General features: G+C 37.8%; 9 protein-coding genes across 11 annotated transcripts in view; 4 read left to right on the forward strand and 5 right to left on the reverse strand.

Moving 5' to 3' along the window:
* Positions 1–2,170: 2,170 nt before the first annotated feature.
* On the forward strand, positions 2,171–16,089 carry LOC120342747 (uncharacterized). Its single transcript, XM_078110784.1, has 18 exons — positions 2,171–2,251; positions 2,839–2,898; positions 3,413–3,448; positions 3,992–4,027; positions 4,671–4,706; positions 5,024–5,047; positions 5,714–5,758; positions 6,867–6,914; positions 7,317–7,364; positions 8,222–8,266; positions 8,570–8,617; positions 9,657–9,701; positions 10,688–10,762; positions 11,314–11,396; positions 12,104–12,317; positions 13,286–13,343; positions 13,983–14,072; positions 15,482–16,089. Exons 1-18 carry the CDS (start codon positions 2,171–2,173, stop codon positions 15,520–15,522), a joined length of 1,113 nt encoding a protein of 370 aa, XP_077966910.1. The 3' UTR covers positions 15,523–16,089.
* Positions 16,090–17,354: 1,265 nt separating this feature from the next.
* LOC120342465 (RING finger protein 32-like) lies at positions 17,355–26,070 on the reverse strand. 2 transcript variants are annotated; one of them, XM_039411294.2, is made up of 9 exons: positions 25,911–26,070; positions 25,469–25,571; positions 23,980–24,057; positions 22,775–22,864; positions 21,771–21,946; positions 21,164–21,288; positions 19,758–19,961; positions 19,183–19,326; positions 17,355–18,599 (listed from the first exon to the last, which is right to left on the reverse strand). In XM_039411294.2, the coding sequence occupies exons 1-9, from the start codon at positions 25,935–25,937 to the stop codon at positions 18,161–18,163; spliced, it is 1,386 nt and encodes a 461-aa protein (XP_039267228.2). In that variant the 5' UTR covers positions 25,938–26,070; the 3' UTR covers positions 17,355–18,160. The 2 variants fall into 2 exon arrangements, with proteins under 2 accessions (XP_039267228.2, XP_039267229.2); XM_039411295.2 differs by having other exon boundaries at positions 19,201–19,326; positions 25,911–26,052.
* LOC120342466 (uncharacterized) lies at positions 26,067–29,567 on the reverse strand. The gene is made up of 2 exons (XM_039411296.2): positions 29,346–29,567; positions 26,067–28,178 (listed from the first exon to the last, which is right to left on the reverse strand). The coding sequence occupies exons 1-2, from the start codon at positions 29,518–29,520 to the stop codon at positions 27,322–27,324; spliced, it is 1,032 nt and encodes a 343-aa protein (XP_039267230.2). The 5' UTR covers positions 29,521–29,567; the 3' UTR covers positions 26,067–27,321.
* Positions 29,568–32,561: 2,994 nt separating this feature from the next.
* Positions 32,562–53,670, reverse strand: LOC120330976 (serine hydroxymethyltransferase, mitochondrial-like). The gene is made up of 13 exons (XM_078110624.1): positions 53,505–53,670; positions 51,409–51,573; positions 50,746–50,818; positions 50,127–50,249; positions 48,534–48,618; positions 45,714–45,795; positions 44,389–44,511; positions 42,730–42,890; positions 41,193–41,337; positions 39,730–39,829; positions 39,168–39,323; positions 38,640–38,747; positions 32,562–37,415 (listed from the first exon to the last, which is right to left on the reverse strand). The coding sequence occupies exons 1-13, from the start codon at positions 53,562–53,564 to the stop codon at positions 37,288–37,290; spliced, it is 1,509 nt and encodes a 502-aa protein (XP_077966750.1). The 5' UTR covers positions 53,565–53,670; the 3' UTR covers positions 32,562–37,287.
* Positions 53,671–54,185: 515 nt separating this feature from the next.
* LOC120343093 (MBT domain-containing protein 1-like) lies at positions 54,186–56,867 on the forward strand. The gene has a single exon (XM_039412203.2). It carries the CDS (start codon positions 54,300–54,302, stop codon positions 56,673–56,675), a length of 2,376 nt encoding a protein of 791 aa, XP_039268137.2. The 5' UTR covers positions 54,186–54,299; the 3' UTR covers positions 56,676–56,867.
* A 154-nt stretch (positions 56,868–57,021) lies between these two features.
* On the forward strand, positions 57,022–66,010 carry LOC120330985 (mitochondrial S-adenosylmethionine carrier protein-like). Of its 2 annotated transcripts, none has more exons than XM_078111358.1 (2): positions 57,022–60,369; positions 61,283–66,010. In XM_078111358.1, the coding sequence occupies exon 2, from the start codon at positions 61,291–61,293 to the stop codon at positions 62,095–62,097; it is 807 nt and encodes a 268-aa protein (XP_077967484.1). In that variant the 5' UTR covers positions 57,022–60,369; positions 61,283–61,290; the 3' UTR covers positions 62,098–66,010. The 2 variants fall into 2 exon arrangements, with proteins under 2 accessions (XP_077967484.1, XP_039253924.2); XM_039397990.2 differs by having other exon boundaries at positions 57,022–60,326.
* Positions 66,011–71,246: 5,236 nt separating this feature from the next.
* LOC120330931 (GTP-binding nuclear protein Ran-like) lies at positions 71,247–76,181 on the reverse strand. The gene is made up of 4 exons (XM_078110607.1): positions 76,047–76,181; positions 74,231–74,412; positions 72,765–72,887; positions 71,247–72,099 (listed from the first exon to the last, which is right to left on the reverse strand). Exons 1-4 carry the CDS (start codon positions 76,114–76,116, stop codon positions 71,821–71,823), a joined length of 654 nt encoding a protein of 217 aa, XP_077966733.1. The 5' UTR covers positions 76,117–76,181; the 3' UTR covers positions 71,247–71,820.
* A 13,588-nt stretch (positions 76,182–89,769) lies between these two features.
* Positions 89,770–103,354, forward strand: LOC120342764 (calpain-A-like). Its single transcript, XM_078110813.1, has 11 exons — positions 89,770–90,148; positions 90,903–91,064; positions 92,252–92,383; positions 94,803–94,996; positions 95,764–95,895; positions 96,635–96,746; positions 97,202–97,290; positions 98,899–99,072; positions 100,844–100,962; positions 101,635–101,771; positions 102,370–103,354. Exons 1-11 carry the CDS (start codon positions 89,930–89,932, stop codon positions 102,592–102,594), a joined length of 1,695 nt encoding a protein of 564 aa, XP_077966939.1. The 5' UTR covers positions 89,770–89,929; the 3' UTR covers positions 102,595–103,354.
* Positions 103,355–106,826: 3,472 nt separating this feature from the next.
* Positions 106,827–115,567, reverse strand: part of LOC120330992 (calpain-A-like) — an 18,663-nt gene continuing 9,922 nt past the window's right edge. The window contains exons 10-11 of the mRNA XM_078110672.1: positions 109,119–109,255; positions 106,827–108,248 (exon numbers count right to left, since the gene is read on the reverse strand). Coding sequence (XP_077966798.1) covers positions 108,024–108,248; positions 109,119–109,255 — 362 coding nt within the window. The 3' untranslated portion in view covers positions 106,827–108,023. The remainder of the gene's footprint in view (positions 108,249–109,118; positions 109,256–115,567) is intronic.

Consider the following 115,567-nt stretch of genomic DNA (forward strand, 5'->3'; position numbering starts at 1 on the left):
GTTAGGCATACGTATTCGCCCGCATGCTACCCTGACTAAATCCATACTGCGCAAATCTAATTTTAAGAAAATCATACCGTTTAAGCACGGCCATCTATAATCCATGATACATAATGAGTTGTATAACAATACGTATAATATTAACAATACTGATTGTTATAAAACAATGCGGATTACGTCTTTCGACCGAGCATATGCTAAAACGCGGAAATACGTTGCAGTATGGGCAATATGGTTAGAATACCTAAAAATATATGCGCGGATGAAAATTATGCTATTTCAACGCAACTACAAGGCGAGTAGGGTCGCGTTTTAGGGGTAGGGAGGCAGAGAGTGCTAAGTTAGGACAAACTTCCGACAAATAGTTTTCGAACTTTTTGCAACGAGATAGTTTCAAGCGGTCCTGGAAATATCATCCATTTTCTAAAATAGGGCTAGTCAACTGTACATAAAATTTTGAGAACTACTGAATTAAAACGAATGGGAGATGTGGGCCTTCAGCCGCATCATGACCGTATATATGTGGAAAACAAGCCGGCGTATCGCATTTAGTTAAAAACGCGTTTATTATAAACTTTTAAAATGTCTTAATTTGATCGAGATTTTCTTTCCAATGCGCCGTGATTTGTATTATAGAAAGTAAATATTTGACGAGTTTGAATATCTTGACAACTGCACTTGACCATCACCAACAACGAATAAGGTGTGAGCTTGACAGCCCGTGTCCGGAAAATTTGCGTGAGAAATCTCGCCGCATGATATTTCGCCACATAGGAAAAATTGCAAGAGCATTTTGTTGTAAAACAAGTATTTGTGATTAAAACAGTTAAGTTTATAGGGTTATGGTATGCGTATCTTTTTTTAAAAAAGGCGAATTTTTAGACGATTTTTCCTATGCGGCGAAATTTCCTACAGCGAATTTTCCTAGAACCGTAATAACCAAGTGCAGGTCTTCTGAGAGCCCGTGATGAATGATAAATTTATAAAAATTAAAAAAATAACATCGTTACTCACCGATTAATGTTCCTGAGTAAACAAGGAATACTTTATTTATTGACTCGGGTGTATTTGCTGATTTGTATTTGCTATATTCAGCATTTTTTATAAACAAACGAATAGCTCTCAGAGCCCTTAGGTTTCTCTCCCGGAGCCCTGGTCTCCGTATAGAGCACTCTAAGAACTTATGACCTAGTGCAGCGGTTCATAAAGGTTGCGTCGCGGTACCTTAACAATCACAAAATTGGGTTTTATTTGAAAGCAGCACTTTTTCGTGTTCGCCGTGAGTTTTTTTCCTGATAATTTGGCGCCGCGCGAAAAAAAAATTTGGCAACCGCTGGCGTAGTGGTAAAAGCATTAGACTTTGCATCGCAGTTTACGTCTCAAGCTCAACTTCTATGCCCGATCATCACTTCACCCAAATCGTGATAGATAGGTTCCGAGGTTCCGAATTCTTCCGAAAAATATGAGCTGGCGTGGGATTAGTTAGCCAGTTATTTGTTTTCAGATGCACGGACTTGATGGCGTAGGAAGTATGGCGTACCGAGAAACGGTTTAATGGAATTTTCAATACCTTCGTGATTTTCATAACAGAAGTAAATATATTTTGCTTTTAAATACTCTAGAGTCTATAGGAATTTCTTGTTAATACATTATACTCAGATTTTTCAGAGGTCCTGTATTAAAAATCAGTGTTCGGATTCGACGGGTTTATCAGACGCATCAAAACTGACACCTAGCGTTATATTTGGCGTTATGTGTTAGATTCATGTAAAACGTGTCATATTAATGTAGCTTACATAGCGATATGCTAATTAATAATATTTATAGTTAGTTATATGGCCATAAGATCAGAATGAATTTCCGAAAATGATGAGTTTGATACAGAAGAGAACCGGTTCCTAAATTCAATCTCGCCATTGGGTCTGGGTACAATAGAGCTGGGCATTTTCGAATATAATCAGGTGATTTCAGAATCAAATTTTCTTATTATGCAATCTCATATTATGTTCTTATATAATTATAAGGCTAAAGGTTTGGCACGGGTTTCTGAAATGAGGGAACCCGTTGTTAATGAGTACGATATGAAGGAGAACACGTTCTAAAAATCTTTGATCCAATCACCACTTCTTGAAATGTATTTTTTCTTTTCAAATTTCAGTCCTAAATCAATATGAAATTACAATTAGTTATATTTTTCTCACTTGCCCTACTGGCTGCAACGTTGGCAGAGGACAAGACAAAGGAGAAGGCGGTGAGTGTTCTTGTGCACGAAATGTGCACATGTATTGTTTTGTATGGTCCCGCGGTACCCTGAACCTGAACCCTGACCGGGTACACATATTGTGTTCAGGTTGTGCGCCATCTTGGTACACATACTTCGGGAGGTCCTTGTTTTGTATGGATCTAGGAAATCTCGCCGCAGGAAATTTCGCTGCACACGAAAAATCGCCGCAAGGACAATTTGCTGTAAAACAAGTATTTGTGATAAAAACAGTTGTTTTTTTAAAGGACCTTTTTATTTAAAAAAGATTCGTTAATAAGGAGCATACTCTAACCCTATAAACTCAACTGTTTTTAATCACAAATACTTGTTTTGCAGCAAAATGGGGCGAACGGGCAGAAGTTTGTTGCCTAGTTTGAGTATTTAAATAATACCATCACAAACATATATATAACTCGACATTTATTCATTCTCATGTATAACCACATCTATGATTTGTTTTGCGTGGCATCATTATTAGGAACTCGCATCGGGGCAGCAGAAAGGTTTGTCATGGCCCATGTTCTTGGGGACATTGTTGATGTCATAATTTGCAAAGCGTCTATTTTTATTCCTAGAAAGAAGCGGTGAAAGAAGTCGCAAAGGAGGCTGTAAAGGGAGAGGCAGAAAAGGAAGCGGTAAGAGTTATAAAACTTACGCAAACCGGTTAAAAACCGGTGACCTATTACAAACCCCATTTGCTGGGCAGTGTAGTCGAAGTCCGGCTTTTTTGCTAAAATTAAAGCTAAAGGGACTCGTAGGAAAAAATAAACTTTTGTTGTCAATACCATAGTATTTAAAGTCAAAGTTTTTATTTTGATCTCCTTGGAGTCCCAATGTTTTTAACCCATATTTAAGAGTAGAGATCCATTTGGATCTGGGTGTCCAACCTATAATACAGGAGGGCCAGATACAAATTAATGGATGAAACCGCAGGCCGCACCTTTATTCAACAAAGGCTTTCCAGTAGTTGCACACACACAAAAAAAAAAAAGATTAAACTATATTAAAAACTCGTTTCACAGGCCGCACAAATTGTTCTTTCGGACCGCATTTGCCCCGCAGGTTGCACACCCCTGGTTTATACAATTCAGAAAATTACGATTCACCAAAATGGAGTCGAATATATCTAATTTGTTTGTTATATTTCAGAAAAAGGAAGTGAAAAAAGCAGCAAAAGATACAGCGGTGAGTCAATTACGATCATGAAATCGGTTATTCAAATTTAGTCTTTGTTTTGCGAGGGTTGGAGATATATTCAGTGAGGGGGTTCTATTTTGTATTGGACTCTCTAACAACATGTCCACTCATTTCAGAAAATGTATGTCACTACGTAAGCTTCATTAACATGGCACGCTCAGTGGTTCTCAAACTTTTTCAATCTAATGTTTCTAATGTTAGACTCTTTCCTTCATAGGTGAGGCTTCTCGATAACCATGACTAGTTTATCGCGTCTTCCTTCACACTGAAATGCATATTTTTTTATTTTTCCTAGTTATTTTTGTCCAATGTGTCATTGGATGTGTACTTGTGTAATGTCGATTTGTGATAAAATAAACTACTGACTGACTAATAATTAATTAATCAGCGCAAGATGCTTTTGAAATATTCCAAATAAGCCATATTTGAAATAATATTACCAATTTATAATTTCAAGACATTTCGCCTTACGTGTTGTATATCAAACTTCTGTATGCAGTAAGGTTTCACCATTTTTTTTTATTTTTTCAGGAAAAAGAAGTGAAAAAAGCAGCCAAGGATACAGCGGTAAGTTGCCAGATTGTCTGTAGTTACAAGTTTTTAATATTTACAGTGTTACAAAAGCAAAGGTGAAAAACAATACCTAAGTTTCATGTCAAAACTAATTTAAATTGCAATCTTAACAAATTCCTTGAGCTATTTTTTTTTAGCCGAAACATCAAAATTTGATTTTAGCTTGCTTGTGATAGCCGCTGGTGGGCCAGATTGAGTTGCCCATCAGGCCGGATTTGGCTCGCGGGCCGCAGTTTGCCCAAGTCAGGTCTTGACCCTACAAAGGCTATTCAAAGAGCAGAATGATCAAGTTGTGAAATTTGCAACCGAAACTACAATTGTCTGTTTGAATTATGACCACAGGAAATATTTCTTCCCCACGCCCACAATTATGAAAAATTGCTTATAAAATGTGCCTGAGGCAGGGATGTACTCCCGTAGTGTGTGTGCCAGGTTATGGTTAGGCCATAATTTCATTTCGATTTCCCTATTTTAGTTCTATTACGAGTTCGGGGCTGTCTGTGTTAGCCAAATGAATATAACCCTGCCCATAGATTTCATTCCATTTAAACAACTTGACGTAGAGTGGGCGAACAAAATTAGTTAGCTCAGGGGATGTAAATTCTAATTCTGATTTATTTTTATTTTCTTGCTGTAGAAAGAAGAGGTAAAGAAGGAAGCGAAAACGGCGGCTGTAAGTTTGAACAATTTTTTCATATTTTCTTAGAAAATCACTCTAAAGTAAGCATTTTAAAGCTGTAAATTTGAAATTGCTGGGAGATTTATTCTTTCGCTGGAAAATTTAGGTCTTTCCTGGAGTAATAAAAACATTGTTTCGATAAAAAAGTAAAATATAGCGAAATTCTGGATGAAATACCAAATAAAAGTCGTTTCTTCTTTTCATACGAATCCCCGATATCGAGACTTGCACCTCCTTTTCGAATTCTGTGAGATTTTCAAAATAGAAGCTCAAAGCGTATAGGAATATTAAATCCTAATTTTACATTTCAGAAAGAAGAAGTGCAAAAGGCGGCGGTGAGTAAACGCATGTAAATGTCCTAACAGTACTGCTTCCCAAAATTCAAAAATTTAAACGACCTAATTTATGTACCTATTTACTAGTTCACCTTTAAATTGTAAACGTTATTATTATGTAATACAAGATTTCTCAAACTGGGGGTCGCGATCCCGCATGTGGGCGCGAACCGAATTATAGGGATCTCAAAGAGCACACCAATTTCCCACAGAGTATTATATATAGTGCTTTTTCAGACTTTTGATTCGAAACACGACTATTGAAACTAGTGCAAAATATTAATCTCGCGATTTCGAGAGAATACATACGACCAGAGAAGGGGCGCGCTTCATAACAATGCTGACTTAACAGGGGTAGCAAAAATTTTTAATACAGAATATTCGAAGTGGTCGCGACCTCGAAAGTGTGGGAAGCCCTGATGTAATATACCTCATTGTGACGTTAGGTGACGCTTATTTCTAGAACGTTTTTGAATTATATACTACATTTATATCAAGTGTTGAGAGTTTCTAAAATGGGTCATGAAATGCACAAAGTTCAAAAACCACTGACTTTACATCCCAAATCGGGAGACAAAGGGGATTTAGAGGTAAAATTTATAGGTCTCAAATCGGGAGACAAAGGTCCAACTTTATATTTATTAATCAATCTTTTCATTATAACAGAAAGACGAAGTAAAGAAAGTCGTTAACGAAGAAAAAGACAAAGCGGTGAGTTTGTTACTGTAGACCTGGGGTGAGCAAGGTTTTTGAACCAGGGGCCAAAAATGTTGCCCACCTAGACTGGCGGGCCATGTGAGTGTGACTTAAAAAGTAACATTTTATGAACAATATTAACAGTGCAACGGTGGAAAACAATATACCGCGTGCCACAACTAAATTTAATGCAATCTCCACAAATTCCTTGAGCAATTTTTACCTAAAACATCAAAATTCTATTTTGATTAGGTTGTGGCAACATCGGGCGGGCCATGTCTTCCATCAAACTCAATCAATCTAAACACTATAAATCGCTTTGCATTGACCGGGAATCGGACCCGGGCCCTCCGCGTGGCAAGCGAGAATTCTACCACTGAGCCACCAATGCTAGACAAAATGCACGATACCATCTCATTCTGGGTATTTAAAAAGAATCCTATGCCTATGAGTAGAACTTAAAAACGCTGTGAGCCGGGTTCGAACCTGCGCGGGAAAATCCAGTATACAGACGAAACATCTACCATTTAACCGCTGAAGCAAAATATTATGTTACACCAGAAGCATTGGACTATTCCTATTTCTTTTAATAGCATTATGACAAACGATGAGTAAACGAGATAGCGACTAGAGACTGCCGACTTATCGATCTTCGCATCACTAATTAATTATTCACTAGCTAATTAAACGGCATAATTAATCCAAAATCAACAGGATCTTGTTCCGAAATATGATGAATGCACATACAAAATTTGGAGCAGATTCAGTCTCGCTTTCGTGAGATATCGCGTAACATACGAAAGTGTCCAACAGACAAACAAACAGACAAAAATACCTATACTTATCGATCAAGATCGCTAAGTAATGAAGCAATTTCACACTAATACCCGCAACCTCGACTAGATTGCTGTAAATATTTCAAGCTTTTTGACGAAACTGGGAAATTTGAAGCAAATTATGGCGTCATAGTTTTTAATTATTTCGCATTTTGTCGCCATGCGACTATGAGGAATAAATAGTTTAAATCTAGCGTTATAATACCGTTTGGGTTATTGGCATTCAGCCATAAAATCAAAGAATTCAGGGACCCCTTGACTCTAAAATCAATCTTTCAATATTACAGAAAGCCGAAGTGAAGGATGCCGTCAAGAAAGAAGTAACAGATAAAGCGGTGAGTCCGTATTTGTTGGACATGAGGCATAGCCCACCACCCCCCCCCCCCCCCTCCCCCCCATCCTCAAATATAAATAAAAGAAAAATAATGTCAATTCTGGGGCATTTCCAGTGAAACATAAATTCTCTCCATTTCGTCTATATTTTTCAGCGATTTACTGAAAACCCGGCGTTTCCTGGCTTGCTATTGAGAACCTTTTTTGCTTGAATATTACAAAAACAAAATTTATTGCCGATCCAACGGGCCTGATCATTCCACTTACAAATTTGCCGGTTTTCATACTTTTGAAGCTTTGTTCAGTGCAAGTCTGCATGATAACACTTTTTTCCTCTTTTACGAGAAGTTTTTGGAAAATTTCAGTGTACGGATTGATAAAATTTTTGTCATTTATATTTTCAGAAAGAAGCAGTCAAGGAAGTCGCAAAAGAAGAAGTGAAAGACAAAGCGGTGAGTTATGCTGTGACTGACTGTATGTAACTTTCGTGGTCTCGATTGTGGTTTGAACCATGGCTCGCTGGCCAATTAGTGCCTGCGTAACGATTTAATATTATGTTTCGCCAAACTTGAGTGAAATAGTTTTCCACCTAATGTTTTTACGTCTTTGCGTTCTAGATTACCGTCAATTGTTACGTCATTATCACAGTTCAAGCACGTGTATTTTCGTAACAATTCAATTATACCGGTCTTTTGATTATACGTACAAGTATTAAGATTACATACAGGTCGCGCCTTGCGGGCGATTTCTTCTCTTGGCCGCGAATATCCTCCTGCTTCTAATTTTAGCCCCCGGTCAATCAACTTTGGAAACCACTAAACTATAAGCAATTTTACCCGTATGCCAAAAACCGTACATAACAATATGCTATCGAGCATGATTCTGGTCGAAAGACATTGAATAGACGGACCTCAAGAAGTATGCGCACCAAGATGTCGCACAACCTGAACATAGTATGTGTGTACCTATTAGGATTTAGGTTGTGCGACATCTTGGTGCGCATCCTTGTGGAGCACCGAATAAACCATGTAACTGTACAACAGCAATATACACGAGCAGAGGCGTATCTAGAATATGGCAGACATCGTTAAAAATTGTCCATCAACGATCGTGGGGGCGCATTTTCAAACTTTATCATGGGCGTCATTTTACGTAGATACGTCACTGTGCACGAGTGTTATGATATGCACTTGAATATTTTCATCCTCAATTACACAGTACCTAATGTTTTCTTCAAACTTAAAATGATAATTATTCGATAAAATTTGTTTTCTTCTAGCAGGAATGACTTTTTCGATTCCTATTTCAGAAAGAAGCCGTGAACGAAGCAAAGGATGAAGTCAAGGATAAAGCAGTAGGTTTTTGAGATTCTTTCATTTTTTTAACTTGTATTTTTACTTGTAATTTTTGTTGTAATTTCCCTGACAGTAAAAACCAACCAGTCTCGCACATATTAATTGATCTGTCATAATATACAGCGTGACACAAAAAAACAGAGAAGAAGTGCTTAGTAGCATGGACATTATTGAAACTGTTATTGAATTTGTTTTGTCTACGGACAGAAATATTTAGGATTAGTTACTTGTTATAATTTATGTGTAAATATTGTATAATATGTTAGTGTAAGAATTTTAATTCGAATTGATTAACTTTACAGAAGGAAGCGGTGAAAGAGGTAGCAAAAGATGAAGTCAAAGATAAGGCGGTGAGTGTTCCCAAAGCAAAATACTATTCAAATTCAAGTGTATTTCGTAACTATCTTCATTCAGAAATAAGGGTTACGTGAGACTAACTAATTATCCTTATTCTATGCCAGGACTTCTCAAACTAGGTCTTTTGCAAATACCGGAAATTCTATCTGATATTTTATCATTTGGTAGAATTATGACATAAATGTTTTTATATGATGTTTCGTCTGACCAGGGTTCGATTTCCTAATAGGCAATGTGATGCGTCAAGCTCATTATCTATTTTTGTCACTTATCTTGTCATTGTTGTAAACTGCTTGTCTGAGGAAGTCTGATTTTGGTCAGACGAAACGTTACGGAAATACATTTGTGTTAGTGTGCAGCAGGACTCTTGAATTAATTAGTGTATGGTCATTACTTATCGATTTTAATCGGTAAGTATATTGATAGGTATTTGTCTGTCTGTCTGTCTGTTTGTTTGTCTGTTAGATGCACGCGATATCTCACGAAAGCGAGATTGTATCTGCTCCAGATTTTGCATGTGCATTCATCTTATCTCGGAACAGAAGCCTATTGATTTTGGATGAATTATGTAGTATAATTAGCGAGGTATTAATTAATTAGTGATGGGACACAAGGTGTCACTATGGAGTAAGAGCGCTGTTTTGGTGGATCCCCTAACTTTCGATCGATAAGTCTTCGGTCTCTGACCGATATTCTCGTCTTTATTGTTACTACATCGTTCTTGCATTGTATGCATATGGATCCAGAAGGACGAAGACGGAGCAAAATACTGTACCCAGTGTCGCAGAAATAGATTTGTGTAGCAAGGCTCTTGAATTATACAGATTTAATATTTCATATTCATTTAGAAAAATTGTGACCAATAATTTATCTGTTATATATTTCCTTACATATCGTTATGTAGCAGTGGCTACTGGTACAAAGCCTCGTTCTAAGCGTTTGGCGCGAACAAAAATCGTAAAAAAATCTGAATTTTATTTCCATGTGAGAAGATAAATTAAACCGATATTCATATAACTCTTTTTATTGTAGAAAGAAGCGGTAAACGAAGCAAAGGATGAAGTCAAGGCTAAAGCGGTGAGTCTTAGCAAGATGCTTTTTGTTAATTTCCCAGACAGTATAGTTTGAAATATATTTCAAGTGGCGCATCTCTCGATACTCTATAACAGTAGTCCTTAAACGATGAGGCGCGCCCCACAAGGGGGATGGGCGCTCGGGCGTAGAAACTTTTTGTGGAAGACGTAGGACTGATTAGAAAAAACATATTGTTAGATTATATCTTGACTATCTCATTTTGGATATTTACATTTCCTATTTGGTCAAAAACAATTGCACTAAAATAAAATTATAAAATTAATATTAATTTTTTTCATTATTTACGTTCCATCCACGTATTTTCAACGTGTTTTTTGAGTAAAAGATACTTTTGTCGTACTATCTGTTATTTGTAGCTTTTTGTTAGCTAGTGTTTTTGAGGGGGCGCGAGACTTGAATAATCATAAAAACTGGGCGCAACTTAGGGTTTAAGAACCACTGTGCTATAACAATATCAGTGAAGCTCATACTTCCTAGACAATCCTTATCCTAGTTTCGTTTTTCAACTTTTAAATAACTTCCTGACAATAAAATTTCCGGTGCTCCCGAAGTATGCGAACCAAGATGGCGGACATCGGAACGTAACATGGGTAACAGGTTAGGGTTAGGCGATAATTTTTTTCCAATTTTCTTTATTTTAGTCCTATTATCAGTTCGAAGACTAGCCAAGAGCCTCTCGTAGTATTTATACCTAAAATTATGGCCTAACCCTAACCTAGTACACATATTACATTCCGATGTCCGCCATCTTGGTTCGCATACTTCGGGAGCCCCAAATTTCCAGATAATTCTGATAATTTAACTTGATAATTAAAGTTTTTCACCAGTCGTACAACTGCCGCGCTTTAAATGGATTTCCTGCAATATCATCATTCCCTGCAACTTTTCTATCAGTATTATTTTGAGTAATACTTGTTAGAATAATAAAAAGTTGAATTTTTTTTTAAATATATGTATTGTATTGGTAGAAAGAGGAAGTAGAAAAAGCCGCTACAGAAGCCAAAGGCGAGAAGAAAGAGGATACGAAGGAGGATGAAAAGGCGGTAAGTTTCACGGCTGATAAGAGGGCGATCCCGAAGTATGTGAACCAAGATGGCGGACACCGGAACGTAGTATGTGTACCAGTTTAAAGTTGGGCCGCCATAATTTTATTCCAATTTTTCTTATTTTAGTTCTATTACGAGTTCGAAGACTAGCCAAATGACTCCCGTAGTAGTTCATCTAAAATTATGTCCTAACCCTAACCTGGTACACATACTACGTTCCGTTGTCCGCCATCTTGGTTCACATACTTCGGGATTACTGATAAGAAAAGTGTGTCCTTAATTACTTTTACTATTTTACCTGAGTAAAGTAATTTTTTTAACGACTTACGTGTATTTGCTGCTTGTCATTGTCAAATTTTAATAATGGCTTTATTGCTCATTTGGACAGTTACAAAATCCCATAATCCGCATGGAATGGTAACCGGATGAGAGGCCGTGGTTCGTCATATGGATAAGCCGTCCTATCGGCTTTCTTCTCCCCGGGATAAATATATAACTCTTATCTGTCTGAGCGAAAAATTTATTATTGTGAATTATTAATTATTCAGGAAAAGAAGGATAAAAAAGATAAGAAAAAGAAGGGAGGGAAGCCATGGATAAAGCTTGCTCGCAAATACTACAAAGAAAATAGGTGAGTTAACGGTTGTGAGTTCGAATAATTCACTCAGGGTTGCCAGCCTATCGTTGACCTGGATCGACCAAAATCTTCGTAACACCTTTCGGTTGACTGATCGATAATAAAGCCACACACAAAAATAAACGAGTACAAAAAATCAAATTTCAAAATTGAAAGGACATTCTGATGTCACTGTTGAAGTTGTGAATAAAATATATTTCACTTCAGGGTATATCGTTTTTTTTTATATGCCGCATTCTCTTTTGAAATGCAGAACAATCCCTATGTGAACACCATGCAGTTGAAGATAATTTTTAGTATATCATCAAATTTGCCAAAAACTATACGCGATCGATCACTCACACCGTGGTGATAGACGTGTTGGCCACCCCTTGTACCATAGTATAACTAAAAGCACCTTGGGGCTCCCGAAGTATGCGAACCAAGATGGCGGACATCGGAATGTAATATGTGTATAGGTTAGGGTTAGGCCATAATTTTAGGTATAAATACTACGGGAGGCTCTTGGCTAGTCTTCGAACTGATAATAGGACTAAAATAAGGAAAATTGGAAAAACTTTTCGCCTAACCCTAACCTGTTACCCATGTTACGTTCCGATGTCCGCCAGCTTGGTTCGCATACTTCGGGAGCACCAGCACCTTATAACAAGTCGGCTGGCGAGAGACTGCAGTTAAAATACAATATCTTTCTACATTTTTAGAGAATCGAAAGACCAATCAGCAGTTGATTTCTTCAAAGGACTTCTTGCTAAAAAAGACGAGACAAAAAAATCAGCCACAAAAGCCGTAGAAAAAGCAAAAGAATCGGAGAAAAACGCCAAAGAAGCCCACGAGAGCGCCAAGAAAGTTGCAGCAGAAAAAGGGGGAGAGAAGGCAAAGGAAGCGGTTGAAAAAGCAGAAAAAGCAGCTGATACGGTAAGGATCATCTCAGAAATTAATAACCGCACAATATGTTGTATTTTGTCGTTCAACGTAATTTTAAATGACCGTTGAATATGAGGGTGTTGAAAAGGTACTCTCGTAGTATGTGTACTAGGTTAGGGTTAGGTCTTAATTTTATTCCGATATTATAGTTCAATTACGCGTTCGGAGAGTGTTGTGTTAGCCAAGTGATTATACCCCCTGTCCATAGGTTTCAGTCCCTTTACACAACTTGATGTAATTTTATTGCGATTTTCTATATTATAATTCTATTACGAGTTCGTGGACCATCTGTGTCAGCCAAGTGAATATACCCTCTGCCCAGAGATTTAGTTCCTTCACACAACTTGATGTGATTTTATTCAATATTGGTACACATACTTCTGGAGCGCCGTCGTAGATAGCAACCCGTGTTCTTGTGTTATCTTTTTTTTCACAATTCTCTTGTTTAATTCGCCATTTTGTTATCTCATTTTTCTCTTCTATTTTAATGAACTTATTATTGTAATTTTCTCACTTTTTCCCCTCTTTAAAACCTCAAAACCTGAACATAGTATGTGTAACAGGTTAGGGTTCAGGTTGTGCGTCATCTTGGTGCACATATTTCCGCAGCGCCGGATTTCGTAAGGATCCATTCAACAATTTATAACATATTTTGTTTTGTCACGATATCTCACGATAGCGAGATTGACTCTGCTCCAGATTTTGCATGTGCATTCATCTAATGTCGTACCAGAAGCCTATTGATTTTGAATGAATTATGTCGTATAATTAGCGAGTCATTTATTAATTAGAGATGGGACACAAGGTGTCACTATGGAGTAAGAGCGCTGTTTTGGAGGATCCCTTGATTTTCGATCGATAGGTCTTCGGTCTCTGACCTATATTCTCGTTTATTCTTTTCTTGCATTTTATGAACTTAGCAAGTGAGTTCAGAGTTTTATTATTTTTGTTCTAAACAGGCTCACAAAGCGACCGAAGAAGCGAAGGAAACTAAAAAAAAGGCAGATAAGACTGAAGGTAAGCATAGGACAGGGATCGGCAACCCAGTGCCCGCGGGCCGGCCCGCGGAGTAATATAATCCAGCCCGCGACGCTTCACTGAATTATAGTAACAAAGCAGCCGTTCTGACGATTTTATTCTTTAGACGAAATTATATTATAACCTAACCTAGTATATAATTTACAATTACTCGTTTAATGAGCCTATAATTTAATTATAATTAGACAAATTGCAACAAAACGCAGAAAAGTTGATGCTAAATGCAAAGGGTTCAATGCCACTGAAAATATTTAAATGGAATTGTTTTGAGATGCAATGAGAAAATAAATCAATATTCTATTTCAGAGATGTATCACTGCTTGATTTTTGTTATAAAAAGTCTTATCCCTTCGGCTTACAACTTTCTAAAAATATGTGCGGCCCGCCAATGACTTGCAACTATTAATTTTGACCCGCGAGCGACAAAAGGTTGCCGAACCCTGGCGTAGGAGAGCTATAAGCTATCAATAAGGTCTTAAGCATTTGGGGCGTTTGTCCCATAATTCCAATTTCCGACGTCTGACCTTTCAGTGCTGTCGTATTTTTAACCACTTTGACATTTCACCGTCGTATATTCAATAATGACACACTTGTATTTATTTATACCGCCATTTACAGCGCCGAAGAAGGGAGATGATATGAAATCGAAGATGTCTGAAATGGCGAATAAACTTGTGAAACTCATTGAAGGACTGAATCTCTCTTCGGGTGAGTTTCATGCCCTAGTTGTCCTTAGATAATTATTAGAGCATCCAATACATCAGGATAGGAATGGACATCGTTGGTTGAATGGCAGTTTCCGTGGCGTGCTATTAGTAGGGCTGGGCATTTCAAATCGAATATTCGAATCGAATAGTAAATTATTCGAATCGGTTCAAAGCTAAATTTCGAATCGCCGCCATCTCGTTTTTTTCTTTCCGCCAATGATCTAGGGCCTAGGCGAATTCCTCATTTTTTGTTCATTGAAGTCATATTTTGTCAACGAAATTCTAACATATGATAATTTTCTGTAGTGAGTTATTGATAAAACTTGTTTGTTATTCTGTGTGAACGCTCAGTAATCTGTCTGAGGGATGTATTCTATGTCCTAATTCATTTGTTAAGAGGACCGATTACTATAAAAAAAAGTCGCTTACAATTATATATTTCCAAGTATTCGAGATTAGATTCGATTCGAAAAAATTATTTGATTCGATTCTGAAATCACAAGGTATTCGAAAATGCCCGGCCTTAGCTATTAGGCTTCCAGCTAGACCAGTGCTCTTCAACTTTTTTGTTATTGTGGAACCCCTGATAGGATTTTTCGATTTTTATGGAACCCCAATTAACAAAATTAAAATAGAACACGAAATACTCGTAACACGAAATATATATTTGTAATTTGAATATTTCTACTTCAACAACGAAAGAGAAAGAAGGCAACAAGCGTGAAATTTAATGACTAGGTTGTTCTTGCATTTCCTTTGCAATCTTTTTGAATTCTCATACTCATGTCTACACTCTTTATACAACTTCACAACGACACATCAACATGCTGAAGAAAGAAATGAATCCCACTAAAAAAAAAACGCGGAACCCCTAAGGAACCATATAAACTGACGGAACCCCACTGCATGTATTAAGGAACCCTAGGGCAGGGCCGCAGGGCTACTTAACTGGCGGACCGCGGTCCGAATCCGGACCTTCCGAGTATTGGATTTAGACCGCACCTAATTATTTATTTTGGATCATTAGCCCCACTTTTTGACTTTCCTATCATAAAATGACTTTCATAGTTTTGAATATATAGGAAAAGAAATATAACACCATAATAAACATAATTAGTCGGTCGAGGAAATGCTCGTTTAAGGATGCCGAAATATCAGTTCTGGAAAGACCGGACCCAAAATAATTTTGAAGTTTTGTTTGCGGACCTTCGATAAAAATAGTTGAGTAGCCCTGCCCTAGGGTTCCGCGGAATCCCTGTTGAAGAGCACTGATGTAGACAGTATGTTGGGAATAGGGATATTATCCGAATCGCCATTTGAAAGACCTCCTCCGCAGCGGGCTGTTGAGCCGCTCTCTTGCAGGTTAAGAATAGAGGTGGAATGTCAAAGTCCAATATTTTATATTTGCAGATGCGGAATTGGACGAGATTCTTGCAGAATACGAGGCGTGAGAGAAGAGGAATCCTTTGATTGCACACAAAAGCGATTTTTAATTCTATAGTCTAGTGCCAAATATTAAGTTTTAACCAAGAATATCATTTAAATTTCATATTTAATATGTCTATTTATTCTAGACTTCGAAAAATTTGCTAAACAGGGAAATATTTCAGCAATGAAGTAATATTTGGTCGAAAAATATATTATTTAAAAATGTTTCGGGCACATTAATTTATTTCCGTAGACCCGTGTATGACAGTCTTTATTTGTTTCAGCGCTTGTTTTAGGTATCTTCGTTGAATGTTTAAGCGCATCTCTCTGACAGTGAAGTCACATTTCATTTTTGTGTGGACCCACTGCATGTATGTGACCGTCCGTATTTGTCGTTATGACTAGTAGGGCTTTAGATGAGTGCAGTCAAGTACACTTTGGGGTAAATTTTTAAATGAAAGTAATCGTATTGTCCTAAAATATTTGATTTTGTAGTGGTCCCATTGTCTGTATGTTATGGTGGGTATGTTGTTACTGGTATTATTAATAGGGCTTATAAACGGTGTCGTCGTACTTACCATAGAATAACTGGATGGGCCTCTGGATTCTGTCCTCAGATTAGTGTGTATACAGCAGTGGCGGCGCGTCAATAGGGCCGACCGGGGCAATGCCCCGGTTGTTTTTTCGGTATAATAAAAAATATTCGAAATACCTCAATATCGGTTGCACAGACTGTCTACACTAGCCATATTCTCCCGACATGGTTCATTTTTCGCTCGCAAAGCCTTCGCCGAACGTCGACGGGGCGACGCCGATTTTGCCCCGGTTGCTCATTGTATATCGTATTCTCCCTTTTATCTTCCACTCGCCGCGTTTGTCTCGTTTGTTTTCTGTTTCTTTTACTAAATCATCGGGGCCGATCGGGGCTAGCCCCGAAATTATGACGACACAATGCCGATTGGTTGTTACCGATGGAATGGTTTTTATACTCATAAAATGATGGGAGAACTTACAGCGCTCATCCTGTCCCCGTAGATGGGGGTGACTTGGTCCCGCAGTAGCTTGCCCCGGTTGTCAAAATGACCACGCGCCGCCACTGGTATACAGCCTCGCTACTTAGTCTGTGGTAGTCAAAGATGGGGTACAGTACACAAGATATGACGTCATAATAAAATTGTGATGTCATAGCACCTTCGCGAACGGCGTCATAATCCACCCTCTACCGTACAAGTACTGCCTAAATTATTGATGTTTTTATGTTATATGGTGCTATCTTCATTATTTTCTCACGGAGGTATATAGTACAGTCATGCAATTATGTATATAGAATTATAGCCATTTAAGAATAAGTCTATTTCAAGGCGGCATTTCACTTAGATATTTTACTGTGTATAAACGGTGTCTTCAATTGGATTGATATAATAAATGTGAACTCGACCATTGTGGCAATATATGGTACATTGTGAAATATACGAATGAAGGTATTCAGCGTTTGTTATGGGTCTGATAGTTGAAGAAAAAAAAAAGCGTTGTAGGCATTTAACTGTCATACTTACGTATTGGTTGAGACCTGGAAAGAGATAAGTTGTAAATTAGGGCGCTCAATAGTCTATTGAAGAAGGCTATCTCGCGCGCAATTTTATTTTGAGCATTGTTAGACTGTTTTCCATCGCAGGATAGCAATTATACGACTCGATCATATGGCGAACTAAGTTCTCTCATCCAGTTACCAGTCCACGTCAAGTATGAGATTAATGTTTACCAGTAATTCGTTTTCGGAAGCATGGACTTGATATTGGAAATAAAACTATAATAAACTACTTTCCGGGATACATAGAAAAAACAAAACTGATGATAAGAGAGGTATATATATTCAAAAAATTAAGACAAATCAAAAAATAAATATATATATTCGGGAATAGTTGTGCCAAAAGTCCAAACAGCAGTGTTCGATTGGAGGTAAATAATTCACAACATCTCATTTTGAACCATTAAACGCACAGTGAACAATAAATAATATGAAGATAATTAAGGAAATAATACAGTGGAGAAAAATAAAGCAAAACAGTTATTCAAAGAATTTCAAGAATCTGTCTTTACGAAACGGAGTTTTTAGGGGATAAATCAGAGCGCAATGAGACCTACACCGAGACCTGTCATTTGCTAATTGAAATGCTTTAAATTATTAAATTCAACCCAACAATACACATCTGTATGGCATTGACTGAGCAACAGGGTTTAGAATAGGATTTTACATATTTATCCTGAGGAATAAGGAAGCCGATAGTACTGCTTAATCAAATGGTGAACCACGGCCTCTCGTCTGTTTACCAGTCTATGTCGGGTATGAAATTAGTTTTTCAGTTATTTGTTCCTTGAATATTAGACTTGTTCTTGAAGGCACCTCAGGCGAATTTTATGGACAAAGTGAAATACCAATGTTTTAAACTCAGTATTCATCATTTCATGAGTTCAATACAAATTTTGGGTTCATGGGCAAATAATACCGGTAACCTCCTCTTGGTGCTTTTATGCTGCATCAAAATTTTGCAGCATGCCAACAAATTTGGGGCAATTCAATTATGTGTAAGCCAGTGTACTGCTTCTTTCAGCTATAATGTTTTAACCGCAATTTCAAATAAGTCATTCCGTTTTGGCAACTCAATTTAAGATATGTTTCACATATAGAGCCCTGCAAACAGGGCATTTGAAATCCAACCCTTGTTGCATTGTGGGAGAACTCCCATAATTCTTTGTACCATCCATATTTTCCATAATGTAGAACTCTTCCAATGCTTCTAAACACTTGGCATGGAACACATGAGAACAAGATAAAAGAGAAAGAAAAACTTCTTTGGGGGATTTGGAACTACTTTGAAGCGATCTATGTTCACTTTGGTTAAAGTCAGAGCTTGAATTCAATGGTTTGGTATTTCTTGGTATTGGTTTGGTGTCTACCTTGGTTGCTTTGGAATTTTGTTGTGACGACTTTTGTTTTTGTTGGTCTGATCTGCTTGATTTTGAAGATGTAGAACGGTTCTTATAGTTGCTGGTGCTTGAAGACGCTTGTGGGGAATTGTTTTCTGTTTTTTTATCAGTCCTGAGTTAAGAAATGTATTAATAATTAAGGATAAAGTATTAATGAGAACGGCTTGATCATGGAGGCGGGCAACTCATTGTTCTTCTTGTTGTAGTTTTAATTGTAACATCACAAATTATGGAAGCGCAATTTCCATTTTTTCAGGGCTAGTATGAGGAACATTTGCTTGGACGTGGTATGGAGGGTCATCAGAGGTATTACTAACGGTTAGCACGATGCGCCACAGCGCCAGGTGAGACACTTGCCCACGGTCTCGAGAAGAGTCTGGTATACCCTTCACAGCATAAGGCTGTTGATATTATTATGTCTGTGTGTCTTGGTTGGTACTTTTTATGGTTTGAACACATTGAAACATGATATACGAATATTGAATGTGAAACCTATTGGAACATTTCAACACGACATTAACACAGATTTATATTCTCAAATGCAAATGGAAACTGAAGATGATTGACTGTTCTTACTGTTTTTGACTAGATCCCTGATTTACAGACAAACTCCGTAGTCAGGTAAGACACCAACAGTTTAGAGACGTTTCTAGATTGAAAAAAAGAAAAGACGAAGTAAAGCAGTAACAACTTACGCATCATTTTTCCGGTACCTCAATGCCCTTAAACATATCGGGCAATCCGTGTCATTTCTCTCAAATGCTTTGACTTCAATATTGATCCAATCTTCATCTGAAAGTCGGTGGAGACAGGAATCCTCAAAATGTTGGAATATGGCCCTAAAAAAGGAAAACTTTGGAGTCATTTTTTTCCTTTGTTGTTTTTACGTCAGTCGTTTCAACTATGTCTATGTACAAGGCGGGGTGATCTCGAAGTATATGAACCAAGATCACGAAGCATGTGTACGAGATTAAGGTCAGGTCATAATTTTATCTTGGATCGGGGACTAGCCAAGTGACTCCTGTAGTATCTGTACCTGAAATTATGGCCTAACTCTAACCTGATACACATATTATGATGCGGTTCTCGGTTCACATACTACGGGAGTACCCAAGCCGGCACTGACATGTAAACGGTTATCTTAGCGAAATGACTCTGCTCGAGATTTCATGATTAATCTTACGAATAGGCATCTTATGGGCTTTTCTTCCATCAAGATAAATATATAAAGCCCATCCCAGATATATATCAAAATAGAATAAATTCATACCTGCTTGAAGCAATAGAGTTATCAATATCTTGTAAAAATCGGTCGACCGTTTCAGTGCTCGTCATCGCCACCATGCGGTCAGTAATTTCCTGAAGTTTATCTTCGTAAAATCGTTGCCGTAACTTCTTGTCACGCGGTGGCACTGTTCGACGCAGCTTGTAATACCATTTGCGGACGACGTACCCTCGCCAATAGGATTGTATACTAAGGCAATAATAAATAGAGTTATAAATAATCCTAGATAGCTATCGGAGACCGCCGACTTATCGATCTTCCGCATGTTCAATATTTTACTCGACACAGGGCATTGTTACGCACATCGATCACAGCGACGAAAGTTAGAGGATTCTCCAAAACAGAAACGGCGGTTTCGATTCCTTCGCTCTGACTCAATAGCGACACCGCGTATCCCATCACTAATTAATTAATATCTCGCTAATTATACAACATAATTCATCAAAAATCAATAGCCTTCTGGTTCGAGATATGATGAATGCACATGCAATGCAATTTGAAGAAGATTCAACTTGGCTTTCGTGAGATATCGCGTGTATCTAACAGACAGACAGACGAACAGACAAATACCTATCAACATACTTACCGATCGAGATCGATGAGTAATAATATTTTTCTGAGCAGTCAGCACTCTGCAATGAGGTAAAATCAAAACACAGGCAACAAAATGCCAACAAAACCTTAAAAAATGTTTGGGTCTCGGAATGTAAGTTCCCCAGAGGATAGACTTCCTTGTTTACTTTCTTAACATTGGCTAATCAGCAAGATGCAAGAAGTGACGTAACAAACTAACAATAGACGTTTAGCAGCTGCTCAGACACTCTTTTTTCGGGCATGGATGTAAGCATTATCTTGTGAAACAAGTTGTTGAATATTTTGAATCAAAATTATGGTTTGAAACAAATAAATATTTCAACTCATAACTCGTTAAACCACTCTTGAAACAATCATCGAAGCATGAAATTTTACAATGGTCCAGTATAGGAAGAACCGCTTCTTCTTGACAATCACTTCATCTTATATTCTGTACGTTTTAAACCTTGTCTAAGGTTTTGTTTGCTCTCCTGATTTCATAATCAGTATTTATCAATCATTTTATTGTCTGTTATGCTGATTATGGAGTTAAAATAAACTTATAATTATACTTATTTTCCAGAGGTCAAAATCAAAGAAACGTCCATTACAACAAGAACTGTATGATTTAGTTCTTAAGAGTTAGGGAGTTGAAGTAAGAGCAAAATTTTTGTTAATTTGCGTTTAGCAGTCGTGAATCTGAGCTATTTTTAGAGTGGCTCAGAATTTAGAATTAAGGAGGGAGGTGCATTTTCTCAAATCAAGACCCACAGATAATAAATAAGCCACCTTATCAGCTTTCCTCTCCCCCTACCTACCTTATGGCAGCCTTCTCCTTGTAGACTCTTGTGCCGTCATGAACAACCCTGGCTTGGTATTGTATCTTCCTACACATTGGACAAGTCTTCTTTCCTGTGAATCGCTCGAATGCTTGGATACAGGCCTGAGAGAAGAATGCAATATAATTATTTTGACACAGCATTTTTTACTCAGAATAACGATCCAAACAAATTGTTAAATAACTGTAAGGTTTGACAGATGATGCATGCTGGTGCACGCTTTCGAAATTTTTGAAAACTGAAAAAGTCGCCAATAACACATGCGATTGCATTTTTCGCAAATCGTTTTTGTCAGTGTGACGTGTTAATAAGTGCTCACACGGGTGTAGCCAGGAGGTTTCAAGGGGGTGGGAGGGGACTGAAACAGCAAAGCTAGATTGTTACAACTAGCGGGTCCTCATACGCCTGAAAACATAATCAAGTATTTATTGTTTAGGTACTCGTTTTGTTAATATTTTGGGTATTTTGGAATAATTTTTTATTATTTTTTTTTTAAATCATTTCAATATTAATGATTCATATCGTTAAAATATTGCACAATACTCTCTAAATGTTGCGCAACTCCAGCATATGATCATAATATTACCTTGTGAAAAACGTGAGAACAGCTCAACAAAACTTGATCAGATATTGCGAAATATTCTTGACATATTGCACAAGGATTTTTGAAATCTTCTCGCGCAATGGAGCGTTGTTTGATTGAAGACCATTCTTCGTTTGTCAAAGGTTGGTCAGGCTGAGAGACAAGACCAAGCTTCTGGGCTGAGAACAGAGTGATAAAAAGTAAGAATAGGAATTCCATATTATTCCCGGGGAGAGAAAACTTGATAGGACATATCGCCGGCTGAGAACAGAACAGGCTCAAGTTACAAATTTGGGCGCTCAAGAAGTGTGTGTACCGATACAGAGGTAACTAATTTTGTTTGCCTACTTTACATCAAGTTGTGTAAACTGACTGAAGCCTATGGGCAGGGAGGGGGAATATTCACTTGGCTAACACAGACAGTCCCCGAACTCGTAAAAGGAATAAAAAAAGGGAAATCAGAATAAAATTATGGCCTGACCCTAACACACACTACGAGAATACCAAAAAAACTAGATAAAAAGATATGAATTTGTACTTAAAGTTGCGATTTATATCCTTTTTTTCGCTTTTACTATACAGCGCATTGATTAATTGTTGTGATCTTTTATTGTTTTGTTTCAGTGCACAAGGTCGGAGTTCATTAAAAAAATTGCAAGGGGGGCGCGTCATGGAATTTTTCTCAGAAAGTTTGGAAACCACTGATCTAACTAATCCTATACGCAACATGGACTGGTGACCGGACGAGAGGCAGTGGATATATATATATGATTAAGCTTTCCTGATGAAATCCTCTCTCCGAAGTCTTATCCATATTATGAAACACGACTTTGTCCTTGCCAGAGAGAGAGAGAGTTTATTTCATTTTGTCAAACCAAGAAAACAACTCATGCACACATAAACAAATATCAAAAAAATTGTTTTCGGTATATGACTGGGGGGCAACGATACGACCTTTTGGGGTCATCAGAGTCAGTTGCCACCCAAGTTGCCAACTATGGACTTACCCAATGATGGCTTTGGTATCGGGTCCAAAACATATTCCCGCTCTCCGTCATTTTCTTGTTGCTTTTGATTGACAGGTCTTCTCATTCTCCCTACAACAAGTATAAGGGTAGGATTAGATCTATTATAGACTGAGGGCGAAGCCTTGAAAGGGTGACGACACGATGCCAGTAAAAACTATACATTTCTGCACAATGTGTATTTTCAGTATGGTAAAAATTGGATAGGATTTATAGGGGAGAGAAAAGCCTATAAGACGACTTAACCATACAGTGAAACACCGCCTCTCGTCTGGTTACCATTTCATGTCGGGTATGAGAATAGTTAGTTATTTGTTTTCGGAAGCATGGACTTGATGGTGGAGGAAGCCGCAACCGACCAGTGGTAACGTGAACCATCTTACAGCAGCGAGGAGTCCAGCAATCCTCTCGCACATAACTATCCCTGCATGGGATTCGAACCTGCAAACCCACGCAGAGTAATCAGAGGTGCGGTGGCGAGCGTATTCCTAGCGCTTAGCACAGTGGTTCTCAACCTTTTACTGACCGCGTACCACTTTACTATGGCCGCGAACCACCGACAAAGCTCCTTTTTGGGCGTGGGGAAAAAGACACAAGAAACATGCTATGTGTGTATTTTATAATGTGGCACTACATCCTTTGTGGCGTAACACGCAAATCGAACAAAAACATGCCCATATTGCTGGGTTACGTGTTTGGAACCACAATTTTTATCAAAATCAATCAACCATGTGCCGTATGCAGGTACTAAATCTAGCTAAGTTTAGCCTTGTCCATCGCAGCATTTGCGAGATTCAATTTCGGTCACTGCAACTAAAGTAAAGATCCGGGGAAGACATAATGACAATTAAGGTAATTAATTCACTATTATTTTCTTGAAACACAACTGAAAACTGACAAATACTGTCAACTGTTACGTGTTGCGTCATTATTGACTTATTGCTGATTGGTTATAGTTATGGAAATAAACAAGGAAACTGATGCTTGGGGAAACATCCATAAACGCTGTTCAGCGAATACATACAGTAAGGAAGAAGCATTGCCGGCATATTTTAGCCAACTGATACGTTAATTGTTGCAATAATTTAAATCTGCGAGCGTACTACTTGAAAACCACTGGCTTAGCACAATGAGCCACACCGCCGCGCCATAATAAACCACTGAAACGATTTGAAATGAATCCATACCTGTGTCAACAGTTGGTTTCACATTCTGCAGGGCTTTCCTTCGTTTTTTCTCATCAGTTCGTAACTTCTGTTTTAAGCCTAGAAAAATAGTGAATAATACAAATTAGTTATTAACTGATAGTCTATTGAATTACATGACAGCACACAAGTTGATCAAAGAGAATTGCACCGATACCTGTGTAGTGGTTTACAGGTTTCAATCTTGTAGAAATATTCCTATAAAAAGATAGCTTGGGATGATCACAGGCACGATTAAGGTTGGTCGTATGATAATTACATGATAATAGCCGCTAATAAGCAGTCTTATCGACTTTTCTTCACCCATCAATAACATGAACAGATCGGTTGCCCTGAATAGTTTAAAACCAGTGGTTCCCAAACTGGGGGTAATTACCCCCGAAATTCCAGGGGGTAATCCAGACGTTCACTGTTTTAACAATTTCTAAGTAACTTCGTACTTATAGTCGAAGAGCCTAATCATCTAGCGACTACCGTGTTTGCCCGGAAATAAGACCTAGCCGGCATTTTAAAAATAGATTTTAAGCTCTCCCCTTAAAATAAGACCTAATCAATACAATAGCACGAAATCTCTCTTACACGTTTAAAATGATTGATAATCCATGTTTTGCAGTTATTTTGAATTAAAACGTGTTATTTATAAAAATTTATCGGTTTTCATATTCTGTATATTTGAAAATCTATTATTTCTCTACTTTGCAATTTTGTTTTTGATAAATGAAAATATAAGACATCCCCCAAAAGACCTAGTGTTATTTTTCAGAAGAAAATTGAAATAAGACCCTGTATTATTTTTGAGAAAACATAGTGGTCACGCACGATGTAGGACACAACGATATGACTTCTGTATTTTTTATGAGAGGAGTAATTGAGCTTCTTGTAATTCGATTTAGGGAAAACGATATCAAAAAGTTTGGGAACCACTGGTTTAAATGATAGCAACAGAACTGGCTGTACATTTAAAGTATCATGCACTATGGGAATCTCTATTATTATTATTATCGTGAGACATGGCGTTTCTGAAAGAGTAAGCAAGGCGGTTAATCTAGTACTGGTTTCCTACTTATCCGTGCTGAGATATCTCCCTTTAGAAAGATCCCATATCCGACATGGACTGACAACTAGACGAGAGGACGTGGTGCCATATAATTGAGTCGCCTTTTCCCTCCCCCAGGACAAATATGTAAATCCTATTCTATTGCTGATTTCTACACAGTATCTTATGAGATTAATAATCAATCATTGACTTTTTCTCACCCATCAGCAAAATAAATAAGTTGTATTTATTGTAAATTATCCCAATTAACGGCAACAGTATTGGTCTGACAGCTGGTGCATCATGCTAACAGTTTAAGTGTTAATGACAAACTTGCCATCTCCATTCCAAATCTGGGAATTTCACTTCGGAATGAATTCAAATTAGTAGATATAATTCAACTGTGGCCTCCCTAATTCCTACAAAGCGTCTTACCAGAGTATGACTTCAATGGATTGCTCAGAGACAAATCTCCAATAGATAGATCATGGAGTAGATGGTCCTGGAATGCACCAGCAGTTAGAGCTGCAGACGAAGGCTGGAAATGTATAGAAAATAAGTTTAGGATAGGATTTTTATATTTATCCTGGGGGAAAAGGAAAGACGATATGACGGCATAAAAATATGGCGAACCTCTCATCCAGAACCAATGCAGAAAAATTAAGGTCATATTGCCAATGCTTAGCACGATACTCCACACTTACGAGCATGTAGGTTTAGTATTTCTGGCTACATGAGCGATTAGGAATTTCTATATATACATGAAATTGGAGAAAAAACTTGGGACCATAAGCAGGGTTATCAGTGGTGCGGTGGCGTATTCCTAACACTCAGCACGATGTGCCACACCATCGAGTCACAAAATATACCCACTTACCAGGTGATCTCTTCTTTTATACGACATACCGGTAACTCTTCTGAGAAAGTCTCAAATCAGGATCATAAAACTCTCAGGACAACCATAGTAATCTCCTTTGATTAGCTTGCAAGTGGTAACTTCATAGCTTATTAATGTTTAATTAAATAAACCTGGCTGAAAATAACAAAGGAACATCGTAAATAATCACAAAAAATTAAATTGACCATAAAAAATGCATCGACTTCAGAGTGTCACACTTTGTAAACTTGATTATCTAATTTCAATTACCGCATACCCTTTCATATAAGCCAAGTTTAAAACTTAAAAAAAAAGTTGATAAACTAGGGGTAGGGGGTCGGGTTGTACGCACACAACTCTGATCGTACTTAAACTAAATTACTTTATGCTAAATTAATTCCAACTCGCTAATACTCGAACCCTGCTAGTTCTCACGATAAGAGCGTACGATTCGTAGGGTCGTCCTATGTGTGAATTTTTATAAATTCTGATTTAGGGGGTCGGATTACATGGAGGATATACGGTATGTGGAGATTGCAGAAAAATTGCCCATTAGGGAGACACGGCACAAGTCACCATTTGTCAAAAACTAAAAGGGACTCAAGTCATTTAAATGAAATCACTCTGATTCGTATTCAGCTAATCGCCAGTGAGACTTAATTAATTCGGTGATTGACTTGTCTTGACTTAGGGTTTGAGAAATCTACCCAGTCCTACTATTGCCAATAGATGGCAAAGGGACACAAGGGATAGTCATAGGGTAGTACGGCAGGGATCACAATAAGATTGCAAACTTAAATGTGAGTTTTGTTCTTGAACTTGACGAACCTACACAAGTTCAAAAGATCTTGTCCAATAAATTCAAACCAGGGCTTCTTTAAACAAGCAATTATTGAATACAACAAGATGAGATGGGAAACTAATAAACAAACATTGCTAGTTTTCTGTACTTAAGCATCATTCACCAAAAAAAAATGGCGCCAATCGGTTCTTTTCAATATTCGAGTCATGACGTGTGTCTTATAACCGTCCAAGCCCGGCAGTTGGTGTAAATATTTCATATCGCCACAGAAAACAAAAGTAGTTTATGTTATATTTTTAAGAAATGGACTTTTTTAGTCTTATCATGTCATCATGAACCATCTTTTGGTGTGAGTTTCAAAGCTACACCAGTTTTGTTCCGTTTTTTGGCTTTGCGTTATGTTCATTCTTAGGTTTGGCCATACAGATCTGAAGAGCACAATATTGTGAAATGCGAAAAACCACAAAGAGTGACATGAGCTAATTTGATTTTACAGCAGCGATATGATGGACCGCAGTAAAGTCTCATCTGACCCCTTTCATGAAATAAGCACATAGATTAATTGGCATCATATTATGCATGAATTCAATTTTAAGATCATTCAGAATATCATGACGCTTTTTTAAATTGAGAATAAAAAGCACTTTTTGATTTTGGAACTGGATTTGGTTTCTCAGTGACGTCTCGTGGTTTAGCAGGAACAAATTGCTCAACTGATGATGGCGCTCTATACCTGTATCCTTGCGAATGTGATTCAGAATTAAAACCCTGGTTTTGTCCATAACCTCCAGAGGGAACCATAGAGCTATAATTGGTGCCATACACTCTAGGTGGCGCTGATAAGTTAGATCTCGGAGTTTGTCCGTAACTATAAGATGGCGGAGCTAGAGAGCCAAAATTTTGAACATTGCCAGTCTGTGAAATAGGAAAACCTAATTTTGATGAATTTTCATGCCTCTGATTTCCTGTATTTTCAGGCTGATATCTGCCTTGTACAATGGCTCCCTCTGGTGGATTTAAAGGAGAATATCTTTGACTTTCTTTTGTGTCCACGGAACTAGCGGATTCCTGCGGTCGAGGCACACTATGTCTAACATATATACCCGGTCTCTTCGCTCTCCCAGATAAAGAATCTAGTATTCCTTTCGGAGCTGAATCCGGCTTTGATATGGACCCACTGGCCCCATGGGGATCACTGCTTTCACTCAGTTTCGAAATTATTTCACTCCCTTTAGTATTATTATTTGCATTCCCAGAATGTGATTCTGTTTTTTCAAGTATAGGTGGTGATGTTTCTTCATGAAATCCGATGCCAACGTGGCGCCGTGATTGGCCGGTTAATTTATGCGTCAACGATTCATTAAATTGACTTTCAAGTTCAGTTGAAACTTTTAATTCGTCTTCGCGTGAACGAACTCGCTCTAGCCATTTGCTCGCTGCTGTCTCATTCTTTCTCTTTTTCCCACCTGTAAAACGAATCATTGTTGACAAACTCAATTGAAGTGAACTCGGATATATGAAATTCACTAAATATTTTGGTCCTTCCAAACGCTATATCCAAATCCCAAGAATTTCCCTCCATTTGGCTCAATAAAACAAACACTCCATGTGTCTCACAAACGTGAGGCGCCTGGGACCACGTCAGATGCGTCATATTACACCATGCTTATCTCAATAATAATCAAGTTAATCGCTAAGTTAATCGCGGCCGTCACACTCACGATCAAGATCGCCGTTTTTTGCTAAAAACTCTCGAATGCTACAGTAAAAATTTTTTTCCTTCGGTAAATCAGATTATTTTTTCCCAAGGAATTCAATGATGACGTTACTAGATTGCGCTTTTTTGTAGTATTTTGCGCAACTTCATTATACTGTATTATTACCGATATTGAGGGACAACAATGTCCGGACGTCTCCCAAAGGAGGGGTGTCTGATCATCTGTAAAATGGGTTTCTCTGAAACGGGACAATGTCACCCGATTCGTATAATGTGCCATACTGTATGGCGTAAAAAACACAAGTAATAAGTTCGAATTAATATTGGAGCAAGCTGTTAATTAATATTGAACTAAAATTCATAAAGACACTGTTGGAACATACTAAAGATTTTGACTTTATTTAGATTTAGAAGCAATCTTACATTTCCGAAGTATCGTACGCTTCCTTACAATCTACCACATTTTTTCAACTCCGTCTATGTTTCGCTAAAAAACGTTATAATTTTGATGTAAGATATTTTTACGCCGTGTTTTTCATACGATGCCATATGTTATTAAATCATCTGAGGTTCCCCCGTTTTCTTCCGGCGCATTGCCGGGCTCGTACATATAATTTTCGAGCCAATGTTCACCGTCAACGTCCACTTGCAGTCGATACACAGGTACATTTTGATTAAACTGATATACTGTACTGATTTTTGAGCTTGTTGAACGTTTCTAGTTGTGGGGTCGCGAGTATCTGTAGAGTTTGATTTTATGAAAATTGGACGTCTCCCAAAGGAGGGGTGTCTGATCATCTGTAAAATGGGTTTCTCTGAAACGGGACAATGGCACCCGATTTGTATAGTGTGCCGTACTGTATGGCGTAAAAAACACAAATAATAAGTTAGAAGTGTAAGTTGGAAAACTACTCACCAAGAAGCCTCAGTAATTTGTTAGTTTTAGTTTCAGACTCCAGAATGCTTCCCCCAGGGTCTGCGGTTTGTGATTTAGTATCTGCAGGGAGGCTCCTTTCATCCTGCGGGGAATGAGGACGCTTCTGAGATCTCCGTGCCGATGAAGATGTCGGTGTTTCAGGAGATTTTTCCATCTTTGAGGCTGATATTTTAGGTTTACTTTAGTATTTTAATTTCCTATCAAACTGTTAAATTGATAAAGTATTAATATAAGAAATAAAAACTACCGGTACAAACTAAGACTATCAAATCCACACATCTGAAACAAATAACTGGCTAACCATTGTCATGCAGGTACCGGTACAGGGTCTCCTGAAGTACGCGCCGTCAAGTACTTCTAGCTGTCTAGTGGGCTTAGCATAACGATTATATTAATATAATAACTGTTTCTAACCCCCATCTGACTACGTCACCAAAAAATTACGGTACGTCAATTGGACGTCACGGTGATCCCCAGTTGGCCAGTTCTGCCCTAAATCTGTAAATCTTATCCTAAAGTTTTCGCTTGAACACTACATTCTGCAAGCCAAAAAGGCAGGAGAGCAATGCTCTTGTATGGACAAGAAGGTCTGAAGGTCGAATGTCAAACCACAGTTCCGAGTTCCGACGAAGTGAAACAGCAAAATTTTGGGTGAATCAACGAACAAAAACACCATGACTGGGGTAGATCGCAGTGTTGCCAGATCCCAGCGACCAAAAAAAGCCAAATCAAGACATAAAAAAGCGAACAATTTTACTAAGAACAAAAGCCCCATGATTTCTCAGATTTGAAGCCCTGGCACTGTAGTGCAGTGGTTCCCAAACTGTGGGTCGCGAACCCGGATGGGGTCGAATGGAGATTTCCCGGGATCGCCTAATTTTTTTCAAACATGCGCACACAAGTGACTAAAATTTAAAAGTTGGACTGGTCAGCAGGTACCGTACCGTAAAAAAGCCTAACTTCGAATTTTTCAGCAATAACTCGACCATTTATGCCCAAACGGCACCAAAATTGCTCGGTAAAACTTTCATGTGGCACCTTTACAGCTGTTTGGCAGGTACCTGACCTGTGTCAGTTAATGTAATTGAGTGACAGTGGTACGAACGCCAATAATATATTTCTTTTGAGAGCTTTTTGATCGTGTTACATCCGGAATGAGTGGTTGACAAGCTAGTACGCGGATCGGATTTTTCGCCCGGCTGCGAGATTATGTTTTTGTGTTGGTTTGTTATTTCGTACCTGTGTATCCTCTTGGTTATCGAATATACAAAGCAAAGTTACTTTATTTGGCGATTGGCTTCTAATCAGGTGTTTGACAAGCATAGCATTGATCGCCGGACGGTGTCTTGGCCGAGTAATTACACTTCAGGTTTTGCGCACGTGGGTAAAATCTACGAGCAGGCTACGTTTTCCGTCCACATCGCCTCCACATAAAAGCGAACATTTGTTTATTGCATTGTTACGTATTTAGACGTTTCATACATAATTTCGGAACGTTCCGAGCAGTCAAACATAAAACCACAATCAGTTCTAGCATAATAAAAGGCACTTAATTAAAAAATGTGATTCCGTGGACGTTTTTCCCTACTTTACTTTCATGCTCTGTTTTACTTTCGAGTTAATATTGAAGCAAACTGTAATATGTTAATTAATATTGAACTAAAATTCATAAAGACACTGTTAGAACATACTAAATAAGATTTTGACTTTATTTAGATTTAGAAACAATCTTACTGTTTCCGAAGTATCGTACGCTTCCTTACAATCTACCACATTTTATCAAATCCGTCTATGTTTCGCCAAAAAACGTTATAATTTTGTTCTAAGATATTTTTACACCATGTTTTTCATACGATGCCATGTGTTATTAAGTCATCTGAGGTTCCCCCGTTTTCTTCCGGCGCATTGCCGGGCTCGTTCATATATTTTTTGGGCCAATGTTCACCGCCAACGTCCACTTGCAGTCGATATACAGATACATTTTGATAAAACTGATATACTGTAGTGATTGTTGAGCTTGCTGAATGTTTCTAGTTGTGGGGTCTCGAGTATCTGTAGAGTTTGATTTTATGAAAATTGGGGTCGCGAGAAAAAAGTTTGGGAACCACTGCTGTAGTGGATTTGCACAGTTTTCAATATGCTGATGTATTGCCAAACACGCAATCTCGAGCCGAGATATCGGCTGAGCTCTAACCCTGTATATATATATATATATATAAAGCCTTCAGTTATTTTAAAATCAATTGTCGAGAATTACCGTTGTATTTTCCACATTTCGCGATTAATGTCGCTTCAAATTATATTCTTTCGTGACAGATATTGCTTGAAATCAAACCAGACACTGTGTCTTGGGCAAGGAAATACGTTTCCGCCGTGTTTTCCTTTTGTCACCTTTCTTGCTACACTCATTTTTTTACAAATTGTTATATTTGAGTAGTATAAAAACTTGCAGCGTGAGCAAGCTTAGTGCCATCGTCAAATAACAACCAAGTCCGTCTAAGTTGCGGCTCGGCGGTGTGGCGCATCGTGCTAAGCGTTAGGAATACGCTCGCCACCGCAACTCTGATTACCCTTCGTGGGACTCCTCGCCGCCGTAGGGTGGTTCACGTAACTGCTGGTCGGTTACGGCTTCCTCCACCATCAAGTCCATGCTTCCGAAAATAAATAACTGGCTAACTAATTCCATACACGATCTGGACTGGTAACCGGGCGAGAGACCGTGGTTCGTCATATAATTAAGCCGTCTTATCGGCTTTCCTCTCCCCGGGGATAAATATGTTAATCCCATCCTATCCTAAGTCGGTATTTCGGGACCTATCTAAAAAAAAACGGATTGCGCGGCGTTAAGTCGGCTCTGCGTTTTGGAATAGCTGAAAAGGAGCATACTAGGAGAAAAAAAAATTTAAGAAACGACTCGTAGGCTCAACGTTTATCTTTAATAAAGAAGGTTAATATGATACGTGAAGAAGAAAAATAAGCGAACATTTTGAATTTTTAGTCGTCAGGCGAACTCGTAATATTTTAATAAACACGGATAAACTATATAAAATTCTGCTCTAAAATTTCTGTGGTGCCCTAAGAACGTGCTTACATTGTTTAATGGTTAATCAGGCGCTGCGCTGCTCCCATACCCAATCGAAGGTGGTACATCTTATAGGCTTTAGCCTCCCCTACATAAAAAAAAATCATACAAGCTTAAATAGGAAGCATATATTTCACACATTTACTAGGCAAAGGCACAGTTCTAAACACACGGAAGCTTAAAACTACTAAATTAAAGAAATCAATGCAAAGTATAAATCCTCAATCATTCTCCAAAATCTGGGGTTCTCAAATTTTGGTGTTACGAAGCCGGTGAAGGGGTGACTATTAGTTACAAAGCCCCACAATAAATTTATAAAAATTATCGGTGCTCTTGAAGTATGCGAACCAGGATGGCGGACATCGGAACGTAACAGGTTAGGGTAAGGCAATAATTTTTTTCCAATTTCCCTTATTTTAGTCCTATTATCAGTTCGAAGACTAGCCAAGAGTAGTATTTATACCTAAAATTATGGCCTAACCCTAACCTAGTACACATATTACATTCCGATGTCCGCCACCTTGGTTCGCATACTTCGGGAGCCCCAAATTGTCTATTGGAACTTACAGATAATGTTATATTTGAATTCCCGCCTTGTTGCCACATTTCGATGGTACAGTTGTCAAATTATATTATTGCCGGTATAGCTTTTTTGGACAGTTACAAAATTAGCCAAGTCGGTATTTTAATAAGAAAATGATTTGCTCACTGCACCCCTAGGTTTCTATCACGTACTCTGATAACCTTACCTCTAGTCTAAACTAAATCATGCAAGAAAAGATTGAAAATTAACTAGCAAACGTGAGCTGATATGAATAGAATCAAAGAAACTGGTCAGAAAATGAGTTATGAAACAATAACAGGGGGCAGAGGCGTAGCCAGGGATGGTCGTGGGTCGTAACTACATCCCCCCCGCAGAGCAGCTGAAGGGTCATGGCTTGACAAGGTGTTTTCACTTTGTTGAGCATGAATTGTTTAAATATAATGAAATTCGGAATCTACCAATCAAAATAACACTATAAATACTATCGGAATGATAAACAGGGGCCATGAGTGCTAAAATCCTCCAGCCACACCAACTCACCAACATTGCGAAAGACAAAAACATAATTAAGACACAAAAATGCTAAAACAACTAAAAGGAATTAAAGTGAAACAATAAAACACTTGCTACTTTGAAAATTACTTTGGTAACATCTACTAACATGCTTAATGTATTTTGGAAATTATCACAGTAAGTCTCGCTATTATATTATAAATAGACTCACCATATCAATGAAATAAAATACCGGTACACTTGGACCAGGTTCGAATCAGAGTTTTAGTATTACTCGGAAAGCACAAATGGGTAAAAATTAGGGACTCCCGAAGTATGTGTACCAGATTGGGTTTAGGCCATAATTTTATTCAGATTTCATTGACGGTCTGTGTTAGCCAAGTGAATATACCCCCTGCCCATAGGTGTCAGTCCCTTCACACAACTTGATGTGAAGCAGGCAAATAAAATTAGTTACCTCCATATTGGTACACATACTTATGAAGCGCTAAAAATTACTTATTCATAATATAAATTACTCATGCTGAGAAGTGTTTTTGTAAACCAGGGATGTTGACAAAGCATGATGTCTCAAAATGAGTAAGTGTGCTGAAGCAAACATATGCAACTTTTATTTTATTGGCGGTATTATATACACAAAGATATCTATCCTAAATATACATAAAGTCCATTTACAATTTCAATTTTGGTTATGAAGTCAGTTCTCAATATATCTTAACCAGATTTGTTGTTGTTTTTTAATCAGTAATTGTTCAAGTATTTTCACTTCATTTAATACATCTGAGGTTCAAAATATATGGTATCGATAAAATCCCTTTGCAATTTTGAAAGATTTCAAGACTTAATGGACACACACAGTTAGTACAGAGTGTATATTCGGATTATATTTGTCATGATTTCAATACTAAAACACCTATTCAGGTACAATGTTATTCAGAAAAAAAATGCCTTTGGTGCTCCCGAAGTATGCAAACCAAGATGGCAGACATCGGAACGTAACATGGGTAACAGGTTATGGGCCTTATTTTAGTCCTATTATCAGTTCGAAGACTAGCCAAGAGCCTCCCGTATTATTTATACCTAAAATTATGGCCTAACCATAACTTAGTACACATATTACATTCCGATGTCCGCCATCTTGGTTCGCATACTTCGGGAGCCCCATGACTTTTCCCCTGTTCCTTTTTAAAAAACGAAGAAAAACCAAAAAAATGCAGATTATATACAAAGGTAGAATGCTGAATTTTTGATCAATCTTAATAACTTTCCGCTCCCCATAAGAACACTAAATTTTCACAATAACAGGAGAAATTTGAGGTATTAGTTGGAATGCGAGGTCCAGTCGCATAAGTTTTGTTCCCTAATAATAAAGTAAAAAATTTAGGAATTTTTGTGATTGGTTGTGTGTCATTATTTGAATAATTATGGTCCCTCCACAAAACCTTACAGGGTGTCCAAAAAATTGCGCCCGATTTTATAGTGATAACAACTGAAAATTTCCTTGTCTTTGTATATTAATAGTTCCTATTGTGCTTATAATTCTCATCTACCATACAATAAAATTCATTTGATTTTACAATTGTTATAAGGTCGAATGAAATTCGTTGGACACCCATCATTCACCCCAAGCAAGCAAAGACCCCAATCATAGTGTAACAAGTTTTTCCAAGTTCTTTACAAAGTAATTCACTGACTTGATTCAAACTAGGCCCTGGCCTACTTCACACAGGGTCCTTGCGGTGAGCAGATGTAAAATTAGAAATTTTATAAACAGTTTGGCATGCAGAATTCTGAGTACCGGTATATTACTTATATATGAACATTTCAAATTGATATGGAAAAAAAATTTTTTTTTGCTTCATTCTACCTCTGGAATATTTTTGACACGATAAAATATATTTGGTTCATAGCGAAGATTACAATATATTTTATATTTGGGAAAAATTTATAAAAATTCTAATCTTAAAAAATTTTACTGTTATATTTTTCTGAATATTCAGTTAGTGGAATATTTCCCACACAATCAAGATTACTTACAAGATTACTAAATTACATCATAACACAAAAACATGACGTCAGAAAATGTGGCCTCAAGGTAGGCTACCATTTGATCGCACGAAAAATAACATGTCCTAACATCTCTAAATTCTATCTACAACGATGAACAAGTCCATCAGCTACCTATGAAGACATTTTTAAAGCTAACACATTATGAAACATTAACACTATTACTATTAATAAAAAAATGGAGTTGACTTAAACCACACAAGAGAATAACCCTTTTACCTTTTTAGCGATAAATCTATTAGCAAATAAATTTTAACACTGGCACATTAAAAAATACTAAGGCACCTCTATTGGAAGAGCGGGTTCACCTAAAAAAATCATATTGGTACAGGGCTTCCCCAACTGGAGGCTGAAACGAATTTTAAGGAGCGCAAAGTGTATACCAATTTCACAGAAAGTACTATAGCTAATTGTACATTTTAAGACTTTCGATTCGAAACACAATTATCAAAACTAAAACACGAATCTCCCGATGCCCGCCGCAAAACAATGTTGACCTAATTGGGTATGTGGAAAAAAAATCTTAATATATTGGAATGCGGTCACGAGCTTAAAAAGTTGGAAAGTCGTTGTTTAGTGTACAAGGCACTAGAGCAATATTAAAACCAAAGTAATAGGAAAGCAAAGACATTGAATAAAAGACAAATATATTAAACAAAATTACACCTGTTTCAATGCTTACATGGCTGTGAGGAGATGTATTTTAAACTCGGAATACATTTAAAAAACGACTCAAAGAATCCTGACTTTAGCATGGCAAACTTTAGACAAAATTACCAATAGTTACAACCAGTGGTGGGATTCAGCCGGTTCACACCGGTTCTTTAGAACCATCTCACAGAATTTTTTGATATCAGCGAACCGGTTGGCTTTACTGAATATTGTCAATGTTCTGTTCGTAACAGAACCGGTTGAAAAATATGACTTTTGTGATGGAACCGGCTGACAAAAAATTTGAAACCCTCCACTGGTTACAACACCACAACCTTATAATAACACTCAGCAGGACATCATGTCGGCTAAAGAACGCCAGTGTTGTGCATCATTTTTTGTCAGCAGGACAATTAACCGTCTTCAGACATCTACCAGTGCCATGCAAAAAATTTATGTTTTTCCACACAATGAATTACAGTAATAAAGGCAACAGGTGAAACGTTGAAATATATAACGCAGTGACAAGCGCAAAAATCATTATAAACATAAACTATTAGATTGGGAATTTATGCTTGATGGCGAAATATCTGAGTGTTGACACGAGCCACACTAAATGGCTTGGCGAGATTGTGGTTCATGGGCCGCATGTCACACACCCATGTTATGCACACTATGTATAATAAAATAATATTATCAAAATTATGAATCAAAATTGAAAGATTGTCCAGAAATGCTAAAAATAAGGTTGACACTGATGGGTAGGGAGGTACTATTTTGCGAAAAAAAATGGAATAGGTATGGAATTCAGATGCTGGGACTTGACAAATAGTACACGTGTGTGTCATCATTCGTTCATGTCAAAGGTGGAGCTTTAAAATGAATAATAAAATACCATGAAAATTTATTCAAACACTAAAAATTAAATTTTAAAATGTAAATTCCTAAAATTGGTAAAAACTTTGAACAAAATTTGTTTCACGATAAATAAAATATGCAAAAAATCTGTTTAATTTAACCCAAAACAAATTTTTTTGGGGCTTTTTACCCCCACTACTCCCCGTTCAGTGATCTGGAAATCCAGGCATTGGGAACTTTCTTGCATACGTTTCAACTTCCTTTCGCAATTCTGAAATTTTACGTTGGACTTCGGCGTCTGATTTTATAAAATTGAGGAAGTCTGCAAGCTTTTCTAAAAATAAATATTACTAAAATAAATTATAAACGAAAAAATAGTTTGGAATTTGTCAAGTCTCACGCCAACTTCAAAAAAAACTAACTAGCTAACAATAAGCTACAAATAACAATCAGTAGGAAAAGTATGTTTTATTAAAAAAAAACGTTGAAAATACGTGGATGGGACATAAATATCCAAAATAAGACGAGTAAAATCAAATATAACAAATATTTTTGTTTGGCTCCTACTCCCCCATTACGGGGCGCGACCCACTGTTTGAGACCCCTGGTATATATCAATCTCAGGCAATACTATTCATTAGCTTTATCATAAGTACCGGTATACTTCAAAAAACCGTAACATCTAACATATCAGCCTATATCCTTGTCTAGACCAGTGGTTCTCAAACTGTTATTACTTATCGATTTTAATCGGTAAGTATGTTGATAGGTATTTGTCTGTCTGTATGTCTGTTAGATGCACGCGATATCTCACGAAAGCTCCAGATTTTTGCATGTGCATTCATCTTATCTCTGACCAGGAGCCTATTGATTTTGGATGAATTATGTCGTATAATTAGCGAGTTATTAATTAATTAGTGATGGGCCAGACACAAGGTGTCACTATGGAGTAAGAGCGCTGTTTTGGGGATCCCCTAACTTTCGATCGATAAGTCTTCGGTCTCTGACCGATATTCTCGTTTATTTTATATTGTTAATTCCTGTGACCTCTACAGGATTCGTTTTATGCGATGGATCGATGATGACATTAATTAGCTTCAGGCCTCCTCAAAAAATTGTCTGCGCCCCCCGTTTGAAAAGGCGTTCACATGGCTAAAGATACATGCAATTTTTGCTTTTGTCGCTGTGGTAAATCTTTCGCCCCTTTGACCAGTGCTTTTATTACTATAAGGCTGAGCAACATTCTCTTTTCTTGACTTTCCCACAGCGCTCTGGTTGTGTACATTAAGGAACTAATTTTTTGCATGCTTCAGGTAGATTTCAGAAGTTAGTTACACTTCTGAAAATTCTCAGACCAGCAGCTTTCAAACTTTTTAGGCTGTGCCCCTTTTTTAAAATTTGTCAAGTCTTGTCAAAATGAAGAAATGTAAATTAATTAGCTTCACGATCCTTGAAAAATCGTCTGTGCCGTTGCATGAAAAACCATTGCCTTAGACACCAGTCACTATTTGTGTCTCCCCGGCAGATGGCCCTAATTTTTTTAACCAATATAACTTACTTGTACGTGTCTTGGCTTCAACTGCTATTTCTACTCCTCTGTTCAAAAAGTCGACGACTTTACGGAAATCATCCTCAACAAAATGGCGAGACGTCAGCGCTGGAGCACCTGAAAGTAAAAACAGAATGATGTATACCGCTTAAAAGGGATTAGCTTGCGAAAATTGATTCCAAAAAGGGATGATCCATCCAGTGGCGTGATTTTTAAAATACTAAAAATTTGTGGCAAAACAATTGTTTTTCAAAATAAGGAAATCCTGGGGCAAAACAAGGGTTTTAAACAAAAAATCTGGGCAAAAAAAAGGTTTATCAAAAAAATGGAAAATCTGGTGCAAAACAGGAGTTCTTCAAAATAAGGAAATCCTAGGGCAAAACAGGCATGAGAGACCGAATATATATTATGGATGTCAAAACAAAATCATTGGCGTCTTTTCAAAGATAGTAGATCTTAAAATATCAGCAAATGCTTTGTTCGGTGTGGAAAGAAATACAAGATAACTAATTTTAGTAAAACGTTTATCTGGCTCACCCAGCCTTAGTCCTCCAGGTATGAGTGCACTTTTATCTCCCGGAACGCTGTTTTTGTTCGCTGTTATTGACGCCGCTTCAAGAACTTTTTCTGTTCGTGCTCCATCGATTCCCTTAGGTCTAAGGTCAACGAGTACAAGATGATTGTCTGTGCCACCTGAGGGAGTAACAAACATGAAAACCATTTGAATGAGTAAAAAAATATCAATAGCTCAATTGATTGAGTTTAATTCCTACAACGATAACGTAAAGGATTTGAAACAGTTGGGTTTTATTTGATATCAAGCAGGCATTTTTCAGAACAATGAAATTTAAGAATTTCGGCAATAATTTTTTTGCCTTGAATTGTTAAAATTGATAATCCCATTGTTAATGTTAATCCCAACATACTGATATGCTAAATTAGGACTTGCATCATATGTTTAATAGTAAGATACAAAATATATATATGAAACAGCATTGGATAATTGTTAATGTGCCAGTGCTGAGTGTACAAAAATATACCCGGTGCGAACAAATTATATGTCGGACCAGCGTGATGCCAGAACAGAGCAACATCTCACCTGATACCACATTATAACCCAAAGATTGCAATGCATCTGACATTGCTTTTGCATTTTTCATTGTTTGAATCTGGTATTCTTTGAACTCTGGCGACATCGCCTGGAGAAATAAAAGTTGAGTTACAGTTTAATTATTGGCCTGTCAAGTTTTAGGTGGGGCTGTGAAACCAGCAAAGATTTTTGTATGAATCCAAAATAAAATAAAATTGCAAGATCCAGAGAGTTAGAAAACAATCAGAGATCTCAAATTCTCAAAAGACCTGAAATGGAATTTGGAATGGTAATAACCGAAGTCAGAACTTCTGAAGAAAAGTAAAAAGCATCAAGTTGATTAACTCTTTTTTCCGCATAAAGAATATATTCGTACTACCATCCTTGGTCATAATAGTTATTTTCGGACTATTTTACGTTTATTTTCATGTTTTGTGAAGTATTCCAGCACTAACTAAAATCCTTTTAGGCATCCAACTATGATCCGTGCTTGATCCGTCAACATTTTTTTTGCAAATTATTTATTTTACTACTAAGTGAATTTTATTTGTGTAGGTATTTCAAAGCTTAGAGATACACGAAAGTATTTGTCATTACTTCAAAGATAAGTCATTTGAACGAGCGGGAAACAATTCCGCGCACATAATAAACAAACAAAGATTCCAGACAACTATCGTGAACATGCTCTCACATATCATTGATTATTTCGCGTTTCGCTTCGCTTGCGAAGCTGAGTCTGGTTTTTCTGCAAAGGTGACGTAACGCTCTTTGAGCAGAGCGCTTGAAATCTCGATAAGAGTGTGAAACGTTCTCTCAAAATTTTTTGAAATTTCTCTTTTCTTACCGGCGTATGGTCGAACGGTTTGCGCGTACGTCATTTGGGCGCATTTTAGTAGGAAGACACGAAAATAAGCTTTTTAAAGAGATATTGGGGGTGTTCCTTGTACGTTTGGTTAACTGGTCATTACATATTATAAAATGGTACAAAAAGTCGATTGTAACCAGCGGAAAAAGAGGGTTCATGCAATTGAAGAATGCAAGCATAATATACTAAAGTCAGGATTTCCTCAATTCTGAAGTCGAGAGCAAATTTTCTGTTAATCTGTAGTCAATTTTAAAATGATTCGGGATTTCATTATCAAAATGTGTGGGTTAGAAGTCGGTGACAAAATTTCCCTTAAGCTGAAGTCAGTAGGATTCAAAATCAAAATTCTTGCTAGTCTGTAACCAGGGTTGAGGTAGTTTTCTAAAAAGTTCAGAGATTCATTATTACTTGGAAGCTAAAATAAAAAGTCAAAATTCCCTTCAAAACCATGAGACGGGAAACAAATCACATGAAAATATTTTTGTCTTAGAGTCGTTTCTTAAATTTTTCAATAAATAGTCTCAATTTTAAAATGAGGCGAGGTTCCCAGACTCCAGTCTGAAGTTGGCCATCACCAGCAGTCAAGTTTTTCAAAATGGCCCATTACCTGTCTGAGGGCCACAGCAACGCCAGCTATGGCGTAGTTGTGAGGGCCCCCTTGTAAACTTGGGAAAACAGCAAAATTTATTCGATCTTCCAAATCGTACTTGATTTCTTTTCCCGTCTTTTTTGATGTACTTCGCACACCTTTTCTGGAAAACACAGTATAAACTCAATATTCAATTGATTGGGTTAGCAACTAGTTACTCTTCTTCTATGCTTCAGCGCTGGTGGATCTGTATTAGAGCTAAGATCTGGAGCCCGAGCCCCATCCCGACCCGACCATCGGATCGGGCCTGAAATATCAAGCATTGCGTTCGGGTCGGGCCTATATTGTTAATCATTACGTTCGGGCCGGGCCTAAAATGTCAAACATTGCGTTCGGGTCGGACCTGAAATGACAATCATTACGTTCGGGTCGGGCTTATATATCGCTGGATTTTTTATAAGTAAATATATGTTTATTAGAAACTATTTTTCAGAGTGGTTCCGATTTCATAAATATTAAATTTCGAAATTTAAAGTTTCGTAGTTCTTTGGATGATGATGCTTATTCATTGCTTTTTAATGGCATACCTCGTTTAATTTAATGTGCCGCACAAGTGGAGTGCAGCGGGACATTTGACACGTTTTTGAATGCCTCTTGATGATAATATGTGTGTCGCTAGGGAATTTCTTAGTTTGCCCAGTAAAACCTTTAGCTACCCTCTATCCATTAGCATTGTCAAATGGATGTGCAGATTATAGAGCTCACAAAAGAAGAACTCCTAAATAAAATATGAAATTTCGGGCCTGCGAATCCAGTTAATTTGTTGGGCCTGCAAATCCATCTAATTAGTCGGGCTCGGGTCGGGTAGGGTTTAATACCCACGGGCCGGAGTCGGGTCGGGCTGAAATTTTTTAACCCGATCTTACCTCTAATCTGTATGCATATAATGCAAGGATGCTGCAGCGCTGACATGGCCAAATCCGTCATGTTGGTTGATTCAATCTGGCCTGATTCTGCCATAAATTTCTGCTTTTAACCAATTTTGCACGCACTATATATAGTTGTTCTTATTGAAATTTCAAATTTGTTTTGACAATTGCCACAATCAAACTGAAACCAAAGTTTGATGTTTTAGCTAAAAAATACCTCAAGGAATTTGTCAGATTGAGATTAAATTTAGTTTTGGCGTGAGGCTTATTGTTTTCCACTTTTGCTTTTGTAACCCTCTCCATAAAATGGAATTTTTTACGCCACACTTAGTGACACTTACATGGCCCTCCAGTCAGTATGGGCAAAATTTTTGGCCCCTGGTTCTGATGTAGCAGAAATAAAGTTTACTGTGAGAAATAAAGATTGCCTTGCTAACACTAAACTAACTTTTGTGGAAAATGCGCTAGATTCCTGGAACTATTGGGTACAATCATGTAAAAACAAACGGAAAATTCAAGTGTAAATATTGTTTTCTTCATTTGCATAAGAGGAAAATTTATGGCCATAAGTTTTGTTCTGTTTATTCTGTACTTTTAGAATAAAAAAAAACACAGAGAAAACAAACCTATAAAAAATGAGTCCAGATCTAGCGCCCCTTAGTGTCTTGTGTGTTGTCGTAGTAACAATATCGGAATGTTCGAACGGTGAAGGCATTAAATCAGCTGCCACTAGTCCGCTAATATGTGCCATGTCAGAAAGGAGATAAGCGTTATGTTGGTTTGTGATCTGAAAAGAAGAATTTTTGTTAGTCGCTGTAGGAGAAAAAAAAAACGACCACAGCTGGTGCACGTCGTGTCGCCTGGGGTTGAGTTCGGAACTATTTTTTGATTGACTGAAGTTTGAGCCAGAGATAACTGAGACAAGTTTGGAACGATCTGACAAAATGTCATTGCGCCAGACGGCCTCGAATTAGCCAAATAAGATGAAGTAATCTATGGCAAGATCAAGGCTGAGAGAATAATTTTACGTTTAGCTCAAACTCAAGTTGACAAAAAAGATATTTTAACCCTGACTCCAACATGCTGTGTGCATGTATTTCGAGGGTTGAGTGTCGCGGAACCCCCTCTCTCATATATAGGATTCTACCCAACTTGAAACACTTTTTAGATCCCCACGACCAGTGTTCCCTCTAAGGTGTGCGCGTGTGCGCGCGCACACAGCTTTCAGAGGCTGCGCACACGCATAGATTTACTGCGCACAGACGTATTTCGATGTAATGTAGCAATGTGCTCGGTTGGCAGGTTAAGAAAGTTTGCTGTTGGCCCACTTATTACCCGGTTAGAACGCCAAAATTTTTTCATTGGTTTCTGCACAAATATTAGTCATTTCTAAATAAGTGCGCACACACCAAATTTTCTGCGCACACATACTACAAAAAATTGGAGGGAACATTGCTCACAACCCACGTTTTACGGCCTTCGGTCAGACCTGTCAGCTGATACAAGCTAACTTGGCAATTAGAAATTTCAGAATCCCCCTTTTCTTTAAAAACTCCTGGCTACGGACTTGCATACCAGCATGACGAAAACCTGTTTTTTTGCTTATTCCAAATTTCAAGATTTGTCCTGTTGCCAGAAACCCTTGAAGCATAATGAATCAATTGTCTAACGCAGTGGCTAGTAAACTTTTTGAGCCACGCCCCTTTTTAGAATTTGTCAAGTCTCACACCCACCTCAGAAATAACTAGCTAACAACGAGAATATCGGTTGAAAACCGAAGACTTATCGATCGATAGCTAGGGGATCCCCCAAAACAGAAACTGCAGTTTTGATTCATCCGCTCTTGTAACTTGCGCACTGCGCATCACACACACTCAGCGGGTCTCAAAATTCTCTCGCTTTACAAAAATCTAGATCACTATATCAATAATTGATTGATAACTCGCTAATTATACGACATAATTCGCCCAAAATCAATAGGCTTCTGGTCCGAGATAAGATGAATGCACATGCAAAATCTGGAGCAGATTCAATCTCGCTTTCGTGAGATATCGGTGCATCTAACAGACAAACAGACAGATAGACAAATACCTATCAACATACTTACCGATTAAAATCGATAAGTAATAAGCTATAAATAACAGATAGTAAGGCCAAGTTAGGTTTTATTCAAAAACACGTTGAAAATATGGGGATGGATTGTTAATATCCAAAGTGTTGTTTATGTCCCTTTTGCGGGGCAAGCCCCACCGTTTGAGAACCACTGGTCTACCGACCCTTCTTACCTTCTTCATTCTCTCATAGTCAATCTTCCTTGAGTAAGCGCTTGCTCCAGCGATAATCAGACGAGGTCGAAATAATTTTGCGTTTGCTTCAAGGCTGTCGTAATCTATTGTACCTGTGTTGGGCTGTTGAGAGGAAAAATATTATTGAGACGATCTTTTTCGGTGATCTATCAAGTCATGAATTATTGCAAGTACTAACATTTTAGGGGGCTCCCGAAGTATGCGAACCAAGATGGCGGACATCGGAATGTAATATGTGTACTAGGTTAGGGTTAGACCATAATTTTAGGTATAAATACTACGGGAGGCTCTTGGCTAGTCTTCGAAATGATAATAGGACTAAAATAAGGAAAATTGGAAAAAAATTATCGCCTAACCCTAACCTGTTACCCGTGTTACGTTCCGATGTCCGCCATCTTGGTTCGCATACTTCGGGAGCACCCATTTTAGTTTTTTTAGTGAGATGCAAAGGAAAAATTGTAACGTGGTTTTACCTCACTGGTGTGTGAAGTTATTTGTCATATTACCAACTCCAGACATCTAGTTGGGCCACACAAAATGTACATGTCTAATTTTTAAAAAATGACCGGGAAAAGGCAAGTGAAGATAATGCGGCTATCGCTTAGCCTTACAGCAATACAGGCACCAGCTAAAATGGCGAAAGATTTAACGCAGCGATACGAGCAAAAATCAATACTGTATGTATTTTTGCCATGTGAGCGTCAATGGCTACTGAGAGGGCTGGGCATTTTCGAATACCTGATGATTTCAGAATCGAATCGAATAATTTTTTCAAATCGAATCTCAAATACTTGGAAGGTATGAAATTGTATGTAATTTTCTTATTATTTTAGGTCCTCCAGACACATAAATTACTGAAAATATAGAATACATTCCTGACAATAAAAAAACAAGTTTTCATCAATAACTCAATACAGAAAAGAGTCATATGTCAGAATTGTGTTGAAAACAAATGGCTTCAAAAAAAAATTGAGAAATTTACCTCGACCATTGGTAGAAAGAGTAAAACAAGATGGCGGCAATTCGAAAATTTGCTCTTAACCGATTCGAATAATTTACTATTAGATTCGAAATGCCCAGCCCTACCCACCATTACTGACATTACAAAGAATTATCGCATAAAATTGCACGTTTGTAAATACCGAATGCAAGACAATTACACAATTTGAGTCATCTTGTTTAGGAAAATTCCCATGAGATGCAAAATCTTACATAAATGAAGTTCTCAGAGAAACGTCTTGCAAAGGTCAAAGGTGAAATGCCCATAAAAGAAAAATATTCAAAGAAGCAAAATTTACACTTACATTCAATCTATAAGGCATCGACTCAAAGTAAATACTCGTAGCTGAGATCCTTTTCGTGTCCGTCATGAAACCGTGAGTAAGACTGAAAAAGAATGAATAGAGTTTGGAGCAGATCAGGAAAAATTAGGGTCCCATGGTCTAACGCAGTGGTTCCTAACGGGGGTCAAAGAGCAGTTGAAGGGGGTCTGCCAGGCACAAAACTGATTTTACTTTTCCCTTTGCAAGAAAACTCGGTTCTTCCTAGTTTCATTGCTTGATAAGCAGGGTTGTCCAAAACGAATCGAATATTCGAATGTATTCGAATATCAAAGTATTCGAATACCTTTTTCGGCTGATTTTCGAATAATTCCGAATAGTAGCCACTTTTGCCGCCGTAAACGTGGTGTTTCGTTTTACGGGAATCTCCAAACGACTTCTTACGCTGTCTCACGTATTGTAATGACGATGAATTAGAATCGGCACTTTGATTGTTTATATTCTGTGCGACCGTACGTCGCATAGTGTTGCGACACATTTGCAGGTTTGCGTGGGTGGACATTGCCGACATTCGTCTACGAGGCTTCTAATTTACAAATTCATTTCCATTACGTCGAAAAATTGACAATTACCGTATTTCCCGGCTAATAAGTCGCTTTTCTAGGCCACCGAGATAAAGTGATTTGTGACCATTTCGTTTTGCCGATTCAGCAGAACATGACAGGAAAACACAGCTGTGAAATAACCCGTGGACGTACAGTGTATTACTTATCACATTCCAAAATTATTTCAACATTCGGGTTAAAAGGTTGTCCAAAATGATTGCCGCTTTACAACTTAAATTTACCGCTCAATGTTAAAAATAGTTAATTCTGTGAGTATGATTCTACCAAACTAACATGATCTGGTTCTAAACATTTAAAATTATTAGCGCATATCAGCATAACTGAACAACAGGGACACAATTTTTCTACCCGTCTTATTGGAGGTCTATATGGAAAAACCCCTTTTTTTAGTGCTAAAAATAGACATCGTCCTATTTGCCATGTGGACTTATTAGCGGGGAAATACGGTATTTATAGCAGTCATTGTTACGATATCCAATAAATTGTCACAAGTTGGAAAAACAAGTCGGTTTATTAGAAAATAATTTCTGATAACGATAGTTAAAAGTATCGATCCTTTACCAGGATGATTTTTTGTTGCGCAAAATAATCCAATCCATGACTGGTACCAGCATTTAAAATGTCATGCCGTATTAATTTAATTCTGTTCAATGTAACTCATGGTTGTATCGACAATCTGTGGACATAAAATGTGTGGTAAACTGACTGATTTTATTAAAAATTTAATTCATATTTTATATTGATAAAATAATGAAAGTATTAATACCAAATACCACGGGTATTTGTGGACATGAAATACGTGGTAAACTGCCCAATTATAATTTCGGATTCGTATTTACAAAATAATTAAACTATTATAATTCTAAAATGCAACGGCGATCTGGGATCTTAAAATGTGTGGTAAACTGCCCGATTTACCAACATTTGAGTTATGATAATAGAATTAAATTAACACGGTAAGGCATTTTAAATAGTGGTATCGGTCATGGATTCGAATATTTTGCGCAGCACAAAATCATCCTAGTAAAAAGTCCATACTTTTAAATACAAACCAATGGCAACCATTCTTTTTCTGACGTGTGACAATTATTCGTGAGTACGAAAATAATAAAAAACTAATTATATTCGGCACAATATCACCGCAATCTGTGGACATAAATTGTGTGGCAAACTCGCGATTAATATTAATTTTTGATTCCTATTTCCGTATTCACAAAATACAACGGCGATCTGTGGACTTGGAATGTGTGGTAAACTACCCGATTATAAATAATTTTTGATTCCTATTTTCATATTTATAAAATAATAAAAGTATTATTACTCAAACATACAACGGCGATCTTCGGACCTCAAATGTGTGGTAAAGTTCCCGAATATAAATAATTTTTGATTCGTATTTTTGTACTCGCGAAAAAATTGTCACAAGTCGGAAAAATAACTCATACTTTATCCCGCTTTTTGGCAAATAATTTGGATAATGGTTGGTATTTGAAAGTATGGGCGTTTTACTAGGATGATTTTGTGTTGCGCAAATATTCAAATCCATCATCGATACCACTATTGCCGTATTAATTTAATTCTGGTGACATGACTCATGGTATATAAAATATATACTGCAATAATCTGCAAATATGAAATGCTTGGTAATATAGCTAGGTTGTAACTTGTAGATAGCAGTTATTCCATTGCTCATTGTATGGAAATTCCCACATACATTTAGATAAGCTTCAATTAATGGATTTTATTTTCGAAGTATTCGAAATTTCATATTCGGAAAAAATAATTTCGAATGTATTCGAAATAGTGAACTATTCGGTTTTGGCCATCCCTGTTGATAAGGTTATTCCACATTGTTCACTTTGTTGAGCATGAATTGTTTGAACATAATGGGATTTGGAATTTACCAAAATAAACAATGGTGTGATTAACCAAGGCCCATGGCCCATGAAGGCTAGAAGACTTCGTGCGCGGGCCACGAGCCATAAAAGGTTTGGAACCACTGCACTAGCATTTAATGTGATGGCAACGTAGGGGACAGATCATAGGTTGCTAGGAAACTGTTGCTAGGATGCGAGAATGCTGAATTATTGAGTTTGGTTAAAAAATACACAGCTGTTATTAAAGACATGGCATTGAGCTCAATTTTCAACTTGTCATGCTTCAGTGAGCACATTTCACAGTTCATGTAAAAATTGAAACAGGGAACAATGAAACTTACTGTCCGCCATCAGGAAGGTCCAGACCCATGATTCTGTCATGCGGATTCAAAACTGCTGTGTAAGCGGCGAAGTTTGCTGGGGAACCTGTAAAGAATGACACAGCGTTTTTAAACCAGAACAATGTAAAATAAGACAAACTCTAATAACTTTTCACAACATACTTCCATATCAGGGGCATAGCAGGTATTTTCAAAGGGGCGAGTGGGTTCTGAAATCTCAAATCGACAAGTTAAACCGCATCAACTAGCGCCGGAGTGGGCAACTTCTCTAGTCAAGATGTGGGAGAATGAAGTTCTCGGTGGGCCGGATTATTAGAAAAATACTTCGGTATCCAATCTTTGTTGAATGCTCGACACTCTGTCAACTTTACGTTTCTTAGAATATTCCATGGTTAATAAAACCTAATATTAATATAATATCTAATTTCTAAAATCTATTTATATTTAGAATCTAAATATAACTGATAACAGTAGTTGGGAATGTTTACAACGCTCTCTGCTTTGACCTTATATTGTTCGTTTAACAAGTGTGCTAACGCAATTGTTTGTTCACTAAGGCAATTGTTTATTTCAACAACTCGCACTGACAGTACGGTGAGAGTAGAGCAAACTTTCAAGAATGATGCGTCGGACCACATTACAGAGCGTGGTTGGATACAGTCAGCGGGCCGGTCAAAATCTTGTCGCGGGCCGTATGTTGCCCACCCCTGGACTGGCGGGTTTGTGGGTTTCCAGGAGTCTTACAGTTCTAAAAAGCATTTCAAGCTATGAAAATTTGCTTTGTACCACACAGAAAAATGCTTTAATTCATTTTACATTTTAAAAAAAAATGGGGGAAGGACTCTAGCCCCCTTTCCCCCTCGTCCCAGTTACACATGCCCCTGTTCCATGTTCAATAACAAACAAAGATATTTGAATTTTGCCAGGGTCGCATCAAGAAAATCATGTTTGTGAATGTCGCATGTGATGTCACAGTCAGTATTGCCATTCGCTATGATAGAGCCGAATTTAATGGTGGCTGACATTGTCAAACTGGAAAAATGAAAATAAATGAAAAAGACATTTATATTATTGCAACAATTCATAATCTAGATCAGGGCGGTCCAAGGTTGTTGGCTCCGCGGGCCACAAAATTATTTTTGCATTGTTTGCATTGTTTTGACATTGTCATACTGGAGATGAAAAGGGCATTTAAATTATTGCAACAATTCATAGTCTAGATATTTTAAATAAAGTTTGAAAATAAATCTAAATTTCGTATTAAGTTGTTAGATATTTTCACAACTTTCTCCGAGAACAGGAGACAAAATGCTTTGCTTGTCCATCCCTAACTAAAAATAATTATGCCAACAGATCTAAGACAACAAAAATCAGTTTCTGAAGAAATATAAACCAGGCAAACTTAAACCTTCAGTCAAAAACTTGCATTTTGCTTTGTGATATTCAGTTTTCATCTCCAATGCCATGCCACGGAAAATATGCCATGTCACGTCACAGACTAATCTGCAGCCATCAAGCCAAAATTTCAATAATAGCTTTTTTTTTAAAAATATTTCATAGAAAATAACAAGCAATGATCCTTCAAGAACATACCTGAATAAGGCTGTACATTCACTCCCCATTTTTCTGGATCAAGTCGAAATACCTCTAGCGCCCTCTTCTGGCACAAAAGTTCGATTTTGTCAACAATTTCTGTCCCGCCATAGTACCTTTGACCTGGAAATAAAAACAGAATTCCAATGAAAAAATAAATGCAAGGTTTACCGAAGACTGAAATAAACTTAATAAAGTAAAAACTATTCCAAAAGCAAAAGTAAATACACAGGAGGGTATTTGATTGGGGAGTTTTTTATTTTAAATCTTCACAAGTAATAGGCAGAGCTATAAAAGCCATAGGAGAATGATACCATATATAGGAAATTGAAGCCAGAAAACGATACGCTTAAAGTTTTGACAAGATTAGATACCGAAGATCTTTGATCCAACTCCAAGAAATTTCAACTCCGAATCCAGAACATTGCCTAAAACAGGCAATCATTGATAACAAACATTTTCACATATGCAAATGTTATTATCTGTTGAAAATGCTTAATTGGCGGTCTCAAATGTAGCTCGTACAGCCTCAGATGCTATGGAAACACACCAAACTTTAACCCCCCCCCCCCATTTCGACCCTATGTGCTACCACTAAATCAATACCCAAATCATTTACCTGGATACCCTTCTGAGTATTTGTTAGTTAAGCAAGATCCCATCGCTTCGAGAGCAGCACGAGATGCAAAATTCTGAAAAATTGATAATTAGTAAGAAACGTTGTATAATATGTATGATAAAAACTCAGCAGGAAAACTCATCCGAGAGATATGCAAACTACTCAAAAGTATACACATGTCACTTAGATGTCTCAACCATGAGCAAAATTAAAAACTACAGGAATGCTGAAAGATATGTGCACTCACTTGGAAATTTAGGAAAATTTCCAGTTATCCCCCCCCCCACGTTTTAAAACAACAAATTAGCAATTGTCCAGTTGGGGCTAAGAATGATTTGAAATTTGAATTTCGAGCTCAATTCGTATTCCTAACCCTAACTGGATAATGTGCATAGTAGGGGGGGGGAATAATTGAGAAAAGTCCGATAATTTATCTGAGCGAAACAGGTGTAGGTCACACATGTAGGTCATTGCAAAAGGCAATAAAATTATAATTGCCTTTTCTGACAGCAATAGATATTGGTCCGCAATGCTCAAACAAAACGATGCAATGATTGAAATCAATAATTAAAGATCGATCAGACTCTTTTTATATCTTTCCGGCACACTGGTGCAGTCATCACAGATCCCAAGGGTTTCACGGATCCTTGCCCTAATCCTCACCTCTGAAGCAATCAGTTCCAGTCCTCTGACTTGTCTGTCTTTTTCTTGTTTAATCAAAGAATTGATTTCTGGGTCGTCTTGTTCCAGGGTCTCGTTTCCAGTCCAATTCCATTTTGTCTGGCTAAGAGAGAAAACGGATGTGCTGAGTGGCCGGGTCCAGGTTACCTGTAATTATGGAGAACAATAAATAAGATAACATATAACAAAAGAGCTATGCTCAAATATATGGACACAAAAAAAAACAATAGCCTTTTAGCGAAAAATACAATCTTTCCGCACTGAAAATTTCAAAGCAATTGGTTTAGTAAGTAATGAGACGAGAAGAAAAATATCGAGAACAACAACATAACAACACGATACAAAGGCCCACTGTGTGTCCAATAATAAGTGCTAAGCGATGGGAACAACCTCGTCATCACACCACTGATTACCCCATACAGCAGTGGTTCCCAACTTTCTACGCCTCGTGGCCCCCTGCCGGACGCTTCTAGCACTCATGGTCCCCTGTTTATTCTTACAGTAGCATTTGGAGTGTTATTTTAATTGGTAGATTCCAAACTTCCATTATGTTCCAACAATTCATGCTCAACATAGTGAAAACATCCTGTGAAATCGAGCAATGAAAATAGAAAGGACAGAGTTTTCTTGTGAAGTTGAAAGTAAAATCAGTTTGGCGCCTAGCATTGTGGCCCCCGGTCTGGATTTCATGGCCTTTTTGAACGAGAAATCAGGCGTGCAATCATAAATTCCCGCGTGCAAATCAGAATTTCCGGCGTGCAATAATAGTCAATGGCATGCAAAACGACTGCACCGCGTGCAACTGACTTTGACTTCAGATACTGATCAATACATCAGCGTTAAATTATTGGATAAAAATATGTCGAATCAGAGCAAAATGGACCGTTGAACTTTGACATTAATTTTGGGAGTGTTTTTGCATGAAATTATTGAATAAGAAATACGCTGAATCAGAGCCGTAACTGACCAGCGTCGGCAAGGAGTTTGACGTTCTTTTCGCTCATAACTATTCTTACGGGATTCCTTTCATTCAAAACGATGTGCCATACGTCCATACCGCCAAGAAATTATGAAACATGGTCCTTTTTGCTTCGCATTTTTCGATCAGGACAAATCTTGCAAGCTAGTATGTAGTGGACAATTGTTGAGATACAATTTGTCGGCATCTTTATATTACTGAATTATTGATTCAAAAACCATTAAAACCGATTTTCATTGGTGAGCGATTGCAAATTTTCGACGTGCAAAATTAAATTCGCTCGTGTGCAATTCTGCGGAGCGCCAGCAACCTCGGGCGTGCAATGCCATGGAATCCAGTCTGGTGTGGCCCCCGCTAACTACTCTATCGCCCCCTTAGGGGACCACAGGCCCCCTAGTTGAGAACCGTTGCTATACAGTTTCACAGGTTCGAATCCCGTGGGATATGATTATATGTTGAGGGTTGCTTGAATCCTCACTATAGTACGGTGGCTCCCAATTTTTGATGATGATATCACATGAAAATTTAGGTAAGTTGTTAAAACTTTATATAAGACATAAACTTGTGACACAGATGTACTGCATGTCCTTGTGAAATTGATTACAAGTTGAAAAAACATAGGCGATTTTTTAGATGCTGCTTTTTACTGTTTTAGATTGCATGTGATAAACGAATAGAATAGTATACTATTAACACCCTCCTTGCACAACTGCCTGTATAAAGGACCATATTGTACATATTTGATTTACCCTATTATAATTTATATATATCAGAAGGGGTGTATGCCGCACATTTGTGTTTTAGGCCAATATGGTCTTGTGCATACATCCCGTCTCCAGTATTTATAATTAATTACTCTTTTATATTGCTTTTACGAGACGAATAAACATACATACATACATACAACACGAACACGCTAGGTCTTACACTGTCTTCATAACCTAATCAAAATATCACACAAGTGGTGTATACGTTTTAATAATAGAACTAAATGAAAGCAAAAAAAGTGTAGAATTAAAAAACTGGCACGGCATAATGCTGTAATGACCTTGATTAAATATAAAAGAACGTCCAAGTAAATTAGAAAATTATGCATCACCTTTGCATTATTCCCCAACTTCAAGCTTCTTTGCAGACATGATAACTTCGAAGAAAACATTTTCCTTTAAGAATCTAGTCTAGAAAATCGCGAAATAAATGTGCAACGGCTGCAAAAACTGCTTAGACAAAAACGCCTACAGAAGTCAACCAATCAATTCGTCCTTATATTGGGTCTTACAGTTGCCACAAATTTGCAAGCTAGTTATACAAAACCCGTACCTGAATTGAAAATTTTATCACTTAGTTAAAAGTATTTATTATTATTTCAATAATCTAAATTTAGTTATTCATTACAATCATCAACCAACTTTTTTTGGTGATCATGTTACTGTACTATTGGAGTGAGTAATGCACCAAAATCTGGCATCATGATTATTGAAATTCGATTCTACTCACAGGCGCCAGATATCGGCAGTATCATGGATACATTTTAATCTGGTAGGTGGTGATACAGAGCAGGTAAAAAAGTTGCATTAAGTGATGTCAGATTTTTGTAGTTGCAAGTTCATAAAAATGTTAAAATTATATTAATTCAATGTGATATATTTGAATATAATGGGATTTTTTTGATGTAAAATGAATTATTTTCAAAATTTGGTAATTTTAGGATAGTTTTTTGACATAAAAGAGAACTAAATCAAAATATAATTTCGATATTTACATAAAATACTGGTAAAGGATATTTCAGTTACTCCTACCTGAGCCGACAGGTAAAAGTGCGCGCTAACGGGGTTTTGCGACATTTACTCGAGGAGAATTTACGTTTCTGGTAGGGAATTTCACTTTTATATGGATGGAAGTTGAAGAGGAGACAGCTATTTGTGAGTATTGCGATAAATCTGGCATCCGAGAGGATTTCTATTCAAATAGCAAGCGTTTCTGTAGTGCTGCTTGCTCTCACAGTTTTTCTGCGCAACATCGTTTTAACAAGCACCAAACTGCGCCTAAACTTAATCCCAAAAAGACACGGAATTTGCAACTTCCCTCCGAATCAGAAAGACAACAGTGCATCAGCATGGGGTTCGATTGGGGGGCATATTTGGTGAATAAAAAATCCTCTGCTGCCACGGTAGAACTTTTTCAACATTCTCCTATGTCAGCACATTGGGGCGAAATCGGCTCTGGAATGAAAGTTGAGGTTCTAAATTTAGATTGTAATTTGAATACTAAAGTATTTTGGATTGCGTCTGTCGTCCAAGTAGCCGGTTACAAAGCTAAATTACGATATGAAGGCTTTGGTGAAGATGCTTGCTGCGATTTTTGGTGCAATTTATGCACTTTAGATGTTCATGCTGTTGGTTGGTGTGCTACAATAGGAAAACCTCTTGTTCCTCCCCAAACAATTCAACATAAATACACAAATTGGAAAACTTTTTTGGTTCGGAGATTAACGGGCGCTAAAACGTTGCCAAACGATTTTCAGCGTCGTGTTATTGAAAGTGTAAAGTCTCAATTTCTTACAAATATGAGGTTAGAGGTCGTGGACAAAACTAAAATTTCACGAATGCGAATTGGAATCATAGAAGAAATAGTTGGTGGGCGCTTACGACTACGTTACGAAGACTCAGACTATGTGAATGATGATTTCTGGTGTCATTCGCAATCCGCGTTGATTCACCCCATCGGGTGGTGTGAGAGAGTCGGCCATAAGATTCTTGTCGCTAGCAAAGACTACAAAAACAAAAAGGGATTTAAAAATGCAAAACAAGAGCTTTTTCCTGCAGTAAAACAAGTTAAAAGTTGCGGTTTTAAACCGGGAATGAAAATAGAAGCAATCGACCCATTAAATTTGAGTGCGATTTGTGCTGCAACTGTCAAAAAAGTTCTTAAAAACGGGTATTTAATGATCGGAATAGATGGCTCGGAAGCAGCTGATGGCTCTGACTGGTTTTGCTATCATTGTACGGCCCCCTCTATATTCCCAGTCGGATTTTGTATTGAGAATGGAATTTCATTAAGTGTACCGAACGCTTATAAAGATTCCTTCACTTGGGAGACTTATTTGAATGAAACGTCGAGCTCGGCGGCGCCGGTTGAATTATTCGACAGAGATTTACCAGATCACGGGTTCAAACGAGGAATGAAATTAGAAGCTGTTGATTTAATGGAGCCGAGGTTAATATGCGTTGCCACGGTAACACGAATCGTTGGACGTCTTTTACACGTACATTTTGACGGCTGGGAAAATCAATATGACCAGTGGGTCGATTGTAATTCACCTGATATTTACCCTGTGGGGTGGTGTGAGTTGGTGGGTTGTGAACTCCAAGCACCCCCTAATATGCTCGTTCCCGAAGCGGGGGCGGCTAAAAAGAAGAAAAAGCTTACCGGACAAACATTTGGTATTAAAAAGAAACGTAAAAAGTCCACGGCAGCACAAAAAAAGCCTATTGTCACTGAAGCAGAACAAAAATCTGAACAAATCATAGAAGAGGCCAAAACGGAAAAAATGGAAACTGAACCAACGGAGGAAATCACGACACCAGCAGATAGTGAAAAAGATGTCAAAGATGATGAGAAAATATCGGGAAAACCAGAAAATATTCCTGAAGAGGCTGAAATTATCCTGGAAACACAAGAATCGACGCAAACAGAAGTAATGGAATCAGTTCATGTAAATAATGAATCGAAAGAGGAAATCGGAGAAAAAGAGGAACAATCATCTTCTAATGTGGAGGAAAAAGAATCCAATGAAATACCAAAGGATGAAAATATGACAGAAAATGATGAAAATTTAAAAGAAATAAATGCAAATGCCAAGGAAGGTGATGAAAGTTCTGAAGAAAATCATGAAAACCATAAAAAATTGGAGGAAACTGAGACCAAAGCGATTGAAATTGAACAGCAAGATGGGAAGACTGAAGAAGATGACACAGAAAATAAAGAAATAATGGTTGAGGTGCCTGAAACACAAGAGGAAAAGGCTGAGATTGTTTCCAAAAAGCAGGAAAATACTGAAAAAGAGGAAACCATGGAAATTTCAAATTCAGAGGAAAAAACTGAAATTACTGAAAATAAAATTAAAAATATAACAGATGAACAAATTAACACAGAACCAAATGAAAAGCCGCAGAATAGTGAAGAAACTGGGAATGTGGATAATATAATGAACGAAAAAGCGAATGAAAATCCAGCGGAAGAAACACAGAAAGAAGAGGAAAAGCAATGAAATGTAAGGAATACTTGAATGAACTTGCAATTGAGTCACGGTTGAACGATAACAACCAATGGGTGATGACATAGCTGCTTCGTACATTACGAACATTAAAAAAAAACGATGTATATCTGCATTCGTTTGATTTAAGAGTCTGTTCTAAGTTATTACTATTCCAACTATCCTGTCGGTATTATCACTGAATAATCTCATTCAAAAATATAGGGGATTCTGACACTATTTCCATAATCTGAGATTCGATGATGCGTGACTTGGCAGCATCAAGAATATCTTTTAAAAGTTAGATTATTCTGGTCAGTTATGCATCACTGATTTTTCATTATAAAGGTAATTCAATGTAGCGTGACTTGGCAGCATCAAGAATATCTTTTGAAAGTTAGATTATTCTGACCAGTCATGCATCATTGATTTTGTTTTGAGTAAAATCCAAATCAAAGGAAAATCTCAGTTTAGATCCATGGACTGCATTTCAGTAACAATTTTGCAAAGGTGTTTTTTTATTTTAAATTGTAACTACACACTTTTTTCAATTTAAATTTCAGCTCGTTTAATTCCTCAAAGTCCAATGATTCAGTTTTAATTGAAACTGACAATTTCTTTCGAAATTGGGACTCTTTCCTACATATGAGACCTACAACCAGGGGCTGTAAAGCCGGAAAAAAAATATTCAACTATGACCTTGAATTGTGGAGAATTTTGCGGATTGTCAAAAATTTGAATTCTGACAAAAACTTTATATAGTGTCCATGAAGTTTTAAAATTGCAAAGAGATTTTACTGATACCATATATTGTTTTGGTCCTCACAGATGTAATAAATGAAGTAAAAAACCACAACCCTGGTTAAGATATATTGAGAACTGAATTCATAACAAAATTGGGGGCTCCCGAAGTATGCGAACCAAGATGGCGGACATCGGAATGTAATATGTGTACTAGGTTAGGGTTAGGCCATAATTTTAGCTATAAATACTACGGGAGGCTCTGGGCTAGTCTTCGAACTGATAATAGGACTAAAATAAGGAAAATTGGAAAAAAATTATCGCCTAACCCTAACCTGTTACGTTCCGATGTCCGCCATCTTGGTTTGCATACTTCGGGAGCACCCAAAATTGAAATTGTGAAGGGACTTTATGGACATCCTGTCTTACAGTCTTTTTTAGTGGACTGTTAATAAGAAAGCTTGTCGCAACTTTTGAGATTCTGTATCTTATTTTGACTTTCATTATTACCACAGGAATTCTTGGATTTTGACTATGAGAATTGTTATAGATTTCACATGATTTTTGTTGCAAATTAATTTTTATTTGATGTATTTGTTGCATTATTGTCAGTTCCTATAATTTGCAGGGAGACCACTCATTTTACCAGAGTTACCCTATTCCTAATTATTAGCCTGCCGGTTAAAAAAGCTCGATTACACTATTGTTGGAAGCAGTGGTTCCCAGACTGCGGCCTCTGTTGATTTTTATATATCCTGCCAAACTTAAAAGGAATACATTAACACTTTAAATTTTCCTTTTTCGCGTTCTAGTTATGTCATTGTCACACATATGTAAAATTGTAACATTTCAGTTATACCGGTATCTTGAATATGTGCGTCGTTATCGGCCCCTTGCTGGCAATCTCCTCTTCGGCCCACAAATATCCTTTCATTTCTTATTTTGGCCCGCGGTCAATCAACTTTGGTAACGGCACGGAACCTCTACTTTGACCCAACTATTCTTTTCTATGCTATTTTCTGAGCAAGGCTCCATAATTTTTTGGTCGCCCCTTTTCTATGCTGTTGCGATTTTGCCTATTTTGTGCCTTATCTATGTTATGTCATCTTTTATTTGCCATCAGTTATTATCTCGGATTCGGTCTACTTATGTGCTATTTGAACCTTAAATCAGCAGTGCCCAACTAGGGGCACTGAAGTGCATCCTGGCATCATCAGCTCATTTACAAGAGCATAAGATTATTCTGTATGGTCATGCATCATTGACATTTTGATTTTTTTAACCTCTCAAATGATAAATTGTATCCTGTCAGCATTAGCACATTTACACAAGGATAAGATTATTCTACCAATTCATGCATCATTGACAATTTGAACTGGCAGCATTGGCACATTTACACAAGGAGGACCTTATTCCGACTAGTTACACTTCATTGATTTTTAGTGGTGAAATGGTACTGAAGTAGAGAGGGCCTATATTTTGTTATTTCTTTTTTTTACAAAAAGTACATTATTGTGATAGTACTGTTACATTTTTATATCTGGTGAGATCCTAGCTAGATATGACGTTACCAATTTCCCATTCAATATGGCTCTTATGAGTCCAACTTTCATATACCGACAATCTATGTTGAGCTCTCTGTCGCCATCTATTCATTTTATGTTCATTAAATTAAGTTTTTATACGTTCGATTTGTTAAAACATTGGACCTTTTTTAGTTATCCCCCCCTCCCCCCACTCAAATTTGAATATTTACATTATCCCGTTAGGATTCAAATTGCGCTGGAAATTAAAATTTTAACCCAAACTGTATGATTACTAGTTAGGTATTTTGAAACGTGGCGGGGTAAAATAAAATTAATGAGGGGGGGGATATCTGGAAAAGGTCCATCTTATCTATAGATTATCCGATTTTGGCGATTCTGCTACCAAGCATTTAAAAAATAGAACAATACACTGTTATATCAATGGGCAATGTAGCGTATATGTATTTTGTGTATTCGATTCGCTTTTTACATCCTTGTCTGTGCTGTCTCATAGTCCTATACCAGCGATGTGTATCGGGCGACTTCCGGGCCATAAACTGGCTCGACAAATCAATTAGTCTGGCCCTTGACAAAACTCAAGATTTTTCTCCATCATACATAAAATCCAAATCCGACAGTTTGTTTAAAAAAGCGCTCACATGGGTAAAATACATATTGTTTTTTTGCTCATGTCGCTGCGTTAAATTTGTGCCTTCATTATTGTAACGCTAAACAACAGCCGCATTCCGCCTTTTTGTGTGGCCCAGCTGAAGGTCTGAAGTTGTTGAAAAAGATGACACACACTTCTGTCCGAATTAGCGACACCCACGATTTTTGGTTGTGTATCAGACTGGTACTCAAGTGTACAATGAATATTACATATTTTTGTTGTTTGTGACTCAAATATCATTTCATTCCCTTTTTGTGTTCATTTTCCTGTTTAGCGTGACTGACAGCATTTGGTACTTTATGTTGAAAGGAGATGTTTCTGGCAAGTCATGCATCTTTGAGTTTTGTTAGGAGAGTAAAAACAAGCTGAGATATTCTAAATTTGATCTCGGTACAATTTGATTTTTATTCTAACATATTATCCATGATGCATGAATGACAGCATTGATATTGTATTGTTGGGACAGCCGTAATTCTGGCAGGTTATGCATAAATGATTTTTAGGATAATACCAAACAGACCAGACCCAAATAACACACTTTATAATTGCAATTTTTTTGTTGTTTTTTGTTCGGAATAATGTGTTCCTAATAATTTTTTTCTGACTTTGTTCTTCTTTTCATATCCAATTTTTTCTTTAGAATTTAGCAGTAACCATGACAACTGTTAAAAAAGCTTTGTGTTTGATTGCATGAAAACAATTTTTGGGGATTGTAAGGAAAAAGAAAAGGTGGGTATATCTCAGGTTTTCTAGGGGTCAAAGTTAATCCAGGGTAAGTGACTAGTGAGGTAGAATTTACATCTTTATACCAGGGAAAGGAAGCCGAAAAGACGGCTTAATCATATATGGTGGGTCATGGCCTCTCGTCCCGTTACCAGGCCATGTCGTGTTTTGGATTAGTCAGCCAGTCATTTGTTTCAGATGCATGGACTTGTTGGTCGAGGAAGCCGTAACCAACCCGCGGTCCTTCCTCACATAATTTTACTCCTTAGGATTCGAACCTGTGAACCCAAGCAGGATAACCAGAGGTGAGGTGGCGATCATATTCTTAACACTTAGCACAGTGAGCCACACTGCCGAGCCCGATATCAAAATAAATTATTAGAATAAAAGTTTTGAAATCCTTGATTTGCGTTGTCCTTTAATCTATGGCTTCAACCTTTCCAACACTGGTCTCACTGATAAAGTAAAACCTATTATTTCCCTGTTTCAAGTATCGAATATTTTATTTGTTTTAATCAATCGAGTTATCGCCGTTTATGCTAATTATGGAGTCAAGTTCATGTGGATAATTTCCTAAATCATGATATCTTCATGTTGATCACATCCAAAAAGGTCATTTTTGGTACTTCTGAAGTATGCGCACCAAGATGTCGCACAACCTCAACCCTAACCTGGTACACAACCTGAGTTCAGTTTGTCCGCCATCTTGGTGCGCATACTTCAGGAGGTCTCATTTTTTTCTGGATTGTTTCTTACCAATTGAGATATCAAGTTTTGATCTACGTGGCTAATGTCTCGAAATCCCCAATTTTTGTAAAGAAATGTTTTAAATTATTCAAAAATTTACTACTGTATATCTGATATAATTAACTTCGAATGTTTCCAAATATCCCTGATTAAAATTAATATTTTTATGTAAAATAACCTTCTTGCATCAATAATTAATTGTTCATCATTTACAGGAAGAATCATGCAAAGTTCTGGGTTTGTGCCATCACTGATCAGTGGAGCCTGCGCTGGATTCGCGGTCGACGTATCATTGTTCCCCCTCGATACGATAAAAACAAGACTACAAAGTCGCCAAGGATTCCGAAAATCTGGAGGATTCAGCGGAATATATAAAGGAATCGGACCTGTGGTATTAGGATCAGCACCTGGTGCTGCCATGTTTTTTGTGGCATATGACACTTCAAAACGGTGCCTTATGAGTTCAAAGTTTATGTCACAGCATGAAACTGTTTCATACATGATATCGGCGTGCGTTGCTGAAGTGGTGGCATGCACAGTACGAGTACCGGTGGAAGTCATCAAGCAACGCTCACAAACAATGGCGAATAAGTCAAGCTTGACAATTTTACGAAATACGCTAAAACATGAGAAGTTTAAAGGACTTTTTCGAGGATATAAGAGTACTGTTTTACGAGAAATACCGTTTTCTTTAATACAATTTCCGCTCTGGGAATATGCAAAGCATTCTTTATCAAAACGAAAAGGCAGAGCAGTTTCGCCATGGGAGGGCGCATGGTGTGGTTTTTTCTCGGGAGGATTTGCTGCTGCGGTTACCACCCCACTCGATGTCGCTAAAACTACAATAATGCTTGCTGAGAAGCGGGATCACGCTGCAGCAGGACGCATATTTCCAGTTTTAAAGGATATTTACCACCGGAGGGGCGCTAAAGGTTTATTTGCGGGGGTCGTACCTAGAGTCATGTGGATATCGATTGGGGGGTTCATTTTTTTGGGCACCTATGATTTAGTGTCATCGTGTTATAGGTGATTTTACATTACTTTTTTTAGATTGCAAATTGCTTGATTGATTTTATTTTCATATTTATCTCAGTGATGAAAAGTTGATGAGACGATTTAATTATGATAAAGGATTTTCGTCTTTGCCCGAATTGAATAGCAAATTATTCAAATCAGACGAAAATTTCGAATTGCCGCCATCTTATTTTTTTTCTTACCAAAGGTTGAATTCTTCAATTTTTTTATTGAAGCTATATTTTTAAAATGCAATTATGACATATGATTCTTTTCTTCCTAGTGAATTATCAATGATAAATGTTTCTCATTGTGTGTGATAACCAAGTAAACTGTCCAGTGATGGGTTTTATGAGCAAAATTACAGAACAAAATATTTGATTCAATTCTGATATCATCAGGTGTTCGTAAATGACCAGCCCTACTTGAGGCATATTTCGCTTTGGAAAGCATATTTTGCTTTGAAAAATGCGGTCTTGTCTAATCATTCTAGCAGGTTATATAGTTTAACCCAATCTCACCCTGCGATGAGCCATGATGCAGCATAGCATCTACATTTCCCGCATTTCCTTTAGTTCAATATTCTGGCAATTTATGCTTCATTGATTTCCATTCTTTGGAAAAACCTTGAAGCTTAAATCATTATTATTATATTCAATCATATTATTTAGTGATGTGTTCGAATTGTTGCAATTTTGTAGCAAATGTGACTTTTTTATTTGCTCTACATCAGTGTTTCCCGACCTATGGGTGGCGATCCAAAATTTGGTTGCTTGAAAATTTTCTTAGGTCGCTTGTTTTTTTAACTAAAAACTGAACGTACTGGTTTCATTTTCTTGTTAATTTTCTTGTTTATTTTATATTTGTATTGAAGTGTTGCTCAATAGTAATTGTGTATGAGTGGAAAGTATCACAGCGTACAAAATTGGCATCTGCTGTTATTAGTCAGTCAGTTAATTTTGTGACGATTTAAGACATAAGCTTTACATACCGCCTAGTATTTGAGCATATCGCCGGATGAGAACAGAACAGGCCTAAGCAAAAAACAATTTGGAATTTTTTTATTTTTGAATTTCTAGATATTCACACTTACCGTAGTAAAGTCCTGAGCTCTGGTTATTTTAATGTGGATGAGAATATCTTTGTAATCAATATTTTTTGGCACTTCAGCTTCAATTCCTTCCTGCTTTTTTACTCCCATATGAAACTTTGGCCCATTCTGTTCTCTACAACTTCTGAAATTTTTTGTATTGGATGCAAGGTAAAACAAGGTGACTTAGGCCTAAGTTGCACTGAACAAATTTTTAGGGATGTAAGTTTCGGACATTTCATTTCTGATGTTCATGCCCATCATATTGAAACTTGGGACTATCTTTTTTCCATATTTTGGGGTTTTGAGCCATGCTCTACAAGGCGGTGGTCTTGAAATCCTGAATTTCTCAATAATAAAAATTTTAGCTGGACTTAGGCCCATTCTGTTCTTATTAAATATTTTAGGCCTAAGTCCAGCTAAAATTTTTATTATTGAGAAATTCAGGATTTCAAGACCACCACCTTGTAGAGCATGGCTCAAAACCCCAAACTATTGAAAAAAGTCAATTTTCCAAAAATGTGACTTAGGCTCCTTCTGTTCTCATCCGGCGATATCCTTGATTGCTCCTTTGAATTTCTTGAAAAAAGGACGGAACCACTGCTCTACATGACTGTTATGCATTGAGACAGTGGATCCCAGCCCCTGTTTCTGAATCATCCACTAGACCAGGGGTGCACAACTCAAATGAGGACATGTGCCAAATTTTTCAAAATAATCTTGTCGCGTGCCGCGCACAATCATTGGTATTGGACATTACCTCCCGTAAAACAAACAAATTTCAATAATATTACATAATAACGAATATCTATTTATTGAAACAATTTGATTTCCTGAAAAACTGCGGATTTTGATATAAACGTGATATTTTAATGTATATCATGAATAATTTTTTTTTTTTACAAAACAGTTCGCGTGCCATGTTTGAGCGTATGGCTGGCCAAATTTGGCACGCGTGCCCCGTGTTGTGCACCCCTGCACTAGACTGCCAATGGGTTTGCGCCTTATACATTTACAAAAAGTTTGCATGGGCCATCTTTCTTTGCTTAGTGTTATCAAGATTTTGTTGTGTAATAATATTCGTTCATTGTGTCTACTATGTGTAATGTTTTACATATTGTTTATTCCCCGCTTGCAATTCCCCATAAGTGGGTGATTACTCACCGGTTGGGAACCAGGAAAGTTCTCATAGGCAAGTCCATGCTTATTATATGAATAATTGGGTACAAAGATGAAAGGCATTATATGATTGACATGATGCTGTCTTATTGGTACTCCATTAGTATTTTTACCAGGTTAGGGTTGGGCCAAAATATTATTCCGATTTTTCCTATTTTAGTTCTATTACGAGTTCGGGGACTGTCAGTGTTGGCCAAGCGAATAAGTTTCAGTCTCTTTACACAACTTGATGTCGAGTAGGCGAACAAAATTAGTTACCTCCATATTGGTACACATACTTCTGGAGCGCCGTCTCATCAGCTAGCTTTGAAAAACTTATTTTTATTATAACCTTCCCCTGTTCTTCAAATATTATTAAGTAGTTGAAATCTGCAACTGTCAAGACTTTCATCTGTGTAACTTGGAGAATTATCTTGATCTTCGACACTAGGTCCAAACTTTTGTTACCAAAAACTGGACCTCCTGAAGTATGCGCACCAAGATGGCGCACATCCTGAACTCAGGTTAGGGTCCAGGTTATGCGACATGTTAGTGCGCATACTTCAGGAGTACCCAAAAACTTTACTGTATGCAAGCAATTTTACTAGAAGGAACTATTAGCAAACTTGACAAAGATTTGACTTTTCTTTACCATTACTGGTGTACCAATGTGTAAGCCTGCAAATTCTGACCCCAGAACCCTATTTCTGATGATTGTAGGTAGCACATATGCAGGAATTCTCAAAGGGGGTTCTGAAATATCTAATTGACAAGTTAGACTGTAGTGATCCGGCCAGAAAATTTGGGTTTTCAAAGTTTTGAGGGTCCAACAACCTACGAAAAGTTGCTATGTGCGTTACAGAAAAACTTTTTTTTACATTTGAAATGGGGGAGACTTCTCCCCCCTGGCTACTACCCCGCATGTATAGCCAGAACTGGACATCCTGATATATAAATGAGAATATCGGTTGGAGACCGAAACCTTATCGATCGAAACTGCGGTTTCGATTTATGACTCTATAGTGACACCGCGTGTCCCATCACTAATTAATTAATAACTGGCTAATTATACGACATAATTCATCCAAAATCAATAGGCTTCTGGTCCGAGATATGATGAATGCACATACATGCAAAATTTGGAGCAGATTCAACCTCGCTTTCGTGAGATATCGCGTGCATGTAACAGACAGACAAATACTTATCAAGATCGATAAGTAATAAAGTAAATCCATTGAGTTTAAATTTATTTAGAAATTCCAGAATATTGAAACTAACAATGATAATTTTTTATAATGCATGGTTTATATCTGCTCGTTCTCGCATCGTAGACCTTTCGTTTTTTTCGCAGGAGCCCTTTTTAGCATAGCCCTGATTAAACTTTCAAAACCAAAAAGATCTTGTGATATGTGTTCAGTGGCGTATCTAGGTAAAATGGAGCCCACGGCAAAGTTTGTAAATGCGCCCCCTTGATCATTGACTGACAATATTCCATTTTTGTGTCCCTGTCCAAACGACGCTCATGTGTTTATTCTTCTTCTACTTTTATTCATCCTAATTTTCAAACCAAATCATTGTGCAATGAAGCCAATACCATTTACAATCATTTATTACGCCAAAGATTGATTGTGTAATAAAATGATATTGTGATATGTGTTGAACACACTTCTCTGCTCCAAACAGGAATCTGGAGGTTGCTAAAGAAGGTAGAAATTTCAATCAAAACTGAAGTAACCTAAGTGATTCGGGATTCTCACTGCACACTAACACAAATATATTTCTGTAACGTTTCGTATGACCAAAGTTGAACTATGTATGTCTGACCTTAGTCAGACGAAACGTTACAGAAATATATTTGTGTTAGTGTGCAGCAAGACTCTTGAATTACTTAGGATAGTTATCTTTACTCTTGCTACAGCATCTTTGCAATATATGCATACGGATCCACCGGCACAAAATAATAGAAGAAGGATAAGTAGTTAGTACCGCAGAAACCAAATCAATAGCGAAACTGAAGTAAGCTGCCTCTTTGCAAGAGTTGGAGAAGGGGTGTCCAAAACAAATCAAAATTCGGGGCTTCCGAAGTATGCGAACCAAGATGGCGGACATCGGAACGTAATATGTGTACTAGGTTAGGGTTAGGCCATAATTTTAAGGATAAATACTACGGGAGGCTCTTGGCTAGTCTTCGAACTGATAATAGGACTGAAATAAGGAAAATTGGAAAAAAAATTATGGCCTAACCCTAACCTGTTACCCATTCTACGTTCCGATGTCCGCCATCTTGGTTCGCATACTTCGGGAGCACCTAAAATTCATTATATAGTACATTCAGATACCGTACATTTTTGAATTTAGGAATAATTTAAAATATTCATATTTAAAAATTAGGGATTTTGAGCTGTCAGACAAGTAAATCAAAATGCATGATATCTCAACTGGTAAGAAACAACACTTAAAAAACAATGGCCTTCTTACAATTATGCCGTTCGAGATGTAATCAACATGAAGATGTGATGATTCATGTAAGTTCCCACATGAACTTGCCCTAAATTGAGAAGGTATTCGAAATAGTGAAACATTCGAATTTGGCTATTCCTCCTTGTTGGGGGGCAGGACTGAAGCTCTAAGATTACGAAGATTAGTCACGAATTTGAATTAACAAGTCTCATTTGATGTTTATGGCTCAATTCCAGTCATTATATTACTGACCTCTTTTCTTTCGTTCTGCTCGATTGAAGCTGGAGGGAGAGGTTATATAAGTAAGAATACTAGTGATGCCTTCTTAAATATCTAATGATTTCATAGGCGAATATTTTTTTCAAAATCGGATCTCAAATACTTGGGAAGATATTGTAATTCGGTTCTCATTATAATGAGTTCTCCAGGCACATAAATACTCCCCAAGCTGCCAAGAGTACAATGTAGCGCCCACACAGTTTGCAAGTGTTCATGCACAATAAGAAACATGTTTAATCAATAACTCGCTAGGAAGTAAAAAAAGGCCAAGATTGTATATAGAAGGATAGGATAGGATTTACATATTTATCCCGGGGCAGAGGAAAGCCGATAAGACGGCTCATCCATATGGTGAACCACGGCCTCTCGTCCGGTTACCATTCCAAGTCGGGTATGGGATTAGTTATATTGTTTGTTTTCGGAAGCATGGACTTGGTGGTGGAGGAAGCCGTATTACGTGAACCACCCAACGACGGCGAGGAGTCCAGCAATCCTCTTGCACATAACCATCCCTGCATGGGATTCGAACCCACGCAGAGTAATTAGAGGTGCGGTGGCGAGCGTATTCCTAACGCTTAGCCCGTTGAGCCACACCGACGCGCCACCGCTTCAATAAAAAGATTTGAGGAATTCAACTCGACCTTCAGTAGACAAAAAAATCAATATGGCCGTGATTCGAAATTCTCATTTGAAATTACCAGCCCTAATTATAACCTAGCCCGCTCCACATACCTCTGGTTATGAAGTCAGAAGGTTGGTGAAACATCTTAGCCATTCAAATGGTGCAGAAGGCTGCAGTAGTGATCTTTGTGATTTATTGAGATTAGTTATTTACAATCATCCAGTTATCACCCCACCACAGATGACCTATTTTATTTGAATCTTTTAGTACCAGGTGTTACAACTATTCTAGTATGACAGTATGAGAATCCCTTGGGGAGGACAGCCAATAAAACTAATCATATAGGATTAACATATTTATCCCGGGGGAGAGAAAAGCCGATAAGACGGCTTATCCATATGGCGAACCACGGCCTCTCGTCCGGTTACCATTCCAAGTCGGGTATGGGATTAGTTTTTACTGTATTGTTTGTTTTCGGAAGCATGGACTTGGTGGTGGAGGAAGCCGTAACCGACCAGCGGTTACGTGAACCACCCAACGACGGCGAGGAGTCCAGCAATCCTCTCGCACATAACCATCCCTGCATGGGATTCGAACCTGCGAACCCACGCAGAGTAATTCTGTAATTAGAGGTGCGGTGGCGAGCGTATTCCTAACGCTTAGCCCGTTGAGCCACACCGCCGCGCCGACGAATCCCTGGCCTTTTGTCCGGTTACCAGTGCATGTTGGGTATGGGTTTAGTTAGACAGTTATTTGTTTCAGATGCATGGACTTGATATATTATTCAAACACAAGAGGTAATCAGAGGGCAGTCGTATTCCTGCCAGAGGCTTAGCAAGATGCGCAATACCTACTGGTAAAGGCTGTGCATAATCTACTCCAGGGCTACTCAACTGACAGACGACCCTTCGAGTATTGGATTCGACCGCACGTAATTCTTTATTTTGCATCGTTAGCCCCACTCTTCAAGTTTCCTATTATAAAATGACTTTTTAAATATATATGGAAAGAACTATAACACCATAATAAACAATCTTGATTAGCTAATAATCGTTATTCGGCCGAGGAAGTGCGCGTTTAAGGATGCCGAAATATAATTTCTGGAAAGACCGGACCCAAATTATTTTAGAGTTTTGTATGCGGAACTTCGGTCAAAACAGTTGAGTAGCCCTGATCAACTCAGCAGTGTGGTGGCGCATCGTGCGTTAGTAATTTCATACAAGGCATAAGACAGGAATCCACCTCTCTGCCCAAACTCCAACAGTCTAAAACTTCAATTGACTGTTATGGACTCCTCGGTTCACAAACAACTTTCATACCTGGCATGGACCGGTAAGCGGATAGTGGTTCACCACATGATTAAGCCTCTCCACCTGGAAAAATTTGTAAATCCTATCCTATGTACTCAGCATTTTAAACAGCCTACACTCCTGAACACACAGATGAGGCAACAGGATGCGAATTAACTAAAATTTTTATTTTATTTTTCTCCAGCCCAAATAAACGTATGTGGCTACATAAATTGAACAAAGTTTTCATAAGAAATTGAAATAGTTGAACTTGTTTGAAAAATTTCAGCGTCGAAAAACAAAATTTGGCTTCATAGTGGGGATCAGTACCAGGGTTGTTTCTGTCTTACTCACACAGCTGGCATTTCATGATATATAAATAAATTGGGCCAATGTTACAATTATCTATACCGAGTTACCCAACAAGAAATTTTATTGTCTTGAGGCAGGGAATATTTGTGTGGTATTTCTAATATTCTTGACTTTAGTATTAATGTAATACATATTATGGCACATTGGTGTCCCAGTATGAATGAAACCCATTAATTCAATTACCAATTATGTTGGTTTCAATTATATTTAAATTATATAAAGAGCAGAGTGCATGTCGAATGTATCACTAGATAACTATCCAATATATATCAGAAACCAGAGTTTTCATACATATCGAGACAGAGGAATGAAAAGTTTCAAAATAACGAATGTAGCAAAAAACTGAAAATCTATAATAATACAGACAATATTGATTATATTCTCGAACACTAAGAAGCAATCGACATAGTTTAGCTGGCATTTCAAAATCTTAATCCTGCAAAACAACATCAGCAAACGATAGTTTTGCCAACTTTTAAATTGTCTTTAAAGACAAACCTCACCAGGCACACAGAGAACCAGTAAAGAGCAAATGTTTGTTTACTTCAGCCAATATTTTAATTGTCTATGTAGAAGGGCCTACCGTAATCAGAGAGGAGAGTTACAAACTAGGTTTTAGATGTTTACAGAAACAGCACACGCAGAGCAGGGCTACTCAACTAGCGTTCCCAATCCGGACTTTCCGCGTATTTGATTTGGACCGCAACTAATTCTTTATTTTGGATCAACATTCCCACTTTTGAATTTTCCTTTTATAATATCCCTTTTATAGATTTAAAAATATACGAAAAGAACTATAACGCCATAAAAAACGATCTTGATTAGCTAATTATCATAAGTCGGCCGAGAAAGTGCATGTTCAAGGATGCCCAAATATAATTTCTGAAAAGACCGGACCCAAATATTTTTCAAGTTTTGTATGCGGATCTTCGGTAAAAATAGTTGAGTAGCTCTGATGCAGAGCAGGGGTGTGCAACCTTTTTCATGAGCGGGCCAAATACAAGTAACCGGGTGAAGCCGTGGGCCGCACCTTTTAGAAGTTGCAAGCACAAAAATTGCTTATTTTTACTAATGTTCTTACGGCACTATTAGGCTTTCTTGCAAAAATGGTGAGTTAAAACGCATGGGCGTCTGTTATTTTGAGAAACTGTTATTTAAATTTAAACCACTTCAGTGAGGAACACATTTTTGTAATATAAATCTTCCATTTTGCTAGCAGAATATACCGGATTATCCGAACTTAATACTCGTTACGCGAGCATACAATTCAAAAACTGTTTTTTCATCGCGGGCCGCACAATTTTTTTTTTCGGGCCGCAGTGTGCACACCCCTGATACAGAGGGGCAAACAATATATTGCAGTCAATGTTTAAATTGTCTACTTGAAAGGGCCTAATTAGTATAGAGATTGAAATAACGCACACACAACTTTTAGTTGCAAACTAAGTTTTTCCAATTTTTCAAATATCCCAAAACAGCACAGACCTGGTATGGTGCAAATGGTTCAGTTGGCAATGTTTCAAAAGAAAATAGAATATTTAATTTCCTACGGATGATTAGTATAGCAGCTGGAATTAAATTTCTCACAGACTGGAAATATCCTACTCTATTGGGTCAAAAAAATTTACACTGATTGTAGCACACTGAGAGGCGACACCAGACTTTCAGAGAATCGATGTAATTCCAAATCCCCAAAAAATATTAAATTTAGCAATAATTCAACATATTTTTCTAAAAATTAGAAAAATCATTCAATCTGGATTTAATTTACATTTTTAAATCTCCAAAACAGAGCAAAGTTAGAGACGCTAGACTAGTGAGAACTATTAAGTAGCCGATAGAAACCCAAATTCCTTAAAAAACTACCCAGTAGTACTGCTATAGCAATGTGAAACTAGTAAAACAACAAAATTTCGCTATCTTTCATGAAAACAAGATGAGCTAGCATGGGCTAATAAAAAAGGGAGATTATATGCTAGAGGGCAGTGGAGATGCAAAAAGAAACTAAACACGAGGGGTGATAGAGAGTTTTTCTAGTGGGAGAGAAACATAGGAGGGCAGTAGAGGGTTTTTTCCCAGTGGGAGAACACAAAATTTTGCAGAGACCAAACATAAGAAGGCAGTAGAGAGTTCTTTCAGTGGGGGCAAAGAACACAAAATGCTGCCGAAACTATAAACAAGGAGGCAGTAGAGAGATTTTTCACCAGTGGGGCGGAAGAACACAAAATGCTACCGAAACTATACACAAGCAGGCAGTAGAGAGTATTTTTTCCAGTGGGGTGAAATAACACAAAATACTGCCGAGACTATACACAAAGAGGCACAAGAGAGTATTTCCGGTGGGAGTAATGACCATAAAATTCTGCCGAGTTTATTGCCATCAAAGAAAGGCTGAGAGTGGCAACACTTCGACCATACATAAGATTGAGTATATTTTTTTTCAAAAGGTGGGAGGGGGATTTTTTTAAATTAATCATCCTCTTCCTCTGGTAAAGGTGCATTGGCAGCCTGAGCAAGTTCCGCGTCCCATTTTTTAATCATTTCTTGATCTACGCTGACCTCTGGTGGTTGCAGAGCAGGCATTTCCGCAAATTCGAGGTTGGCGTCTCCGCATAATTTTCGTGCCAACCAAAGAAACGGTTTTTCAAAATTGTAATTGGACTTGGCCGAAACATCATAGTACTGCAAATTCTTTTTTCGATGGAAAACGATTGCCTTTGCTTTCACTTTGCGATCTTTAATGTCGACCTGAGTAAAAATAAATGGAAAAAGATCAGCTCGGCGGTAATCTAGTGCTGAGAGTTAGAAATACGCTCGCACCTCTGATTACCCTGCATGGATTCGGCACTACAAAACCTGTGAGAGAGAATTACATGCGAGAGGATTGCTCGACACCTCACTGTCTTGAGGTAGTTCATGTAACATCAGGTCAGCTACGGCTTACTTCATCATCAAGTTCAAACTATGATTAGATATTAGCTTGAAGGCACCTATTACTTCTTTTTAATTTTTTAAACGAGTTTTTTTTCAAATTTCAACATCCGTATTTTTGTCTTGACACCATTAAAATGTATTAGAACTAAAATAGGAAAATTGGAATAAAATTATGACCTAACCTGGTACACGTACTACGTTCCAGTGTCCGCCATCTTGGTTCACATACTTCGGCGGGAGTACCCAAAAAAATATTGGCATAATGGGGCACTAGGCGAATTTCAAATCCTTAGGCGTACTTTTCTTTCCAAAAATTTGCCTAATGTATCATTCAGGTAGAACTCCATGCTTTATTACCTACACTAAAATACCAACAGCGATATTGCATCAAAAACCGTTGCACCTTATAGCCTAATGTGCCCTGGGTATGGATAAAAACCCGATCAAAGCAGTGCAGTAATAAAAATCAAGTGGCCTACCTTATTTCCAACCATCACGATGGGAATATTCTCACAAACTCGAACCAGATCGCGATGCCAGTTAGGTACGTTCTTGTACGTAATACGGGACGTCACGTCAAACATAATAATCGCACATTGACCCTGTCAATCGAGAAAATAAAGTTATGAACTGTAAAAAGACTTTTAAACAAAAAATTCGTTAAACATGCAAAAACCATCCCAAACTTGAAAAAAACTCATAAAAACAGGCCAAAACCATTAAATACCCCCTGAAAACTGACATTCCGTTTTATTCAATTCAATTTTATTCTCCCTAATAGTATTTGCCATCCTGGGTTCCTTGCATTGGAAAACCTCACAATTTTGACATAGGCTTGATAACAAAATATTTTGTGAGTGCAAGCCTTCTTTGATAAACTGTTAATTAAGAGTATAAGACGCTTTAAAAGATCCATTTTATTTTGAATTCATCACTATCAAATGTCTGAAATCCCGACACATACTCCGAGAATTCAGAATTTTAACGCACAACTCTGGGTTTGAAAAGTTTGAAAATACTACTCCAGCCAGAATGCGCCCAACTCATCTCCTGACTCAACAATCCCAGACAAATCAAATCAGCCCCCCCCCCAAAAAAAATGCCAGAAATAGTTTAAATAACTCCATCTACACCTTTATTGACCCGTTTCTCTCTGGGCCAACTTTTAAGCTCCCAAGTCTTTTCCCACTTTGCATAAAAATTTGCATTTCTTATTCTTGATTTACGTTTGGTTTGCAATGCGTGCAACTCAAACTCTGGCTTTTGTTAACGAAATATAAGTTAATGTATGCATATTCATATTCATTACAATAATACTAAATACTATATAAAACCCCTAAAAACGGCCCCGAAATGGTCAATTTCTAAAAATATGCATATAAGCCGACCCTACAAATCACACAAGTGATCAAGTTCAAGCATGGTTCGAATTGGATTAGGTTAATGTCATTTCGTTTGATTGAGTGCGATCAGAGTTATGCGCGTATGAGCTGACCACTTACAAAAAGTAACTTTTTTTTTGAGTTTCATGTTAAGTATAAATATAAATGATACCACACGTAGGGTTGCCAGTTCTGGATACACTTTTTTTCGAATCGAATCGAATCTGATTCCATTAAGCTTTTTTTTTTCTTATTGCACGCCTATGTTTGCTCAATTGGTGTTATTTGGAGTGCCGCATAAACGCATTCGGCAAATTTAAATGCCGCCGAAAACAAAGATAAACAAACATTCAATCTTTTTATTTTTCGGTAAATCGCTCTCTGTTACCAAGTCGCGTAAATCTGATTCGCAAAAGATGCGATTCGAATCGATCCATAAATCCAAAAGTGGCATGCATCCCTAAGTCAACACGCAAGTACAAAGTAAAATTCCCTTCCCAAAAACTTCAAAACCGACCCCCCGCGGGAAGAAATTTTTCTCGGGTTCAGAAACTTTAACTTACTCTAATATAATATCCGTCTCTCAAGCCTCCAAATTTTTCTTGTCCAGCTGTGTCCCAGACATCAAAAATAATTTTTCCACGATTTGTATGAAAACTTAACGGATGGACTTCTACTCCGAGGGTTGCCACATATTTCTTTTCAAACTCTCCAGTAAGATGTCGCTTGACGAACGTTGTCTTGCCTAAAAAAAATTTTTTCAATAAATTATTTAACATATGGAAATTCACAACAATAAAAAAAATTGCAATTTATAGTGGGAAATTGAACCCCTACCCATTACCAAAGAAGGCAAAACAAATAAAACACCCATTACCAAAGAAGGCAAAACAAATAAAACCTAATACACACAGAACACATTTTAAAATAATATTTTTGAATCTTGGGCGCTCCTGTAGTATGTGCACCAAGATGGCAGACACCGGAACGTAGTATGTGTACCAGGTTAGGGTTAGGCCATAATTCTTTTCCAATTTTAGTTTTATTACGAGTTTGGGAAGTTCCGTAGTATTTGTACCTGAAATTATGGCCTAACCCTAACCTGGTACACATACTACATTCCGGTGTCCGCCATCTTGGTTCCCATACTACGGGAACGGGAGTACCGAATATTGACTGTATTCTATGTGGAATGTGGCATACACACGTTTCGGCCCATGAGGCTGAAGATATGACATCAACAAAGCGAGAGGCCCGATCGCTGTGAATAAATATTCCGCTATAGTAAAAATGTACTTTTTGCTTTCTTTAGTTTCGCTTTACTGCTGAATTACCCGGCGTCCAATCCATATACGTTTTCTACCGTATTTACACGTTAAAAATCAAGCCCGAGTTGTTTTGTTTGCATTGAAATTTTTAAGTTTGCCTCTACTTTCGTTGAGTAAAATTACAAATAATTTAACATATATTAATAACGAAATGCTTCATTCCCATTAAAAAAATATACAATCACTGCATCAAGCCTCGCGCATTGTTGACAAACGTATCACTGCACTCGGGCCAGGTCATTAAATTACCGGTAGTTCATATTCAACAATTCCATTGTTATTTTTTTGGTTTGGCTGTAAGCTTCCTCACTTAGACAATGATTTTCCAAATAAAGACTATTCCTAAAATCAAGAAAGATTCCAATCTTTCCACATATCCTCAGATATCGAGGGGAAGTGGTGACTCCTCTATGGCCAATGGGCCGGGGCCCAGCCCATCGAATAAGTTGTGTAAAAGGACTATTCACTTGGCTAACACAGACAGTCCCCGAACTCAAAATAGAACTATAATGTGAAAAACTTGAACGAAAATTTGTCCCAACCTTAACCTGGTACACATACTACTGGACTATTTTGTTAAGACAATTGATATATACTGATGATGCCGCGGCCCATAGCTTGATGGGCCACGGCCCACGTGGCCCAATTAGATGGGCCGTGGCCCCGGCCCATGGGCTGTAGAGGAGTCACTGTCCCTGTAGTAGATATCAGTGGCTCCCTGCCTGTAGAGGGCCGTGTTCATAGCAATAGACATGAAAGAGCATCATGAAAAGCTTTTCAATTGTTCATGCCAAGACATTCTGAGCCTTGAAGAATATAAGGAACTTAACTTCTCCCATGAAATCCGTAACAGTCAAAAATCATTTTTTCCTGATCTTTCAACTTTGAAATGTATTTGATATCTGCGCAAACACGACAGCCTCCACAGCAGCTGAAGCGACCGGTCCCCTAAAACTGCATTTGCGCGAGTTCTATTTTTCAGGGAATAATAGTCAGCCTAAAAATATTCAAAATGTAAGAAACTTTTTTTTTATCTACCTATATGACTTACCTACACCTCCATCACCAACAAGTACCAATTTGAAACGAGGGATGTCGCTGTCTGCTTGTTGCTGTGCCATATTTTATGTTTTCCCAAACAAATTCTACCGTAATTGCCAAATTAACTAAGCAAAATATCTAATTTCTAAAGAAGAAATATAAATTTGTGATCAGAAAACTGGTCAATATACAGTATAGCATGATTCTCCGATTCTATATTAAAAGACATCAATTATAACAGCGAGTGCAACCTCCCTCCTTTATGTGAGAGTAAACGCAATTTAGGTCACTTGGCGTCTGCACTCGTTGCGATTACTTAAGATTATTATTGAGACAAGCATGGTGCGAACTAATGCACCTGCTGCATGCCAGATGTTTCAGAGACATATTGAGTGTTTTATTGAACCAAACGTTGGGACATTTTGGAATCTGCAAACTGTGCCCTACTGAGATATCCAAAGCGAATAGAATATTTGTATCAGGATTATGGTGTCTGGAAATTTACTTCCAGACAGTACGACACACTATCCAAATTCCGAGAATTTCCCTTCATTTGGTTCGATAAAACAAACACTCTATGTGTCTCACAAACAAGGAGCGTCTGGCACAAAGGTAGATGCATCATATCGCGCCATAGCTAAATTAATGTGGCCATCACATGACCAAAATTGCCGTTTTTTTCTAAAATCTCTCAAATGCCATGAAAGAAAAATTTCCTTCGTTAAATCGGATTATTTTTTCCCGAGGACTTCAATGATGACGTATTTAGATTGCGCTTCTTTGTAGTATTTTGCGCAACTTCGTTATACTGTATTTTCACCGATATTGAGGGACAACAATGTCCAGACGTCTCCCAAAGGGGAGGGGTGTCTGATCACCGGTAAAATGGGTTTCTCTGAAACAAGACAATGTCGCTCAATCTGTATAGTGTGCCGTACTGCCAGACAGTGGGTTAAGAAAAGATTTGACAGCCTGTAAAAAATTTGAAATCAACTCCGAAATCCTAGAAAATTGAGATTTGAAGACAAAAACTGCACAGAGCGCTTGGCAAACTTTGTTCTTAGTTTTCTGTTGGAAATGCAGCCATTTTCCATCTACATTGAAAGTCGGTAATAGAGACTTGGACTTTCAAATTTGAGAAATTAGGAAGTCTGCTCAGTCTCGAGTACATCAGACTTCACGGCCCTGACTTGAAGAAAATGAACATTCTAAGGATAGCTCCACATTAAAAGGCAATAAATATAACAGTGAGTGCAAGCCCCTCCAGTCTTCAAGTGCAGTTTTAAGCATTTCTCGGCGTCTGGAGCTGCCGCAAACCATAGCGGTATTTCCAAACCACGGCCACTATGGCCAAACTCACGGCGACCAACTGCCACAAACCAATGGCGAGCTGCCGTTACCGCGGCTGCAAATTGAAAACCACGGCAGGTCGGCCGTTAGTTATATACACCTGAATGGTTAGGACAAGGCTGCCCTGATGGTGACTTATATTGCGTAAGTTGGAACATTTTTTATAGATACAGTTTAGATGTATTTGGGGTTTAGGTTTCAGGTTTAAGTAGATATATTTTCGCATGATAAACGTAAATCTGGTACATGACTTTGTGAATATACCGATAATACTGTGATAGCGCCATAAACCATGGCAAGAGTCGTCGCGGTTCGTTCGTGGCAGGAGCTGTCAAGAAGTGGTAAGAACTGCGACTCCCAGTCTGGATGTCCATAATCAGCTTAAAGCGACAAATTGGCACTGTGCAATAAACTAAAAGCAAGGGCAATCTAAAAACATCACCATTGGATTTCAGTACAGCAGTAGGGCATACTTTTCAAATTCTAGAAATGTCCCAAACACTCCTGTGTCTCACAAACGAGAGTTGTCTGGCACAACGCCAGATGCGTCATATCGCACCATGCTTGTCGCGATAATAATCTAAATTAATCGCGGCCATCATGTGATCAAAATTGCCATTTTTTTATAAAAACTCTCGAATGCCACGGTAAAAAATTTTTTCCTTCGATAAATCGAATTCGATGATGACGTGTTTGGATCACGCTTCTTTGTAGTCTATTGCCTAACTTCATTTTACTGTATTTTTGCCGATATTGCTGTATTGAGGGTCAACAATGTCCAGATGTCCCCAAAAAGGAAGGCTGGAAGGAGTTCATTGGCAAAATGGGATTCTTTGAAAACGAGACAATGTCTCTCGATCCTAAAGTGTGCATACTGGATTTATTACTGTATTAGCTCACTTTCTAAACTGTTTCTTGTAGTCCAGTAGTCTATTCTGTTTCCAAGTCCAATACAGATCCGTCTTCAGCATACAGGCATAACAAATGTAACAGGTCATAAAAATGAATCACCTAAGATTGGGATGATTTGTTTATAGAACAATATAAAGAGAGAAATGTGTGGCAATAGCATAACTTATCCTAATGCTGTAATGTCTGAGTGTCCCGATCCGATATGACTAAACCTGTAAACAGAAATGTCAGATTGTGGAGGGGCAAATATGATATCCTACTACTGTCTGACTGCACGGTACCTAAGCTTTATAAAATATGCAAACAAACTTTATCATCATAAGACTGAATATAGGAGGTAGCGGCAGTTGGCAAAAAAAATAATAGTAAATTAATCAAATCCAGCCGCGGATGTCCTGAATACGCGAAATCAAACGCAAAAGTAAGCGGACCTGAAACGATTTGGCGCCAAAATATTCCCATAATTGACATGGACTGGTAAATCTATAAAAACCCGTATATTTTAAGCCGTCACATCGTATTTATCTCCCCCCTCCACAAATACAAAACATCTTTTTCTAAATGAAAATAAAATTTCGAAATCTCACCTCCAGAAACTAACAACCGTCCAGATCGAGACGAGACCGTCCTTTCGCGCCGATGACGTCACAGCACGTGGTTTAGTTTTGAAAATTTTCCATTGCCTCGTTTGTTTACTCAAGCATATCGCTCGTTTCTGAGTTCATTCGTGAGATTATGTAAGTGTTATTTGCTAGGATACAACATCGGTAATCATTGCTCTTGTACCGTAGCAATAAAATGTTAATATAAGATTGAAAATTGGCTTTTTATCCTTGAATAACGTAATTTGTATTTTTTACTGGATAAAAAAATAAACTTGAACATGAATGGAAATACTCAATTCTGGTACTAAAGCGGTAAAATCTAAAACTAGTTTGAATAGGATACAATTGTCCTATTTAACCAGGGAAAGCCAACAAGGCGCCTTAATCACAGTTTCCCCGATCTGAAATTAATCTCACACAATTTACGAGGGAAATGATAAGTACTGTACACACTTTTATTGGGGAAGGGAACCCGCGGAGATGCAAAGCTGTCTATCGAGCGGCGACGCTCAAGATTCTATTATCTAATTTGACAACGACTTTACGATAATCTGCCCGTTTCCTCAGATTATCCCTAGCGGTAAAAGTTTTATAGATACTGTACTGCCCTCCAATTGCCTCACCCCCAATTATTCAGTATGTCCTATTTGATTCAGTTTATCTTAGGCTAGGTTATTGTTCCGCGCGGCGGTGTGGCTCAACGGGCTAAGCGTTAGGAATACGCTCGCCACCGCACCTCTAATTACTCTGCGTGGGTTCGCAGGTTCGAATCCCATGCAGGGATGGTTATGTGCGAGAGGATTGCTGGACTCCTCGCCGTCGTTGGGTGGTTCACGTAACCGCTGGTCGGTTACGGCTTCCTCCACCACCAAGTCCATGCTTCCGAAAAAAAAAAACAATACAGTAAAACTAATCCCATACCCGACTTGGAATGGTAACCGGACGAGAGGCCGTGGTTCGCCATATGGATAAGCCGTCTTATCGGCTTTCCTCTCCCCCGGGATAAATATGTAAATCCTATCCTAAATCCTATCCTTTCCTATTTAACTAAACCAAAGAAACAGAATCAAACAAAACGAAAATAAATTTATTGAGCGGTAACAGGATGGCACCGGTTTATATCTTTAGTACTTTTGAAATTGTACCGAACAGGGGAAACTGACAACCAGAAATAAACAAGCAAATTCCTTGTAAAAGCCAGATCACACAGAACTTCGACTAGCTAGAAACTGGTTTTGATAAAGAATGGTACCGGGTATTTTCCACCAAGGCGCGAGTGAATGCCTGTAGTGTATATTTAATTTTAAAGAACTTCGCCAAAACCATGTATTGCGGTAGAATTGTGGTGCCTCAAATATATTGATGTACCGAAATGTATTTAACCCATTTCCAAATTTTTCGGGTATTGTGATTACCTCATTCCTTTGCTGATTTCTTGTCACGTAGTCATGCAGCGTTAGATAAACTCAGCGGTGTGGCGCATCGTGCTGAGCGTAAGGAACACGCTCGTCATCGCACCTTTGATTACCCTGTGTCACAGCCAGTAGTGGAATTCAAATTTTTTTGTCAGCCGGTTCCTTCACAAAAGTCATATTTTTCAGCCGATTTTGTTACAAACATAACATTGACAGTAACCAGTCATGCTAACCGGTTTGCTGATCTCATAAAATTCCTTGAGACGGTTCAATAGAACCGGTGCGAACCGGCTGAAACCCACCACTGGTCACGGACCATAATGTCCGTGTTTATATTGTGTGTCTATAAATTTTTATGTTTATAAACTGTTATGTTTACCCAGTGGTTGGATTCAAATTTTTTGTCAGCCGGTTCCATCACAAACGTCATATTTTTTGGCCGGTTCTGTTACAAAAAGTCATATTTTTTTAGAAAATAAACCAGTACTGCTAACCGGTACGCTGATCTTATAAAATTCCGCGAGACGGTTCTATAGAACCGGCTGAATCCCATCACTGTGTACCCTTATTCAATGTCGTTTCATTAATTTAAGCAACGCTGTTTCAAGTGGGCCATGCCCAGGTTTTCGGAGAGGAGCAGAGCAATGTCTGGGCAAGTTTGAACACGATTGTGCACTCGGGTTTCGTTCAAGTGAGCTCGATATGGCGGGCAAAAATGTCCAGTAGTGGAAAGACTGTGCGTTCCAAGTTGCAGCAGAGTTTGGGGAATGCAATTGTCCCCCGTTGGTGAAGAAAAATGATATGTATGCGGTGGTTGAGGCTGGCTGAACTTTTGTGACCGGTTTTCAGAAATGGTATCGAGTGTATTGACTTTAGTGGTGAAGCCATGCAGTGTTAGAATCCCATTGTGTGGTCAATATGAGCCAGTAACCGTTGCATATCGGAGCGGGAGCCCTGCGGGGAGGAGTAAATCCAGAAGGGATAATTTTCCCCAAGTTGCTGAGATGACAAACGTGTAGATACAGAAGGAAAACTATCTGAGTTTTATTTTTGTCGGCTGCATTTAAAAGCGACTTAACAAACTCGAGAAATAACCACTGAGATTAAAATGTTTGTGGTATATTGTGTGTTCCATTTCATTCGTGATAACTTTAATTCCCTTTCATTTATACTGCCATGTTAGAGAACTTTTCTGGTGAATATCCTTCAGTTTGAAAGGGGTGGGGACACAAATTTTTAAAAAATTGATATTTGGTGTTTTTTGATTTTAATTAGTGCAGTTTCCCTAATTGTTTGTTTGTCTGGTAAATATACACGATATCTCACGAAGGCACGATTGAACTGGCTTCAAATTTTGCATGTGCATTCGTCATATCTCGGACCAGAAGCCTATTGATTTTGAGAAATTTATGTTGTATAATTAGCGAGTTAATAATTAATTAGTGATGGGACACACGCTATGACACGTCGCTATGAAGTAAAAGCTCCATCGATAAGTCTTCGGTCTCTGACCGATATTCTCGTTTCACATTTAGGGCAGGGATTTTTTTTTGAATAAAACCTGTTGAGTTTCATTCTGAACAAAGGAGGACCTCTGTCACGTAATATAGTGTCCGTGTTTATATCGTGTGTATATATATTTTTATGTTTGCGGACTGTTGTGTTGACCCTTGTTTAAGGCTGTTTTGTAAGCTCTGGACTCCGACCATTCACTACACATAAGAGAAAAACTACGTCTTTCGCTCTCTATCTCCGGCCGCTAGGCTGGAGGTCGGTTGTTTTGCTGTGTCCTCCGTTTATGCTGTGTTAAGTTTTATATTGTGGAGTTGCCGTACAATAAACTACCAATCCGGAACCCTTGAGTCTTCTGATTTTCTCAACACACAGAACAAGGATTTATCTGCGGCATAGGTCTCCGTTCTACCGTGAGATCTCTGATAATTGGACACGTTAGTGGACATAACGATCGTTTTTCATTTTATGCTGGCACTCTTCTTCTTGTTGTTGTTCTTTGTCAAAGAAAAAATCGCTTACCTTTTTGATTACTGGACCAATCGCTTCGGAATTTTTAGTGCTCAAAGAATAAATTTTTCGCTAGAAGGCTATTATTTTTATTTATTTCAAATATTCCGGTGAGCTGAATGGGATTCGTTTTCTTCAAGTGTGCCACGACGTAATTTATATTTGCCACTAGGTGGCGCTACATGTTCATATATTTCAGCATAGCTCTCTTTCAAATGAACTTGTAAATTATTTCTAAAATCAGGAATATGAAAATTCGAAATTAATCAAGTGTCGCCGCTCGATAAACAGTTTTGCTTCTCTTTCTCAGTAATAGTGTGTAATTATCTTTTTCGTAAACTGTGCAAGATTGATTTTCATTGGCCGGCGATATGGCTCATCGTGCTAGGCGTACAATACGCTCGCCACCGCGCCACTGATTACTCTGCGTGGGTTCGCAGGTACGAATCCCATGTAAGAATGTGCGAGAACATTGCTGGACTCTTCGCCGCCGTAAGGCGATTCCCGTAACCGCTGGTCAGTTACGGCTTTCTCCGCCATCAAGTCTATGCTTCTGAAAACAAGTAACCAACTAATCCAGCACCCGACATGAAATGGTAACCGGCCAAGAGGTCGTGGCTCGCAATATGGTTTAGGTTAAGTCGGCTTTCCTCCGCACCATTGTCTCATCAGCCCGCACATGAACCAAATATCTGTATCTGCGGTTCCTCTCGTACTGAGTAGAATTACTACGGCAACAGCAGTACATCAGTAGAGTCATCAACTGAAAGAAATCCACATAAGTGAAATGGAAAAATTTATGTATCGTTATGAAAATCTACTGTTGCCAGATTATTTCCAAAACTACTTTGTCAAAATTGCCAAGATTCACACATATGGAACGAGGAGTACATTAAACAAATTGTGCTTTACCCCGTGATATCAACCTTCAGCCACGAAGAAATCGCTTACGCTAGAGGGCATTGACGTTTGGCAAAGTATTCCCCGCCGTATAAAACAATGTTCTCCATGATTGTTCGATAGCAAATTAAAACTACATTTATTATCGGACTTACAATTGATATACATATATCAATTCACCATTTCATAGTTAGGTCAAAGAGAAAGCGTGAAATGCTGAAGTCTCAAGAGGAATGCAGGTCGGTCGCTTACTGATGCGGACCATCAAAGAGAGGTAGTGTCGATTTGTGGGATATCTATCTCTCGAAAACAATAGCATCGTACAGCGTTCTCGAAGTGTGTGCATCAAGATGGCGCACAACCTGAACCCTAACCTGGTACAACTACTATGTTCAGGTTATGCGCCATCTTGGTGCACATACTTCTGGAGGTCCCACCGAAAAGCACATCCTGGAAAATGAAACTGAAGTCAGAAGAGCCAGAGGTAGGCCAAGATTAGGGGTGCTAGACTAGATGTGCAGGGCGATAGATGTCAACAAGAGAGCTATGCTCAAATATATGGACACGTAGCGCCACCCAATGGCAATAATTTTGAAGACGTCATAGCGAAAAAAAAAAGTAATAGCCTTCTGGAGAAAAATTTTATCTTTAACCACTGAAAATTTCAAAGCAATTGGTCGAGTATTCGAAGAGAAAAGCGATTTTTTAATCATATTGAAGAAAGAAAATACCAATAACAACAAAATTTTGAAACGATCGTTATGGCCACTAAACGTGTCCAAAAACGTGTCCAACAATACCAGCGAACTTAGAGAAAAGGCAATGGACCGAAGCTTCTTGAGATGAATTATGGAGACATGATTTCTCAATTCTCAAACTCGTCATAAAACATTTTTTTTGGTAAAACTTTAGAATGAAGTCCAACTTTAGAATGAAGAAAAAAATTGTGTGGTTTGGATTAAGTTACGTAGAAGGGCTACCGCGTATAAGGCGGGGCGATAATTTTGGTCACGGACAAATACCTATATAAGTGACTATTAAATAATTCCCTTTCAAGTGCATATTTGCGTATAATGGCTGACGCCTTTGTATTTTTTGGAATTGAATTTTTGTAAGCGTGTAGCAAGATTTAGAATTGTCGGACCTCCAGAAGTATGCGCACAGCCTGAACATAGTATGTTAAGTATACCAGGTTAGGGTTCAGGTTGTGCGACATCTTGGTGCGCATACTTCAGGAGCACCGGATTGTCGATAAACTAGCATAAAGGTTTGCAACCTTTAGTACAGGAGGGCCAGATAGAAATAAGTGAATGAAACCATGGGCCGTGCTTTTATTTAACGTAGGCTCTCTAGTAGTTGCAGGCACAACAATTTTGGGTATTGATTATTCGCTCCGCACAAGTTAGCTGTTACGGCATTGTAACGTCATAGATGATACTTGTATCGCGGGCAATACACCCTTCTAAAATGTGTACCAAGTTAGGGTTCAGGTTATGCGACATCTTGGTGCGCATACTTCAGGAGTACCGAAATTACTTTTCTTTTACAATTTTAATGTAGCTTGTAGACTGGTACTATATCGTCACGCTAATAGCCGAATTGCGTAAGTCATTTTTGGCGATTTTGAGTTTTTTATAAAATAGGTATTTATGTAATGCTGCGCACCTGTTTGTTAACTCAGATTTTATTTTGAGAATTCCGAAACCCATTAAAATGGAGATTTAGTATGACATGCACATTTGTGCGATTGTTTCGTCATAATGAATTATCATTGTTACCACAGGACTATTGTGACGTCACAAAGGCAAAATAACCTCGTCTAAGTATTTTCGAGTTTTTGCATGTCGGATTCTAGCTTAGCGGGTATTAATTTGAATTTTTACTACAGTATATGAAGACGTGCACTTGTGATATTCACTGTCCGAGTCCAATTCATCTTGGTTGGCTTTTATATTGGGTGCTTTGCTGTTTTATTTTTATATTTAATCTTGGTCTTATTTCGGTGGGTGTGCAGGACGTGTTATATTAATGAAATAAATATTTTTAGCTATTTTGGGGATTAGACATTGTAGCTGCTGAGAATTACATTCGTTTTTGAAATGTTTTGTTTTCAGGACTGGTGCATATAGTGAAGTTGCAAAATTGCGTATGTCCCCAAGTCATAGACACATTTCTGCCTAAGTCACAGTGCGTCATTATGACGTCACTTAACTGCGTCATACAAATTAACTTAAATCCGGCTACGATCAAAAAATTGAACCATGGCAAATTATTGACTCTCAATGGCATAACAATATCATTGGGAAGTTTTTTAAGTTTTTCTCAAAACTGCTAAAAATGACTTACGCAATTCGGTTATTAGCGTGACGATATGCAAGCAGTACTCTCGTATGTAATCATAATACTGGTACGTATAATTGAGATACAGGTACAATGATATTGCTACTAATATTCACGTATTTAAACTATGGTAAGGACGTGCCAAATAGCGATATCTAGAACACACAAAGAAACAAAGTTTTAAACTACTCCACCTCAATTTCGGCGGGCCATATTAAATCGTTACATGTGCCGTAATTGGCCCGCTGGCAGCGGTTTTAAAACCAATGGCAATGAGGACTTGTTACTTATCGATCTCGATCGGTAAGTATGTTGATAGGTATTTGTCTGTTAGATGCACGCGATATCTCACGAAAGCGAGGATGAATCTGCTCCAAATTTTGCATGTGCATTCATCATATCTCGGACCAGAAGCATATTGATTTTGGATGAATTATGTAGGTATTAATTATTTAGTGATGGGACACGCGGTGTCGCTATTGAGTCAGAGCGAAGGATACACCCTGCTAGATCGATAAGTCGGCAGTCTCTGATCGCTATCTCGTAATTAGTTTTGGGACAAAAAGCCATAAATTTACAACGAAAATAGCGAATTTAAAATGAATTTCTCATTTTCCAAGCTTATTTCTAAAAAAAGTTTTTCATAGAACGATCCACACACTTTAGAAAATTCTGTGGTTAGTAATATTCCACGTAGAGTGTTACCGCAGACTGGGCGGGGCGCAAATTGTGGTCATGGACAAATTACAAAATTCTGTTCAAGTGCATATTTGCGTACGATTGTTAACGCCTTTGTATTTTTAAGACGTTTTGTCAAAAATACGGCACACGCACTCCAAGTGAACCAGGGCGCTCCAGAGGTGAGTGTACCAATATGGAGGTAACTAATTTTGTTCGCCTATTTTACATCAAGTTGTGTAAAGGAACTGAAACCAATGGGAAGGTGGTATATTCACTTAGCTAACACAGACATGTCCCCGAACTCGTAATAGAACTAAAATAAGAAAAATCGGAATAAAGTTATGTCATAATCCTAACCTGGTAGGCCTACTTACACTACGACAGTACCGATTCAAGGCCTTCAATCCCTTGTTTATCTCATGACAAATATAAAAAATAAAGCCTCCTTTCGCAGTTTCAAATGAAATATGCGATAAGGGGAGGTTACTTACAGTGGTGGAATTCAAATTTTTTGTCAGCCGGTTCTATCATACAAATGTCGAATTTTCAGGCGGTTCTGTTACAAAAAGTCATGTAAAGCTAACCGGTTCACTTATCTCATAAAATTCTGTGAGACGGTTCTATAGAACCGGTGCGAACCGGCTGAATCCCACTACTGATTACTTATCGATCTCGATCGGTAAGTATGTTGATAGGTATTCGTCTGTCTGTTTATCTCGGACCAGAAGCCTATTCATTTTGAGTGAATTATGTCGTATACTTAGCGAGTTATTGATTAATTAGCATGGAACACGCATTGTCGCTATTGAGTCAGAGCGAAGGAATCGAAACCGTAGTTTATGTTTTGGAGAATTCCCACATGCGGAAGATCGATAAGTCGGCGGTCCCCGATCGCTATCTCGTTGCCATATTGCGTATTACAATATGCTATGCCGGCTAGGCGGTGTGATACATCGTGCTAATCGTTAGGAGTACGCTCGCCACCGCACCTATGATTACCCTTCGGTTTTAGTATCTCACTCCTGCTTTTCATTCCAATCCAACATTTTAAAGATAGTGAAGAAATCTTTATTTTTATTGTTATTGCTCTAAACTATAGAATATAGTCAAGATTTGGTGCACCCGAAGTATGTGCTCCAAGATGGTGGACACCGTAGGGTTAGGCCATAAATTTATTCCAATTTCCCTTATCCGAGTGACTCTCGTAGTATTTGTACCTGGCCTAACCCTAACCTGGTGGACATACTTCGTTCCGGTGTCCGCCATTTTGGTTCACATACTTCTGGAGCACCCATGATATTACCGCTGTAACTTTTCCGCCAACTTTTTGATTCATTTTGGTACGAGTCCCGCACCCCTGTCTAGTAAGTAATCCAGTAAGCTTCAATTTCATTGTGATCGCTTGAATTAGAGCGTAGCCCAAGGGTGAGCAAGGTCTTTAAACCAGGGGCAAAATTTTTGCCCACCTAGTCTGGCGGGCCAAGTGTAACGTGAAAAGTGACATTTTATGAACAATGTTTACAGTGTTACAAAGCAAAGGTGGAAACATTAAGCCTCGTGCCACAACTAAATTTAGCCGCAATCTCAACAAATTCCTCGAGCTATTTTCAACTAAAACATAAAAATTTGGTTTCAGTTTGGTTGTGGCAGCCTCAGACGGGCTAGATGGAATTACCTAACGGGCGGGATTTGGCCCGCGGGCCGTCATTCGCTTATGTCTGGCGTAGCCGATAATTTATTTTTTGTAACTTATCTGTCAATATTTGGATTTATTTCGGCACGAGTCCCATTACCCCGCCTTTTTGAGACTGTATTGTCTCAAGGTTCTCAGTTTGAATGTGAAAGGCTCCCTAGCTGTTGTTTAGTCTAGGACTAACGCTTGGATGAAGATTCATAAATTATTTTTGAATTAAGATTTTTTCTGGTACATAACGCGTGCGTTTCGTAGGTTATTGAGTAGATATATAATCTCCAGGCGGAAGCAAGGCTCGATGTACACATCCCCGTAGCGCCTGCAACTTATTACACAGGGTGTCTCAAAAGTAAGTACAGTATACACTTTTAATTTTGATTTGCTTTTCAGGCACTCATCATAGAACGCTCATTTGTTCAGAAAATATGGTATTGTTAAGTAGTAAAATTCAGGTATTGTTCGCATTTTGCACCAAACCACAATATGCGAAAAAAATTAACCCGAAAAATGAGGTGATAAGTGGTGTGTGGCAAGAAGCATATAAATCACTAAGGCAAACTTAGCGCCTTTTTAACAGAGAATTTGGAAATAATTCAACTCATTCACGACCAACATTCGTAAATTTGTGAAAACTGGATCTGCAGTTGATGCACAAAGATCAGAAAGACCAAGAAGCGGACCCTCTGGGGAAAACACTCAAAGTCGAATTAAATCCAAAATCCTCTGTTGATGCGCTGAGTTAGCCTTTCTGATTTTATGCTTCTTTTCAAACAGCATTTTTGCACCTCATTTTTGGAGTTAATCTCCTTGTCATTCTATGGGTTGATGAAATATGCAAACAATACTTAAATTTTATTACTTATCCATACTATGTTTTCTGAAGAAAGGATAATCGATAATAAGAATCTGAATGCAAATCAAAATTGAAAGTGTAGAGTTACTTTTGAGACACCCTGTACTAATCGTGTAGTACTGAGAATGGTTATTTATTTGGCCTGTGTGGCTGACGATGTAGTGAAAATGAATTTAGGAGATTGTCTTACGCAGCCTATCCTACGTTGCGTCTATCGACGCGTTGACGTAATCGATGACGTAGTTATTCGGACGGTATATCGAACCAAAGAGGAATTGATTCTTGGAGTTTAGAATACACTTGAGGTTTAGAACGCCACAAGATGCAACTTTCGTTTAAAATTGGTTATGAAATGGTCGTCTCGCGAGTAGGGCTGGTCATTTTCGAATACCTTATGATTTCAGAATCGAATCGAATATTTTTTTCGAATCGAATCTTGAATACTTGAAAATATATAATTGTATGCGACTTTATTTTAGTAATTGGTCCTCTCAACAAATGAATTACTGAAGACATAGAATACATCACTCAGATAGATTTCTGAGCGTTCACACAGAATGACAAACAAGTTTTATCAATAACTCACTACATAAAATAGTCATATATATCAGAATTACGTTGAGAAAATATGGCTTCTATGAAAAAAAATTGGGGAATTCACCTTGACCATTGGCGGAAAGAAAGAAACAAGATGGCAGCGATTCGAAATTTTGATCTAAACCGATTCGAATAATTTACTATTCGATTCGAATATTCGGTTTAAAATGCCCAGCTCTACTCGCGAGGGACAGGCTAATGCAGGGTCGTTCAACCCGTGGCCCGCCGAATGTTTCCGAGTGGCCCGCGCAATATTAATCCGAACCCAATGTCTTCAACAAATCCGAGCCATTATTGAAACACCTATTAACCTTCTGCGCGGGCGTTATTGCTCGAGATATTTGAATTTATTTTATCGTTTTCCATGTATTTTATTCTGTTTTCCTGTGTTTTTTCTGTGATGCTAGAAAAGAGGCAGTTTTCACGAACTCAATATTTAACAGCACTTACGGCAGCAAGTTTGCAAATATGCACTTGAACTTTTAATTTTTCAGTTCAGTATAATAGTCTAAACTAGATTGCATTATGGGTAACACTAATTCTATCGAAAAGGATGACCTCAATTCTGCCCCACGAACCCGGGCCAAACCGGAACCGGAAGAGCCAATACCGGATGGCGGGCTTGATTTTGATGATAAACCGGTTGTGGCGCCTCGTCCGCCAGAGGAAAGAACGGACCCCAATATCATTGAGAACTTGGACCAGCCTTTAGATGACGATAAATTTAAGATGGGAGTGACCACGGTGAGTTTGTATCGGTGTTGCAAAAGCTCTAGTCCAGCGGTTTTCAATTGGCGCCTGTTGCCGCCCAAGGGTACACATACTTCTGTGTTACCCAAGTGAATATACCCCATGCCTATTAGTTTCAGTTCCTTTACACAACTTGATGTAAAGTAGGCGAACAAAATTAGTTACCTTCATATTGGTACACATACTTCTGGCGCGCCCATTGATCGCCTGGTTAACATGGACCGAGATGGTGCGTGTGACCGAGATTCTGACAAAACGTCCTAAAAATACAAAGGCGTCAACAATCGTACGCAAATATGCACTTGAATAGAAATTATATAAACATCAATTATATTAGCATTTGTCTGTGACCACAATTAACGCCCCTCCTATTTCGCGGTAACACTTCTACGTGATGTAATTCCACCGCGTAGTTAAAGGGGGTAACGATGCTAGAGGCAAAACTGATTTACTTTTCATTTTAAACTTCCCGTTGTTTCTAGTTTCATTGCTTGATAAGGTTGTAACAGGTTGTTTTCACAGTATTGACAGATGTGTTGCAAGCACCGACGACATGCTAAGGCCTATGTAAAGTTACAGTGTTACAAAAGGCAAAACGACATGCACGCGAGGCGAAAGAAAAAGGTGTGAAACAAACGCCGTTCAATCTCTTCCCATTATAAACTAGTAAAAGGCCATGTTCGCGCTATAATGAAACCTTCTCATTGACGCCCGGATTTACAAAAAAGTGCTATTTGTATTTCTGCAGAATTATAAAGAATTCCAGGACACAATACTGAAAAACAGTCAAGACGAAGGCAAGCAATATGTCTTCCATGACACGGAGTTTCCCGCTGAAAAAGAATCGCTTTATTTCAGCCAACAACCATCGCCAAAATGGGACAGAATAACTGAATGGAAAAGACCTCATGTAAGTGAAATTGTTACCACTAAAGGCGTAATTTTATTTTTCAAATGGTTGAGATGGGGGAAGGCCTTATGTAAGTGAGACTGGTACACCGTTACCACTAGCGGCGTACTTATATATTTTGGGTGGTCGAGATACAAGGGGGGGGGGGGGGGGGGTATTATGTAAGTGAAACTGTTATACTGTTACCACTAACGGCGTCATTTTATTTTTTAAATGGTTGAGATGGTGGGTGGGTGGAATCATGCCTCTAACTCTAACATTCTATAAACTTAATATGACGTAACATTTTTGTGTTCATATGACGTAATAGTTTGGTGTCGTATTACGTCACATTTAAAAATTTTGATGCTTCTTGCATGACAGGTAGTAATTGAACCATCTCATCGCCTTTGCCGGGATAAAAGGGATTTATTATTCGGTACTCCAGTAGTGTGTGTACCAGGTTAGGGTTAGGGCATAAATTTATTCCAATTTTCCTTATTTTAGTTCTATTACGAGTTCGGATACTGCCTGCGTTAGCTAAGTGAATATACTCTCTGCCAATAGGCTTCCGTTCCTTTACAGAACTTGATGTAAAGTAGGCGAACAAAATTAGTTACCTTCATATTGGTACACACACTTCTTGAGCGCCCAATTTTCTTCCTCTTGAGATAAATTTTTTATCAACACATCGTATCATCTTGTTTCTTATCGAGATAAATAACGAAATTTCATATTTCCCCAATGCAAAAAGCCTTATATTATACTGTATACCTGTAGTTTTATTTTTTCCCGGAATAAAATGTCCGCGCTCCAGAAGTGTGTGTACCAATATGGAGGTACCTAATTTTGTTCGCCTACTTTACATCAAGTTGTGTAAAGGGACTTGATCCTATGGACAGGGGGTATATTCACTTGGCTAACACAGACAGTCCCGAACTCGCAATAGAACTAAAATAAGGAAAATCGGAAAAAAATTATTCACTATCCCTAACCTGGTACACAAAACGGGAGTACCATAATGTCAACCCTACATGAATATCACTATTGGTCCTAACTTTCGTTCTGTTCTTTTCACAGTTATTTATGAGCATTGCTTATAGTGTAATAGATTTATAATATACTCTGCAAATGTCCCATGACTGGTATTTATCTAAACCCTATTCAATCCACTAAAAAAATATTCCATGTTATTCGTTATCTTCTAGGGCTTGACAGAGAACCCTCATCTTCTCCAAGACGGCATAACCAGCGATGACATTATACAAGGAACACTGGGCAACTGCTGGTGGCTTTCGTCTGTTGCGGCGATTTCTAGGAATCCCACTTGTATGCATAGAGTAAGTTATCTCCTATATCGGATTTATCCTGAACAACGCTTAATGCAATCGGCTACTGCTTCGGGATGAATCTGAAATATTGCATCTCCGCTATAGGATACCCTTATTATCGGTCGTTCTGTATGTCTGTCTGTCTGTTTGTCGAGCTTTAGCGCCCAAATGGTTGCATGAGGTAATGAATGATCTGAACTTGGTCAGTGCAGTCTCTAGAGCGACGTTCTGTTGGAAGGCTAAATCCAAAAATATGCTCGCATCTGATTGCATGCAGTTATTATTAACAACCAGGTAATATATTACAATAGCGATATTCGATCTGAAAACATTTAACAGTGACAAAAAATTATTAGCGTATATTAATGGCTATTACCTTGATATTATAAGGAGAAACGCGTCGATCCGTAACATTTTACAGTTTTCTTATATTATTTTGCCGTTTTCTAGTTAACTAGGTCGAATATTAAAAATTCCGAGAACGCTACCTTCCGCATGGAAAATATTCTTTCCAACAACACGTCTTTGGTCTCAATACTTCATAAACTGTAGATGTCTTATGGAGTTTAGGGAACATTATTTTTTTAATTTTTTATCACAGTATATTAGTCACGCGGGTGCGATGAGACGCACAGCGCTCAAAATGAACTGGCCGTTTCGCTGAAATTTTCTCTGTACAATGGCGTACAAGAATGGGCATTTTCGAATAGCTGGTGATTTCAGAATCGAATCGAATATTTTTTCCGAATCGAATCTCGAATACTTGTGAGTCAATGGGAGATATGTTATTATATGCTACTTTTTTATTGTAATAGTCCTGTCAACAAATGTAATACTGAAAACATGAATAAATCACTAAGACAGATTGCGGAGCGTTCACACACAATGACAAACATTTATTTAAGAGTTGTATTGAAAAAAAAAATTAAAAAAAAAATTGGGTAATTCACCTCGACCATTGGCGGAAAGAAAAAAGAACAAGATGGCGGCAATTCAAAATTTTGCTTTGAACCGATTCGAATAATTTACTATTCCAATCCATTCGAATATTCGATTCGGAGTGCCCGGCCCTGGTACAAGCATTCTCGATAAGTGAGAACTACGATTGTTGGAAAGAACAGAATATTCCCTGCCCAGCTTTGTCCACTCAATTTAATATGTCCTCGTGAGGCAGAATGTCTTGCAACCTTTTATGGAACGAAATATCACATTGTCATTACTTGATCGGTAAGTATGTTGATAGGTATTTGTCTGTTTGTTTGTTTGTTTGTCTGTTAGATACACGCGATATCTCACGAAAGCGAGGTTGAATCTGCTCCAAATTTTGCATGTGCATTCATCATATCTCGAACCTGAAGCTTATTAATTTTGGATGAATTATGTATAATTAGCGAGTTATTAATTGATAATAATTAGTGATGGGACACATGGTGTCGCTACGGAGTCAGAGCAAAGGATACACGCCGCTAGATCGATAAGTCTGCGGATTCTGATCGCTATCTCGTTTATTGTTGCTGATCACCATGTTTTTAGTATTCCTTTTTCTTCTTCTTGTGAAAAATCGCATTTTGCATTAACTACTGGACCAATTGTATTGAAATTTTGGTGCCCCGAAGTATGTGTACCAAGATGGCGCACAACCTGAACATAGTGTGTGTGCCAGGTTAGGGTTATGAGGCTGTGCGCCGTTTTGGTGCACATACTACGGGAGCTACAAAATTTTCTATGGTGAAAGATGGTATTATATTCGCTAAGAAGGCTACAACTTTGATTTTTTTTCCAAAATTTTGTGGGCTCTGTAGAATTCGTTTTTTTTTCATTGTGTGCGATCCGTCATCAAAAACTGTGTAGGCTACCTTGTAGCGGGTTATATTCAGTAAGTAACAGAATTTATTGAGAGATACGTGTAGACTAAATAACATTTTAAGTGTAAAATTCACAAATACTCGTTTAATGAGCATATAATTTAATTATAATTGGACAAATGGCAATAAAACGCAGAAAAGTCGATACTAAGTTTAATGGCTCCGCAAATATTCAAATGGAATTTAATGAGATTGAATGCAATGAGGAGATAAATGTATATTCTATTCGAGAGATGTATCACTGCTTGATTTTTAATATAAAAAGTATCATCCGTTCGGTTTTCATCTTTCTGAAAATATGTCAATGACTTGCAACCCCTATTTTGGCCTGCGAGCGACAAAAGGTTGCCGACCCCTGCTTTAAGGGATTCGATTTTTGAGACTTATGACGTCATCAAAATTTGCCACCGCGTGGCGATTCCGCGAACACATATTAGCGGATCACGTGCTCAGACCATGCGGTGGAGGGGCGATGCGACATATGTAACCCACTAGATTTAACCACATGACCTCCTCGGCGCTCTCGCGCACTAGAATATTACAATATCTTCTTTGTCTTTCAGGTTGTACCAACTAACCAAGCGATGACTGGCGACGATTACGTAGGAATGTTTCACTTCCGGTTTTGGAGATTTGGTTCTTGGGTAGAGGTCATAGTTGACGATCGTTTACCTGTGATTCAAGACCAATTGGCGTTTGGCAGGTCAAGCTCGAAAGACGAGTTTTGGCTGTCGTTGCTAGAGAAGGCTTATGCAAAGTAAGTATTTGATCAGCTTTCAAAATGTCGTGTCTCACTTGTGCCAAACATATTCACCACTTATCTAGCTGAACCACGTTTAAAAAATGAAAGTTTTTCTTTAAATTTTACTCCAGAACAGACATTGCCATTTCATAAAAATCTATTGGGATTTAGGATAGGATTTACATATTTATCCCGGGGGAGAGAGCAGCCGATAAGACGGCTTAACCTTATGGCGAACAACGGCTTCTCGCCCGCTTACAGTCAGGTATGGGATTAGTTAGTTATTTGCTTTCGGAAGCATGAACTTGATGGTGGAGGAAGCCGTAACAGACCAGCGGTTACATGAACCACCTTACGGCGGCGAGGACTCCTCTCGCACATAACTCCCCCTCGCATGAGATTCGAACCTGCGAACCCACACAGAGTAATCATAGGTGCGGTGGCTAGCGTATTCCTAACGCTCAGCCCGATGAGCCACACCGCCACGCCCGCTGTTCAAAGGGCACTCCGGAAGTATTCGTACTAAGATGACGCATACCCTGAACAACCCTAACCTGGTAGACAAACTATGTTGAGGTTGTGCGCCATCTTGGTACGAATACCTCGGGAGCACCGTTCAAAGCAACGTTACGCCCTTTCTACGAGCTGAAGTGAGAGTTGAAATTTTTGGTCAAACTGTATTCATTTTTTTCCAAATGGCTCGAAGTATGTATTCCGTTGTACTTTGTGTATTTTTCCGGCACCTCATCCTGGTTATATTTCTATAATTTTCTCTTTCACAGACTCCACGGTTCTTACGAGGCGATTGAAGGAGGATTTAGTCAAGACGGACTTGAAGACCTAACTGGAGGAATGGCTGTATCGTTTGATTTGGGAGATAAAACACCTGGACATTTATTCAGAAGCTTAGTCAAGTAAGTCCAGTGTAATTTGACGAATTTGATTTTCCCAACCGGGAAAGTATTGATTCCGAGAGAACAATTTTTTTTGTTGTGTTTTAGACGTTAGACCAGGGGTGGACAAGGTTTTTGAATTAGGGACAAACATTTTTGCCCATTTAGACTGGCGGGTCATGTAAGTGTTACGTAAAAAGTTACATTTTATGAACAATATTTACAGTGTTAAAAAGCAAAGGTGGAAAACAATAAACCTTGTGCCAAAACTAAATTCAACCGCAATCTCAACAGACTTCTGGAGCTATTTTAGCTTAAACATCCAAATTTGGTTTTAGTTTGGTTGTGGCAGCATCAGGCGGGCCAGATTAAATTACCCAACGAGTCGGATTTGAACGGTGGATCGTACTTTGCCCATGTATTTGTTAGACCCTGGTGGCCTATCTAGGGTGTGGCAACCATATTTTGTACAACTGACGCCATTTCGATAGGGGCAGAAATATAGAGAGAAAATTTTAATCCCAAAAAGTTTCAAAAATTCCAGGCTGGAACTAATTTAAATCCATGTAATATCAACTTGATAATAACGTAATAGTATCTAAATTTAACAATCTCTTTGAAAATCGTCAGTCAACGATCAAATGGGCGCGTTTTTAAATTTGCCACGTACGTTATCTTACGCAGATTCGCCTTTACATTGCCCCCTCTCATGTATCCCGAATTGAATTGTTTAATTTGTCACATTTTATCTATTTATCAGGGCATTCCAGAACAACTCATTTGCATGTTGCTCCATCAAAGGCTCAGGCGAGCGTGAGGATTCCAGGGGACTTGTCAGCGCTCATGCCTACACCATCACGGGAGCTACAACGGTAAACGATACTTGGTTATTTTTTATAATTTTTTAGAGGGTGGGGGTGATTTATAATGCGATTGGGTGTTATGGTGCAATGCGGCGCATTGTCCCTTAGCCGCCTGGCTACGCCTATGTATCGATGTCGTTTTGTTTGTGGTCTCCTTGTCTCTGGTTACCTCTAGATGTATTTTTACCATTCACCCCAGACAATGATTTTAAGGCGCTCCAGAAGTATGTGTACCAATATGGAGGTAACTAATTTTGTTCGCCTACTTCACAACAAGTTGTGTAAAGGGACTGAAACATATGGGCAGGAGGTATATTCACTTGGCTACCACAGACAATCCCCGAGCTCGTAATAGAACCAAAATAGGGAAAATTGTAACAATGCCCTAACCCTAACCTGGGACACATACTACGGGAGTATTGTTAGTTGTACCATAGATAATATTCTTCTAATATTTCTTCTAGATTCCGTTCCGGGGAGCAAAGGTCAAGTTGGTGAGAATTCGCAACCCTTGGGGAAACAAAATCGAATGGAACCAAGCTTGGAGTGATGGGTGAGTTGCATTTTGCATCGGCTCGGCGGTCAAAGTCCAATTTCTCGCTCTGATTACCCTGTGTTAATTCGCAGTTTCGGATCCAATGCGTATAATTATACTCGAGAGAGGATTGCTGGAATCCTCGCCGCCGGTTCACGTAATCGGTGCTCGGTTACAACTTCCTCCACCATCAAGTCTTACATTATCGTATCATATCCCATCATATGCTTCAAATGAAATTTGGTGCTCTCGTAGTCTTCGTACCAAGATGGCGCACAAGTTGAACATAGTATGTGTACCAGGTTAGGGTTAGCAGGTTGTGCGCCATCTTGGTGTACGTACTTCGGGAGCGCCTAAAATTTATCTTTTTTAGCGGTAACAAATATCAAATAATATATACAATAGAAAATGACAATCAAAATTTTTTGTTCAACATATTTTTGAAATGCAATTTTCTGGCATTTGCAGAAAGACATAAAAATTCATAAACTTTTTCCAACACCATTTTACTCTATTCTTGAGCAATTTACTAAAAACTGATTTTTTTCTGGATTACTATCAATAATTCTTTCACCAAATGAAGCAAACGAGTTATAGAAAAAATGCCTGTATTTAGTGTATTATCTCATTATTTAAACAGAATAAATTTTAGGATGAGGTGGACCGAGTCACCAAAGACCGGATCATTGGCGACCTGAATTCCGAAATATATGTATTTCATTGGGAGTGCAAAATAAATGTTACAAAACACCTTGTTTTGCGATATAACTTTGTATTTTCAGAAGCGGGATGTCGTGAAAAGTAAAATTTGTTCTAAATTAATTACAAATAATGTTTTATCATCTTTTATCGCGAAAAATAATTTAATTTTGAATTTTTCGTATTTTCACGTATTTCCCAAATTTGAGAATGTGGCAAACGGAAAATCTGCCAGTAAGTCGGCAGTCGGCATCAATAATAATCATTATTATAAGTAATGGCTCAATAACGCCGTCGTCGCGTTCTGAAAAAGCAAGTCGGGTTCACGATGTTTGATATCTGCCGCTATTGCTGAATTTTTGCGAGGAAACACAATTCTAATCAAATGAGAGAGATTTCGCCACGAGAGAAAACATTCGTCACAGATTAATAAACGAGATATCGATCGGAGACCGCCGACTTATCGATCTAGCGGCGTGTATCCTTCGCGTTGACTTAATAGCGAAACCGCGTGTCCCATAACTAATTAAATAATAACTTGCTAATTATACGACAAAATTCATCCAAAATCGATAGGCTTCTGGTCTGAGATATGATGAATGCACATGCAAAATTTGGAGCAGATTTAACCCCGCTTTCGTGAGATATCGCGTGCATCTAACAAACAAACAGACAGACAGACAAATACCGATCAACATACTTACCGATCAAGCATTTAAAATACAAAAATTGAAGCACGGCGCTGAAGAGGCGGAAACCAAATTCTGTTATCGGATCGGATTGTCTGTCCCTAACAGTGTATTAAATTGGTAGACGACCATTACGGTTAGCTTTTTTCATGCGAACCGCTTCATATTTGATTTTGGGTTTTATTTACGTAGAAAAAGTTTCGAATACTGTTTCACATTTAACCTTGATTCTATCCAGGTCTCCTCTTTGGGATGAGGTGGACCGAGTCACAAAAGACCGAATCGGATATGCAGACAAGGACAACGGAGAGTGGTGGATGGAGTTCTCCGATTTCAAAAAGTATTTCGCTGACTGTACAATCTGCACGATGGGACCGGATTTTGACAGCGATGGTGCTGCTACCGGAGACAGGTTAGAGACTCCTTTAGTAATCTGTTGTTAGTGCACTATGCGTGCTTTCTTGTATTTTAAAATGTATCTTTGCCTATATTCTTTACTTTAGAGGTGTGCCAGTGTAGGGTACGTAGTATTTCCCTGTTTCGAGACCTGACTTTCGGTACTCCCGATGTATGTGAACCAAGATAGCGGACACCGAAACGTAGTATGTGTACCATGTTAGGGCTAGGCCATAAATTTATTCCAATTTTCATTGTTTTAGTTCCATTACGAATTCTGGGACTAGCCAAGTGACTCCCGTAGTATTTGAACCTGGTACACATACTACGTTCTTGGTTCACATACTTCGGGAGCACCTGGCTTTCTTTTAATTGTCTGTTCCACATTGTATAATAATAACGAGTAGATTGCTAGGTTGTGTGATATATTCTTAAGCTAAAAACGACAGCGATAAAATCAATTTAAAACGGTAAAATAACTTAACTCGTCGAGATTTGATTGAGGTAGCAGCTTGCTCCATTCATAATACTCCATTCATAATACATGTTGTTTGTGCACTATGAGTGCTTTTTAGTATTTTATTAATCTTTGCCTTCATTTCGTAACTTAAAGGTGTGGTACCGTCGGGTACGTAGTAATTCTCTTATCCGCGCTACCCTGGCGTAGGCGTCGCTTCACTACGTGATCCTTCTAATTAGTAGAAACGAACCGCTATTTACGCAGCGCTATATACGTAGACAACATGCAATTTCCAGAAAAAAACACTTTATTCGTTACCGGTATTAATGCACTAAAATTACCTGCATGGGTGGCGTAGAACAGGAGTGTGCAAACTGTGGCCCGCGGGCCAAATGCGACCCACATAGAAAAATTGTTCGGCCCGCGGAAGAGAGCCAGTTTTAAATCGTGTAAGTCCCGCGAAACCATTTTTTTTAATTTAGGATAATCTAGTTCTGGCACGTGCGAGTAACTCCAATTCATTGCAGAGCCTATACCTAAGCTATGGGAGCTATTGCATTGTTGGTGATATATTGCATTGTGGGTGACATTATTGCATTATGGGTAGTTTATTGCATTGCATTAAATGCAAAAGGATACCAAAGATAATTAGACTTATATCAGTACACTACACACTAGTTATATATTTTGATTCAAATTTTTCTACCAAAACTAGCTATAATAAAAATATTGCATTATGGGTGATATTATTGCATTGTTGGTGATATATTGCATTGTGGGTGACATTATTGCATTATGGGTAGTTTATTGCATTTGCATTAAATGTAACGGGATACCAAAGATTATTAGAATTATATCGGCAAGTCACACACACACTAATATATTTTGATTCAAATTTTCTAACAAAGCTAGCTATAGTCTATCCCGAATATCATAAACGTGCATACACTTTCCAGTCGCATATCTGAAAAAAATTATGCATCGACGTTGCTTTATGCTTATTTAGTATACATTGTGGGTGATTATCTTAATGCATTGTGAGTAAATTATTGCATTGTGGGTAATTTATTGCATTATGTGTGACATTATTGCATTGTGTGTAATTTATTGCATTGTGGGTAAATTATTGCATTGTGGGTAATTTATTGCATTATGTGTGACATTATTGCATTGTGTGTAATTTATTGCATTATGGGTAAATTATTGCATTATGGGTAATTTATTGCATTGTGGGTGACATTATTGCATTGTGTGTAATTTATTGCATTGTGGGTAACATTATGGCATTGTGGGTAAATTTTCTCAGTAATGTTTTTTCTCATTTTAGTTGGTTTCTATCTAAAATCAAAGGCAAATGGATCAAGAGTTATTCTGCCGGTGGTTGCAGGAACGAAGTCGACAAGTATGCCATCAATCCGCAATATTATATGGAGTTAAGGGAACCAGGTAAGACTTTATTTTTATTTTTTTCAGGGGGGGGGGGGGGGAGTTGGAACACGCGCCGCACTTCATAAGTGACTCACTAACAAAAGGCTACAAAAACCAGATAGTAAGGCGAAAGTATGTTTTACTCAAAAAACATCGTTTGAATACGTTGATGGATCGCAATCTCTAAACAATAAAAAAATGTAGATATTCAAAATATGGCGGGCAAAAACAAATTCAACAATTCCATGTCGGGTATGGGAATAGTCAGTCAGTTATTTGTTTTCGGAAGCATGAACTTGATGGTGGAGGAAGTCGTAGCCGACCAGAGATTAAGTGAACATCTTACGGCGACGAGGAGTCCAGCAAGCCTTTCGCATATAACCATCCCCGAATTGGATTCGAACCTGCGAACCCACGCAGGGTAATTAGAGGTGCGGTGGCGAGCGTATTCCTAACGCTTAGCACAATGCGCCACACCGTCGTTCTCTTGTTATTTCAGTTTTCTTGCTGAAAGACTATTAATTTTATTTGTTCCTAAATTTCTGTGAGATTCGATATTTCATTTAAAATACGCTGTATAATTTTTAAATATGGAAACAAGTTTTATGACACCGTGACATCGTTTTTTTTTTTCATGACATCATGGATTTCGTGTCCATATATCTGAGCATCACTCTCTTAATATTCCAGACGATTTCGATCCTACCCGAGATGACCCTGCAAACGAGGGCAAATGCTCAATAGTGATTGGCCTAATGCAGGAGTACAGAAGAATTGGGCGGGAAGACGGACTCGAGAATCTTTACATTGGGATAAATATATATAGAGTGAGTGATGGTTTTATTTTTCTAAATTTCCCCCCATAAATAAAAATTTTATTTACTTTTATTGGTCGATATAAAATTTTTATGTATGATAATGGGCATAAAAACTCAAAGAAATGCTTTTTCAAAACAAATAATAAAGAAATGCTTTCATGAATATGTTAATGAGAATGAAAGCAAATTTTCGCTCCAAAGAAGGCTAGATAAAGCAGATAATAAATTAAGCAACTCCTACTCCGAAATATCCTTATACTTGTAGACGGGCGTTCCCACACTGCGTGTCGGCAACCCTCCCGCTTGTATCATACATAACAATTTTTCGTACGTTGAAACGCTTTTTTGACACTCAAGACCTCTTGCAATTCCTGGTTTTCCGGGTTCAACTTGCCAAATGCAAATTATAGAACCCCCTTCCTCATTTGGAAATTCCTCGCTACGGCCTTGTACAGGAGTACTTTTTTATTCAACGTATTTATATGCCTTTCCCCTCTAACACGGCACTGCGCAGGCACACACTGCTAGGTGGTAGCTGCCATAGTTGCAAGAATGATATGTGGTACATGGTTTCATTTTGATCATTTTATGCTTTTTTTCATAACAGCTGAGCAGCAAGCCCGACCGTCGTCTACCGACTAAACACTTCCGTTATAACCGTGACGTCGTGAACTCCGGTAACCACATCGATAAGAGGGAAGTTAGCATAACCACTGAACTGGAACCAGGTCATTATGTCGTCATACCCTCGACCTTTCATCCAGACAAAGTCTCTACTTTTCTGCTGAGGATCTTCACAGAGAAGCGAATCGATCTGGAGGAATTACACTGAGAGCAAAAAGGAACGCAGAAAAAAATGGATTTCCGAAATTTAATGGACCTTTCCCGACCTTTGACCCCCGAAAAATTCTTTCTATACTTTACCATTGCAAAATTTTCGAGACTTATTTTAGGAGTGGTTTTGCGAGTTGGCGCTTGTAAAATGGGGTACTTGTTTCAAACCATCATTCTGATTCATCGCATTCAACAATAAGTTTTGTAAATGTACCGTTAAAGAATTTAAGCCTAGTCTAACACATCTATTTCTACACTAATTTTTCATTATCGCAATTGAATTAAAACTCCTAAGAAGACAGAGTGATTATTGAATTATCTGATTTATATTTAAACTTCCGAAACACAACTGAAAACTAACGAATAAAGTTCAAAAACGCGAAAACGCCTGCTGGACTCTCTGGTGTTGTTTCTTTTGTCCAGTGAAAACTATGATTATCAACTCAAACTTAAACAAAGGATTTCTACATTTCAGTTTTACATTTTTTTCCTCGTGTCTGACTATATTGTACATATCTTTATTGTGTCGTATCTCCTTGTCTTGTGTATTTTACTAGAGTTTTATTTGTATAGCCTATTTCATGTCTGTTGTCATATCATAACGCAGCAGTCCTAAACTGCTGTTATAATTGTTAGGGACATGTCGCACATCTGTGTCTTAGGCCAGTAAGGTCTTGAACATGTATCCAATTTCTGTTTTACTGTTTGATTATTAAGCAGTTACTGTTACATTTTTGAGGCAAATAAACATACATACATACATATACATCTGTCTGAGTGAGAAAAGTGTCTGAGCCGATGCGAAAAGGGGGCATTTTTACGTCACTTTTTGCGTATTGTTGATTGGCAAATTGCACTAAAGTAAACAAGGAAGTCGATGCTCGGGGAAAGCCATTGCGCCGAAAGGGCCTAAAATATTTGTTAAATGTATATCTATGACCTATACAGCTTCAAGCGACCAAAAGACTTTCAAATTTAATTAACTGTTCGAGTGTAATCAAAATAAATCGAAAGATTTGGAATTGATTTTAAAGTATTATTATCTAATTCAGGGGTGTGCAAACTGGGGCTCGCGGGCCAAATGCGGCCCACAAAGAAAAATTGTGCGGCAAATTTTGAACGGTGTGCCCGCGAAACGTTTTTTAGTGTAGGTAATCTGGTACGTGCGAGGTACTAGCTGGCAAAATACGCAATGATATAAAAACGCGAATTAAAGTCGGTGTGACAATAAATTTGAATATGATTTTTTTTTAGAAATTTATGCGTTTTCACTCGCCATTAACGCAAGGTCCCCCAACAATGCCGTTTGTTCAATAGCGAAAAAGAAACAATATTTTGTGCCTGCAACTACTAATACGGCTACTTTAAATGAATGGGCGGCCCGCGGCTTCACCCAGATACATGCATCTGGCCCGCTAGTAACAAAGGTTTCACACCCATGATCTAATTACATCAGTAAAGGCGACTTTACGAGAATTATCTCATTTCTCCAAAATATCCCTAGACAGTAAATGTTTTATAGGTACTTTTCTGTAATTGTCTGTCCTGTTTGATTCTGTTTTCTTTAACTAAGTTATTGTCCCGCTTTTTTATTTAAATTGACCAATGATAAACAGAATCAAACTGAACGAACAAGATACTTAACGAGATGGCGATCAGAGACCGCTGACTTATTGATCTAGCGGTGTGTGTGTAGCGACACCGCTTGTCCCATCACTAATTGATTAATAACTCGCTAATTATACGACATAATTCATTCAAAATTACAAGACTTCTGGTCCGAGATATGATGGATGCAATGCAATACAACGGTAATTCTCGGGAATTAACTTTGAATTATCTGGAGATTTTATATATCTTCTTTAAAAGAACGCCACCCATGCAACATAATACTAGTCTGATTAGAACGGTAAACTCTCGTTGTTTATTAAATTTAAGGTAAGTAAATTCGCGATATTTCGCTCACTTTTGGGTTTTCTCCGACTTGCGGCCCGCAAGAACTCCTCAAAAGTTTTTGCGGTCCTTCAACCTAGCAACCTTGAACCACCCTGAGGTAGACTACAAGGTACCGGTAAAATTTCAAACTACAGTTGTGACTTGTATCCTTTGGTATTTTGATTCACGTTGAGACTGGAGGCATGAATCTTTATTGTCACACTCCCTCAGGATTAGAGCTAAACCGATATATCGGCTCGATATTGCGTGTTTGACGATATATCATATCGGCAGTAAAAGGCCAAAATATATATCGGCTATATATAACAGTTAAAAAACCTAAAAATGTTCGTAATAGTTGTTTTATTTACTGTTTGTTGTGATTATTTTTAATGAATAATACACTTATGTGCTTTATTGTTGTTATAATAAGGGGGCACCAAAGTCTTCAGTGCCTAGGGCACCAAAGGGGCTTAATCCGCCCGTGCTGATAACTAAATATTAATGTCACGGCCGACCAATATAATTCCTGCCGGGTGTTTTTTCGCAACCAGCCTAAACAGTATTTCAAAAAAAAAATCTGTCTATATGTCAGAATATTTAGTAATTACCCTTCCTTATCTAAATTTCGTAAAATTCGGTAATCAATAAGTTTTCAGTTATTTTTTGAACATGAGTTTAAAAATGAAGCTGACCAATTCAAACAAATTTTTGACTGGATATGGGAGGAAAAATACCACCATGCTTGCTTAATATGTCTGCAAGTTGTGTCGGTGACAAACTAAAACGGCATTTCCTCCTTAAGGCACTGTTTACCTATTCTTCGCATTATTGTGGCCCGCGAACAATACAAAAATTATAGTGTGGCCCGCGGGGCCGACAACCTTGAACCACCCTGGTCTAGGAAAATCACTGCATGGCGATTAAAACTGAGTTACATGTTCCTTAACAATCATTTTTTTTATTCAAAATAGTTAATGAGTCGGCATTTGAAAACACTGATTAATTTTAGATCAGTCTGTCGTCATAGCCTGTCTCGGGACTATATTTTCTCCACAGCAACTAGGCTGAAGCACCTCGCAAAACAGAATGACCATTGAGTTATTGAATGTATACATGAATTTCAGAAAGACGACTAAAATCTGACAAAAGCAAAACGGACGAATATCGAAAACGAGTTAATGTTTACAATCCTAAGTGATTCAATAGTCTTGCTGCACACTAACACAAATATATTTCTGTAACGTTTCGTCTGACCAAGGTCAGACTTCTTCAGACATACATAGTTCAACTATAACGAGAAAAGCAGTTACATACATATTTAAACAATCAGTGTAAAATTATGGGAGTCACGCATGTTAAATATTCAATAAAATCGGTGAATTTCTTGATTTATTAACAACGGGTGGCCGAAATAAATGTCATTGATGAGATCTCTCTCTTTGTTTTATATTTAACAGTTGAAGTCCAAATTGAACAATGGTGTTTTGTTTTTCAGTATTGTGTAATGCAGACCAGAAAAGTTGTCTGTGCGTCAAATGTAATATAGTGATATTTTGTCTGTTATTAGCATATCTGGCCATGCATGATCCAATTCTAAGAAGAAGAAAAATTAGGTACAAGAATTGATTAAAACAATGAATGAAATTTTTTTGTAATTGGTCTAAACTTCCTTAATATTCATCCCTTGTGGCTCGTGTGTCCCGAAAAGATGAATGAAATGAGATTCCTTGTTCTTTCGATAAATGTGGTCATGAAAAAGTTTTTCAAAGCCAATGACACTAAAATCTTTAAGCAAATGTCCCGGTTGACTGAACAACCAGATCTTTGTTTTGGGTTTTTATACTTCCAATATGTTCAGGTATTCGGTATTTTAAATGTCTTCCCGTTTCTCCTATGTATTGCATGCCACACTTGCAGACTCATTAATCACTTAGGTTAGTTATCTTTACTCTTGCTACAGCATCCTTGCAATATATGCATACGAATCTACCGACACAAAAACATAGAAAAAGGATAAGTAGTTAGTCTCGCAGAAACCAAATAATCAGCGCAAATGATATTTATAGTGTCATTTTGACTGGTCGATTCCAAACTCCGACATGTTCAAACAGTTCTTGCTTAGCAAAGTGAAAACAGTTTTGCGCCTAAAATTGTCACCCAAAACCCCGCAACTACTCTGTGCCGCCACTTTCGGGGCCACGGGCCTTTGGTTAGGAGCTGTTGTTAATCTTTCGTTTATTTCAAGATCGAGGGATGGGAGTTTAAGCCTTACTTACACATACACAAAGAAAAGAAGAGTATAATCATTTATTCCAGAAAAAAGTGCGAAACGGGTTAAAATTTTCGATTGAAACTAGATTTCAAATAACCTGAAGTTTTTTGCAAAAACACAAAAATTGCAACAAGCCGCAAAAGTACGATTCTAATAATAATAATTTCTAGAAATAATAAATAGTGCAGAGATACAAAATGAAAAAAGGCAGAATAAAATTAAAGTCATGTGAATAAAAAGTGACGTCACTAAAGACGTAATGATTGGAATTACCTTCGTGATAATTTGAAAAATCAAAGTGTTAATTGGGATAAAATGTGATTGAATGTGACGCAATCAAAGTGACGTCATCAATGACGTAATGATTGGAATTTACTTCATAATTCATTGGCGAATGTGGTAGAATTTGATAACTTTAATATAAAATATAAGAGTGACGTAAAAATTGACGTCACATATGACGTAGTGATTGGAATTTTGTTCGCTTCTCATTGATTATATTCTGATCGCATGATCAGGAAAATTAAACTATCAATTGTGACAAAGCATAACTAAGGTGTGAGGTAATCAAAGTGATGTCACTAATGACGCAATGATTGCTATATAATTCACTACTTATTGATTATATTACAGTTACAGAAGAATTTAAAGTAATTATTCACAAAAAGCCGTGACAAGCATTGATTCCTTGTGATTGGTCAAAGTCAATGCAGGTATGTTAATTATCATACCAAACTGGGGAATACCCAAGGGGAGGATTAAATTCATTTGTCGTATTGTTTGCACCTTCCACCTATGTGTCATGTTCGTAGAACACATAGGATTCAAAGTAGATTTAACGAGGAGGTTTCCGTTCTACTGCGAGACCTCAATTAAACAAACTGATAATTTTTGAATAAAATTTCTAAATTATTCCTAAAATCAAGAAAATAAAAATTAAAATATATTTAATTTTAAATGTTTGATTTGTTTAGAACATCTCTGCTTGACCTTTCAACCTTATAAGGAACGCCAACAAAAACAAGCCAAATATGAAAGTAATTGATTCCAAATATTTCGACCATTCATTTCAATTGCCTTAAAAAAACAAATTAAATTTCGAGGTTTTTTGGTCGCTTGAAGCCGTATAGGTCAAAGATAAACATTTAACAAAGTTTTTACGCGCCTTCGGCGCAATTAAATCACAAAAATCCAAATTTTTCGCGTCTTTTTTGTTCTCAATGTAATTCTTCCAGATCGATTCGCTTCTCTGTGAAGATTCTCAGCAGAAAAGTAGAGACTTTGTCTGGGTGAAAAGTCGAGGGTATGACGACATAATGACCCGGTTCCAGTTCAGTGGTTATGCTAACTTCTCTCTTATCGATGTAGGAACCGGAGTTAACGAGGTCACGGTTATACCGGAAGTGGTTAGTCGGAAGACGACGGCCGGGATTGCCGCTCAGCTATTTGAAAGAAAAGAATCATAAGTTGATGATGATATCATGAGAAAAGGGCGGTTAAAGGTGTTGTTTTCAGTCCGAATTCCTATTTCTGCAAGTTTCCATTCAAACTTTAATATATGTATATAGGGACCTCCTGAAGTATGCGCACCAATATGACACACAACCTGAACTCAGATTAGAACCAGATTAGGGTTCAAGTTGTGCGACATCTTGGTGCGCATACTCCGGGAGTACTGTATATTGTTTAAATATAATCAAATACTTATCATGTTTTCCAACACTAATAAAACTTTGAAGATAATATTTATTTGCAATTACAATAGCACAGGGGTTCTTAAAGTCTCTGGGTTGTTTCGTTGGGGTTGCACTTTACGGAAGAGGTTGAATAACACTAGGTTGAAGCGCCAGACTTCACTATGATAGCAGCGAGAGTTAAAATCGCGGGTTCAAATTCCATTTCTATCATAGTGGGCGTAGCTTTGGGAATTGAGGGTCGATTTTTTTTTTTTTGAAATTCGAAAAAAATAATGTTTCTGCATCAACCATAGCAATTTTTTGTAATGGAACCTACATTTGCCCTCCGATTGTACGACTAACTTGGTTATTACAATTTTCGGACCTCCTGAAGTATGCGCACCAAGATGGCGCACAACCTGAATCATGTTGTGTACAAAGGAAGGGTTCAGGTTGTGCGACATCTTGGTGCGCATACTTCTTCAGGAATACCAAATTTTCAGATATATATAGGTTGGAGGAAAAAGTACTCCTAGGCATTGGCGTAGCCAGGAGTCCTCAAAGGGTTGTGAAATTTCTACTTGCCATGGTAGACACTTAAAAAGGCAAGTTGAAAAAATAAAAATCATCACTCACCCTGTATATATTGATCCCAATGTAAAGATTCTCGAGTCCGTCTTCCCGCCCAACTCTTCTGTACTCCTGCATTAGGCCAAGCACTATTGAGCATTTGCCCTCGTTTGCCGGGTCATCTCGGGTGGGATCGAAATCGTCTGAAATAACAAGAGAGCGATGCTCAAATATATGGACACGAAGTCAACGATGTCATAAAAATATTGTCACGGTGTCACAAAAATATTATCACGATGTCATAAAAACATTGACACGGTGTCATAAAAGCAGTGTCACGATGTCATAAAAAAACTGTCACGGTGTCATAAAAACATTATCACGATGTCGTAAAAACATTGTCACGATGTCATAAAAACATTGTCACGATGTCATAAAAACATTGTCACGATGTCATAGAACTATATTCACGGTGTCATAAAAACAATGTCACGGTGTCATAAAACGTGCTCCCCCAAATTGAAATCTATACCGCGCATTTCAGATGAAATATCAGATCTCACAGCAAATTTAGAAACAAATAAAAGCAATAGCCTTCTTGCAATTTTTAACCTCTGAAAATTTCAAATTAATTGGTTCAGTAGTTAATGAGAAAAGAAATACAAAAAAGGCGATCAACAACAACAAAATAACAGAACGATACATTTCGTGTCTAACAATATTAATAAACCAATAAAGCTGATGTGTGACAATCTTGTCGCAATGTGCGGTAATATAGTAGAAACTTTTGCGGACAAACTGAAATAAGAAACCATGATAACATGGACATTTAACGAAATTTAATTAATTAAATTTATTTAACGTCCTGTGAAGGCCGACAATCGTATTAATCGTTATAAAAATTGTCCTACAACCTCTGACCACTCTTAGTGCCTTCGCGGGCCAAAACCTTGAAGATTAATTGTGATGAATGAACGTCACAGTTTTGTAACCGCTGGTCGGTTACGGCTTGGGAAATAAGTTTCAAATATATTTTTTTCAAATCGAATTTCGAATCACAATGTTCCGATTCGAATATTTCCGAATCTGATTCTATTTAGAATATTAACATATTATCGTTAACTTTCATAAATTTGGAAGAAATATAGTATAAATTTTGATAAAATAACAATAATGAGCTTGAAGAATTAAGAAAGTTACTAAAAAAACACACTGCATGGATGTATCAACTACCAAATATATTACAGCTGAGATTTATTTTTTGTTACATAAAGGTATACTCAGTTACTAATTTTATTCATATACAATTATGTTTGCAAATATTACCGAGTGTACAGCGATTGTTTCTTCTAAAATTGACCTTCAAAATTCATCCAAATTATAATCACTAGTTAGTACCGTTAGGCGCCATGATTTCAAAAGAAGTAATAATAAAGAGGGAAGCATCGCACACCAGTGTTAACTCTAAGCAAATTATGAGTGCGAAAGTGTTTCGCAGTCGAAAAAAAAAGTGCGAAAGTGCTTTTGCCGATTTTAACAAGTTAGGTGCCCTAGCTTTTCATATAACCCATTTAAAACGGCATAGATACTCGAAAAAGCGCTCCTCCGGTTAATATTATAAATTAAGGAGGAGCCTTTTCGTTAACCCAGTTCCCTTTAAGCGAATTCATGTTTAATTAAAACAAGCGAATTCATCGCAACGAAATGACATCTGCTAACACCTGCCGCGGACAAAACTTTCATGCAATGTATCACAGTGTCCTTACTCGCGTAAACAGCAAAGACTTTCACACTTGTTACTCCTTCCATCTAACAGACACGAGGCAGGCTGGAAACCATATTAGTTACAGGGTGGATCGTTTGTACAAATCCCGTGCAAAATAATCCCCGCAACCCCTCCCCCCAAATATAAGTAGCAATCAACTAATTAGGGTTAGGTGCGCTGGAAATTCAACTTTTCGATTTATCCCTAAACCTAATCTGATACTTATTAATTTGTGATTTTGAACCACTTTGAAAGTCGCCACCCGCTGTTTTAAAAGATAAGTTAACCTACGTTCCCTCCGAAATATTACACACGATACTCCCCTGCTTTAGGAGATAGGTTGACCTACTTTCCTTTCAAACTTTTTTCTCCGAAATATTACACAACATCACTTTGAAAATCCTCCCGTTTCGTGAGCTAGCGTGACCTAATTTCTCATTTACATTTATATTATACTATTTCAGAGCTTACCCAAAGACAAGTAATTTTTAAATGTCGACATGCCTTGGTTTGCGTGCGAGTTAGTTTAAATCGGGCAGAAAACATCATATATTGGCAAAATGTTTAGTAATGTCATGTACTTTCAGCATTCATAAATAGCACTCTTTGATATCCTGAACGCTGATATCCTGAAAATTAATGTTGAAAGAGAATTACGCCTTCTCAGATATCGGACATCCAGTCGCGATATTCAATCGTTCATATGCACAAATCTCACATTAATAGTAATTGCTACCCAAGTTTGTAAAGTTTAGAAACCAACAAACAGAAAATAACTTATCCTAAAACACAATTAAAATTCAGTCGGCAATAAATTCGTCGCCAAGACGATGCCATACAAAACAAAAAAGATTTGGTCGCGAGATTTACGTGAGATGACTGCCGTTGTTTTTTAAGCAGAATGTAAAAAAAATTATAATTAATAAACGGGAGTTACGACGCCCTTTACACATCGTGTGTATTAAACTTCCCTGGTAAGTACTATTATTATTGTACCTATACACCTGTTGGAGTATTTCGGACAATTTCGAATTTAAAATAAATGAAAACCCGACATATAATAAAGACGCAAAAGTAAAATGAACATTTATTGAAAAAGTTATTATTTAAGAAAGACAACATGATCGTACAATTCCGCCAAAACCTCGATGTTCGCAAGTGAGATGATAAATAAATACTTCCCTGTATTCGATCAATTAACTTTAGCGTATCGTTGTTCTGCCAACAAACAGCAGGGTGCGAAATATTTCCGTCCTGTGATATGCTCACAAATATTCTCAATATTAATATCATACCCTCGCGTATGTACTTTCTATTAGCTTTTTAGGAATCCCTTCCATCCTTGGCCGGGTCATGTTTCGAATATGTGAACATTTTATTCGACCATACATGGCCGGCGGGATGTTAAAATTGTAAACAAGAGAAAGGTAAAATCAATCGCGAATTTCGTTATAACGGTTCGTTTACGAATTGTTGCGCCTGTTATCGTCGAAAATGATTACATTTGTTGTATTTTGAGGCATTTAAGCAGTAATAATTACGGCATGACATCATCAAAATCGTCAAGTGAGATCTTGAAATTGCAAATTCCTTAAATAAAATTGTGAATTATTCGGTAACGAATTCAGTTTTAATGACCGTCGGGGCTTTGTTTTGTTGAAAATTATTATAAATGTGAGAGCGCCAAAAACATACAGTCCATACCGATGCGACTGCAATTTATATGGTCGCAATTGGTGTGGCGCGTTTATTAATAGCGTAAAATAAATTAAACGAATATCAATTATAACCAAGCCTGTCAGCGTGTTTATTTTCTGTGGGCCGGAATCGTGAAATACCATCTTGAGACAAATTCACTTCTATTATAAAACCTTAATTTTCAGTTATTATCGTTATACAAATAACGTGTGGCAACTTTTTAATTTATCGTCGACCAAAAAACCACCCCACACTCGTCCAAACGTGTGTCGAGCTTGAACGACAGGAACAGATTCATCGACGATCTTAATTAGGGAAAATATGTATTTTATTGGGAATGCAAAATAAATGTACCAAAACGCATTTTTTTGTGGTATAACTTTGTATTTTCGGAAACGGGTTGCCGTGAAAGGTAAAATTTGATCTAAATTAATCGCAAATATGTTTTATTTTAAATGTAACAAAACACATTTTGCGATATAACCTTGTATTTTCGAAAACGGGTGTCCTGAAAAGTAAATTATGATCTAAATTAATCGCAAAAATGTTTTATTTTAAATGTAACAAAACACATTTTCGCCATATAACCTTGTATTTTCGGAAACGGGTGTCGTGAAAAGTAAAATATGATCTAAATTAATCCCAAAAATGTTTTATTTTAAATGTAACAAAACACATTTTTCGAGATACAACTGTATTTTCGGATACCGGGTGTAATTTTTTACGATATAACTTTGTATTTTCGAAAACGGGGCGTCACGAAAATTATTAATCTAATGTTTTATCTATCGTCTAACTAACGTCTGGAACACATCATTTTCGGGGAGAACTCTAGCCCGCGAAACGTCATTTAATTTAAAATAGAGAATGTTTCACGCATTTTAAAACGGAAAATAACCAGTAAGTGGACAGGGATTCAACCCTCCCGATTCAGTATTCTATATCCCCGTGTCAGAACTTTCTAAAGAATGGAACAAAGAACCCGTCAAACCGCCGCGGAAGAAGGGGAGTATTTTTTGCACTAATAATTAGGCCGTGACAATATCAAAATCGTCAAGAAACTGGTGAATTTGCAAATTCCATAAATAAAATTGTGAATTGCTCGGTAACATTTCAGCTATAATTATCGCCGGGGTATTGTTTTGTTGAAAACACGTTGAAACTTGAGGGAATTAGTTACAATTAGCGCCTGACCTCTATTAGGCACTCGAGCACTCGAAAAAAAAAGCACCCGAGCCCAATTTTTTTAGCATTAAGTCGCATACGTAAAATATCCTGTAAAAGAAGGGCTGTTCATTAACGTCATCTCGTCTTATGACCACGCAGAAATGCCTTTATAGCCGAATTATTCAATCACTATTTCAAATCAATATAGATATAGGCGGGAATATAGGTTACCCAAAACCTAGATATCGCCGCCAAAACGATCGGTGACAAGAACAATTAGCGATTATAACGGAATTAACCAGTAAAAAGGCTTTGTTGCCGATTTTTTAATGTTTCCACCACGTTTATTCGGTACTCCTATAAATATTCGATTCAAAAAAATATTGAATTTTGCCCACCGGTCCTCGCATATCAATGAGAAATAGTTGTAAATATCGCAAAATTCCGGAAAATGCCACGTCCTTTCAACATTGTGATTACAATAAAATGGCACTTAACGGTATTTTGTGAATTTGTTGATTTTGCAAATCTGTGACATGCTGCTAAAAGTTTCGTCTGATTTGAAAATCGTGCAGTTTGGTCACAATTCATCCAAAGTGACTATAACACGTTACTAACACTTTTATAGTCATTTTGAATTCATCGATATCATTGATAGTCACATGACCACTCTCCTTCAAAGAAACGCCCGGGGAGCGTTTTTTGCGGGAGAAGCGGAATCAGTGCTTGTATAATAATCATATTATAAACAAGAATTTTGCGCTTAATGCAAAAGCTTTATCTCCTATGTCTGCATCTCATAGGTTAGAATTCCGGTAAATATCGTTATGATATGCAGAATTGAGTTACAAAAGTACTAGTATGTTACTCATTTGTCAACTTAATACTCGAAAATATTTGTTAACTTTGAATTTTTAATCCATTCAAAATCGGAAAAAAGTGCTATTTCTCTTCAAAATCGGAAAAAAGTGCTATTTCGCAGTCCCTAAAAAAAGTTGCGAAAGTGTTTCGCAATTTTCGCAAAAAAGTGCGCTAATAGTGAACACTGCGCACACATACATGTTTCTAATAAGGTATGAAGCAATGATGTTTTATTATAATAATATTATGTAGATAATTTGAAGAAACGTTCAAAATATTTGTGAAACTTTGTAACATTTTAAGTAGTGGAACAAAATTGAGCGGAAACACTGGTCCGTCGAAAGCTGCAGCCAAAATGAAATATAACGACTCTGGGAGTGTCACGGCTTTGAAAAGCTGTAAACGCAAGGATAATAAACGCTTTTGGTCGATATAACTGTAGCGTCGCTGTGTCGTGCAGTTGCCTTGTGGTATCTATTAAATTGTTTTTTAAATAGAATCAAGCCCTTTTTTCTTAAATTGCTTCGAATCGTTTCGAATTGATGTTGATTCGAATCGCTTCGATTCGAAATTCTGAAACTTACTTCCCTAGTTACGGCTTCCTCCATCATCAAGACCATACTTCCGGAAACAACTAACTAACTAATCCCATAACCGACATGGGGTGCTCCCGAAGTATGCGAACCAAGATGGCGGACATCGGAACGTAACAAGGGTAACAGGTTAGGGTTAGGCGATAATTTTTTTCCAATTTTCCTTATTTTAGTCCTATTATCAGTTCGAAGACTAGCCAAGAGCCTCCCGTAGTATTTATACCTAAAATTATGGCCTAACCCTAACCTAGTACACATATTACATTCCGATGTCCGCCATCTTGGTTCGCATACTTCGGGAGCCCCCGACATGGACTGGTAACCGAACGAGAAGCCTAACTCCGCCATACGGTCAAGCCTTCTTATAGGCTTTCCTCTGCTCGAGATAAATATGTAAATCCTATCCTAATCAACGCATTACGAACTTTCAT

The sequence above is a fragment of the Styela clava genome, chromosome 3 (genome assembly GCF_964204865.1).
Source record: "Styela clava chromosome 3, kaStyClav1.hap1.2, whole genome shotgun sequence".
NCBI lineage: Eukaryota > Metazoa > Chordata > Ascidiacea > Stolidobranchia > Styelidae > Styela > Styela clava.

Coding starts and splice junctions, on each gene's coding strand:
- LOC120342747 (XM_078110784.1), top strand. CDS start 2,171: ATGAAATTACAATTAGTTATATTTTTCTCACTTGCCCTACTGGCTGCA. Junction 2,899..3,412: donor GAGAGGCAGAAAAGGAAGCG/GTAAGAGTTATA, acceptor GTTATATTTCAG/AAAAAGGAAGTGAAAAAAGC. Junction 4,707..5,023: donor AGGAAGCGAAAACGGCGGCT/GTAAGTTTGAAC, acceptor TTTACATTTCAG/AAAGAAGAAGTGCAAAAGGC.
- LOC120342465 (XM_039411294.2), bottom strand. CDS start 25,937: ATGTCGTATAAAAGAAGAGATCACCTG. Junction 25,572..25,910: donor ATAAAAGAAGAGATCACCTG/GTAAGTGGGTAT, acceptor ATACATTTCCAG/CCTTCGTCTGCAGCTCTAAC. Junction 21,289..21,770: donor GTTCTCACGTTTTTCACAAG/GTAATATTATGA, acceptor TTCTTCTCTCAG/GCCTGTATCCAAGCATTCGA.
- LOC120342466 (XM_039411296.2), bottom strand. CDS start 29,520: ATGGAAAAATCTCCTGAAACACCGACATCTTCATCGGCACGGAGATCT. Junction 28,179..29,345: donor CAAATTACTGAGGCTTCTTG/GTGAGTAGTTTT, acceptor TTCGTTTTACAG/GTGGGAAAAAGAGAAAGAAT.
- LOC120330976 (XM_078110624.1), bottom strand. CDS start 53,564: ATGTTTTCTTCGAAGTTATCATGTCTGCAAAGAAGCTTGAAGTTGGGG. Junction 50,250..50,745: donor ATACTCAGAAGGGTATCCAG/GTAAATGATTTG, acceptor TTTTATTTCCAG/GTCAAAGGTACTATGGCGGG. Junction 45,796..48,533: donor GACCTTCCTGATGGCGGACA/GTAAGTTTCATT, acceptor ATTCTTTTTCAG/TCTTACTCACGGTTTCATGA.
- LOC120343093 (XM_039412203.2), top strand. CDS start 54,300: ATGGAAGTTGAAGAGGAGACAGCTATTTGTGAGTATTGCGATAAATCT.
- LOC120330985 (XM_078111358.1), top strand. CDS start 61,291: ATGCAAAGTTCTGGGTTTGTGCCATCACTGATCAGTGGAGCCTGCGCT.
- LOC120330931 (XM_078110607.1), bottom strand. CDS start 76,116: ATGGCACAGCAACAAGCAGACAGCGACATCCCTCGTTTCAAATTGGTA. Junction 74,413..76,046: donor TGTTGGTGATGGAGGTGTAG/GTAAGTCATATA, acceptor AATTTTTTTTAG/GCAAGACAACGTTCGTCAAG. Junction 72,100..72,764: donor TCGTGATGGTTGGAAATAAG/GTAGGCCACTTG, acceptor ATTTTTACTCAG/GTCGACATTAAAGATCGCAA.
- LOC120342764 (XM_078110813.1), top strand. CDS start 89,930: ATGGGTAACACTAATTCTATCGAAAAGGATGACCTCAATTCTGCCCCA. Junction 91,065..92,251: donor CTGAATGGAAAAGACCTCAT/GTAAGTGAAATT, acceptor GTTATCTTCTAG/GGCTTGACAGAGAACCCTCA. Junction 97,291..98,898: donor AACCAAGCTTGGAGTGATGG/GTGAGTTGCATT, acceptor GATTCTATCCAG/GTCTCCTCTTTGGGATGAGG.